General features: G+C 37.1%; 13 protein-coding genes and 1 long non-coding RNA gene across 25 annotated transcripts in view; 8 read left to right on the top strand and 6 right to left on the bottom strand.

Moving 5' to 3' along the window:
- The window catches only part of LOC103998011 (transcription factor HBP-1b(c38)-like), a 6,018-nt gene extending 4,377 nt beyond the window's left edge, over window positions 1-1,641 (top strand). Inside the window, exons 9-11 of the mRNA XM_009419375.3 lie at window positions 578-849; window positions 941-1,189; window positions 1,366-1,641. Of these exons, the coding sequence (XP_009417650.2) occupies window positions 578-849; window positions 941-1,189; window positions 1,366-1,512 (668 nt within the window). The 3' untranslated portion in view covers window positions 1,513-1,641. The remainder of the gene's footprint in view (window positions 1-577; window positions 850-940; window positions 1,190-1,365) is intronic.
- Window positions 1,642-4,564: 2,923 nt separating this feature from the next.
- On the top strand, window positions 4,565-11,211 carry LOC103998013 (ultraviolet-B receptor UVR8). Its single transcript, XM_009419378.3, has 11 exons — window positions 4,565-4,704; window positions 4,787-4,931; window positions 5,055-5,165; window positions 5,297-5,357; window positions 5,468-5,586; window positions 6,592-6,677; window positions 6,809-7,010; window positions 8,518-8,571; window positions 9,935-10,045; window positions 10,218-10,274; window positions 10,854-11,211. The coding sequence occupies exons 1-11, from the start codon at window positions 4,664-4,666 to the stop codon at window positions 11,052-11,054; spliced, it is 1,188 nt and encodes a 395-aa protein (XP_009417653.2). The 5' UTR covers window positions 4,565-4,663; the 3' UTR covers window positions 11,055-11,211.
- LOC135649857 (uncharacterized) lies at window positions 11,080-16,275 on the bottom strand. Of its 2 annotated transcripts, XM_065168756.1 has the most exons (7): window positions 15,965-16,269; window positions 15,366-15,877; window positions 13,750-13,933; window positions 13,421-13,645; window positions 13,156-13,272; window positions 11,943-12,176; window positions 11,080-11,449 (listed from the first exon to the last, which is right to left on the bottom strand). In XM_065168756.1, exons 1-7 carry the CDS (start codon window positions 16,055-16,057, stop codon window positions 11,237-11,239), a joined length of 1,578 nt encoding a protein of 525 aa, XP_065024828.1. In that variant the 5' UTR covers window positions 16,058-16,269; the 3' UTR covers window positions 11,080-11,236. The 2 variants fall into 2 exon arrangements, with proteins under 2 accessions (XP_065024828.1, XP_065024829.1); XM_065168757.1 differs by lacking the exons at window positions 11,080-11,449; window positions 11,943-12,176 and adding an exon at window positions 12,191-13,046 and having other exon boundaries at window positions 15,965-16,275.
- Window positions 16,276-27,769: 11,494 nt separating this feature from the next.
- On the bottom strand, window positions 27,770-45,041 carry LOC135650263 (ubiquitin receptor RAD23d-like). 2 transcript variants are annotated; one of them, XM_065169538.1, is made up of 12 exons: window positions 44,829-45,041; window positions 41,341-41,502; window positions 38,983-39,057; window positions 35,810-35,889; window positions 35,634-35,696; window positions 31,669-31,846; window positions 30,780-30,929; window positions 30,624-30,689; window positions 30,493-30,540; window positions 30,288-30,397; window positions 30,122-30,203; window positions 27,770-28,107 (listed from the first exon to the last, which is right to left on the bottom strand). In XM_065169538.1, the coding sequence occupies exons 1-12, from the start codon at window positions 44,892-44,894 to the stop codon at window positions 27,991-27,993; spliced, it is 1,197 nt and encodes a 398-aa protein (XP_065025610.1). In that variant the 5' UTR covers window positions 44,895-45,041; the 3' UTR covers window positions 27,770-27,990. The 2 variants fall into 2 exon arrangements, with proteins under 2 accessions (XP_065025610.1, XP_065025611.1); XM_065169539.1 differs by having other exon boundaries at window positions 39,004-39,057; window positions 44,829-45,035.
- Window positions 45,042-46,275: 1,234 nt separating this feature from the next.
- Window positions 46,276-49,192, bottom strand: LOC135649627 (uncharacterized). The gene is made up of 3 exons (XR_010501347.1): window positions 48,122-49,192; window positions 47,801-47,910; window positions 46,276-46,759 (listed from the first exon to the last, which is right to left on the bottom strand). It is a non-coding gene; the product is annotated as an uncharacterized LOC135649627 (long non-coding RNA).
- Window positions 49,193-49,234: 42 nt separating this feature from the next.
- On the top strand, window positions 49,235-54,960 carry LOC135649625 (U-box domain-containing protein 10-like). Its single transcript, XM_065168185.1, has 5 exons — window positions 49,235-49,803; window positions 50,774-50,890; window positions 51,016-51,465; window positions 51,569-52,625; window positions 54,809-54,960. Exons 1-5 carry the CDS (start codon window positions 49,444-49,446, stop codon window positions 54,859-54,861), a joined length of 2,037 nt encoding a protein of 678 aa, XP_065024257.1. The 5' UTR covers window positions 49,235-49,443; the 3' UTR covers window positions 54,862-54,960.
- Window positions 54,961-55,657: 697 nt separating this feature from the next.
- LOC135649626 (uncharacterized protein At1g66480-like) lies at window positions 55,658-57,782 on the top strand. Its single transcript, XM_065168187.1, has 2 exons — window positions 55,658-56,741; window positions 57,385-57,782. The coding sequence occupies exons 1-2, from the start codon at window positions 56,076-56,078 to the stop codon at window positions 57,412-57,414; spliced, it is 696 nt and encodes a 231-aa protein (XP_065024259.1). The 5' UTR covers window positions 55,658-56,075; the 3' UTR covers window positions 57,415-57,782.
- A 1,328-nt stretch (window positions 57,783-59,110) lies between these two features.
- LOC135583710 (plant UBX domain-containing protein 2-like) lies at window positions 59,111-64,240 on the top strand. Its single transcript, XM_065168186.1, has 3 exons — window positions 59,111-60,103; window positions 61,903-62,181; window positions 63,737-64,240. Exons 1-3 carry the CDS (start codon window positions 59,141-59,143, stop codon window positions 63,983-63,985), a joined length of 1,491 nt encoding a protein of 496 aa, XP_065024258.1. The 5' UTR covers window positions 59,111-59,140; the 3' UTR covers window positions 63,986-64,240.
- A 2,787-nt stretch (window positions 64,241-67,027) lies between these two features.
- LOC103998019 (protein TIFY 6b) lies at window positions 67,028-70,331 on the top strand. Its single transcript, XM_009419383.3, has 7 exons — window positions 67,028-67,186; window positions 67,966-68,168; window positions 68,263-68,537; window positions 68,646-68,736; window positions 68,834-69,197; window positions 69,459-69,516; window positions 69,911-70,331. Exons 1-7 carry the CDS (start codon window positions 67,135-67,137, stop codon window positions 70,098-70,100), a joined length of 1,233 nt encoding a protein of 410 aa, XP_009417658.2. The 5' UTR covers window positions 67,028-67,134; the 3' UTR covers window positions 70,101-70,331.
- A 3,637-nt stretch (window positions 70,332-73,968) lies between these two features.
- LOC135650262 (transcription factor MYB20-like) lies at window positions 73,969-75,373 on the bottom strand. The gene is made up of 3 exons (XM_065169537.1): window positions 74,982-75,373; window positions 74,750-74,879; window positions 73,969-74,598 (listed from the first exon to the last, which is right to left on the bottom strand). Exons 1-3 carry the CDS (start codon window positions 75,112-75,114, stop codon window positions 74,019-74,021), a joined length of 843 nt encoding a protein of 280 aa, XP_065025609.1. The 5' UTR covers window positions 75,115-75,373; the 3' UTR covers window positions 73,969-74,018.
- A 4,883-nt stretch (window positions 75,374-80,256) lies between these two features.
- Window positions 80,257-81,735, top strand: LOC103998157 (glutamine synthetase cytosolic isozyme 1). 2 transcript variants are annotated; one of them, XM_065168349.1, is made up of 7 exons: window positions 80,257-80,378; window positions 80,472-80,547; window positions 80,648-80,699; window positions 80,787-80,824; window positions 80,890-81,028; window positions 81,105-81,165; window positions 81,253-81,735. In XM_065168349.1, exons 1-7 carry the CDS (start codon window positions 80,315-80,317, stop codon window positions 81,342-81,344), a joined length of 522 nt encoding a protein of 173 aa, XP_065024421.1. In that variant the 5' UTR covers window positions 80,257-80,314; the 3' UTR covers window positions 81,345-81,735. The 2 variants fall into 2 exon arrangements, with proteins under 2 accessions (XP_065024421.1, XP_065024422.1); XM_065168350.1 differs by lacking the exon at window positions 81,105-81,165.
- Window positions 81,736-82,771: 1,036 nt separating this feature from the next.
- LOC135583718 (alpha-glucan water dikinase 2-like) lies at window positions 82,772-112,779 on the bottom strand. Of its 9 annotated transcripts, XR_010501368.1 has the most exons (33): window positions 112,622-112,779; window positions 112,321-112,516; window positions 112,147-112,250; window positions 111,989-112,067; window positions 111,777-111,868; window positions 111,535-111,688; window positions 111,043-111,366; window positions 110,864-110,974; window positions 110,612-110,710; window positions 109,757-109,891; window positions 109,326-109,417; window positions 109,028-109,162; window positions 107,737-107,899; window positions 107,552-107,641; window positions 107,291-107,476; window positions 106,525-106,587; window positions 106,361-106,423; window positions 106,153-106,212; window positions 105,922-106,074; window positions 105,757-105,840; window positions 105,400-105,576; window positions 104,492-104,598; window positions 104,190-104,403; window positions 103,970-104,073; window positions 103,773-103,893; window positions 95,958-96,083; window positions 89,304-89,414; window positions 87,924-88,022; window positions 85,061-85,234; window positions 84,892-84,984; window positions 83,366-83,481; window positions 82,968-83,231; window positions 82,772-82,892 (listed from the first exon to the last, which is right to left on the bottom strand). XR_010501368.1 is itself a non-coding variant. In XM_065168342.1 (32 exons), the coding sequence occupies exons 2-32, from the start codon at window positions 112,399-112,401 to the stop codon at window positions 83,027-83,029; spliced, it is 3,912 nt and encodes a 1,303-aa protein (XP_065024414.1). In that variant the 5' UTR covers window positions 112,402-112,516; window positions 112,622-112,779; the 3' UTR covers window positions 82,772-83,026. The 9 variants fall into 9 exon arrangements, 8 of the variants coding, with proteins under 8 accessions (XP_065024414.1, XP_065024412.1, XP_065024415.1 ...); XM_065168342.1 differs by having other exon boundaries at window positions 82,772-83,231; window positions 109,326-109,414; XM_065168340.1 differs by having other exon boundaries at window positions 82,772-83,231.
- Window positions 112,780-126,352: 13,573 nt separating this feature from the next.
- Window positions 126,353-129,173, bottom strand: LOC135649601 (probable inactive receptor kinase At1g48480). The gene is made up of 2 exons (XM_065168131.1): window positions 127,793-129,173; window positions 126,353-127,265 (listed from the first exon to the last, which is right to left on the bottom strand). Exons 1-2 carry the CDS (start codon window positions 129,114-129,116, stop codon window positions 126,661-126,663), a joined length of 1,929 nt encoding a protein of 642 aa, XP_065024203.1. The 5' UTR covers window positions 129,117-129,173; the 3' UTR covers window positions 126,353-126,660.
- Window positions 129,174-136,763: 7,590 nt separating this feature from the next.
- On the top strand, window positions 136,764-139,610 carry LOC135648651 (protein trichome birefringence-like). The gene is made up of 5 exons (XM_065166528.1): window positions 136,764-138,223; window positions 138,304-138,496; window positions 138,571-138,764; window positions 138,836-138,994; window positions 139,081-139,610. Exons 1-5 carry the CDS (start codon window positions 136,947-136,949, stop codon window positions 139,415-139,417), a joined length of 2,160 nt encoding a protein of 719 aa, XP_065022600.1. The 5' UTR covers window positions 136,764-136,946; the 3' UTR covers window positions 139,418-139,610.
- The last annotated feature ends 2,523 nt before the right edge of the window (window positions 139,611-142,133 follow it).

The following is a 142,133-nucleotide window of genomic DNA, read 5'->3' on the forward strand; positions in this document are numbered from 1 at the left end:
TATGTATGATAGTTTTGGATGAATCATCAAAGTTGTGTCCTCCAATGAACTATTGTCACTCTTCTGGATCATATAGTTTTTGTGATGAATCATACTGATCAATGCTAAAAATGAATATATTCATCTGAATATCTTTTGCATTATGTATTGTAAAACTAAAAAAAATGGATATCTGATGCATTAGATGACGAGCAATTTAAATGCAAAATGGTAAAGGACAACAGTTGTAGGTGCTCTAGAAAATTTCTTTATCTGAAAGGTCTGATGTAAATTGCACATGAAATGGAGTAGGATGTGTGGGAGAATAAGTGTAGGGTCCTCTTGGAAGAACATTGGACATAAGTTGTAGAAAATGATGGAGCTGGGGTACTATGTCACTATTGCTTAATTTGCTAAAGCACACTAGTTTATTATTATGTATTAGTTGTGTCTGAGGATTTATTCTTTTGTTATTCCCGGAGTCACTTCTCTTCTCTCTCATCTTTTCCCTAGTCACATCTGCCTGCTGTAACCCTTCAGTTTCTATTTGTCAGTCAGCCATCTTGATGTTGATGCTCTCCTTTGAACATTGCTTCAGGAGCCTTGGCATTTGATTTGGAGTATGCAAGGTGGCTTGAGGATCACCAACGAAGGATTAATGATCTTAGATCAGCTCTAAACTCTCAAGTCAACGACGATGAGCTGCGACTTACTGTCGAAACCTTCATGGGACATTATGATGAAGTTTTCAGACTTAAAAGCATAGGTATAAAGTCTGATGTATTTCACATACTTTCAGGCATGTGGACAACCCCTGCAGAAAGGTGTTTCATGTGGTTGGGTGGATTTCGATCATCTGAGCTTCTGAAGGTATTGCATTTCTCTCAAGAATAGGGTGAGATGTGTAGTTCCAAATTTTGGCCTAGCGGCTGACGTCATTCTTTGGTTCAATGATCTGCAGATACTCGTGAGCCATCTTGAGCCATTGACGGATCAACAGCTGATGGGTTTGTGTAATCTTCAACATTCATCTCAGCAGGCAGAGGATGCCTTGTCGCAAGGGATGGAAGCTTTGCAACAATCTCTTTCTGAAACCCTTGCGTCTGCTTCTCTTGTTCCGGCTGGTGGTGCTGATAATGTTTCAAATTACATGGGCCAGATGACTATTGCTATGGGCAAGTTGAGCACACTCGAGAACTTCCTTCGCCAGGTATCTTATGCATGCCTTCTGACTATGAACAGCTGCTCTCTCTACGTTAGTTACATGCAGCAGTCAAGTAAATACTGTGAAATGCATGCTTTTGCTGTGATCTTTTGCATCGACACGATATTATGTTTTCTTTGGAAGTAGTTGTGAGCTTTGTAATGGTATTCCATCTTTGCTAGGCTGATCTTTTGCGGCAACAGACTCTGCAGCAAATGCATCGAATCCTAACAACACGTCAAGCAGCTCGTGCATTACTGACCATCAGCGACTACTTCTCTCGCCTGCGGGCGCTAAGCTCATTATGGTTGGCTCGCCCGAGGGATTAAATACTGCTTTGTGAGTTGAGGACGTGTGACTTGTAGGCAATTTTATCAATCGCCAATTACTTGAAGGATTTTCTACTAGTGTGATGTATCTGTATATGATTGTTGAAAGACAGATCATGACCTGAAGTAATCTACAATATTTACTCCGACAAATGGAGTGTCGTTGTTGGCTGAGAGATATGTAAAGGTGGTTTTCTTGGTAAGAAAACAGGTTTGATTACATTACTGTTGTATCAGTCTTGAAAATAGTTCAAAGTTTTAGGGATCCAAGCAGAAAATGCTGAGCAAGACAACCTGATCTCAACTTTCACTGGTTTCCATGTTATCTGTAAGCTGTTCTACATTGTTGATATTTCCTGATTATGAGTTTGAACAACCTATCATCAATGAATTGGTAAAGGATAATGTGGTCTTCTGTATTCTTGATTAATTTTGTAATATGATCTGGATGCTGGAATTCTAGTGAACGCTTTGTTGTGCCCTTGTGTTGCAATAATTGGCAACTGTTTTTAGTCCGTAAAACATTATAATTTTTTTTAATATTTTTTACAGGGAAAATTTTACCTATTTGATTATAAAAGAAAGTTATAATTTATATTTTTAAAATTTCTTACGAAACCCTCTGACCAATCTACTCTATATTTTTAAAATTGAGCTAAATATTTATCTAATTAAATCAGTTAAAAATTAAAATTGATCAAAATTTTATTTTGATTGATTAGATAATAACTTGATTGATCGAATTTAAATCTAATTAAACAGTTAAAATATAATTAAGATGATCAAAATATTTGATTAAAATTAATTAATGAATTTTATAATTAAGAACATATGTTAAAAATTTTTGAGTTTACGAAAGCTAAAATTATAATTTTTTTATGAGATATAATATAAATATTTGATTTTTAAAGGACATAATGCGAAGAATAAATTGAAAGATAAAATAAAATTATTTGATTTCTTAGGGATAAAAATATTCTATTAATTCAGAAAGAAAGAAATCCTAAAACCTCTTTAACCATGTGTTCCATCACACCTATACGCATAGGTCTTGCGGACGGTGCACTAACAACTTTATCGTCGTACCCATGTGGCTGTATATCGACTAGTAACTACACTAGTCATAGCTTGACCTCAATTAACTTGATCTCCGGGATGATGACAATGTTGTCCTCACTATCAACTGTGTCAACATGCTCCACAGAGTTTCCTCATCGATTGCTATCGTTTTGCATCGTGCCATCGTGTGTGTGTCGCTTGTGGTGACGTGGTTGTTCTTACGAATTTGTTGTATAGTCGCTTGGTATCGCGACTTGTGGCGTCCAGTTGATGTCGACCATAACTAGCAAATGCCGCAATAGCATTGCTGTAGTCATCGCACTATTACAATTGCCGCACGCAATGACATTATTATAGTCGCCATAACCACCTACGACTAAGGCAAGGTGGTCATCGTTATTGACTGTCACACCTTACGATGCTTCCGTTGCCTACGCAATCGCTACTCGCGACTGAGTTGATGACCACAGGAGGTTGTCACCCTCAAGAATATAATCATCGATAGTAAACTATCGATAGTGATTTATCAATTAAGTACGAAGACCCTCACATTGTTCGGAGCCATGGTACAAGATAGATATGATAAGAAAGCAGATTAACAATAGAAATAGATTATTCAACTATCATAAATCAATACCAAATAACATATTTTTACAAGTGAAGTGTGCTAATAAATAGATCTAAATACATCTGAAATGTTTTTACGATATAAAGTATTTGATTTCAAAAAATGACTATGATACTAATTATTGTAAGCATAAATATGATGATTATGTTAGTGTCATACGAAAATTTTAATGTCATAAACTAAAATCAAATATTGATAGATTAAATTTACGATGCATACCTTTCGATACTATTTAGAAAATCTTTTATTTAATCTATAAATGTACCATCTTCGAATCTAAAAACTATAGCAATGTCGATCTATAAGAAGAACTTGACTCTCGTTCTCATCTCTTTCTATCTTTCATTTATTTTTGTCTAAGCAATGAATTAGGAAAAAAAACGGAGATAAGAGAAGATTTGTAATCTCTCTAACTGGTTGATTGTCCATAGGAGATCTTGTTATTTTTTAGATGAGAGCAAAGTATTTAGAACGGTACTTATGAGAGTACTTCCCATCAAGATCATCTTAAAGAATTCTATTACAATTGAATTTTTTTTTTGTATGGGTCTATATCCGTAATCAATTTCTAATCAAATTTATAATATATCTTTTAACTAATTAGATATGAGTAATTAATGTATTAAGAAATATTAAAAACAGTAATTAAAATTTCTTGTCAAATTAAAATTGAAAAAAAATACCTGATTTTTCTATGCAACATAAGTATGTGAGACCTTCTTCTGGTGCTTGCGCTACTAATCCAAACTGATTCTTTCCGGTTGATATAAACCATACCAACTGGAGTCGAGATCCATTTTTGTACCCAACTTTTTCTTTCTCCTCTACATCCAAAACCTAATTATCATCATCACCGTGATCAAATCAAGCTAATTAAAATATTTGATCTTCTCGACTTGCATGTCACTTCAAGTGGATCAATGTCGCGTCTTCTTGTCGTTAATATCTTTTTTTTTAACTAAAATATTTTTAAGTAGACTTTATATTGCTTTATTACGGTGATCAAGACATTATAACATGCTAAAAAAAATGAGAAAATTTTTAATAGGTAATTTGAATATTTTTAAAATTAGAAGTATTATTTGAAAAAAATAAAATATAAATATTTTCTAGTTAAATCATCTTTTTTTTTCTTTTAACATTCAATCGTCAAAATAATCACCTTTAGTTATACATTCAATTGCAAAATAATCGCCTTTAATTTGGATTATGTATTAAAGTATAAAATATTGCAACAATTATCTATCGGAGATTAATTATTCATAACTATATATGTGATACGTGACGAATATTAAATTACTGATTTGAGAGGAATATGTGTGTGATTTCATGAGGGTTACAAAGGAGAAATATTTATATTGATTCCCCAACTTCACCGGCCGCTCCCACTTCCAAAGGTCCCACTTCTCTCGCTCCATCTCTATTTCTTGACACCTAAAGAAAGCCATTAATCGATACCTCGCCATGGCCGCCGCCGAATCCGCTCACCCCGTCGTCCTCGCATGGCAATCTCTCTCTCTACTTCTAACCGTGTACATACGTAACCTGTTCCGTTTTTCGTTTGAAAGAGTTCCGATTTGTGCTCAGGGGATCAGGCGAGGATGGGCAACTGGGGATGGGCAACTGGGAAGAGAAGGACTGGGCCTACAGCATCAAGTCCCTCGAGCCCAAGAACGTCGTCGCCGTCGTTGCCGGCAGCAGGAACTCCCTCGCCATCTGCAGCAACGGACAAGTCTGTGCCTTTCACCCTAAACCCTCTAAAATTATTCATCTTTCTCTTGTTGTTGACTGATTTCTGATTTTGTGTGTTCTTTCTCTCGGAAAAAATAATTTGTGGTTTCTGTTGTAAACTTAGTTGTATACATGGGGATGGAACCAGAGGGGAACCCTGGGTCATCCGCCGGAGACCAAGACGGAGAGCGTCCCGAGCCTAGTTGATGCCCTCGCCGGCGTCAAGATCGTTCAGGTACTTCCAGATAGCGAAGGAATTTGATGCGTTCGATTTTTGTGGTTTAGCTTGTTTGATGCAATGCTTCTCGGTATTTATTGGTGTGTTTCTGCTGGTTTTCTTTTATATATATTTTTTATTTATTTCAGGCAGCAATTGGGGGCTGGCATTGCCTGGCTGTTGATGATCAGGGCCGAGCTTATGCTTGGGGTATGGAACAAGAAAGAGAAAAAACAATGTTATTGTTAATTGTTATTGAACTTCTCTGCAGTAAACTGCATGATACTTTTGTCAACAATGCTCTTTTTGTGCGTGGGCAGGTGGGAATGAATATGGGCAGTGTGGGGAGGAGCTCGAGAGAAAAGAAGATGGCAGTAGGGCTCTGAGGAGGGACATTGCCATTCCCCAAAGATGTGCACCTAAGCTCTCCGTCCGCCAGGTAATTGGAATATATCCTATGCACTTGATTATAGCTGGAATGTTCTCTGTGTTTGGTATTCCTTGTACCTTATTCTAATTGTGACCTTCAAGGGCTTATTCCATCAAATTGGCTTTATCGATTCCTTTTCTTTTTCTCTAAACATTGGATCATTATAATGTAAGGAAAAAGTGGCAACAGGCTGAAAAATTATACAAAATTTTCTGAAATGTTCACATGCAAATATTGTAGAAATAACACAATGATATAAATTTTAAACATAGCCCATTCTAGTGGGATATGCAATTCACACTCACTAGGAACTTCCTCGCTATGGTTTCTCTGAAACTATTCAAGAGATAATCAACCATGTATCTTGCGATTTTATACTGAGAGTAAGGTTGTTCCAAGACAAGACTCCCGGATGTGTTCTGGTCAAGATAGCATCTATTCCCATGAGAATCAGAAGCACCAAAATTCAGGTCATCCTGTATTCTTGTTGAAGAATCGGCCAGTATATACATATATATAGTTAATTTTAATACAAACATAGTATATATATGGTTAAACTCTTATTACAGGCATCATTTATAATAGAAAATCTTCTTGTTTTTTATATAAATTTTAAATGATGCAATCCAAAATTTTTGTTACAACTCTAAAAAGGGTGGCATAGTGCACAAGTCTTTTATCAATGTAGGATCTAAGAAGGACCAAAGTATCGCATCCTTATCCCTACAAGCAGAGGTTGTTTTGTTATTCAAATTGTGGCCTTCTAAGTTGCAAAGGCTTGCCCTCTTTCTTAATTGTTTTTCATCTTGGCTTCCACTAGACACTTGATTTGTGGTTGTACATCTTGCATTTGTATAACAGTATTAACTAAACTATCATGTCTAACAATTGCTCCATGTAGTATATAGCATATCATTATATTCTTGAATAATTTTTAGGTTTCTGCATATATGAATTGGTTCTGTAGCTTCAGGTGGTTAGCAAGTTTCCATGCTTTTGCTTTATATAAACCAGGTAGCTGCTGGAGGGACACACTCCGTGGTACTGACGCAAGATGGTCATGTCTGGACTTGGGGCCAACCATGGCCTCCTGGAGATATGTAATAATCTCCCCTCTCTCCTTTGAGTATTTGTTAATATAGTTCTGTTTTTTTTTTTTTCATAATTTTCGAAGTATGAAGATCTTTTCCACCCTGCCTACTTGGTCTCTATTTTATTCCTGTCTCTGTAGTACGCAAATCTCAACTCCTGTACGTGTGCAAGGCCTTGAGCGAGTAAGGTTGATTGCTGTTGGTGCATTTCATAATTTGGCACTTCTAGAGGATGGAACCTTATGGGCGTGGGGCAACAACGAATATGGTCAACTAGGAACTGGTGATACTCAGCCAAGATCACAACCTATCCCTGTTCAGGGTTTATCTGGTCTTACTTTGGTGTGTAACGCAAACATTGTCTATTACTTGCACTTTTTCTTTTGTTTTTAGATATAGTGGGAATCCTGTGATTTTGTTATACGTAATATGGAAGTAAGAAGCAAGCTTTGGATTCTACTTATAGCCGATACATGATAAAAACCAAAAACAAAACATAACAGCTGAAAACAAAGTAGAGCAGTTGTCAGCATTCTATGCCATGACTCAAGGAACTTTGTATTCCTTGATTTGTATGAATTAAATCTTATGCAGACTTTCCAGAAGATAAACCTCAGACTTTTGCCTTTACTAGCATATTCCTTTTCTACCCAAGATGTATAATTATGTTAATCAATTCCTGCAAATTGATTGATATAAAAACTGAAAATAAATTGTCTTTAAAAGTGGGAGCAAGTCCAGAATTAAGTGAAGATGCTTAGACCTGTAAATTTTAGGTAGAAAGTAGTTTGTGAGGCTTTTGTTGTCACATCATGGGAAATACTCAATATATCAATCCAAAAGGACTTAAACATGCTGTATCGCCAGCATGTAGCTCTCTTTTTATGCTGGCTATACAGTAACATGCCATTACATACCAGAGTGCATTAGTAGGAAAATGTGCCCATGTTTTTTCTTATCAGGCTATGCTAACTAGTGGAGACACCGCTCAATACAGGCAGTGTCAGGCACAGATGTGTATTCCATGTCTTAATAGCATGTTGGCTAGCATGGGCAAGAATGATTCACTTATTGAAACTGATAGTAGCATTTTATTAAATTGATTGTTTTTGGTAATATACACAAATTTATAACTTAAAGGTGGGATGTAAAATTCAAGTGCTTCATTACCTGATCTTATATACCTTTGGTTTTTCAAGGTGGACCACAATAACTATTCATAGATCTTGCTACTTTGAGTTCAGAAACCATTAATTGATTTACTTATTGGAGTCATAATGGCCTAGCATCTTTGATTATCAGTGGGACAAGGCCTCAATATGATGCTCTGTAAGTGTAAACATGCTAAACTTATAGAAGATAAGAAGAGAATTGCCAGCTCGTAAATTGGTACGTTTACTAGACCTCAAGATGCTGATGGTCTCTAACAAGAAACTCTAGACTTCTAGTGATACCAGTTGGCTAACTAGTTAAGCAAACGAATCAACAATAAATATTTGTTGGTCATCTAATACCAAATTTTTTCACAAAGCAAACTGTCAGCATCAGAAATCCATCTGCCTGTTGTAGATGTAAATCATAATTTGTCTTGATTTGTTGTGCCACCCTGCCATAATTTTTACTCTGTTGTATTTCTCAAAGACCATCTTCTCCAAGTTCTATTTTTTAGTATATACTCAATCTTCAGTTCATAATTGAATTTTAAATTTAATTGAGTTGAAGTTATGAAACGGCCTTTGTAATTGGTGGGCGAACTTATGTACATTTGACATTACCTAGTCCCTACAATGGCAGTAGCCTCAGGCCTGGACTTTTCTGTTTGATTAAATTGTATGAACTTTTTTCCTAGGTTGACATTGCTGCTGGAGGTTGGCATTCAACTGCACTAACCAATGTTGGAGAGGTAATCCATTTCTAGTTTCTTGTATTCAACTCTTCTGCCATAAATATTTGTTTTGTTGTCTCCTTCAACTGTAAACTTGATACTTTTATTTAAAACACATAATGGAGCTTAGTGCTATTGGATAATTTTAAGCTACACTGCATAGAAATTCTCTTCTTTTTTTTGTTTGGTAAAAGAAACAACCTTCACCAACTATTTTGTGCTGCAACTAGTACAGTATTCATAGTAGAGTTACAGTAATGCTCATCACTCTAAAACTTTATCTGACAAACTGCATCTACTAAAGTTGGCAACATTGTGTGCCATTTTGTTTGCTCTCCTAGGAATTTGCGGCCACTGCATTACAGCCATATGTTGAGCAAGCGACAAAATATCAGAGACTAGTCTTCTTGACCATGGGATAGAAAGTCTCTATCTTGCTAATTATGATTTTCCTGATTATTAACATTTGCAATGGAATTAAGAATTGTCAACTCTTTAAAAATTATGATCATCACCAGCTTCAATTTCAATTTGAAATAGTTCATAAATATATTCTATCACATAACCGCATCACATCCTGTTAAGTTTGGCATGTGTGGAAATGATAAAGCAGGAAATTTTCTGACTGGCTGCTACAAGATCTTAATAAGCATACAAGGGTGATAACTTTTTTCAAATTAACACAAGTATCCACTTCTTCACGATTCAAAACAACTTGATTACATGATTCACCTTACTGGTCTGTACCAGTATACCGATCAGCTGTTGGTACGATAAATACCAAGCCATACTGATGTACCGACATATGGTACGGTGGGATATACTAATATACCAATATGTACCGCATATACTAGTCTCTTATCAAACTGGTATGCACTGCCCATACCGAGCAGTACGTTGTGGTACGGGAACCTTGCTTGATTAAAAATTATGATTGTAGGAATTTATTTACAGAATTGACAAAGCCGTCGTCGTATTAATGTTTCCCATTTCTTCGTAATGCTGCTTTTTTGAAGGTTGGCCATTTGTCATTCTGTTCCAGTAGCTGGTTAAGAATTTATTAACATGCTATGTAGTATCTTGTGCAAACAAGTTTAATGCCTTTATGGTAGCAGCTTACATAGTTGGCCTTATTTGAAGGCATGGGTGTATGCTTTTCTTGTCATTTTTAGTTCTGAGAACATATGAATATTGTCTCTACATTACATTACAATTGCTGAAACGAGATCTTATCTGAATGAGCATTTGACAAAGTTTCATCAATGATATTGTAGATTCCATTTATCCCATCCAGTACACAGCTTAAATGCAAAATAGCATTCGCAAGTTTGTATTTGCACGAGTGTCAACATTGCGGTTAATTTGTTTGTTGACCAACTAGGTATATGCTTGGGGAAGAGGGGAGCACGGGAGGCTTGGATTTGGAGATGACAAGAGTAGTAAAATGGTTCCTCAGAAGGTCCAACTCCTAGTTGGGGAAGATATTGTTCAGGTAAATTTACCTACTAATTAGCTCAAATACTGCTCTTTTGTAGCTTTCCCTCCTAGTACTACTGCATCATGAACTAGTCTATAATCAAATATCAGGCGGCCAATGTTTCAAGTATCCAACCTGGAATTGCTCTCTAACAGTTGGGTGTTGTGTTTGTTCTCATCTTATTCAGATATCTTGTGGAGGCACTCATTCAGTGGCGTGTACTCGTGATGGGCGAATGTTCTCTGTAAGTGTGGAATTCTTTTCGAAGCCAGTTTAACTAGCTCCATTATAAGTCCAGATGTCTTTCAAACTAGTTAAACCTTATCCACGTTAAGAAGATGCCTTATACCATGACCGGTCTCTGATCGATAGCAGAGACCATAAACATTTTCCTATAGTACCTTCAGAATCCCATGGTGCCAAGTTGCATGAGTCCATGACCCACAAATTATTGTCAGAATATTCAGGTCTTCATTCAATGTGAAAGTAAGCTCTCAAAAGATCTGGGAATTTTTTACATATCATTGCCGAGGGTGCACGTTGATGGTAATATTGCGACTAAAGTTTAAGTTGGACGTTTGTGTATGCTAACCCTTCACAAAACCTCACGAGCTAGGCAGACATTTTTGGTATTTTTTCATTGCCGATTAATTTAATGCCTGTGTTGTATATCTCCTGCCAATCTCAAGACAATTATGGTAAATAACCAAAAACTTTGGTTCTTTCGATCAACTTCTTACTGCATTGTTGAAAGATTTTTGTTAGTTTTTGATTTGAATCACCATGAATGAATGACACGGGACTCTTGTTCAAATGCCAACAGTTTGGAAGGGGCGACCATGGACGCCTAGGCTATGGGAGGAAGGTCACAACCGGCCACCCAATGGAAGTGCCCATCAAACTGCTACCACCAAGAGACAGCGGCAGCACCGACGGGCAGTGGTGCGCCAAGCTTGTTGCCTGCGGTGGACGCCACACTTTGGCGATGGCATCATGGGTTGAGGAACCTGGAGATTCTATCTAAAGCTGAGAAGACAAAGAGAAGCTCATGCAAGCAAAATTATGGCCACTTGCATTGAATCCAATCGTAACTTTTGTGAACCGGACAATATTTAGTTAGTATCTGATGAAAAAAAAAAGCCATCTGCTATGAATAAATCAGAATGAAGAATTCAATACAACCATACTTTGATCCATCCTACCAATTTAAATAGGCGGTGGCGTATCTGACAACTGATCGAGTGAGTGGTTCATCACTTCTCTAGCTCTGGCACTTCGGTATTGTAGTCTCTGGTGCAATGCTTCTGACATCTGGTCGAAGAATTCAGCATCCCATCTCTGTATCAACGAGGGATCCTCTGCATAACAGACATATATGGATGTCACTGCACTTTCCACCACCACCACCGCCAACCCTAACTGTAAAAACAAAAGAGCAACCCAAGTGATTACTAGAGTGTTTTGATATGGCTGAAGTATAGTGAACAACAGGAAGACAATGTAGTCTAAAAGAGTTCCAATAGTTATTATTATTATTATTATTTTTACATACTACCAATTGATTTCTGAAATGTCTTTCAATGTTCTTAGCTATCGTACTCATAAATTTGAGTTAGAGGTACAATATGTAAGCATACATTTATTGAAAATAACATTGGATAATTATCATAAGCAACTAATTGACAAGTTGAGCAGGAGCGTGCATACAAACTTATTAAGTCAAATTAACAAAAATTCTAACTAAATAACATCTATTACAATCAGTATCAGCTAATAGCAAGTATAATTGGGAGTCGAAATAGTTTATTCCACTAAAAAAAATAAAATAGTTTTCTATGCTCTTAAACTAGTGCAAGTAGGATAACAAAATGAATTTAAGTGTCCTGTACGATGGGATGTAAGGTGAACTCACCAGGATCATTCCCATCAAAATGGCAGTCGAACCAACCATAATCACTTTATCACTCCTTTTGAACCATGTCCAAACTCCTGTGCACGTTCCAGAAATCAGCCCACCCAAAACAATGACCATCAGAAGGACTGCACCCGAACAATCGTAGGCAACAAGAGCTTCAATGCCAGTGGACTGGAAAAGCTCCCAGGCATCTCTAGCTGAGGGATTGAAGCCTTTACCACTAACTGCTATCTGTTGAATACAACCACAGGTAAAAAGCTTTACTAGGATGACTTGTTACGACACAAGTTTTCGGGCACAAGAAACAGGTCTTCATTGGTCTCTTCCACTATTAGATTCAGAGAAATTATCAATATATTAAGCCAGCTGACCACTAAGTTTGTGATGTGACTTCCACGAGTTTTAGAAAAGGATAATCAGACAAAGAAACATGATATATGAATTGTGCTATATAGCTTAAACCTGTGCTAAGTGAACATCCTCCTCGATGGAGAGGCAGGATTGATCAATCCCCAAGAAAGTATGGCAATCATGTGATGTAGTAAGAAGAAAGTTTATTCAGGATAGAAAGAAGGAACTTAAATCAGACAAGTCCATGTATGAGATATGGAGCAGGTGTGCTCCGTAAAAACCCTTCTTTTAAGTTGCTAAAATACCAAAAAAATTATAATGACCTCTCTTAAGCTCCTAGAATATAACATCACCTTCAAACAAATAGTTATTAAAGGATAACCGCCTCAAGTCTTACAAATATATAAAACCATGAGATAAGGACATGGAATCTGAGCACTACTGCCAAACAGCATCACAAGTTCGGTACAAGACATGAACACAACTGGTTTTCCTTGGAAATGTGTTCTTTGTTCTTTCATTGAAAAGGAAAGTCTAGGAATCTGACAAACTTGCATATTTGTGCAAATGTGGCTTGTTCACTGAGAAATCAAAAAAAATAAGATCCATGTTTTGACCTTTTAAGAATGAAGGTAACTTGAACACTTTGCCCCTCTGTTTTTCATGAGGTGAAAATTCCAACAACAAAATGAAGTCTTCTTTCCCTTCTTTTTCCAAGGAAAAGTCCTTACATGATTCTAGCATAAGGCCCTAAGGAACATAAAACAATATGATCGTAATAAAATATACTTAATTACAGCAAACAGGTGCATGTTATTGAAGAACTGCAATCAAGTGGTAAATGCTAAAAGCAACTAACCTCGACATAAGCATACTTGTTGAAGAAACGGACTAGAGTCTCCACTAGGTGAAACAAGAAATCAACACAGCAAAGAAGACACTCGTTGCTGCCAATCTTTGAGCGAAATCCCCGAATCTAAAACATGTTAACAAACATAAGCAAATGAAACTGAAAAATAACTACTTGGTAAGTCATGAACCATTAGAACTAAAGATACTTTTTTTACAATGCACAACCATAGATTATTCAGCACAAAAGAAAACCTTCGAGTTTAGAATATAACCTCCCATCGCAATGTACGGATGGCAGCTGTAAAAAGTGAACCATAGCAAATGCTACCAAAAGAAGTTGTTACAGCGTAACGAAGGGACTTCAAAAGTGGTTTTGCAGGCATTGATGCTGCACTTCTGCTACCATGCATGAGAACAAGGAAGACCATGCCAGACACAATAACATGAACTGTGTTGCAAAAGACAGCACCAGTCCAAAATAAACTGACAGAAAAAACCTGCAATTACATATGTAAAAGGGGGAACAATTTCAGCAAGTCATATTTGTATTTGGTTAATCGATGCATTTCATACATTGGAAGGGAAAAACTTGCCAGCTCACCACAAGGAGCCACCAGCGTCCACTATCATCCATGCTTGAAGCAATAACCCCAGATATTCCAAATGACCATAATGCCATCCAACAAAGCATAATTATCATAAAAGCATAGGCTACATGCATAACTTCAGGAAGGTCCCAGACCATTTTGACAGCCTTTTGCAACACTAGCATTGTGAAAGGAAACCTAGAGGAGAATGCCAAAAATGATTACCCATATCACTTAACAGTGCTTATCACAATGATACTAGAATATACATCTAAATATTTTCGACTTTATTTCCCAAGAAATACCTTTTGAATTAAGCTTATATTGGAAAGCAGGATTAGGGATTGAAATTGCCATCTTCTTTCCATATTCAACAGAATATAATGGGTCATGGTAATAACATTTTGCGAAGGCTCTAAATAATTAAAAGCAAGATCATCAGTACAAGTGACAAATGCAAACAATAGAAAAACATAAATTAAGAAAGCATAAGTGCAACTTCTCCACTGAAAATAGAAAGGCACAACTCCAGCTCCTTTGCAAGAAACAACCAACATTCCTACTTATTGGAGAACTTTCACAACTCACATAGTATAAACACAGTCAGTAGCAAAAGTGTTTATGCCAATGGTGACATTTAGAACCTAAATAAATATTAGAAAGCACACAATCCAATCTCTCTACTGCAAAAAGAAAGACACTTAACCAGATGCTCTATTGAGAGCAGCTTCTAGCACCACCAATGCTGCTACATGCAGTTGGTTGACCTTGGTTTTAAGAGAGTCTGGTCTTGTTACTTGGTAACTTGTTCCTAAGGGAGTCCATTAAGAGCCTCATTTGTGATGTATCTTCGGCTGTGTCAGCTTCAGCCGATAACTTTAAATTCTTGTTAATCACTTATCAGTTGTTCATCTGAACAGCTCATGTCCGTGTAAAATTTAGATCCCTAAATTAAACATTCCAAACATAGATGGATAGAATCACATAAAGCTACTAAGACTAAGTTGAAAACCTTAGCCTTTCAAGTAATGCCCCAGTACATTAAAGTACAGAACTTAAATGATGTCAATTAACTAATAATTGTGAGAACAAAGTCAAGTGAATCATCACCACAAGCTTAGCACTTCTGCCTACCATTCTAAACTGACCTGTCACCACTCTTTTCCTGTCACTTCTTGAAGCTTGGCCTACTTAGATCATCTATCTTGAATTTGACTACTATAATTCATTGAAAATAAACACTAACCATATATTTTGATTTCATTTTCTTTTCCCAGATGAAACAACAAATGATTACGATTCTACATGGTGCATACATGGTTAAGTAAATTAAATAAGAACTCGGTCATTGTCAGAATTGTCTTCTTAGAATATGGTAGTACTATACAGCTTGGAATTTGATACTGTTGATTTTCTTATAAAAGAACCTCATAAGTCTATTATAACTAGCCTATACAACTGCTTAAATCGCAAGATTAGGGACTTGAAAATGAAAGATACAATCGCTTTCTTTCGATCGATAATCTTCATATGGTAGTCAATCAATCTTCATTCAGGTTTGATTCCATCGAACAAAGGGGAAAGGAAAGGAAAGGAAAGGAAAGGCAGAAGAAGGTCGACGAGAGGATACCTATCCAACACCGACATGACATACAAGAACTGCAGTGCCGCCCCGACGGCGAAGGCCACGCCCCAGAAAAAGTGTTCGGTCCAGAAGCACAAGACGCTGATCACAGCAAGATAGGTAGTGAGCCCGTGGATCGACACCTTCATCATCTGGCTCGCTCGACTCCCCAACAGCGACAGCCACGCCCACGCCAAGAGCACCGCCGCCCCACCAGCCACCCCATAGAACGGCCAATAGGTCTCCGTAAGCTCCACCGGCTGCTGCTCGAAAAAGGCAGCCTGGCTAGAGTTAATCCTGCCGGTGATGTTGGTGAACCGGTCGATGTTGAGCCGGTCGGCGCGGCTGAAGCGGTTAATACCAAGGATGGTGAGCCCGACGCCGAGAGCGAGCAGGTGGAGGACAAACACGCCGAGCCAGAACACGTCCCGCCAGCGCCTCGCCTGCTCCGCTGCCGGCCTTGGCGCCGGGGCCGACGGCAGCGAGGCGTCGCTCCCGTTGCTGCTGCTACCTCCGTTCTGAGAGAGAAAAAGAAGCAAGGCCATGGATAAGCAAACCATCAACATAACACAGGAGACATGAATTGAGGGCATTTGGGATCAAACCTCGTCTTCCTCATCGTCAATCGAGGCGGAGGAGGAGAGATCGGCGCCGGAGAAGACCGTCTGCTGCCGCTGCTGCGGGTCTCTGAGGCTCATCCTCTGAGAAAGAGAGAGAGAGAGAGAGAGAGAGAGAGAGAGAGAGTCGGAAGCAGAGTAACCGCTGGCGGCCACCGAAGATTAGAATGAGAGAGAAAGAGGGAGGACCAAATCAACGCATGACCGGGAGAAGGCAGAGGGAGTATTGGAAGCGACGCACAAAGTCTCGTGGGGGTTCCAACTTTTGGCACTGGGAATTGTCACCGGACGGTGACGTGATTCTTCATCTTGATGCTGGTGGCTCTTCCCTCAAATTATGTGAGATAACAGGCGTTATGATATCAATAACAGCTTCAGAGGATCGACATATCGCTAAGCATAACAGTACTGATTGATATACACACCGTTATATTGTTTATAACGGCTGTTCTAATGAACTGCCACGTCGGTTCATTAACATAATTTTCTTTCAATGACCGTGATCTCCATGACATAAATAACCGTCGTGACACTTTAGCTACTCTCACATGGGCCTAATTTTTTTGGCTTTTACATATCTATCCTCTCCAACTTTACAAATAGTGTATTTGTCCTCTTTATATATATATATATATATATATATATATATATATATATATATATATATATATATATATCGGTAGTGATGTGATGTGTTTATCTCTGATGATTGGTAGTGGGGAATTTTGATGACCCAAAAAGTGGATGTTTATGGATAAGCACCCAAGAATGCGTTGTGAATGCCACCATGAAAGAGTGGAGCAGTGTTTCTAATGGAGTTGTTGTTTCTTTGTGCATGATCGGAGTAGCCACATGCCAGTGGGGCCTAATTAATGGGTTGTGACAACAACAGAGATCTCATTTTTCCACTTAGAAAATGAATCAAATTGTATCATTTTTATTTATTTTGAGAACCTGTCGACGTTTGTGATGCATATGGAGAAGAATGACTTCGGAGTCCAAGTCAATGGTGCATTAGAATAAAAGAAGTGTCATCTCAACGTCATTCAAGTGTACAGGAAATTATGGATAAAGGTGAATAAGACATGTGATTTCATGGGAATATTCAATCAGCTAAAATAAATAAATAATAAATATAAAGATAGCTACTCCTAAAATTGTAGTGGAAGGCAATCGATGACTTACAATCGTTATCTAACACTAATAAAACTTCATTTGTTTTCCAATCCCACTTTCATAACTTATTAGTAAAACATATAATAGTGATAAGGATGATAATAATATAATTATTATGAAATTTTTTTTTGATGTTTGAGTATGATATAATTTACACCCATATGTATAAAATTATCTCTTCAAAGTAAAAACGTCGAGCTTTCGAGGAGATAGTGTAAGATGCCAATTGTCCAAAAATAAATATTAGAAGAGATTTATTGAGTCAATCCCTTCGATGCTCAAGTTAGTAACTTGAGGTAGAAGAGTACAGGTATCTTAAAAAGTGTCTTCTTAACTATGTTAAAAATGAGCTTTTATACATAATAACAAAGAAACAATATATCATGTAGAATATTCTTTAATGAGATATCCATTAACCGCCTTCAACAATCTTAATTTGGCATTTTGTTCACCTAGGCGAAAAGAGTAGAGACGACTCAAAACCCCCTTCTTTGCCCTAGGTAGGTGGATGAAGCTTTTGTCTTCTTTCAGCCTAGTTGTCACATAGAGGACATGTATCAAATGATGATTGATCAATAATATCTTTATATCATTTATCCCCCTTTGAAGGCATGCTTCGGGGGCTTTAGTAAGGTTGGTGTCTTACCAACTCACCTCAAGTAGAAAGGGGTGTCCACGCCCGACCCACCCACCTCAAGCAAAGAATGGGGGTCAGCGCTCGATCCTTCCTCCGTGGTCGATGGAGGAGGTTGACACATGGGTCACCGACCTTGGGCAGGAAGGAGGGTCGACGCCCAATCCTTCCTTCATGGTTGACGAAGGAGGTAGGCGCCTAACCTGCTCGCCTTAGGTGGTAAGGGGGTTCGACGCCTAACCCCTCCTCTGTGGTTGGCTTTGACCTCTTCCCTTCGGGCTAGCCTCAAAGGAGTTAGATTTTTTCGACCTCTGAATCTCAAACAAGCCTCATTTTAAGTGTGTTAGGCTTTCTCGATCTAATCTGACTTGTGCCTTTGAGGGCTCTCCTCTGGTAGGTCGGGTTTTGGTAAATCATGCATTCTAGACATATTTTGCTTTGTACCTTTTGTCATATCAGGTTTCCTCCTACATAGGTCAAGTTTGCCTACTCATACATCTCAGACATATTTTGCTCTCTGCTAGTCAGGTTTTATCAATTTACATGTCTAAGACACATTTTACCTTGTGTCTCTTACTATTGTGGGTTTTTCCTTATGCGGGTCGGACTTTCTTGACTTATATGTCTTAGCATATTTTGTCATGCACCTCTTATCGTGGTGAGTTTCTTCTTATGCAAGTCAAGTTTTGCCAACTCATATGTCTCGAGCATAATTTGTCTTGTGTCTCTCATCATAGTGGGTTTTTCCTACATGTGTTGGGCTTTACTAACTCATTTGTCTCGAGCATATTTTGTTGTATGCCTCATATTGTGACAAGTTTTTTCTTATATAAGTCATACTTTCCCAACTCATATGTCTCAAGTATATTTTATCTTATGCCTCCTGCTATAGTGAGTTTCTTCTTATAGGTGCTCATTCAAGAATGAGTTCATTGATTGATTCACTCACAGAATGCTGGATGGTTGATGATGTCTTATTGTCAGACAGCGATTCCGTAGTCTTAGTGATGTATCAAGTCCTTAGACTTAAGACCCTGAGGATATCTTGTATGAGTACTCTACTCTTTGATACCAGACTTATAGGTCTGGAGGTTCTAGATTTGGAGGTTCTAGATCTAACACAGTTGGTCATCGAAAATGGTAGTCAATCTTATGAGGGTTACTGAGTGTCGATAGAGGATCATCCACTTTCGATGTCATAAGAGTAATATCTCATGTGTTCTTACTCAAATTATTGGAAAATCTGAGGTGACATTATATACGCAGTGGAAGAATAGAAAAACAAAATCCTAGAATTCCCGTAGAAAAGAAGGTTTCATTATTGTGCAAAAGTTGGTGCGCAAAAAACTATGAAAATAAAAAACTACACGTAAGGGAATTATCTAAAGAGATCGTACATCCCTAAAAACCTACAGATCTATGGGAGAGGATGAATGAGATCAATTGTCCTCCTCTCTAGCGGTGCTCCACATGGCAAGAGCTACGAAGATGCTCCTCAAATCATTGTCCAAAATACTTCTTCGCGCACACCACGCAATCAAGAAGGGGCTACCCATTCTTATTGTCTACACACCCCAAATAGAGGGTGTAGTATAAGGAGGAGAGGATGAAAGGAGACTAAGAGGAGATAACAAAAAAGAACATATAGTCTATGGGTCTTTGGTTCTCTCCTATTTATAGAGGCTCCCATATCAACTTAACCATAATGGATCCTGTCATATTGGGTACTAGATCTCCATCCAACTATCCAAGCCTCTTAGATTAATGGGTCTCTACCTAATAATCTCTTATTAGCTCTTATTGAATCTCATCCATAAGATCCAATAATTTAGGAGCTTATTGGATATCAAATAAGATAGGGGCTCCAACAAATATCTCATATCCGAACCTCTACTGGTCGCAATGACTATCATATGTGTGTGACTCTCTATGCCTAATATCGAGCTGGTCATGTGTCATACTTATCAAAACTCCTTCTAGCTTAGTGAATTATTATTTTCATAATAATTCACTCGACTCATTGACTACGGACATACTAGGCCACTATGTCATAGTGTTAAAATGATACAAGGGAATCCAATCCTTTGGATATATTTATTCTCAGTTACCATGTACCTCTAGTCCCTCATCCATCTAATATCTTAATGATCGTATATCATGCATGGTGCTGTCAGGTCTATACAGTTTATACATGAGTCTTACTCTAATCAGATTCTCCCGAAGAACTCTTTCTCTCTCTCAATCTAAATGACCCTGTCCAGAGATTTGTCTGAGCAAGAACATATAAGATATTCCTCTCTTGATATTGAGAGTGGATGACCCTCTATTGATACTCAATAGCCCTCGTAAGGTTGACTACCACTCCCGATGATTGACTGTACTAGATCTAGAACCTCTAAACTTATAAGTCTGGTATCAAAGAGTAGAGTACTCATATAAGACATCCTTGGTTTCTCAAGTCTAAGGACTAGTTATACCACTCGGATGACGGAATCGCTATTTGACAATAAGGTATCATCAACTATCTAACATTCCGTAAGCGGATCAATCAGTGAACTCATTCTCCAATGAGCACCTGTATTGTATTCATAGTATCTCCACACGAGCAACTATGACACCAACTACCGGTATCAGAGCCAGGTTATTTGTGCAAAAGATTGATGCATAAAATCTGTGAAACTTAAAACTACGTATATAAAAGATTGTGTTACTTAGGAAGATCGTATATCCCTGAATCCCCATAGATCTATAGGAGAGGGTGAAAGTAGTTAAGCATCCTCCTCTCTAACGGTGATCCACACAACAGAACAATGACGACACTCCTCAAATCTCCAAGCTTGCTATTTGAGGAGAAAGAGAAAGGAGAATAGGAGATGACAACCCAAAAAGGCTCTACCCTATGAACCATTGGTTCCCTCATATTTATAGAGGTCCCTTGTCTTGCCCTATTGGGTATTGGATCTCTATCAAACTACCCAAGCCTCTTAATTAGTGGATCTCTATCCAATAATCTCTCATTGACACTTATTGAATCTTAGGATCTAATAATTCATGGGCTTATTATATATCCAAAAAGATAGGTGCTCTAGTGGATATCTCATATCTAAACCTCTACTCATCGCAATGCCTACCATTTGTGTATATCTCTAGGCCCAATATCGAGCTGGTCGTGAGTTATACATATCAGAACTCCTTCTGGCTCAGTAAAAGAGTTTTGACATGTACTGATGAGTCGAGTGAATTATTATCTCTATAATAATTATTATCTCTATAATAATTCACTCAACTCATCGATTGTGGATGTACTAGGCCACTACGCTGCAATCCCTAGATGATATAGGGGAATCCAATCTATTGGACATGTCTTCCCTCAGTTATCATATATCATAGTCCCTTATCCATCTAATATCCTAGAGACTGTATACCGGGCATGATACTATTAGACATATATAGTTTTTGCTCGAGTTTTGCTCTAATTGGATTCTTTTGGAGAAATATTTCTTTCTCAATCCGAATGACCCTCGCTAGGGATTTGTTTGAGTAAGAACATATGAGATATTCCTCTTATGATACCGAGAGCAGATGATCCTCTATCAACACTCAATAGCCCTCGTAAGATTGACTACCACTCCCGATGACTGGTTATGCTAGATTTGGAACTTTCAAACCTATAAGTCTAGTATCAAAGAGTGAAATACTCATATAGGACATTCTTGGTATCTGAAGTCCAAAGACCAGATATACCACTGGTACTACAGAATCGCTGTCTGATAGTAAGACATCATCAACCATCCAGCATTCCGTAAGCAGATTAATCAGTAAACTGATTCTCCAATAAGCACATGTACTGTATCCCCACACAAGCAGCTATGAGACCAACTGCATCCATTATATAAATGGGTATACAACACACCAATCTATCCGGTTATCTCGATATCTCTATTGGGTAACCTATGACTAGGATTATTTAGGATCTATGTTTAAAGACGAATTGGTCTCATTATCGTGATCTCATCACGATCCGATTTTTATTGCATAGATCTATGGACATCACAACATATTTAAGCAACAAGCATTATAAAGTGATGAAATATCAAATAATAATAATAAGCAAAAAGATTATGTGTCAAGTTACATGTGCCATCACTCGTATAATTGGCTTGTAGGACACCTATGACTAGCAATCTTATCTTCGTTTGCCCCTTCCTCGGGCGTAAATATCACTGTATCAAGGACGTACGTAATTTTCTCCATCGTGAGAACAATTCTTAAGTTATAGAACCAATCCATATAATTCAGACCAGTGAGAGGCTGACATCAAGTATGCCACGTAAGAGATTTGAAAGTGACATTTTCTAAAAATAAATATGTAGTAGAAATAATTAACATGCATATTTTATAGAAAAATAAACAAATAAGATATGAACTTCTATTTTAATCTACTCCGACTATTTTTCTTGTGAGTCAAGCGACACCTTCAACACGTGAAACGAAAATCTCCGACAGACTTCTAGTAGGGATCGAGATCCAATCAGCATCTTAGTGTAACCTCGAGGGATACAACCAATCACACTAAGCCCAAAAGATAGGTAACTCTTGCCGATCATAACTCCTTGTAATTCCTATCCTGTTCGGCCTCCGAACCATGATGGCCTCGAGGGACTCAACCAACCATGATATTTGATTAAGTCAATACATTCATTACAAGATGAGTTTGATTCGATGATATGCCCTCGAGGAACTCGACTAAGTATACCATGTCCTCAGGTCACCGGTGACATTTCTATGTCATAGGCAAGATAGCGAATCATAACATAGGTGAGCCTCGAGTGACTCGACCATCTCAACCTATATTGGGAATCGGTCTCTACCTAAAACGATGGAAGGCCACGTGGGTTAATCTAATTACCTCATATTTATTGACTTAATATTATCAAGAGAGAATTTTAATTTGGTCTCCTAATGTAACTTGTCATACACATATATATTTAATATATATATTTAATATACATATCTAGTAGGTATATAATTAATCATATATCATATGAGCAATCATACCAGATGATCATAGATCACATCCTAATATGATCAAGCCCGAGTCAGTGGGCCTAATCACTTACATCAAGATCTATGTGTGTAACGGTACATCTCCATGCCCTGTGATCATCCATCTCGTCCTCGTTAGTTTTATCGGCATTTCAACGCATCTCCATGCATCGCGATCATCCGTCTCGGCCTCGTGGGTTCTGCTATCGCTTCCACGCACCTATTGTGCTTCCTTGTGTAATTACAACTTAATCACAGGCATGTAGACCCGATAATAAACGAGAAATAAATTGGAAGCTTGTATACACTAATAATAATAATAATAATAATAATAATAATAATAATAATAATAATAATAATAATAATAATAATCACATCACATGTACACACATATCACGTGGTCTATGATCATCCGTCCACATCATACATTACATGTACATATCACCATATAGGACTACTAGATAATAATAATTAATTAAATTATTTTAATTAATTATGTGTAGTATTTTGGGAACCCTACCATAGGGTGCCCCACATGGCAGGTTCCCTACATGGTAGGTAATTCTTTCTTAAGTAAGGAAATCTTACCATATAGAGACTCCCTAAAAACCAAGAATCCTAGGCCACTGAACTGCCTTGTATTTCTAGGAAACCCTAGCCACCAAGGAGTCCCTTGCAGCCATTAAATTATCATTGCAAGTGCCCCATGCAGCCAAAACTCCTAGCCGCTTGGGCAACCCCTATGGCCAAGAAACCTTGGTCGCCAAGGGTGCCCCTTATAGTCAGTAAACCTGGCTAAAGGGGCTGCCATACAACAAGTTGAGGGCAGCTATGCTGCTCTCATTCCTACTGTTTTTAGCGAGGCCAAGAGCAGTAAATTGGAGCTCTCGGCCAAGGCTGCAAGCAGCCTTTGGCCAATCCAAGAGGTAGCAACAGTTGCTGCCCTTTCGTCCCCTTTTGTGTCAATAAATTTGACAACAAAAGCCCTATCTAAAACACCTCTTAACAACAAGAAAAGGTACATCACATATTTGAAAACTATAACAGTTCCGTTGATAGAAGATCATATGCTCTTGATGTTATGAGAGGAATATTCTATATATTCTTATTCAAACACATCCCTAACCAGGGTTATTCAAATTGAGAGATAAAGAGTTCTACGAGAGAATCCGATTAAAGTAAAACTCGAGTATAAACTATATGAGCTTGAGAGTACATGCTCGATATACGGTCTTTAGGATATTAGATGGATGAGAGACTATAGATACACGGTAACTAAGGACAGACAGATCCAATGGATTGGATTCCCCTATATCGTTTGGGGATTACGATGTAGTGGCCTAGTACTTTCATAGTCGATGAGTTAAGTGAATTATTATAAAGATAATAATTCATTAAGTCAGAAGGAGTTCTGACAGGTATGACTCACGACTAGCTCGATATTGAGCCTAGAGGGGAGATGAAGTCACTAGTGAACCCTATCAATGAAGAAGTCATTGAAGTAAACTTATTAGTTGATAGCCCAAGTTTTTAAAAAGCATCAAAGTAAAAGATATTAATAGAGCTACCTATGTCGATCATGACCCTCTTCATCTGATCGTTAATCATCCTCACAGAGATCACTAAGGCATCATCATGATTTGGGTCGAGGTACTATATCATTTCCTTTTTAAAAGTTATCTTCGAGTTGCCTTCCATCATGATGACCTCTAGGTCAAGGCTAATTATGGCCACTCCTACTTAGGCCTCTTACGTGACTTTTCACGCTTACTCGAGGGATTGCTTTGATAACAATGTATTTATTGACCCTTTAAAGTGCCTTGAGTATAGTCATTAGTAGCCTTTTTATCAACAACCAAAAGAGGTAAGACAACTTGAGCCTCATTATAAAGGTCTGTATTATAAAATATAGATAAGCATTTATTATGTTTCGGATCTCATTTGTGAACCGAATGATAAGGCCTATAAGCATTTCTGCCACCCTTTGCTTGAGTCCAAGGAGTGCTACTATTGAAGGTCGAGAGCATACGTGAAGTTCGAACTCCCTTGCAAGCCAAACGAAAGAGCAGATGAAAAGCGATTTTCAGGCAAGCATACCATTTCACACAAGACCTCTTAAAATGGTCAAGAAAGAGTGGCACATTAAGATATCTAAGATGTCATGTGATGACATATGGGCATGGAACATTGTAATATGCTCCATTAGGTCGACACTACTATTGAACGATTCTAAAGATGGAAGATAAAAGTTTCTTGGAATCAATTCTTCCTGAATTTTCTAAGTGAATAGAGACCAACTTAAGATGGGGTCGATCAACGCCTTCCCTTTTAATTGTTGGAACTCTTATTGTATTTCCTTCAAACGTTAGTCCATTTCTCACAATTGGATTCTTAGGGAATCCTCTATCAAGTCCATTAACTTGGTTTCAGATTCAAGCAGAATAGAGTGAGGGTAGTATAATATGCTAAATTCAATGATTAGGGACTAATGTGTCCCCTTAGCTGATAGTTCAATAGTTCTCGAGTACTCTTGAGATGTTGGTACTATATTAAGTTAGGAAATCTTAATAGGTGATGGCGGTAGAGTCAAGGACTACAATTGAGTTAGTGGCATCGTCTATTGTACTAGGGCAAAAGCGGAGTGATAACTTATTGATATATACCTTAGTAATGATGAGGAAGTTTAAAAACTTGCTGAGTGAGGTTTAAAAACACCTTAGTAATGATGAGGAGGTGACACGAGGCCTTTCCTAGGGGTGAGAGGCCTGAGTCGTTGAATAGGCGCTAGTATCATATTGGAATCCATAGTGAGATGGATGCACTAATATGTGGAAAGGATGACTGCTACCCCCCTTAGGTGAAAATATTGTGAGTCAATGGCAAAGCCTTTTCGCTCAAGCATTTATTGAGATGATCAATGGGTGGGCATTTTTGTAACATCGAGCTCTTCTTCTAGTACCAAAAAAATATTATGGGAAGATGTTGTTAATGTCTGAGTCAGCTTGATGTAGTTCAAACTCGTGTATAAAGGATTATCCAAGGTGGAAATGTTGAGTTCCCGAGGAGGTCATTCGAAGTGCCTCTAATGTGAAAATATCGAGCTTCCGAGAAGATCGTCCGAAATATAACATGCATGAAGACTAGGGTCAAAAGAGATTTTTCTAGTCGATCCCCTCAGATGTCGAAGTTAGTAACTTGAGATAAATAAGTACAATCGGTAAAATGTGTCCTCTTATTAAAGTGAGCTTTTATACTTGCTAACAAATAAATGACATATTCTATTGAATATTCTTCAATGAGACAATCTTTAACCGTCTCAAATAACTTCAATTTGGTCTTTTGTTTAAATATACGACAAAGGTAAAGACAACCCCTAAATGCTTATCTTGAATCGATGTCCATGAGAGTAGACCAATGGGAGACAACTTTTGTCTCATTCTTTCAGCCTATACGCTATATATAGGACACATATCGGATACTAATGGATTGACAATATCCTCTCTATCAATAATAAACCATAATATTCATATATTTTAGGATCATATAAACATATACATAAAATAATATGTAAATATTTATAATAAAATTAAATACATTTGAGTATTTTCTTATTACCTAGTCATACAATTTATATGTCGTAGTTAATTATTAATTATGATTACACTTCATTGTTCATATATAAAAATATTATTTAAATAAAAATAATTATCATTTACCTAAGTTTAAAAGGTGTTAGAAAAGGATTATTTTTCAAAAATTTGTTAGTGTTAGAGGATGATCTAAATCTAATTCAGTCCTATAATTGATTTGGATCAATCATTCTTCATAAGGAATTATTTTCATCCCAAAAACCTCTTTTGTTAAGTCATGAGCCAACTTAAGTCGGACCTAATCGGTAATAGAGTCATTTTATGGTATTTCAAGTCAAAATTAAATATAATTTGAGAATAGACCAAGAAATGTGTGTGCAGAATAGGAGTTTGGGAACCTTCCTATAAATAACAAGATTTAACAGACATAAACAAGAAAGAAAATATTTGTAATAAGGGAGTCGGTAGATAGTTTAATGAATGGACTTACAAAGGACTAATTGTGCAAGATTGAAGTCAATGGTTGGGATATTATGATCCTTGACTTTGACCATGCTATGACAAATTTTTGCAGGAAGGTGCGTAAATCATGTCATAGAATAATACTTCTGACAAAAGAAATAATCATGCAGCAGACGTGGTCAACATTTTTTAGCGTGAAGCGCAAGTCTAAGACTTTGAATGGTGATCAGAAGTGGAATGGCCAATACAATATGCACAAAACCCTAAGCACCACCCAAGTACATATTAAACTTTTGGTCACATTTTTTGGTAGGAAACTTTGGCTCCAGACGAATATTATTTGTCCTCATCTTCACATTACCCCCCACAGAGCCCCTACCTTCCCGAAAAGAAATATGATTGTCCTAATTCGGCTTCTATAGAAATGCTTTTGGTCTGTACCAGTTTAGAGCCAACTCGAATTAGTTGTAGTGTTTCTTGGTTCGATAACTAAAGATAATGCAAGTCGATTCCAAGAGAGTGGGTAATGTTTCACTCGTGACATTTAAGGTTTGAAGAGAGGATTTGTTTGGGTTTGTTTATGTGAGAAATTAAGTGAGACATGAGAAGGCAATGAGGACTGAGATGCAAAGAGGCGCGGAAAGGAAAAGGAAACCCATAGCGGGTATCTTTGGATCCAAAAATTTGACGGTGAGTGCACTACCTACCCGGTGCAGTAATAATGTGTTTTAGATTGTTCTCTTTCCATTGACATGAAATTGTTAGCAAATCAAGGAAGGGTATGATTATTGATGAACATGAAGCGGTCACTTGAAGTGTAACATAAATGAATTCCCAATGTTTCCTAAAAGAATATTATTTTTAACTCTTGAAGAAAGCAACACATGAGGCATGATCCAAACTCTTAGTCTACGGTATCGCACAATCTTTATACACGGTTGTGGTCTCAGCGAAACTAAAATATCTGTATCTATTATATATAAGCCAAGTATAGAGCATTCATTCCACATCCCACAAGCTTTTAGGAAGCACAATGATATCATAGAAAGCTGTCGATTTAGTTTGTAGCACCGGGGAAGCTGTTCCAATGGGCTCTCCTCCAGAGATCAATCTTCAAACTCATGCATATGATCCAAAAGATAGTTGGCAGCGAGCTCCTCGTTCTTGTTGCAAGCAAAGAATACCTGCAGCACAAGTGCCCGATCGAAGCCCATGGCTTCTAGCTGCCAGAATAAGGAGACACATGAAATTGTTTACTCAGGTAATAAACAGAAACGAGTGCATAGAACAGTTTTAGAAGCTGATGCAAAAAATAAATAATCTATCTTATAAATAAATAAACTGATTGCCAGCTTCAAATAAGATGTTTTCTTTCTAATCCACAAATTGGTTAAACTATCTTATACATATTCCAAGAGTCAAGATGTCCTATCCACCTAATGCATGAGAAAAGAGCACCATAAAATCTCAATTAATTGTAACAGTTGATCACGAAAAAATAAAAACTCCCTATTTGCAACTTGTAGGCTGATTTCAATATTCATTTAATCCAAATAATCGCACATGCTGTCCATAAAATCCATACCCAAGAGAAAGTACATTGTTGCCACAGCATTGTATTGCAACAATGTTGATTAATGCCAAATAGACTGTCACCACCATAGCAATGTCACAAAACTGTCAACCACAATTGTTACATTGAGTGAAGATAAACCTCCAGGAAAGATGCCACAGCCCCAGAGAGAGTATAGTGTGCAGTCCTTCCTGAACATTTTTCTTGAAACTAATTTTTTTCATTTTGGGAAAATGGAAGTTGAATTGGGCAATAATAGTTTAATCAGAACTATGAAAATGTCTAAGATTCTTTGGGCACCAACACAAAACTAACACCTCATGAATTTTCTTCAAAATAATAAAAAACTGAAAATTTTCAATCATAACAATTCTAAAACTGCACCTTTGTGATTCGACAATGTCTTATAAGAGGACTTCTCATGTAGCCTGTCCTCTTTCTTTATAAGATAAACACAAATACCCAGCACATGCTTGGGTTGTTTCTAAAAAGCTAGCCCGAGTGGCTTTGCATTCTTAAGCATTTCTGTAGTCGCATACAAATTCAAAATGATACATATGCTTCTTTATTAACGACTTGCCTTTAATCAAACATAACAGCAACTTTATTAGTTTTGCTTTCCAGTTCAACCTAACAGAAAAGGCTCTTAGCAAACAAAATATACATCATGACTCAAAATAAAAAAAAGGACACATTCTTTGTAATTAAAGAAGTCCATCATGCAATACGACAATGCAACAAGACGACTGCCCAAATTGATCTCTAGAATTGGATCTAGGAGTAGGACTAGGCTGATCAGGTCATCTTTTAAATGCAATCAATATTCTATAGGTCATTACTTCAAATACAACCCAGCCGTTAATGATCAAGTTGAAAACCTAATCTCATATCTTACCTGTCTATTTCATGTAAGTCAATAACAAATTCTCCAACCTTCAGTATGAACAGAGAATCTAAAAAAAGAAGAATAACTATTGAAAATTAAAACAAAAAAGTCATAGAAACATAAGCGGACAAATAAACGTACCATCTTACTAAAAGCATTTTTATTTTTTCCCTTCAAAATTAGGAGCCACAAAGACCAAAATACCTCATAATCACATGCCACGACTCAAAACTAACATTATCCAACATTTCATGCCATAGGTCCCCAGGTAAAGTGCCATAACAAACTAGCAATGAACGTTGGACTTGGTTTCTCCATACCAGAATCCCACAAAAATCCTCTGCCTTTACCTACTTATACAGGGTGGATTTACATGAGCTAGATGGCTCAGGTAAGATCTTTTAAAATACTTCTGAAGCTTTGTTGGGATCTAAAATTGATTTACAGGTACACAGTTCTTTTTAGTTTTAAGATCACCTCAGACATAATTTGGCAGGCTCATACAAGACCTCAATAAATAATAAAAGATCTACAAAACTATAATTTGATGGCTTTACAATGATTTTCGCTGGTATAGACAGAACAATCAAATAGTATAATTATAATGCAAACAGAAAAACTGTATGACAACACAGAAAGACGAACACAACATTTCTCATTGATGCCAGACTTACGAAGCAGCTCTTTGGTGTTCAACGAAAACAACAGAATATTACAACTATCTAGCATCACCTTCCCTGCCAATGAAGGTGATTTATAGAAGAAAAGATTGACTTACACGCTCAATGGCTTCGTGCTCCTCAGGAGTGACACTTAGGGCTTGTGGCATTCCAGCAGGCACCTGACCTAGAAAGTTGCCACTTTATGTGGATAGGCAAAGGTTAGAACAACCAACATCCTCACTGAAAAATTAAAATAGATGCAACAATACAACAATTCCTCACCCTTCAGTTCCCTCAGCAGGCTCATTTATCAATCGCAGAAACTCTCCCTGGTGTTCCTGAATGAGCCTCAAAATCTGAGGGTTTTGTTTTCCCAGTTCTTGAAGCATGGGCTGTCAATCACAGGAAACTGGCATGAGACTATTCTTAAATAACAGAATAGTTTGACTAGGAACAGTCATGGAATATGGAAGCAATATAAGAAGACCTGCAAAAATTGAGGGTTCGCCTGTACCAAAGCCTGCAAAGCTCGAAACTGCACAGAAGATGAGAAATAAAGTTTAAAACTTAAGAACTCCTCTTTTAGACACTTGACTTTATAAGTATAATTAAAGAAACCTGTGGACTATTCTGTAAAAAATCAAGGCTGCCACCACCAGCATTTGACCCAACATCTGGAAGACCCTGCAGTATGAGACATAAACAAACTAGTCAATTTCTAATATTTGTAAAAGGCAGAAGTTTGTAAATTAAATGTTTGCATTTTGCAGTAACCTGAGGAAAGAGGTCCAAAGGATTAGCATTAGGACCACCCATAGGGACTGCAGGTTGAACTGGTTGTGGCACCTGGATAGGAGAATCGGTTGTTTGCCCACTTGGAGGCGCTTGTGCAACTGGTGGGGCTGCAGCATGCTCAGGAATGCCCTGATATACATATATAAACTTATTAGAACACTGTTACAGAGAAGATCTCATGTTTTGCTTCTTACAAAACAATAAGATCGTGTAGCGCATGTTACATTTAAATAAACCAGTGTTTCATCACAAAAAAGAATGAACTATGACCAATATGAATTTTCAACTTACCTATGCCCAAAAATGCATGGTATTATACGACATAAGAGGAGAAATTCTCTTATGAAAAACCAAAAACCTATCTTAACCAATTGCAAATCTAGGCTCCCACTAGTGGAGTGGAATATGATGCAGGAAAAACAGATGAAAAATAAAGTTGCATCCTATCTGTCAAGTTGATTCAATTCTCGAAGTTTGATTGATCTAAATCCACAAACCAATATTCATAGTGTAAATTGGGCCAAAATGAACTATTTGGGTGTAGCTACTACTTCAAACCTAGAATTAACGTCAAAATACAGTGTTTAAGAACTAAAATTTTAGCATTGTTTCTGTAGGACATGGCATTTGTTTTTACAGCTAGGTCATGTCTTAGGAAGAGGACAACCTGATGACTTCAAAATCTTAGGTATTTTCCCACTTAACAAATTTAGGCCTCTCCCAAATATCTTTCTCCCTTTGTGTTTGGTTTCCAGTGTGGCATAACAACATTGCATTAGAGAACAATGACTGTCATGGGAAAAATACATTTGCGCATTTACAATTTCAAGAGAGACAAAGGGAGGAAAAATTCAGAAATAAATCTTACAGAGTATAAATATTCAATAGCACGCTCAGGGTTGTTATATGCAGCACGCAAGGCACGAACAACAGTATCCCTGTCCCAGGTCCCTCCTCCCATGTCAAGAATTTGTTGGATGGTTTGCTCCAAGGTATTGCCAGCAACAAGATTTGATGCTGCTTGACCATATGCATCTACTTCAGTGCTGCTTATGCATAAGCAACAAAAGTCAAATAAGAACTATCACATAATCACAACCAAAATGGGAAGCAAAATGGGAGGAGAATGCAATGGCAAATAATTTGCACTTAAAATCCTCAACCAGAAAAAAAGTGAAATAAGCAGAAAATAGCAACAGGTGCACCATTTCCATTCAATTATCTCACTATTTCACACATTTCAAGATGAACAGATCATATGGAAGATTAGCACCTTCACTAAAAGTAACCTAGAAACAAAAATTCCTTTTTTTTTGGCAAAGGATAAGTGGTGAAGACAGGTTTTGATAAAAACTTGTCAGATGATGATGGTAAGTGAATATGATCCACCATTACCAAACCAATGTTTTATGTGTGACTTGGATGGTCTCGCCAATATGGCAAGTAGCGGGACACTTAGAGTTTAGTATATATATAACCACATTCCCTACCTTGTTAGAGGATTGAAACACATAAGGAGAAAAATAGTAATTATAGGTTGAAAGATGTCGAGGAAGAAAAAGGAATGTTTCATACAAGAAAAAGCAACTATGGATTATTGGATGGTTGACTCAGGTTACATCTTCATGATTTTCTGGTATGTTTTCACACCATGCTCTATAAGATAACATTGATGATCTTTGAGAAGTCTCCTCCTATCTTATGTTTCTGAGAACCATTTTAGTGGAGACCCGATCTTTCTCCTTTGTTTACTAAAACTCATTTGAGTTATTATTTTATGAGTCAAGAATTATTCTTGATGATATTTGATATCATCTAGTTAATCTACAGAGGACTATTTGTAATCTCATTGATCTTAATTAGTTTTTGAATTTTATCGACCCTTGTATGTGGGTTTTTTATTCACACTAAAGTTTTTCCATAAAATTTAACGTCATGTGGTTTGTGATATTCTTTTTATTGTTTGTTTGATTGGCTTAAGTGTTGCAATTTGTATTTTGGTGTTAAATTGTTATGTTTGATTTATATAGAGAGGGAAAAAAGAACGAGGATAAAAAAGTATCTTCAATGAAGAAATTATAAGAAACAAACAAGGATTTGTTTTCTAGTCTGAGCCCTTATTACAAAAAGGTGGAGAGGCAATACAAGAGGCTCTCGAAATTTTGAAAATCGTGAAGTCAAGAGTAAGGTCCAAATCCAAATTAGGAATAAAATGAAATTGAAAAGGGAACAATCAAAAGAATGTAATGAATAAAAAAAAAAAGAAAGAGATCTAGTTGCTTGCATTCGATGGTGGTCTTATTAAATATGACGTCAGTGGAGTTGATCTCACATCCTAGAATTCTACTTAGGTTGTTGATTCAGCTGACTCATTTCATGCTTCTTAGCGTCATGACTTCTTTACATCCTTAAGCAAGGTCTTTTAGAACTATAGGTTAAACCTGAAAAATCCACCAAAGAGCATCAACCTTATCAGAGATATTCTCCTCACGATTATCTTTTACTTATAAGGGAGGGTTAGAATGTTATCAAGAGATTATGTTACATGACCAGAAAGATAAATGGTTGGGTGTCATGCAGGAAGAATGAAATCCTCGCATGACAATTATACATTTGATTTTTAATAGGATTTTTCCCCTCTGTATGTAAATCAAATAATAATATCAACATCAAATATAGTTATAACTTATAAGAAACCACAATGCTTAGACCAATCCTACAAATAATATAACAAACCACAAGATAATGTGTTTGCTTAGAAAACCCTTCAATGTAAAAGGAAAATCCACAGGCAAGCTAGATAATATTCTTCCATTAATCAAAATCAATAGGATTACAACATAGAATATCAAATATCATCAAAAATAATTTTTAGCTCATTGAATAATCTTAGCAAAAGACTAAGGAAAAAAGATCAGATAGCACCAACAAAGATGTCACAGAATAGAATGTTAGGGGCTTCTTAATGAGATTATATTGAGGAGCATTGTGTCAAGAACAACGTATCAAAAATTCATGAAGATCGAACCTGAGTCAACCATCCAAATGAAATTTTATCCTTTCTTCCTCGGCCACGTTCAATCCATGATGAATATTTTTCCCTTTATGTATTTCTCTCCTCAAAAAACAAGTTGGGACTAGCATTAGAGTCATATTCACACTAAACCCTACTGTTCCCATGACTTGCAACGGGCAAGGCCACCCAATAAACTATATGTACAACTAGTACTAGGAAAGGCTATTAATAAGACTCGGGAAATCTAATTCCAAATCCACTATGATGGGAGCAAATAATTGAATTTTAATCTACACAGACTCCCTTGATTAAACTTACATAAGCATAATATTTTAGTAAACCATGTCAATGCAAAACCCTTGCCACATAATGCCAGTAACAAGAAATCTACAGAAAGGTGCATACTCCTGCCCACACATGACAATTCAAAACCCATGAGGATTTTCAATTTTCAGTAAAGAGGGTTAGATGATAAGTCCAGGTGAGACATGGACCTGGTATGCAATAATTCATCCTCAGTTTTTAAGAACATGGACATGGATAGTTTCTAGAAAAGTCATCTTTATGAAAACATTAAGCTGTTTATGGATGCAATACTGAAAAGCCAAAAGCATATAACTATTTGAAACTTCAAAGAAAGAAAAACATAAAAGAGTGACCCAGACGAACATAAAAAAAGATAGGATCAATGTCTAAAGATTGTGAGAATACCCAAAACACAAAGTACATCCACTAGAGACCTTGGCTCAAATATCCAAAGCATATACCAAAAAACAGAATATCAAGAAAGAACAGAGACACCTGAACAAGATATTTGTAACCAAGAAAGAAAAACAGTAACAGAAACAGAAATAGAGAAAGAAAAGATAAAATAAATAAAAAGAGGAAGAAGAACAAAAGACAAAAAACTAAGCTAAAAAAGAATATGCATGACAGTGGTTGTGTAAAAAAGAAGCAAAACAAAATACGAAAAGACAAACTAAGAAAGAAAAGACTATACATAACAGTGGTCATGTAGAAAAGAAGCAAAAAAGAATGGCATGATACCTAGCAACAACAAGCTCCAAAAAGCAAAACATCAGTCTAAAGTACATCCCCAACCTTCACATCACAAGAAAGATGTATGAAGTGTGGATCAAGAGCTACACTAAAATACGTAGGCATATGCACAAGCTAGATTGGAAAGCAAGAAACCAAAAAATGTCCAACTATGAGGTTGTAACTAAAAAAAAAGATCTCTGTGCACAACAACCAAAAGGAAGGGGTCAAATTAACTGGTTTTCCTACATCTGAATCTTGAACACAAATATAGCTTTAAAGACAAAGTCTATTTACAAGATAGTTTCCCAGGATTAGGACCACCCAATAGTTCACCTCTTTGTGGACACACATACCCACATAGATCTATTAAAGAATAACATAAAAGAACCCTGACGAACCACAAACTCTATTATATTGGAAAATCACTAAAACATGTCATCAAGATGTAAACATATATGCACTTTTTTTATAAGTAGATAATGAAATTAATGAAATATATGTAACCTATGATGAAACAACCATAAATCTAGAAGATAATGTCAGACAATTTCCTCAAATCAATTTATGGAATTTTGTTAACAAGTAAAACTTATGAAACAAAATAAATTAGCCAGGTAAATAGCAGAACAAAATTTGTGCAAGGTTCCTAACTCCAAAACCCATCAACTGCTGCATATAGCCAACTTCTAGTTGCTTAGACAATTGTTACAGTATGTCCCTGTAACAAAAGCTGGACAATGACACCAGTTACACAATGAGCAAAAAAGGCAACTCACGATATGGTAGATCCAGGAGCTGGAGCAGCTGTGGCGGTTGGAACTGGAGCACTTGTAGGAATCCTGCTTGATGAAGCATGGCAGTACCACAAAACAAAATCATAGTAAAGAGAGTTTGTACAAATCAAGTAAATATGATAACCAGGAAAATAAGAATGTGACAATAAATAACCTACAGGGGCAATGTTGCTGCAGATGCTTGAGGAGCTGACGCTGGTGCCAAAGGGACAAGAGTGGCAGTATTGGTAGGTAGGGCCTATACAAGAAAGAAATTCATTATGCTTTCAGAAATTTTGGTGCATCATTCATCTCAAGCATGTGTCCAGCAAGCACAAGATGTCCATTTAATGCAACGCTTCTTCAGAGCTTCAGCATTTTCATTATCTTGCTGAGATCTCAAAAAATTACAGGGATAAACCAATCATAGCTCAATATGTTACCACTCCAGCATCTAAATCAAAAGAGGCAAAACAGGTATGCAGCATCTTTGATTTTCCCCCCTTTATCCCGCTTGTTTTGGTTCTTTCTTTTATGACACTGTTTATACCAGCATACTGTATAGGTTTGACAAGGAACTAGTAAAGGATGAGTAATGCTAAGGGCAATCTTTAGGACAGCATCCACAGTCTAGCACTTTTAAGACATCAAGATTAGGACTTGCAAAACAGGAAGAATATCTAGCTGACACCACATCAGTGAGAAAAATGATATTCAATACTTCCTCAATGTACACCATCACATTCAAATGAAGATTCATTCTCAAATATGCCTAGATGTGTATATCCATAACTCTTAAAGATGCAACAAAGTAATATTGATCAAGATAAGATTAATTATATCTTGTTACTATCAGATCTTCTTAAATCTTTGCATTGAAATCCTTTATTGTTACAACAAGGTCCCTGATTACATTAGTTGAGCATTAACCAAATTAGATTGTCTGAATCTAATCAGACCAAACTCGCGAGCAACTAATACCTATTATATTCAGGAATGGGCAAGTGAATTCAACAATTTAAATGGACTTGCATCGAAAATTTAAACTAAAAAAAAATTTTGGGTTTCTTTCCAAATCTTCTCTTCCATTTTCTTTTTCCTCTTCCATGAGAGACCAAACCAGTGCCTTCACATTTTAATGTCCAGTGCCACAGCAGCACTGCCTTAGTGATTGTTAAGGATGGTAGTCTAGGCTGTCCCCCACTGTCAGATGACGGTGTAATCAGTCGCAGTTTTGGCTGCCACCCATCCCACTGATGCAGATTGGCAGTTGGTGGCTATAAGGCCAACATTAGTTCCATAGTAGGCTGATGGTACAGCAATAGAGGTTTACTCTTAGGCCTTTTTGCTCCATTCCTTTTCTGTCTGGTCCTATCCTCTCTTCACTCCAATTGGATTTGTTTTTCTATTGAACAATCAACAAACCATTGATTGTCTGCTATATCCATTAGTGGTTCTGAATTCTGATATTTATTATCGATAGCCCAAGATTTATGAAATAGAACCACTAATATGAGAATAAATAATTGATAATGCAAAGAAAGGAAATAAACAGAGTTTTCTGCTCACTAGGGTTCCTATCCCAAATGTTTTAGCAACATCAATGATGATCGTCATGTCGAATCAATGACCTATGAACTCCAATGATGTCCTCAGGCATCAGGATGAGACGGTGCAGCATAGATAACTAGAAAAGAGAGAACTGGGCAAGGCACGAATAATAACATAGGCAGGATAGGATGACTGCTTAGAGATTTAGATGATTAATGAATTTTTATCCCCTAAACTTCCAGCTAATCAGGACTCTATTATAATTATTATCCTTCAGATCATTATCTTTATCGCAGAGTAACCAATAATAAGCAGGCTCACTTTCTCTTTTTTATAATTATAGCTTACTAACTAATGGGAGAAGACTTGGTTGTAGTGGATATCAACACACATCACGGCCCCTTAGTTTCAACATAACTATTAAATCTGAGATTTTTCATTATCAAAATGAGTACTTGTGATGTGAAACTGAATGAAGCTCGTTGCACTACAAATTGCATAAAATTATAATTCTAGTATCCTTGTAACAGATAAGTCATAAACAAGAATCAAGGTACTAATGAAATGTTCATTAAAGCAATCTTAAGCAACAAAATTGAACTCTCTGGAACAGCATGTTCAAACTCCTATCGTCAAGCTGGACTCACATGGCTACTCTAGGACCCTTTTCAATCCATGAGGGTTGTTTTGGGCAACTGGTGATAAGAATAGCAACTTATAAGGCATGTTTTGACCACGTTCAACAGGGACCCTTATAACAATTTGCAAAGCAAGATTTCCAATTTTTCCAGCAGGAATAAAACGGCTCACTACAAATTATAAGTCTGATTTGAGTCCTATCTCTATTGAAATTCATCTAATGGGAATAAGATTTTGCCTACTTTAGATTTTTATTTTATTTTAATGTTAAATTAGTTTGCTTAGACTAACATGTCTGGATATTTTCTTATTTTATAAAGTTAAATAAGTTTAAATCCATAGTTAAATCTTCCCACTTCTCTCTTGTTCTTCTGTGAAGACCCTTTCTCCACCTAGGGTAATATAAAGATCATATCCTTTCATGTCGAATTGTGTCTTATTAATGACCTTAAAATCCATACTTTCCATGGAAAAGACACTCAAAGAAGTATAAATGGTAGTTGGATGCCAAACGAATACACAGCAGAAGAGTAAAAATTATGCCCTAATGACTCCTATACTTTGATAAGAGTACTTTATGTTCTCACCTAAAATAAAAAAGAAAAAATCCAATTCAAACCATATGCTTCAACATCGCAGCAATGCTGACAGATGAAGACCAAAAATGCATGTTCCTTTGATACATAGACAATCTCGCCATATTTTAATTTTCCTAATTGGAATTCACCTTTGGTTCTGTTCATCAATAGTCTACTGGACTATAAATGCACCAATGCATGCTAAGACCAAAGAAAGTTGGGATTTGGTCACAACAGTTGAACCTCATCATCAAGGTCAGGCATTTTCCAACAATTATAATATAGTGATAGTTTACGGGGATTCTTTGATGGTATGCCCTATATGCATGAATAACAAATGCCCACCAAAAACTTGAACAAACTATCAAGTTCAAACTTGACAAGATTAAATGCTATATTACTTGATTTTCTGACAAGCATGTTTCATTTTCCAATCACATCTGCACAACATATATAAGCACTCAAGAAAGCATAGGTAGCACCAAACATTTGTTATCCTTGACAGAGTGTTTATTTTACTATAAATTAGATATAAGAGCAAAATAAAGTGAAAGACAAAGATACGGTTAGAGATTGTTATATACATCAATGAATTGTCTTCTAACCTGACTTGGAGGTGCTTCAGAGGTTGTTGAAGCTCCACTAGATGATCCCTTCGACTGCAAAGCGTAAAAGTATACCTCTCATAAGTTATCCGTAATGGTATTCTGAAGAGTGAAGACTACTAATTTCACATGCATCTCAACTGAAGGTCTCTATTATCTATGAAATTTCAATGTGATAGTTGGTCACGACTTATATAAGAAAAACCTTGAAAATTAAGTTGGAAATACTAAACCATGCCAAAGAAAAATATTAAAAAATTCGAGTAAAACACACAGACATAAAAAAGAGCAATCATGTGAAAGCTTTTAATTAATTGATCATGAAATTTTCCAAAATCAGATAAGTAAACTGCAACTCAAATTAAAGATGGGCCTAATGCATGAGCTTCCAGAAAATTCAGGGTTTGGAGATGATTAATAGCCTTAACTAGCGAGCAAAGACGTTGTTTCTGAACCTTAGTCATTCAAGTCGAGTAGAAGCAATGTTAGTACAATTATTAAGATATGAAATTCTACTCAATACCATAATTTTTATACAACATCATGAATGTACTTTGCCAACAGCAGTCGATCTAATTCCCCTTATCAAGGTTGAAATCTTTACTGCCATCAGTAAATAATCAGGGCAAGCTAATGACCCCACAAAGACCTAAAAGTCCTGTTTTCTATGACTAATTATAGAAAGAGAAATGTGATCCAAGTAAACTACACTTTTGGAAGTGCCAATGTGTCTAATGGAGTCATTGCAATAGAAGTTTGCATGACAGCAGCACCAAAGAATTTATAACTTATTTGGGCCAACTCAAAATAATTAGAAAACAATAATGTTTTCATATCATATAAAATAGTAAACTATGATCATAGCATATAAAAAATAAAACAATTACATACAATAAACATGAGAGTTCAAAGATAAGACAACTCAAAACACTCAATGTCCAACATTCAAAAACAAAAAAAAAAGCTTCCAGAAACTGAAATTGTTGAAATGGTTTAAACTCAACTAGCAAAACATTACTGAATTATCAATAATTCAAATGCACCAAATCTAAGAAATACAAGTCAAACTATACATCTCGATAGGATATGTGATTGCTTTAGTTAAACCTAAAAAAAAAAAAACAATCACAAAGTTCCAAGAATCAATATTTCCATGTCAACATGGAAGGGGAAGAAGGATTCTGTTCTTCCTCATCGATCATTCACCATAAAAGAATAATTCAAATGCACCAAATCTAAGAAATACAAGTAAAACTATACATCTCGATAGGATATGTGATTGCTTTAGTTAAACCTAAAAAAAAAAAACAATCACAAAGTTCCAAGAATCAATATTTCCATGTCAACATGGAAGGGGAAGAAGGATTATGTTCTTCCTCATCGATCATTCACCATAAAAGAATAATCACAAGAAGAAGGGGGACAGTTATACCTTAAATCAACAAACATAAACACACATATATGTTTATAAAAGAAAACTATACACAAGCATAAAATTTTTATCAAGGCCTCCTAATTTGTTAGTCAAAAGTTATGAGCATATAGAGAAATCTAGATGTCACAACAATAACAGTGGACCATATTTGGATTCAAGTGCGTGGCTATTCCCCTACATTTGGGAACTGTTTAGGGCAATATCACTAGTAAAATTAAGGCAGCCACAATAAGAGGAGTGCTAACAGCTGAAAAGATGCAAAGGAGAACCATCTCTCTCCTCATTAGAAAAAAAGGCCAAATAGAGCATGTTATTTTAAGGTAAATGACAACAGAATCCTGCTAATCTGGAATTATTGACAAGTTCCATTAAGGTGTTTTCTCTTCATAATACACATTTAATAACTGGTAAATATATATGAATTCCATGTAATTCCATAACACTAATGACATAATACATGGAAAGTAATTACACAATTAAACTTAATTAAATCCATAGTTAATGTCAAAGGTTTCTGATTCTGTTGACAAGCCTCTTTGTAAGAGAGATTATATTGGTTCAGAAATGTGTGATTCCATCACAACATATGTGCAGCATAATGTCCATACCACAGAAAGTCAAACAAATTTGTGGAACCAAGATTTTTTGGATTCACCAGCCGTGGATGTGTTCCCCTATCCCTCACATCAAGTAAACTACAAACAAAATGAAGAGCCTTGCTCCTACTGCCATTCTCAGTGAAGCAGAAGTTGTCTTATATTTCTCAATTTATGAAAGCCAGCAACATAGTAAAAGAAATGGCAAATCATGTAAGCTCTTAGAAGAAGACCAACATTCATCAGCTTGTCCACAAACATAAGAAAATCAAGAATCAGAATAGAGTCTTAAAAGTGAAGGGCTACCTTACTCAGCATTATAACAAGAAAACTATTTTCAGAAACTTTATTCTCATCCAATGTAGTATCATCTTTAAGAACTTTCCCTTGATGTATAAGCATCTGCTGTTCAGCTGGATAAACAGTTTTTCCTTGGGAAGTCTCAATGTATCTTTTTACATCAGCAACCTGCAGAGGAACCATATGGAAATGATTATCAGACTGTTTATTATACATTGATTAAATAAATTGAAGGCAAAAAGCTGGAGAAATTATAGTAATGACACGTAGACTTCATGCCATAGTAAGATTGATTGGTTGCAACTTAACTGTCAAATTTTCAAATATAGAAATAGCCTCTCCGCAGTCAGGGTAAAAGTCTGTCCAGCACATCCATGTCTACATAGGTGAGACTAGTGCATTGGATCACCCTTTCTAGTCAACAAGGCATGCAAGGGTGTAAACTTGAGGGAAAGGGTGATTAGAAATATGAGACAGGAGAATGTAATAAAAAAATATGCAAAGGATATGGTTGGAATAATGGATTACCTATGTAGCTTAAGTTGCATAGTTTTTTACTTCTATATCCAAATGAATTCATTATTGCATGAACAACTTCATTACCTACAGTCTTATTTCTTAAAATCCGTGTGTCTGGGGCTTGATTAATTTCTTGGTGCTTCTAAAGTAACAAATAAAATGCATTGGAAACAAGTACTGGCTAGCTCAAAGCCTCATGTATCAACTTCTAAAAAAATTGTCATTTATTCTTCAGGTATCTAGAAACCTAAGACAAAAGATACCTAAACAAAGTTATTGAAGCATGCGTCCTTTGGGTCTGATGCTAATAAAAAACAATACTGCCAGTCAAAAGGTTTTAAAGCCACGACAGTTACTAATTTACCAATCTCAAGCTTGAAACTTGAGAAAAAATATGACATGATGCAACACTAGGCAAGCATCAAATTTTCCATTGTCTACAAATATTCAGTTGTGCTTAATTATGGATATACTCCTGCTATAAATGAAAATTTTAATGGCATCAGGCTATACATCTCGCTAGGTGATACTTCCTAATCATTAACACATGGCCATCAACCACCAAGTGTTCCTACCACGAAGTGTGCCAAATCCAGGAGTTTGAACTCTTCTTGTCCTTTTCACCCCACAAACTGGAACCATCCGAATGGAGACCAGATGTGTTGAATTCTTCTTGTATATGGGAAACCTTTGCCCAAAACCAAATCACCTCACGAGATCATACTTCTTTCCCAACTTCAAATGTGGCAAGATTTGGAAAAACGAGCCACGCTGGTCAAATCAACCACATCAAGATCGCCACATTGGTCAAATTCGCCACAACAAGTTGATGTTCAAAATTGACATCAAAAGGTACACGGTTTGTCAATCAAATATTGTAGAAGTAATGTTATTGTGAATGTTCTAAAATTATAATGTTGACGTCCAACCACATGACATTGTGGTTGTATAACTACCTTTCCAAATGGCATGTTGTTTATTTTGGTGGTAACAATAGCCACTCACTGAAAGAGTATGACATGCATAACTCCTTCACCCCACCCCTCACTTTTTCTCTCTGGTTCAGGCCCTTTTGCTGATGCATATTCATCTGTCTACCAACTGATATCAACACCGAACCAAGATTTCAAATCTTAACATATACATCATTTATATCATGTGCCAACTTCATGCACTTTTAAGAAGACTTTACTTGTGTGCTTTTAATATATATAGTTCATAAAGAGTCTAAAATACAAATTTTGATTCATTAAGTAATCAAGCATAGAAGACAGGGTTTAATAGGGGTTATAGAATATAGGGTTCGAACAATTGGTCTGATTGGTACTGAAAAAGGTATAGAACTGCATGTACCAATCTAACCTACATTTGGTATCAGCACCGAATAAATCTTGCTATCAATACTAGTGCAGAATTACGAGTTCTTATGGCATTTTGTTAAGTCTTTATTGCGCCTAGAACAAAAAAATGATGATTTATCCGAACGTTTCACCTACACATAAAAGTAGTATTAGATTGAGAAAAACTTGAGTGTGTAGTGAAGATCACAAGGAAAGTCGATAATTGTCATAACTACAACAACAAATCTCAATGTTGCAACTATTTGAGGATGGCTACGTAGATCCTTTGCACCACTAGGCATTGATGCTGGCAGGGAAAAGTCATTTTTGCGAGCACTAACAGGGCATTGATGATACATATTGAACGCATAAGAAAAGCAAGAGCCCCCTGTTCCGCTTGCACGCACCCACACATGCAACTATTAGAAAAAGATAGTCATTAAGATAAGAAATATTGCAATCCTTGAGTAATCTAGTTGGCATGGAGCTCAAGATTTTTATACACGAGATAAATTTTCACACCTTGAACAAATATTAGACTATAGAAGACACTTGAGATGATCTTGTAGACTTTGGGAACCCTTTTTTCTCAAAATGGAATAATATCTTGATCTTTTCTTCTTTTTCTCTAAGAATTTAATAGGAAGTGATTATTAAATCAAATGAAGTCACTTACCACTTCACAACATTCAATGATATGGCTATCATGTGTTTGACGGAGCATCAAATTTTCAACTGGTGTAAATTTCTCATAGTCATAGAGCATAATGATGTAATTTTGTTGGAGTACTATGGACTTATAAACGCGTACATGGTAGAAACTATGAACTTGTTTAAATAGTAACATGACAAAAACTGCACAATCTCTAACTCGACAACAAGATACCTATACGAACACATATTTCTCTGACAAAAAAGGACCCAAATTAATGCGTTAAGGAACATATAAATTTTGGCCCGCTAAATATATTGAATAACAAACCTTCTTGTTTATCCAACACTCTCTTTTCTAAACTCGTTCAGTCAATATTTACGCGTAAAAGTATAACCCAAAACATCAAAGAACAAGTTAGAAAATTTATGTTCAATGTGGGTCCAATCCATGCTGTCTCTGCCCCAAATACTTTTTCCATGTATTAGAGATCGACAGACACGACGCGTTTGCTTTTCACATCAACGTTACGCAAGAGTCGAATACTGTAGTAAAAATCATAGAAAGTAAAATAATAAGAAATGCAATTGATACAACCCTACTAAATTATTCATGTATACAATAACAAATGCAATTCATACAACTCTTCTAAATTATTTATCCCTTCGGAACTCAAATGTAGTATGCAGATAACCCTAAAGCACCCTTAACCCGATCCATTGCGGAAACATTCCCTAAATTTGAAGAAAAGAATCAATTCAACAAGAAGCAATCCAAATATCTCCAACAACAGGATCTTTCTTAAACCTTATCATCAAGAATTAAATTCTCCCATCCACACATGCGTCATGCCCAAATTCGGTGCAAGCCGGCTGCTAGGGCATCAAATCGGCAGAAGAAACGGCAAAAACATAAAAAAGACCGGTCGATTCGCTGGCGAAAGTGATGGGACCGAAGGAGAAAGAGAATGGAAGCGATGGTACCGTGTCCTCGGGCTTGACATCGATCTCGAAGTTGGTGCCCTTGAGAGTCTTGACGAAGATCTTCATCTCTCTCACTAATTCGCTCGCCCAACCGCTGCTCTCTCACTCTCTGTCTCTCCGTCCAGCGAGGGTTAAAAGTCTGCGACTCCCAAATCGAGGTCGGACGGCAAGACGAAGGGAGTGGCGACCGTTTTATACTTTGTATGTACAGTCGAGGATACAACACCGAAAGAGGAGTCGGTGTCAGGCTCCTTTTCACTTGTCTCGCCTCGCCTAAAACAGCAAACTAGTAAATGATTTTTCTTCCTATTAGTAAACGATATGGGTCCCAACTCGGGGACCCATGAAACAACCAATAGTAAGTCACAGTTTCATGGATGGTGCCTTGTCTCAGACGCAGGAGTCTCTACCGAGGTGCGCAACTTTCACTGCGGGAATACCACTCTCCGTATTCCTTTCGGCAGCCGGCAACCAAATCGTTATATATTCTTGCTTGGAGAGAAAGAAGAGCAAACGAGAGAGACAGAAAAAGAGAAAAGGATGCAGATAAAGTGATCATTATCAAACGCAGTCCAGCGAATCCAACCAATCAATGGACGCAAAATACCTGTGTCCCACACTTTAGCTAATTCCTTTTTCGTCTTTTGATTGCAAGTAGTACGGCCTCTACTGCTCTCCTACGCGATGAAGTTAAAAAGAACGTGGAATCGGCTAATTCTCGAGTGTTATTGGCGGAATTCAGCAGAGTGTGTTTAGGGTGGTGGATTGGATTGGCATTGTTGTTTCCCCTACTTCGAAGCGAAGGAGCCTACCTTGATCGCGGATCACGTGGAACACGGTTCACCGAATTCCACCAATCAACGTACGTTTTAACCCCATAAGTTAGCTAATTTTACACTATGATTTAATTAAAATGATTAAATATTTATTCCCATTTAAAGCCTTTTCATTAAAAAAGAATCCCTAACACTCTCATGGATGAAATTAGTAAGTAAACATACTTTCCCACTCATCCAAAAATTTTGTAGGCTTCTTTGCTCTTAGCAAAACTTACATGTACACAACTTCTCTGTAATTTTACCAAAAAATTATAACATATTATCTCCATATTCTATTGTTCTTATGCATCACAAAATATGTATTTAAGACCTTTTGCTAGCTCAATTTTTATAATTATATTATTAATTAATAGAAAAGACTTGAGATTCTTCCTTTGAAATCATTACCTTAGGCAAATATATCAAACCATACGTGTCTCTCTTTAAAAATATATGAAATTAGTTATAGAAATATAACACTATATTTCTATTTCTATTAATACCCTCTGTACATGGTTAAAGTAAGATGCCATATCTCAATTTTAATTATTGCTATCAACAGAAATAGATAATCTTAAAATTAAAACATGCTAACTTACTAAATAAAATGATAAGATTTTCTCTATTTATAGTATTTTTAAAACTTGTACATAACTATAACATTTAACCAAAAGAAAACTCAAACATAACATATCTAAAATTTATACACATAAAGTGCCTACAAGTCATTGTTCATCTCTATGCTACCATAACCCTTGCACATATGTATAACTAGTCCGTACGACCCCCTACGACATGTCGTCAACATAGGGTGATAGAAAGGGGCATCTCCTGTCAATCCTGACGGCTAATTGGGTCACACCGATCGGCTCCCTTGCATGTTGTCACCTATAAGGTTGGCCAAAGAGGGGCGCAGGTCAACTTGGTTGCCTGGGGCCCATTGCCCTTGATGATCGAGTCATACCGCTTGTTGTTGGTTGCGGTGGCCAACAGGCTACCGCCTTACTGCCGAGTGGAGTGGTGATTTATCCCTTGCCTTCCACATCGATGTCTTGGTGGCAACCAACTGACGGTCTGGTCTAGTTGCCAGAATATTCTCTATCAACTTTCAACCTAACAAATATACACATCGAATAAGTAAATTAAATATTAACACAATGTTGCAAATACAAACTACTTTTATGTTTTTAGATGCTCTTTTTATGTTTTTTTTTTTTACTTACCTGGCAAAGTGAATCATTCAATACACAACAAGATAACAAAAACTAAAAGCCAATAAATGATCTATAGCTTAGAAAATGATTTATGCTCAAAGAATTGCTCCACTAATGGATTGCCGATCCACATGCCACTATGACATGTTAATTTTGCTTTAATTTAGTGTAAATATCGATGAAACAAGAAATATAATCACTTTTGGCTAAATAAAATCACCATTCATGGCACGACTCATTAACTTTTTTGCATCTATTCATACCACTCTGTTGACAAATGGGGGTAAATTACATATTAAACTTATTTTCTATAGAACTCTGTTTTTTAATTTATTTACATTTATATTTCTGAATATTCTCTTCTATATTAGAAAATTAATAATAAATCATAAATGCAGAAAATAGCAAGTATAAGATTTATGTATTACCTAATTCATAAAAAAGAAAATCCTTTACCATATGAGAATAATAAAATACAAGAAATAAGATTCTCTTTTGAGTTGATTCAAATTCAACCCTGTCGCTCTCTCTTGTATAAATTCTAAATTTTTTTTCTCAATCTAATCGCTTAGAGAAAATCCTATGAACATCTAAATTATATTTCCTATAAGCTTTATATCAAGTTCTTGTATTCACATCAAAATTATTCATACAAATTGAGCTTATCACTCAGCAAAATGAGAACTCATACGTAGTATGAGAAGTTCCTAACGGAAATTTTTGGTCATCACCATGATAATGACTGAGACTATCATATTGTATTTTAGAAAGAGATGCTTTGAGAATACGAGTGTACTATGCATTAAACATCACAATGTGTTTGTTTCATGGTTCATAGAATCTGCTATGTTTTTTTTATCATGGCGAATCATTATGACACCCTAATGACAGACATGCTATAGATATAACAAAACATTGTTGCTCAACTAAATATACTAACCACTTAGATTGTCGATGATGAGAGGCATCGAAGTAGCTTGACCTTTTCAACACAGACTTGTTAGGATATCTTAGGAAAGATGGTTGCTTATATCATCAATGGAACTACACCTAAAAATATCCATCAAAATGTAGTCATCTCTAAAGTACCTAAAAATGTATATAGTGATGCAAGCACTTAATCCGACGAAGTCACATAGAATTAAAATTGGCAACATCATCATTGTCCCAAGCAGCTATAATTTACTGATAAATCACTCATGAATTGATCAAATATAGGATTATTGAATAAATTTCTTTTAAAAACCTCAAGTTTTTATACCAGAATATCGTTGACCTCATTGTCGCCCTCCTATCGTGGCCGCCTTCGCATCTCGCTGCCGGCCACCACATCCGTGTGATTGTCTCTGCCTTACAGCCCTTGCCCTCATCTATCGATTATTTTCTCATCCTCGTCTATCACCCTCGGTCATCCCTAATGAGGTGTTGCTAAGGCCTCGCCTCTGCCCTATCGTACCTATTTGTCGACCTTGATGGATAGCCCCCACAGTGATCGCCCTCCCTTGACTCCCCCGATGAAGGCATAGACAGGGAAGGCAACACTAGAGCAATCACGGCAATGGATGCGATAGGGAGAGATCCTCAAGGAGTCGATAACAGTCGTTGGTGAGATCATCTAGGGCGACAACAAAGGAAAGGTGGAAGTGGAAGATATGAGGAAATAGACAGCGTACATGCTGACGAGGTCGCCCTCACAGACCATCACCCGCTTTCCCTCCGGGGACTCGACCATGGCAGACGATGACACGATGATAACCCTAGACAAGAAGTGGAGACAGCGGGATGACAGGATGGATGGTTGTAAGAGTAATCACGTTTTATGTAAATAAATAAAAAGAAAATGCTCTCTGCTGAGAAAAAGAAAATGAAAAAGACTTCTTTTTTGAATTTATTAATTCTATGTAAGCTAAAGTCATGGGAGAAGTCCATGACCGTTGAGAGCTGGAATAGTAGTGTCATTTACAAGCGCGTCTCTATCATTTCTCAGGAACAAACGATTGATTTGTGAAGCAGCAGTGGTGGAGACGATTCAAATACACAAGCGGGGGTCCAAACGCGCCGAGGAAACGGCCTGCAATGCGACTTGTTTATGCTACAGCTGTGCTGTCATCGACTCCTCCAGCTTCCGCCACGTTCCAGTTGAGGCACTCCACCCACGAAGACGAGAGCTGTACCCAACTGGCCCTTCTTTCCCACCACCACGTACCCCGCGTTCCGACCCATCCTTTAAACCCTATCCCGGATACCATCACAACGTCACAACTCATCGACTCATCCAATCATGAGGCGGGTAGATGTGACAGTGGTACCCATCTGTTTCTACCCGTCGTTAAGTCTTGCCTGTGTATGCCTCGGCCTCCCTCCCAACTGTACCCGGAAAATGTCTCCGCTCTTTTCTTTTCCTGTTGCCGCTTCTTTTGTCGCTTTCTTTATTCGTCTTCGCGCTGTCTCTGCGCCCGCGAATCTCTCCGCTGATCCCTCCCTCAATTATATTGCGATGCCGTTGGAATCGGCGTCTCCTCTGTCACACTCCTCCCGCGAACGCGCGATCGCGCCTCCTCCTATTCTTCCTCTGCCGCCGCCATGGCCGCACCGGAGATCCGGACGACGGCGGAGGCGATGCTGACGCTTGTCCAAGAAGTCGCCGCCATGGGCCCCGTCCTCGCCGCCGCCTCCGCCCCGGGCTCGCTCGGCGCCAGCTGCCTCCGCCTCTCCAGGAAGATCTCCCTCCTCTCCCACTTCCTCGAGGAGATCTGGGACTTCGCCGCCAGATCCGACGACGCTACGCCGTCGCTGCCTCCCTCGGAGGCGGCCTGCTCCTCCTCCTCCTCCTCCCCGCCGGTGGACGTCACGTCTTGCTTGGCTGATCTCTTGATGGCGCTTGAAGCGGCCAAGAAGTGTCTTCTGCTTGGCCGCCGGCCGAGGCAGGACAATGCCTCCTCTGTGAGTCTCTGTTCTTTTCCATTTCTTGATTCTGCGGTAAATGATTCTTTTTTTGAAGTGTAATCTAGTAGATCAAATCATCTATGTATTACTCTGCTACATTAAGTACTAGCATCATGCTCTGTTTACTATGTGGTCATAGTCGTTAAGGAGCAACCACAGCCTACCCAAATCTCACTGAGAATACTAGCTTCCTAAAACTGAAATCGAAGAATGCCCATCGTTCTTGCTTGCTTAGCTGGAGAGTTATTTGTTTGGTTTTCTCTCAACATCATTGGATCTATATGGTTCATGTTGTCATCATTCTAGTTTTGCTCATCTTCCAGTCCATTATTGCTAGATCGGCTTTATTAATGTTGTTTGCGTGCAATTAGGCAAGCATTACAACAGAAAATTAACAAAATTGACTGATACATATCATGATGGTTTGATGTCACCCACAAAATTATGAGAAAAATCAGGTGCCTAGTTGTGAACTACTGTGTAACCGACTCCTTCCATCTTCACAGAACCTACTAGCTGTGGTTGAACAAAATCCTTTTTTCTATATTCCGTTGGAACTATTTGCTTGTAATGTGATGTGCAATCTTACACTTTTTTACTCTCTTTATTGTCCAAAATGTAGACATAGTGTCATTTCCTTCTACAAACTATTGCAGAATGCAATATATTCTGCCATATTAGTACATACATTCTTTTTCTATCAATTCATAATGACAGTTCTCCGCATTATACATCATTAGGTCTGAAATTTGCTTCTTATGTGCTGTAAGATATTGCATGTTAGAATGATCTTGTTTCGCAGGCATGTTTAACAATAACTCAATGACTTCATTATTATTTATTCATTATAGGTGTCTCTTCCTTGTAGTGCATGACAGCAATTTTTGAGAGACTTAAAGCATGTGTGTTCCAGTATGATATTTATATCCTGTTTCTTCTCTGATCAATCTTTATGCACTTCATGTAGGATTTGGTAGAAAAGAACATTGATATCCAGTTCCAGTATGTGACATGGCAGCTAGAGAAGGTTCTTGGGAAGATTCCATACGAAAACTTTGGCATATCTGATGAAGTCCAAGAACAGGTGTGAGAAAAATAGATTTCCACTGCATTGTCTATGATTCTTTTGGAGAAGATGGGAATAAACTAGGTGTAGTCTGTAACTTCATCTTTTTTCTCTGAGTTACCACGCTATTTGCTTGTTATTAGGTTGAGCTGATACGTGCTCAGCTAAGAAGAGCAACTGTGAAAAGTGGAACTACAAATCTGAAAGTATTTTCAGAGATATATGATATGCTGTCACAAACATGTGGTAAAGAACTCAAACTGCAAAGGACAAGCAGCTCTCCGGAACTTCATATTGATGACACAGTTGATGGTGATCATGATTTCAAAGACATAGTTATGCTGGTTGCAGAAATTAATGGAAAGTCTAACCATGATATGGATAATATAACATCGGATATAACAGCAGGACTTAATAAGGCCAGGATAGCTGATTCCTTCATATCTGCTGTTAATGATGATAATCAAATTAACTTAACCTCGCAGATGCTGGAGGTATTTAAGAGACCTGTCCCTTTGGAGATTCCTGAGGATTTCCGATGCCCAATTTCCCTGGAACTAATGAAGGATCCTGTTATAGTTTCCACAGGGCAGGTAACTGTATAAAAGAACATTATAAGCCAGGTCTTCAAATTATGAAAATTCTCAAGTATTTTATAGGTTCTGAATGCTTATTTTTTTCTCTTCATGCTTTCAGACTTATGAGCGAGCTTATATACAAAAATGGATAGATTGCGGCAACAGAACATGTCCAAAGACCCAGCAAAAGCTTCAAAATCTTACACTGACCCCTAACTATGTTTTGAGAAGTCTAATCATGCAGTGGTGTGAACTTCATAAGGTTGAGCAGCCACGCAAAACAGTGAGTGGATGGATAAGGAAGAGTGATGGAGCTTTTCATGAATTTACAGCGGATAGAGTTGCTATTGATGTGTTGGTGTGCAATATCTCAAGTAGGTCTTTGGAGGATCAGAGGTCTGCTGCTGCTGAACTAAGGTCCCTGGCAAAAAGGAGCACAGACAACCGGATTCTGATAGCAGAGGCCGGAGCAATTCCTGTTCTTGTGAAACTGCTATCAGCTGATGACCATAAAATCCAAGAACATGCAGTGACAGCACTACTGAACCTTTCTATTTATGAACATAACAAGGAATTAATAGTACTGGCTGGTGCCATTGGTCCAATCATTCAAGTGCTCAGAGGTGGAAGCATGGAAGCACGAGAAAATGCAGCAGCTGCCATTTTTAGCTTATCACTTATTGATGACAATAAGATAACAATTGGAAGTGCACCAGGAGCTTTTGATGCATTGATCGAGTTACTGTATAGTGGGAGTCACAGGGGAAAGAAAGATGCTGCGACAGCCTTGTTCAACTTGTGCATATATCAAGGAAACAAAGCCCGTGCTATTCGAGCTGGAATTCTGTCACCTTTGCTGAAGATGCTTCAGGAACCATTGAGCAATGGCATGATAGATGAAGCACTAACCATTTTATCAGTTCTTGTGAGCCATCAAGAAGGAAAGATGGCAATAGCCAGGGCCAACACTATTCCACTTCTGATAGACCTGCTAAGGACTGGCCAACCTCGCAATAAGGAGAATGCAGCAGCTATACTACTTGCACTTTGCAAGAAAGATAATGAGAATTTGGCATGCATTGGGAGATTAGGTGCCCTTATACCGCTGACCGAGCTCGCAAAGAGTGGTACGGACCGAGCTAAGCGCAAGGCCACTTCTCTCTTGGAGCATCTTTGTAAGTTGCAAATGCTATAGCTGACCTTCATTTCGGTTTATATATACTTGAAGGCTAGCTTGCATTATTTATGAGTGAAACTCATTGATGTCAACTACATATCTGTCTACTTTTTTTCGTTATTTGATTCTTTGCAGAAGTGTGCAAGGATTGTTAAGTACCTTTTGCTATTTTCCAACTTATTGTGTAAAATAAACAATTGGTGTTGTTGCTCCTCCTTTTGTTTTGGTTATTCTCTTTGTATAGATGGAACAATCTGCACTATAAAAATCTTTGTCAGTCTTTTGTATTATTTACTTTGCATTCACAATTTATGTGCCAGCATGGTTATTTGGACTTGTTTCTTTCATGATAAAATAGATGGAAAATATTTTTATGTGGTTTAAATTTTATTAGACATTTGACAAAATACATGATTCTTACGACAATTGGCATTACATGTGTTGGGCGCATAATTCTTTTTCTAAGAGAGAAAGAGCACTATTATTTCTTAAATTTCCATGTATAAGACCCACAATGAAGATACTGAGACAATGCGAGTTGATGGAGTAGACAACCATCATTGGATGTTGAGACAGAGTGCCAATAATTTATTGGCTGAAACTTTATACCTTCGAGCAAATTGTTACTTTATGTAACTTGAAATATATAAAAAGAAAAGGCAAAATAATGCTGCTTTAATTCCAAGAATTTCACAAACAGGTAATTTAAGATTAGGATTAATTATATTAATGAAAATTTACTATCTTTAAAATAATTTCCAAGTTTTATGTGGCTATTATGCCATAACAAATCGCAAGCGTAAAGGATGCCATAAGTCTTGCTAGAACTCAAACTAAAGGAGTAATCTTCTTCTTGTACAGTAATCATTGAACAAGTAAGATAACAATTAAAAGCTAAATTGGACAAATGAAAGGACAAGAAATCACCTTGACTGTTTCCTTTATGAGTCTTAAAGGTTCTAAACCTGAAACCATAAAGTATAAACAATCATGAGAAATTAGTAGGTAAGCTGAAGGCAATATCTGAATCCACAAGAGCTCTTGGAAATATACATTTATGCAAAATCTGATTGAAAAATGTGTAATTACCCCATTTTTAAGCCTTTCCCATTTCTATTTTAATTTTTAATCACGATGACATGGACTTTAGCTATTGCAAAGCACAATGTATTTCCTGGCAACACTACTCCTGTAAACTATAGAGGCTGCTTGTTTGAGATTGATTGAATAGATGAAGCAAGAGCTTTAAGTCTTTCCTAGTCATGACATTAATATAAATCACTCATCAAGACATGCTTTTCAAGAATTTATTGAAGTTGATAACTCTATTTTATAAAGCTCAAATTAAGTTAAAAAACCATATCAATTATCAAGCATCAGATATATAATCTATAATATATAATATCAAAGCATTCTGTAGTCATCTCATGTAAAAAATGGTTGGCCCTATCTTATAGCAAAATAATTATCCTAAAGTTTCTGTTTATTCCTTAAAACTACTTTTTCAAACTCCTATAGACTATGACAAGCTAATTGCCTTGACACACCAATTCAAGACTTGTGTAGTTCTATCAAGTTTGACACTAATAGGGCCTACAAAGCAAAGAGGGTAGTCAGAGTCTCAGTAGCAAAATAAATTAGAACTGATGGAAATTTTTTAGGAAATAGGGTTTGACGAAAACAAATTTGTTCAACTTAGTATTAGTTGATTCAGAGTTTCTACAGCGAAAATATGCTAAAAACTTCATTGGAACATTTAGGTCACACTAGAAATTGGAATAGGTTGAGGAAGATGAACTGAACATGTCTAGTATCCTGTGCAGCATGTTATTGTTCTAATTGAACCAAAACAACTAGGTCAGTTTTGGCAAGCAAACCATTCCAACTCGGCTTTTCTATATGCTTGTGTACAGGAGTCATTCTGCTCAAAGGGAAACTATATATATATATATTGTAAGTCAGAAATATATATAGCTGTCAAGTCAGAAATAGATATAGTAAGTGATGAAAAAATTGATTTTATGAATTATTTCTTAATAATTAAGGTACAAAAGGAAAGAATTTTCTTCAAAACATTTCATGAGAGCTTTAGACTTTGCTGCACTTCAAAGATTTGCATTTAGTCTTCAATCATGTGGCCAATTATAAGCGCAGTTGTTCTCACCATGAAGACCGCTTCAGGTTTCTGGGAGGAAAAAGACTCCAAGACAAGTAAAGCTTCCTTTTCAGGTTAGGCACGAGGCTTGTATGTTTTCTATTAGTAAAATGGTAGAAATGAAGACCACAACTTTTGACATTGTTTCTATCAGTTCATCCATGCTTAATTCATATTTGACATGATTAATTTCAAGCTAGAGGAATGCTTTGTTATTGTTTCCACACATCTGTAGATTTGTTTTCTCCGTGTCCTGGGAATGGAATTAGTCAAAGACACTTCAAGTTGGCATGCTTGTTAGAGTGTTAATCTGCTGCCTGCATTTCATGCTCAACAAGCAGATCCTTGTTCCATTTTCTGTCTTCAAAGATCTACTGCTACTGTTCCTGATGTGGGATGAGTTCATGGCTGCCACCATGATTTGGGAGGAAGAGTGCACAACCTTGGGCACTGTTCATGTCTGTAAACATGATCAGAACACTGGAAGCAAAAAGCGTGCCTGAGCCATCATCAGATTCGGGCATGCAATGACTGATGATGAGCTGATTTCTAAGGAGGGCGGTGGCTGCATCTTTGACTTCTAAAAGGTTGACATGATTGGATTCAGGCGTGCTCGAAGTAAGTTTTCTCTCAGCATGCCCGGCAACTAGAAGAAGGGAAGCATCACCTGGTTTCATACCTGGGTATGTCAATTTCAGGTACGACTTTCCATTGTGTTAATTATTACATTCCCTCCCAATCTACCTTAAGAAAATTAAAAGTTTCTCATGCTATCTAACTGATACAGTTAATTTTGGGTAGGTTGAGAGTGATATTATTATAGTTTTTGAGTATCAGAAGAGGAAGAGTTTGAGTAAAAGCCACCCCGTCGTTGTTATTCCTGTTCATTTTGATCTTATTTCATGGAACAATGCAAGCTTCCAAGGGTTAAATCTATGATTGATGTTGTCCCACCCAAGGCAAGAACTAAGAGGAAGAGTTCGGTGTTCCCCTCGCTGACCATCAACAAGTAGGCAGTTGTGATGTCGTGCTTTGTAACACAGCGACATCTTCCAAAACCAGTTGTCAGTAACGGACCGTGATGGCTCTGTTTCCGTCGTTACGGCGTCGGCAAGTACAACTTTGTTCAAGCGAGCAAATCTGGATGGGTGAGAACGCAGACCGTAAAAACACGGCCCGACCGGTAATTATATTCCCTTCACACCACCCTACCGCAGTTTCTCGAATAGCAATTTGGTTCCATTTTGCTCTCCTCAGTTGACGCCTCAACCCAACCCGAACCCACCTTCGTAAATGCCCACCACCTGCTCGACCCTTTTTATTCCCCCTCCTCTGTTTCCACTTGGCTCACTTCCGCAACCCCATTGCGTGCTTCATAGGAGAGAAAAGATGGGCAACAGTTTGGGTGGGAAGAAAAAGATGGTTAAGGTGATGAAGGTGGACGGCACCACGGTGAAGCTGAAGCCACCGGCGCAGGCCACGCAGGCGCTGCGGGACCATCCGGGCCACACCCTCCTCGACGCCGAGGAGGTGAAGCGCCTCGGGCTGCGGGCACGGCCGCTGGACCCGGACGCGCCCCTCAAGCCGGGAAAGCTCTACTTCATGGTGGAGCTCCCCCGGCTGCCGGACCGCCGCGCCCCCCGCAGGGCCTCGTCCGGGGCGCTCCGCGTGAGCGCCAAGGAGCGGCTGGAGAGCCTCCGGCTCGCCCGCCGCTCCATGTCGGACCTCGCCATCGCGACCCCGGCGCCGCCCTCGGTCGAGGCCGAGGAGGCCATGGACGGAACCGTCCGCCTCAAGATGAGACTGCCCAAGGCGCAGGTGCAGAGGCTCATGCGGGAGAGCAAGGACGCCACCGACGCCGCGCAGAAGATCATGCATCTTTGTGCTGGAAAAGATGGCAGTAGCCCGTCGCCCTCGCCGGAGCCAACAACGTCAACTGTGGACGCCGGACGCAAGGAGGTACGCGTTCTTCTCCTTCCGAACCCCTTTAGTCCTCCTCTGCTTCCCAATTACCCCTGTGAACCACCATGGCTGTGAGTTTGCTCGGTGGGGTTGCATTGCTGATGTTAATTCGGTGACTTGAACGAATCATAAGAAGCACAAGCGTACGTCCGTATACAGTGCAAGATCCAAAGGCTTATCCTATGAAGAACATGCTGTTATAGGTGTAACAAGGATGAGACTGTCAGTATCTCCATGGCTGCAGCTGTGATGGTCATCAAGTTAGTTGGAGTGTTCGTGTCTGTAAAGAAACAACACGATGCACAATGCTTTCCTATGCAGTCTTATCCTTAGCGGGAGAAACTGCTTTCATGGGTTGAGTCCTAATCACTCAGATCACAAAGAAGCAATTCTAGGTAGCATCATGAAAGACAATTACAAGTACAGTAACATGTGAATTGGATCTATGTTCCACAGATTTGTTAGGTCATGTATCATAATCATTGTTGTTTTGTTGCATGGTTGTAGCATTTTGGTCAAAATGGTTGTGGTGCATGGAAGCTACTGACCCAAACCATACAACTCAATCTGACTACCCTCTCTTGCGAAGTTAAGACCGTTTCCACTAGTTTAATGGGCTTTTTGTGATTGATTGTTGCAGAAGAGAACGAGGTTTCTTGCTGTCAAATAGTCAACCATCAAAGCTGCCAAATTTTCAAGTCACTTCACTACTCCAAGTCAATGTAGAAGCAACAGAATCACCAGATCTTGTAGATTTATCAGAGAAGAAAAGGAATTGTGGGTGGGAACATGCGAAGCTGCCTACGGCTTCCTCGTCCCCTCGAAGCTGTCAGATGGTGCTTTCTTTACTACTTACTCTCCATTGCATGGAATTCCTGATGCAGATGGGATGGGCAAGAGGGTGGGATTCCCACGGGATTAAGAGCTGTGGATTTGTTTCCATAAGCAGCAGATCCGTGCTTATCCAAGCTTCTCGCTTTCATCTGTCCTGAACATTTTTTTTCTTTCTAAAAAATAAATAATTAATAACTAAGTAAATCTGAACTTGGAAGACTAGAAAAAGTGCTATAGGATTTGTGCCAAACTTGATGTGACTTGCAGATACAAGTGTAATTTATCCACAGGAATATTATTTTTATTTTTTTAATATATATATATATATATATATATTATAATAGTATATATAATAATCATATTATATTATAATGTTTTTGAATTTTGGGATTGATTTAAATATAATTTGTATAATTAGACATTTGGTATACTTATTAAAGAAATGATAAAGAGATTACTAATTGAACCCTACCACCATGGGCTGGTCAAGGCATCCCATAATAGGTCATCACATCAAATGTTTGCATGATTTGAGGAGCAATGGTGAGTCATACGTAACTCGTACTCGATGTACCACAAGATATAATAATCTTGCCTAACTTGAGCTGTTGCTTGACCTGCTTGCTAACATAATCCTATCCCAGAGGCAATCAATCTATGCTCGCATAATCCAGTCTCAGAGCTGACCCTTCCTCGATTAATTCAAGTGTTTGCTCCTCGCAGGCGAGGGATTGACTCACTCATTGTGTGGTCTCACCCATTCATACCATATATTTGTCCAAGATAAATAAGTATTTAAAACACTTGACATATCTTAAAATATTATCTTTGCATATAATGAATGCATTGAAAATATTTAAAACGAGACTCCCAATTAATTAGATTTACTATTTAGACCATTTGATTCATAAAAATGTTAAAATATTCTCAATATTTATTTAATTACCATATATATATATATATATATAAGATTTTCCATTATAAGGATGACAGGGAAAGAAATATTATTATAATAATGTGTTAGCGTGTCTATTAATTTCCTATTATTTTTCTTCGCTATATAATGAAAAAATAATATTTGCCATATATTATTTTTTAAAAATAATAAACCTACGATTGACATATTGATATTATAATAAATGATCTAACAAACCGAGACTCGTTCCGATCGATCTCCAATCCATTTCGGTACGAATTATAAAGCTTGGTCACCAAGGATCAATCTTAGTGAGCAAGTCTTGTCTCTCTTTGGAAAATCTAGAATCGATACTTCGAATCTAAAACGGGCTCCATTGCCTTCAAACTCCGAACCAAACGTTCGACACCGTGTCGGGCCCCACCACGCGTCCGTGAGTGAGTGAGAGGGGGCCACGGAAACGGCAGGTGGGGATCGATGGGGGCGTGCATCTACCTTCACACTAGTTGGATATTTTATTATTATATAATGTTTCATGTTCCCAACATTTAACGCTCAATTGTTTACCCGCTTGGCTGGCTCGTTTATGATGAGAGCCAATGGGAAGAGTGATCTTTTGGGATGCGTCTGTGGGGACGTTTTTATAATGCTCGAGGATCTTCCTCTCCGTCGGTCTCCTCCCAACACCCCCTTATGCTTCTTCGTCGTCGTTCTCCCTCCCTTCCCTTATTCCCAACTAATTCTACTACAAATCGCAACACAATCCTACATCTCCGAGTCCAGTATAATTCTTACCATTGTTGTTATGGATGACATGAAGGACAAGATGAAGGGGTTGCTGAAGAAGGTGAACAATCCCTTCTCCTCCACCTCCTCCTCCAAGTTCAAGGGTCAAGGCCATGTCTTAGGCTCCGGCACTCCTCCCTCCTCCTCCTCCTCCTCCTCCTCCTCCTCTTTGTCTCACCCAAGACCTTCCAATCCGCCTCCCCGATCCCTTCCCTCCCGCCCCACCCCGGCTCCCTCTTCCTCCTCCGCCGAGTTCGACCCCTTCGATCCCCTCATCTCCTCCGGTAGGCAGGTCAAGAACGGCCCCTCGGTCCCCGCCCCCTTCGCCTGCCCCGTATGCACCCGCCCCTTCCCCACCGAGGCCGACGTCTCCGCCCACCTCGACGTCTGCCTCGCCCACGACGCCTCCGCCGCCCCCGATCCCGCGATGGCCGACAGCAGCGACGTGGCCGCTCGGGTCTCTGCGTTCGTCTCCTCGGGGCCCCCGCAGGGAGCGGTGGAGGTGGTGCTGAAGTTGCTGGGAAACGTGGCAAGGGAGCCCCAGAACGAGAAGTTCCGGCGGATACGGATGGGGAACCCGAAGATCAAGGAGGCCGTGGGCGCCAGGGGAGGGGTGGAGCTGCTGGAGTCCGTGGGGTTTAGGTTAGCGGAGGAGGAGGGCGAGGTTTGGGCCACTATGGAGGCCCCGTCCGAGGAGCAGATTGCGGTGATTAAAGAAGCAACGACACTGTTGGAGAGTTGGAAGTCAGAGGGTTCTGTTCCGGTGGTAGTATCCGATGTGAAAACTCAGAGATCAATTGAGCCGAAGAAGATTGATAGGCAGGTATGTGCTTGTAGAATCTCTTCCCTGTGACATGATATGACTGGCATCTAGAAATAATTTGAAATATTTAGTTTATGCAATTTTGAATGCGTACTTAGTTGCATTGTTCAAATTATTTATTTATAAGGCAACTGTTGAAGTGGTTTTTGTTAGGAAGCCATCTAGATCTGCAAAAAATTATCATTTAAATCATATTAGGGCAAACCCAGTAGCTCCCACTGATTCATCTAGAGAGGATCGATATATGCAACCGTAGCTCTATGTTCAGAGAGGTTGTCTCTGAGACCTGAACACTGGTCGATAATAGGAGTGAAGTTGACTAGTTTAAATTCTATTGGTTCATTGATTCAGTATCAAAGGTTGAAATTTGGTAGTTAATGCAAGAATAACAATATAGATAGCTGTATCAAACAAGCATATAATTTCTTTGCTTTGAAATGAGAACACGGAAGGGAGATGTGCAAGTCAAGAAATTTTCATTTCACTTCCGAAAACAAAAGTAAGCCTCTTTTGCACTTGATATTATGCCTTCTTTTGTTTCTTTCTCCCCGTTCTATCTGTCATCTGCTACATATGCTTCGTTATATCTCTTAGCTCATAGCTTGTGTCGCCTTCGAATTGCTGCCTCTCTTCATCCTCATTGCTCCTTTTTTTGACTGGACACTTGGCAATTCCTTACCTTTGCTGCCCAATCTTCTCTTCTTCTCTATGTTACTTACCTATCCTTGTCGCTTGACTGGCTTACCTTGCCTCTATTTATCCATTTATTCCTAAGAGAGAAAGAAGAAAGGCTTCCTTCTCTGCGGCACCTGATCTTCTAATGTCTTAGCTATTCAGTGCGATAAGTAAGCCTTAAGCAACAACGTAGAAGAGCAGGAGGAAGAGTACTTTTTCCTTTGTGTCACCTATTTCACTCTTTCCACTCGGTACAAGTTTTTCGATTATATTTTCCCATTGATATTCGGTGCCTGTTGATATCATGGTGTCATACCAGTCTGATGCCTGGTCGTAATATGGTGCAGACTGTTAGTGAAAATAGAAAACTACTATATGACATAAAGAAACCAAAGCTGCTACCTAAATATGTAAAGTACAAAAAAAAAAGACTAATATCTCGATCAAGAAAAGAAAATGAGGAAATTCACTTTTATGAAGCAAAAGAGCTGAGAAGAAGACATGAGGTCGACTTGCAAATGAGAATGGATGTTTTCAGTGTATGTTGGTCGTTTCATGATTTAGAAAAAACGATCATCACAGGTCACATACTTAAGAATTTGTTGGTCAAATTGCAGTCTGCAATATAGCAGTGAACAAGACCAAAAAGAAATGAAGCTTCCACCATTAGGAAACAAGGAAATTTAGACACAGATTCGACCAAAAAATAAAAGAACAGCAATAGTATATCTTGTGATATTGTTGATTGCCGTAGGCATGAGATTGAACTACTTTTACTTTAAATTTAGCTATTCTGTTGCTTTACTTTATTTTAATATAGAAATAAGCTAGATTTTACTGAAAAGGGTGGGCTTTTGTGTCATGTTAAGATGCATACTGTCAAGTGAAAGCTTCTGATTGTCTACTTTAATGGTCAAATACCAAATTAATTTTACAGGTTAAAGTTTTCTTTCCTGTTCCTGAAAGTGTTCTTTACAGGTTAAAGCTTTTTCTTTGTTTTAATGTAGAAATAAGCTAGATTTTGCTGAAGAGGGTGGGCTTTTGTGGGATGTTAAGAGGCTTACTGTCAAGTGAATGCTTCTGATTGTCTACTTTAATGGTCACATGCCAAATTAATTTTACAGGTTAAAGTTTTCTTTCCTGTTCCTGAAAGTGAAGCAGCAAGGATTGACCTTCCAGATTCTTTCTATAATCTATCTTCCACTGAGCTAAAGAGAGAAGCTGATCTAAGGAAGAAAAGGTTGGCAGATTCTCAGCTATTAATTCCCAAATCATATCGGGAGAAGCAGGCCATGGCTGCTAAGCGTAAGTATAAAAGGGCAGTTGTTAGAGTTCAGTTTCCAGATGGAGTGCTTCTTCAAGGTGTATTTCTTCCTTGGGAGCCTACTACAGCACTTTACGAGGTTAATTCCTAAAACTTTATTTTTATTAAGTTTTTCATTCCCCTTGCTAGTATTGGTACGAGAGTATTATTATTTCTTTTGCAAACTGTAGAAGATGTAAACATTCTTGGTTGATAGAAAGACGAGATATAGTAATCGAGTATTTGTGATGGTTACATATCAAATTGCACTTTGGTCCTAGTTTGTCTGAGCACCATTTCATAATTTATTTTTTCTTTTGTGACTATAATGATACTCTTCATGTTAACCAAGTTTTTTCACAGCACTGGTCTTAGAGAAATGATTGGTTTTAGCTGTGTTGTACAAGCACAGCATTGGAGTCAGTTGTTTTTAGAAGGGCTATATCCTGAAGTTTTAACAAGTGAAATTCAGATTAGAGTCATTAGACTGCTACTTGTAAGGGCTAGAGATAACTCAGGTGTCACTACAATGAGGTATGAATTTCCCAAAATTTATCTGTAAGTTGCCATTGGTTTCATGCCTAACTTTAAACTGCAGATTAGACTGCTACTGAAGCCATCTTTGTTAGGACTACCCGTGGCAGTGTTGCATACTTTAAAAGGCTGTCTTATAGGGCATGAAAACACATCTATTCTTCCTCGTCCTCTACCTCCACCACCTCAGTCTTGTCCTCTTTGCCTCCGCCACCACCTTCTTCCCTCCTACCTCTCTTTTTTGTCTTCCTCTTCCATTCCCCTGCTTGTTCGTCCTCTTCTTCTTTCTTGTCAACTCGAAGCCTGAATTTAGGGATGACAACTGATGTGAAAAATATGGCCATGCTAGCAGCCAACTTGTCAGAAAAAAGCTTGGAAATGGCTGTTTGTGCCAAGTGGACCACCCTAATCGGCCAGAGATAGATGGTCCTAATGTTCTAAAATTGAGGGGCTGTTGTGAAAAATGCTAAGCATAGGGTTTATGTGCCATTTTGGTTCAGTTTAGGGATCATTGGTTGCATTAATCTTGTGGCTAATTTAACTGTTGACATTATGAATGCTTTACTACATACCATATCGTTTATCTTCTTTCTATCTACCAAAGTCAGGAATATATGGCTGTGCAGTAAATTTGTTCCCTCCGATTCTTCAATGCTAGCTTGTATATACTGGTTTTTATTTCTTGTATTATTGGAATATAGAAAAAATTTCTTTCGTTGGATTTTAGAAGATCATTCAGGCAATTTTATGGTCAATGCTTAGATCACCTGTGCTATTCATATTTAAGCTCTTTTATCCTGTAAATTGACCTATTACAAAATAGATTGTTATAACTTTGGTGATTTAGTTAAGCAACTGAATGTGGTGATTCAGTCTTCGTTTAGCAGCTTAATGTGAAAGGGCCTGTCAAATGCGAATTCTTAAAAGTACAAATTTTGGAAGACTTCCATGCCTCCCATTTTGTTTGTTGAGACCAATGTAATAAAGAAATGATTGGGTAAAAGATTTTGACTTATTTTTCCCTGTTTGGCAATGCTCATATATTTTTATTCATGTTAAATATTATCATCATATTGGTTGGGCTTTTAGGTGTGTATTCTAACTCTTACAGTATTCTGTAGTTTGTCAGCTCTGCTCTAAAGGACCCCAGTTTAGAGTTTGAGCTCCTACGGCCGGCAGTACCTAAGCTACGAGTGGTTCCTTTCGCAAAACCAGGAGCCCGGGCAACAACACTGGAGGAGGAAGATTTGGTCCCTTCAGCACTTGTCAAGTTCAAGCCAACAGAGACAGATTCCATGGTCTTCACAGGCCTAACCAATGAACTCCTCGAAGCCAGTGAACCACTAAATAGTACAGCAGCTTTGTCCTAACGATGAAGTGGCTGGCTGACTCGATCAGTCAAAACTCCTATTCTTTTCAATACGTGCTGTTTTGGATACCGTAAGAACTGAGCGATTTCTCTCCCCACTACGTTGTTTTTATTTGTTCTCATAGGGTGAAAGGATGTATTGGTGATAAACAAAATAAAAAATCAATTGGTTGCTGTGTGATCAGACGAATATACCGATGATGTATAAAGTGTAAGAATGTTCTTGTTGATTTCATGAAGAAAATTTTGAACTCAATATTGATATGAGTTGATGGGTGTTACAGATTATGTAACGAACGTCAAAAATTGGTTTGTCACTGAATGTTGATATGCTTCACGTGGATATGATATGTGAATCCTTGGTCGATATGATATGTTATGTGAATCCTGACACATTGGCTGAGTGGTTCTTGTCCGACATATCGGTGATGTAATTTATCTCAATGTTGATATGATCTATGATTCTGTGACATGTGGACTAATGAACGAAAGTAAAAAATCATAGTTACTGGACACTCATTCACATGTGAATGCGAATGTTGATATGATATGCTCTAACACATTGGTCAAGTGATTCTTGCTGATATGATATGCTTTGCCACATTGGTTGAGTGATTCTTACCAGCACATCTGTAACATAATTTTGCATTATGTTCATCTGAATCTCTCTCTCTGCCATCTCGACACCGACCTTGTGATCGAATCAAGCCCGAATTAGGTTGACTCCGCGACTTATGCAGATGCGTCGGATGATCAAAAACTTCATTAACCATGGACATGTCTGGTTTCTTTACCTTGATAAAAACCTGATTACAAGCTTACATTGGTAACATATTAGTTTGAACTATTTAGTTTTCCTCCTATCAATCCTCATATGATGAAATACTTATTATCACTAGAAAATTTGTAACCACAGACATTCCTCCGCACTGATGTACCAAAATGCGAGTTGAGGGCGGAATAAGAACATGCAAGCGAGCGGTGCACAAGTCGACAGGAACATGTGCTCCAAACAATTCTTTGTTCACCACACACCCAAAAGGAGATTGGACATGGATAACAAACATAGCGTGGATATGGCGACGAGCGATGGAGGTGAGGGATGGACAGCTCTCTGTCTCATATCCGAGGCAAAGTAGTTCCTTCTCATTTGTCAGCACATTTACTAGTAATTGAACTTGCAATTTAGATTTGTTAGACAACAAGTTGAAGTTACCACTATTGCTGGCAATCCCAACGCTTAGCCCAAGTGAAATATCGAAGAACAGAAGTTACAGATACTCATCTACGGGCGAACTAAATACCAGCTGAGACGAAGCATCTCGACGATCACGTAACTCGTGTATCATTTGACCCTTCACGAGAGACAGAGAGAGAGAGAGAGAGAGAGAGAGAGGTACGGGATTGCGTGGCCTCGGTGTTTGGACACTGCTCACAGCAGCGGCAGTGTCATTAGCAATATGATTGATGATGGAAGCCAAGTTGTTCGAGTCACGAGGGCACATGAATGCGTGTGGGTGGATAAGCTTGGCTTTTGGCACGCCTGTGTGCATATAATATAATACAATACATATCATTCCGGCCAATAATTCCTTCAGTCAACAGCAGCGGCTCAAGATATGCCAATGAAGGCATGCTGCTCCTTTCTTTGTCCTGCTCAAAGCGGAGCACTTGCCGACGACGAGCATTGGCCCGACCGAGGTGGTGGAAGAGCCACCCTTTCTCTTCTCCCATCTCTTTCTTTCCTTCTTTCTTTCTATCCCTTTCAGTCCTCCCCCATATTGTCTATCAACCAATCAAAATAATTTTTTTTTGCATCCCAAGTACGTTGAATAATTTTCATTAATCTCACAAAATCTAGGTAGCATCAACGAATTATTTTATGATCATCAAATCTGATAATTTTTTTGTAATAGATAACCAAAAAAATTTATACCAAACACGATCTCCAACTCAAGGCACAAATCGAAAGGCACGGCACGCTACCCCACCCCAATTGCTTCGTGGGTGTCTGCCGTGTCGTCCACTTTACTACCTTCACGAGTTGTGCTTTCAGTCGGGCACTATATATATATATATATATATATATATATATATGAGTTAATGCTTTATTATTAATTTGTTCTTTTAGCATTAGTCTCTTTTTCGTTACTTAAGTCCAAAAAAATTAAAGTAATTACAAAAGTTTAATAAGAGAGATTTTTCACCTTAGGCAAAGGAGAGTGAAGATTTTCATTTTCTGCAGGACTTAAGAAAAATACTATAAAACAAGTTATTAAATTAAAAAAATATATAAGTAACGGAAATTGCTCATATTATTCATGATGACTTTCATCGTCATAATTTAAGATAAGTTTGAAAAAAACATTATTTAATTAAAAGTTTAATTAACAAATTATATTTGAAATGAAAATTATACAAAATATTAGAATATTAGAATAATCAAAGAAGAGTGAAAAATTAATTTTTTTTTAACCAAATGGCACTAATTTTCACGTGCGACAAACATAGTTCAAGATTTTTTTTTTGGAATTTTCAGTTTGTATGGATTATTTTTTCTTTTTAATAAAAAAATATTCTTAAAATGTTAGAAAAAAAAATGAAATAGCAGCTCTGAATCGTTTTTTTTTCTTGTACAACTTAATATTAATATCCTTTTTCGGTAATATATTAAAGGTGTCAACGAACCATAAGAAGACTCGACAACAAGTTCGCGTTGTAACGGTGTTACAATTATGCTATTGTTTGGGATCCATACATTTTTGTGACCGTTAAATGCATGCGTGTGAACGACGGCCCACGCGCTGCTCGCTGGCTGGCTGAATCGAACGACCGCACGTGACCAACAACGGGGACCACCCCACGCCGCGGCGAGGTCAGCACCGATGTAATGGTGGGCGCGCGCACGTGGGCCGAAACCGGCGCCAGCCGGTGGCGCGCGCACGTGGGCCGAAACCGGCGCCAGCCGGTGGCGCCCGCTATCTGGTCGCTCGAGTTCCCCCTTTCCCTCCTCCCATCCCTATATCAACGACCGGAAGCGAGCCGGTTTCCTCTGATGCAGTCCTCTTCATTAATTCTCCAACGAGGGACGAAGAGGGGAAGGAAGGAAGCTTTGTTTCAGTAGGATTTCTGCCTTGATCGGATCGAGTGATGGAGAGGGATTTCCTGGGAATCTACGGGAGGGAAACCAGCGAGGAGCCGGGTATTACATCCTTCTTCAAGCTTTTCTGTTGGGTCCATTGAGCCGTGCCTTGTTTCTCATCTTCTCTTCCATTTTCTGTCGAAGAGTGTCCCTCTTTTTTCTCCTTTTCGAGGCTAAAGATGCGATCTTGGATGATCGTCTTCTAAAATGATCGGAGATTAGGCTTTGTGTTCTTTGTTTGCGCTTTTGATGTCCTGTGATCTTGCGTAAACGTTGATAAATGGATTGGGCATGTGGTACGGTAATACTTCTGGTTATCGAAGGCCGGGACTTGGATCGCCTCTGTCGCTCTTGTAGCAGAAATTCTTTAGTTCAGATACCTAATTTTCTGAGTTATTTACTCTTTTGATGAATTTAGTTTGTTTTCATGTTCTGAAGATTGGATTGCCCGGTTTATGAGGGTGTCTTGCTTTGATGTCCTTTTGCTATTAGTCAATTGTTGAAAAGGTCTGAAGCTCAACGTGTAAAGATTTAGATGGCGTTCTTGCAAGAAGCTTTAAACTAGGATCTTGGGGCTTTAATTACTATGGCTCAAGTTCTACTTGAGAGTGTGTGTTTTATATTCTAACCTAATGTGAAGAACCATTGCGGAAGGAAAACAGAGCACTTGGTGTTCTAATGCATCATATTGTAACTGGTGGTTTTTTTTTTTTTTCATAGGTCTGAGTGGATAATTGATAGCTTGTGATAAGAATCAATAGTCAGATTAATTGTTGGTGCTTTTGATTTATTTCAAATTTCTCTTCTGAATTTGTTTATATTTTCCTTGGAACTCTCAGATCTTTTACGAGGTTCGGCGGTAAAGTGGCCTTTCTCGAATAAGGTCTCTGCCATGCATCAATTCATGTTCTACAAGTCCTCCCAAGAGGAGCAACCAAGAAACCATGTCTTCGACAAGAACTCATCATTTAGATTTCAGTGCATATCAGCCTTGGATGCCTTTAAGGCCAATCAGAAAACCCCCCATGCATTAGCAGCTCAGGTATACATGTCTGTCATGATAATCTAAACATCATGAATGAAGCTTTCATTTTGCTTACCGAAATGACATGTTCATGTGTCACACGATCTTGTAGAAATGCTCGAGTGTTGATAGGCAAGGCTTCAGCCAATATCCCCTGCAGGCATATCAAGCTCAGAACACTGACTCCTTTGATGCTATGCATCACCAATTAAATGAGGCCAAAACATTTCCATTGGCCTCACATCACAGCAGTCCTTTCTTCAAGGTTCAGCATGCCCATGGTGGTCCTAATATAACAGTCACCAACACTGAGCAGCAAACTTTTAGAGGTGGAGCTGCAGTTAACACCCCTGTTGGTGGACCTCTTGTTGGAGCCTTTGCTTCAAGGTAAAATTAATTGGGTATATGCTTCCAAAATAAGTCTTCGATTCCTATTATGAAACACTGGCTTTTTTTATCTTTTGACAATATGATATGGTTGATTTTTTTCTTTAGGAAGGCGCCCCAACCCACTTATATGACTGCTCAGCTAACTATTTTTTATGCGGGTTGTGTGAACGTGTATAATGATGTTCCATTGGATAAGGTATTTGTTTTATATCTCATGGTGTTGGCATTCGTTGGATGATATGAAAGGTACCACAGTTGTGAATCTGTTTCGTTAATTTAGCAATTCTTTTCAGGCTCAAGCAATTATGTTGTTGGCGGGTAAAGAATCTAATGCAACTTCAAATGCAATGAATCCTAGACCTGAAGTACCAACCACAGCCACAGTGCCAATCAAAATGGCAGGACCCAATGATTTAAGTTTAAAGCAGTCCTCCATCCCTAAACCATTTTGCGTGACATCAACCCATTCGGGTCTCTCAAGCCCGATTTCAGTTGCATCTCACACAGTGGGTAGCTCAGGGAATGGTTCAAGCACCAATGATGATACAACAGGGCCTAAAGCTAGTAATCCACTGGTCCCAACAAACCGGAAAAATGTCACCAAAACTTTGTCTGCTGCTTTAGGCTCAGAAACTGTGGAAACTAGCACTCCTAAAGGTAATGTTCTCCATGGTTCCATGAATTGGCAAGCTATGTTTCTTCAGAATATTGGGGTGCACCAAGTATTGAGGTGAACAATTGTATTGTATACGTGAAATACATCCATCAGTCAGTATCTATGGTTAGAGAAGACCCTTGTATTTCACATGCACATCAAACAAACCTCAATCGTTCTATTTGTTTTTCCTACTCACTATAGGAATTTGTTTTTTCAGTATTAGCATGTTCAACTAAATAGATAACCATCTATGTCTGCAGCTGTACCTCAAGCTCGGAAGGCATCACTGGCACGATTCCTCGAAAAGCGCAAAGAGAGGTGGGTCTGTCATGTTCATTTGATTTCATTCCTTAGAATAGTTGGCTACTTCATGAGCTATGTCCATTAGATTATCTCTTTGATTTTGTACCTGATTTGATCCAATGCATGACCTCTAACACTAAGGACCATCCCTAGTTTCTTTCGTGAATTTATTTCATTTCAAGCATGATACTTTGTGCTAAATGAAGACCATGACATATTTATGTTATTTCTTTGGGGATGCAAACAAGGACCATTTCCTAGGTTTTTTTTTTGTTGTGAAATTATATTCCAAACATAACACTCAGAGCTAAATGAAGACCATGACATATTTATTTTCTTGTTTATCTGGGTATTTCTCCCATCCACCCAAGAGAGAGGTCCGTCGCTTGACTTGCTTGCTCCATTTCAGGATGACTAGTGTCATGCCCTATTCTTGTTCAAAGATAAGCCCAGAGAATGGTAGTGGATTTGAGAGTTGCAATGTGTCAAGCATATCTTCATCAGCTGATCTCAATCTTTCAAGCAATCGAGAGGACTCATGGTTTGTGGCACATCCGAAGGGCAGCATGGATAGTGGGGAGTCCCTAAGCAGTAAGTGACGTTTATCGGTAGAGTCATGCAATGTGCAATTCAACTATTTGGTCAGTGGAGCATGTCATATAATGTTGGACAAGAGAAGTTATTATAGGGAACTGTCATATTAGAGAGTTCTGTTGAAATGTAATCGGACTTGTCCAGAGATCTCTTATCATTTGTCTTCTAAATGTTATCATTTCTCTATCTTAGAGAAAAATAAAAATGATGTCAATATCAGGTGATAGATTTTGTTAGTTTTTAGAAGATTGCTGAAAACTAACAATAGTTTCTGATGATTCCTTGAGAAGCACAATTCACTCAAGCTTGCAATTTCAGCACATCAATTAAGCAAGCCTTATATTTTTCAGAGTCATGTTACATATCAGAATATCCTTCTTATAATGCACACTGATTGAACGGGAAGGCAAGGAATTCAGCTATGGTTGTCCATTCTATCTTGTTTATTCCTGTCAATATCTGCATCTAAGAAAGCAAATGGCATCATCTAACAGGGAGAACTTATATTGTATCTTCTGTGCTGAATTAGAGCATATTCTGTGCCGAATTTTTTTTTTTCATTCTTTTTCTTTTGTGCATGTTATTTTCTTAGAGGCAAAAACAAACTCTTTGATTTTGGTATAAAAGCAATACTTCCAAATTTGTCAGAGACTATATTTAATATCAGGGAAGCATGCATGATTCATCGAATATTCCATGCCATTCTCTCAAACAGAACATGTAGGATATGTTTTGCATGCATTTCCAATGAAGAGAAATTGATCTAAAAATAAGGACTGAGGGTTGATTCTTGTTGGCTTACATAGAGTAAGATTAGGTTGCTTGCAAATTACCTTTCTATTTGGGTTTGGTCAGCAGGTTGATGAACCTCATGTGGGGTCATTAATCAGTGCTCTTCATCTTCACCCAATTGGGAGATTGATTTCATGGATTCTTATACGCAGAAAAATACTGAAAGTGATGTTTCTTTGCAGCATCTCCTCCTCACATTTCATAATGCACCACTACATCTCTGTCATGTCCATCATCATCCGATAGCTGAGGCCACAAACTATGCTCTCTTTCATGAGGCAACTCCAAGCAAGTCGGTATTGGGAGTCATAGGTAATCTACATCAATAACTATAGCAGTCCATATGTGTCTTCAATCTTTGCCTTGTCTCTGGAACATAGTTACAGGAAAAATCAGAATCAGAATTCACCAATTAGACTGTTTAAATCTTAGAAAAGATCAAAATATTCTTATAATCATTATTTGTTATAAAAAGATTTGATAGAAAAGGAGTGGCTCACATGGTGTCATGCTTTCATATGGGAGACAGCTTCTCAAATTTCGGACTTCATATTTCCTTTCCCAAGCATCTATCACATTTGGATTCACTGATGTCATGTCACCACATGCATGTATTATAAAAAATGAGTAATTGGACCCCACCTATGAAAAGATGAGCATATAACAACATCTCCCATTTCAGACCATTACAACTACAAGGAAACTGAGTCACATCATATAGCTATAAGATAAATGACAGAATTAGGATTAATATTAGTTTTTTGAAATCTAGAGTCAAAGTGTTTTTCTTTTTCTAATTTATGATCTAAGATACCAGGTTCTTGCAAAAGTAAGAAACCATGCATGAAGTCTTTGTAGATTTTGTGTGGAACCTAAAGATTCCATCAAACTTTTCTTTCTTTTTGCTAAACCTTTTTTTCTTACCAAAAGCAAAATATATTAACTAAGCATATGAAGTAAAAAAAAAAAAGAGTAGGTTAAAGCAAAAATAAAGAAAAGAAAAAGCCCCACTCCTCTCTTTAAAAATATAAAGTCTTAATTAGCTTAACATGATTAGTTTATTATATATATAGATGAGTGAATAAAAAGAAATCAAAAAAACTCTAACACATCATATTAAATATCCTCAATAAAAAAAAAAAAATCAGATTCCAGTTATCACATGCAAAAGAATAACAAAAAGAAGAAACAATTTGGAATTGACTTCGGTTTCAACTCACAAAAGTAACACATTGCAGTGTAACACACACTCAAATTGACAAATATGTATCACAGTCGAATATGGTCCCTGTTTATGATATGATTGGGAGCACAAAATGAACCCACATTCCAAGTCAGTCCAAAATAAGCAATTAACTCTCCACATGTGAATTCAAACTAGTGAATTATGTGTTTCATAACACCCTAACTCTAGGGTTACTTAATAGTTCTAATATGCTTCAAGTGAGAGATTGTGATAGCAAGAAAGTTTGGTAAGCTTTTGGACCTATTACTTAAGATAAGATTGTCAGAATATACATATAGTTCAAATGGATTTGGACTATTAGTTCCAACCTCTCATATTTGTCCACATAAATAATGAAAGTTATTTCATATAATAGCCACCAAAGTATTATGAACTTTTAGGTATCAATATATCTGCTCATTCTTCACGTATATTCCTTCTTCTAACACACACACACACACACACATTCTCAAGGTTACAAATGTGTTAAATAATTTTCAGTCAAATGATAATAAACTTACAAAAATATTGACTACAAGGATATACACATATATATTCAAGTTATATATATGGTACCATTAAAATAATAGAGGTAAGTACAAAAATAATTGAATTAAAAGGTATAGATATGCAATTTAATCAATTAATTCTATTTGTGGCAACAAGAAATTTATATAGTGGTTGACTATTATTAATATTAATAATAATAATAATATTATTATTATTAATGTTATTATTACTAGGGGGTTTTTTCATGAATAAAGAGTTTGAGTCATGGTGGGGATGAATAACAAGGCATTTAATTATAGAGGCTTCGTATAATATGATCAATATGATGATGATGATTATTATTATTATTATTCTTACAGTAATGATGCAAGCATGATGTCATGTTTATTCTCACCATGCACTAGTTGCCACAACCTCAATTTTCAACCAAGATTTTTGTTGACTTTGACATTAACTACAAGTCCACGTCAACTAGAGAGAGAGAGAGAGAGAGAGAGAGAGAGAGAGAGAGAGAGAGAGAGAGAGAGAGAGAGTCACTGTGGTCGTGAATGACAACATCCCCACCACGACTCAAAGATTCATAAAGTTGGAACCATTAGCATTGACCAGAGAGAAACAGTCAAAAACTAGGTGCCTTGTGCCATAATTTTCAAGTTTAACCTGTTCTGATAGTGGTGCAGCTTGATAGACTTTAGCAACTTTGGATCGTCGTCCAAACCAAGAACATGTTTAATGAGGTGAGTTGCAGTGGCATATATACAGCGGTTGGAGTTTTATATGTACATGTATTGAATTGATGATGGAAGCACTTTGACCATGTAGCACCTATTTGTCCTCATTGTAATCAGAGTCATGCAGAAACTAATCTCGGAGTTCAACGTCGAGACATCAAAATATCGGCACCGGATCTAAAATGTTTCTATCCATACATGGTCAAAACGCAACATGGATAGAAGAATATTATAGCAATAATTATAAAATAATATGATTGTACAACTAAATACAAAAATTAACATGGATTGAAGTCAATCTCTCTCTCTCTCTCTCTCTCTCTCTCTCTCTCTCTCTCTATATATATATATATATATATATATATATACACACACACACATCATTTTCTCTCAGCATGACCAAATGACGTACATGTAGATTGATTGACCGCAGCCTTATTGTTACTCACTCACCTATTAACTTGTCATTTTGAGGGATATTGGTGTCTAGCTATTTATTTCATTTTGTGGTTGTATTTAAGTTCATGATGGAGAAACGTACATCGAATCAAATAGTTGAATGTGTTTTCTGCACATTTAACTTAAGAAGACTCTTTTTGCAATCATTTTTTCAGCAAAATGGATTTTCATTGTTCGTCAAATCACAAAACCATCAGAAAAGAGAGTCAGAAGAGGTCATGTTTCCATAGCTCCTCTCCATGAATGGAAAACCATACAGTTAAGTCATCCACACCCCAGAGATACGTGGATTCTGGCAACTCCATGAATGAAGCAGGTTCGATCGGCCCAGCTTTTGCTGATGAACCGGTGGAGGAGCATGATGATGATGAGGATGAAGACGAAGAAGAAGAACCACAGGGGATCAGTATCTCATGCGGTTGTATTATTGGCACCTCATCAGTGCAGAATTCGGGGCAGCTGCTAAGGGATGCATCAGCAATGTCAGGTGCACGATCGGACGTGCTCACTGCGCTCTTCTCTTCTGCTTCCGGTGCTTCATCTACCTCACAACAATACTTTGAGGTGGCCTCCTCGGCTTTCTGATCTCCATTAGACCAAGCATCCCCGTGTCGCCGTTGCTGCTTCGGCTGCTGGTGGGTCTGCTCGTTGGCTGAAGGGATGATGGGCATGTGAGTCAGGGGATCGGTGCCTATCTTCCTCAACTTTTTCTTTATGTAGGTGTTCCACAGGTTCTTTATTTCATTATCTGTTCTACCGGGGAGATGAGATGCAATCTTCGACCATCTACCAGAAGAAGTAAAGGGAAATAGAAAGGCTTTTTGCTTCAGCTAAAGTGGAGCCCAACAACACAAACATAATAACATATCATTACACATGAGAGAGAGAGAGAGAGAGAGAGAGAGAGAGAGAGAGAGAGAGAGAGGGGGCAAAGAACCTGTTGCCGAGCTGAGAGTGGAGGTCGATGACTAGCTTCTCCTCGGCATCCGATAGCAATCCCCTCCTCAGGTCAGGCCTGAGATAGTTTGTCCACCTTAGCCTGCAACTCTTTCCACACCTCAGCAGTCCTGTATCAACAACACCAGATCATTTGCTCAGCCCAAGCACTCCTGTTCCCCTCAGAACTCCCTCCCAGAAATCATACTCTCCTGATCACAAGAGAAGCAAACCTGCAAGCTCGGGCACAGCTCTCCAGCAGCATTTCCCATGGTTGAGCATGAAGTTGACGAGCTTCCTATCCTCCTCAGCTGTCCAAAGCCCCTTCTTCAACCCCACCTTCTCACAGCATGGCTTCCTCCCCATTCTCTCACAACAAAACCACTTGAATTAGAAGAGGGCACACAGAGAGTGCCTATCAACTCCTCTCTTTCCTTTATAGCTCAACCAATCTCGAACCTTATGCCTGTCTCATCTACGTGTCAAGTGAAACTAATGGGCCCATATTTCTTTGGAAATAGAAAGAGATTATGATGCGTGCTTGCACCAAAATGGTTGGTGGAGATTGATCGTATGGTGTTCATGAATTCTTATCTCTTGCTTTCAGAAAGCCTGTGTTATCATGACGATCGATTGCTCTGTGGTCGAACTTATATAATTACTACTAGCAACTATAAACGAGGAAATGAACATTTAGTATTCCACACAAAGACTTGCAGCAGCCAAGACAGCTCGATATGTAGTATTCTTATCCTCCACTTGTGTGTGTGTGTGTGGGTAACGAAAGAGACGCTACAGAGACCACTTCTACTTGGATTGTGTGGATAAAAGGATACGTAGTAGAGTGTTGAAAGTAGTAGCATCAATTATATTCTACATAGTAGGTTGAAATGCCGCCAATAGTATTTGAATTCAGTTTGTCGAAATGGGAACTTTGGATTTCTTGGTCAATTAGTATAAGTGGTTCTGGTTTGACCAATCAGCATTGGACTTTGACCTTTGGTGAAAAGTGTCAATTGGGCTTAATGAATATGAAGAAGATGGAGACATAATTTATTGTCGAATTTCTCTTTTCCCACACATGGTTTTCCATTGCCATCAATATTAAAGGCATAAAGTTATCAATAAAAAATGGAAGAAAAATGATTAAAAATAGTACCCAAAAACGTCTAAACATCATCACTACATGTCGATTTGCTAAACATTATTCTTTTAGCACACAATTCAAAATTTGAGGAAAGATAAACGGTGAAGATCGAATTCGATCGTACGAAAATCACGAAACAAAGACAAAGATATTTGTTATCTGCCTTATTCAATCCCAAGACTTTGTTATAAAGGTTCCAAATCTCTATCAGCTGTTTGTTTTGACACCTTGATTAGTTGCACATCAAAAGCAATAGGGGTTATCATGACACATCAGGTGAGATGGACCCACTCCTTAGAACTTGTGCTTAAGTGGTTTCCATCACGGGATTGGAAACCATCATTTGAGAAGAAAGTTTCAAGATTAAGAATCCATGAGTCATGCAACCGACTTTATTACCAGCTTGGGGAAGACTCTCTCCCTCTTATTTTGTCTACAATTCTCGTTTTGTAGCACCCACATATGAGATTGGAATGGCTTGAAGGTTGAGTACGTAGTAATACAAGTCTTGATAATGACTTGGAGATTTAGATCTCTAAAACTCTTCAATCTTCACTGATTAATCAGACATCAGTTTATTCGGAGCCTACAAAATAATGATGACTGTTAGTCTCAGACCTTAGCATCATACATTTGAAGATGGGGCATTAAGATTAGCAAAAGTGATCCCCTCAACTGGTTGAATTCGAACAGCATGATTTCATTAATAATAGACAACTCAGAACTCTGGAATTCCGGCCTTTAGTGTGTTCTCCACTGTAGATATTCAGAGGAGAATAACATGTCTATTATTCAGTATGAAGATAATTGAAACTGAGACTTCAAAGCATGAGCCAAAAGTATCAGCTTTTGAGTGTCTAAAATAGAATTCAGTATTGCTGATGGCTGAGTGATAGGATTTGTCATTGCATTATCAAATTATTGGCTTTGTTTCTGGGCACCCTTTTCTGACAAATTATGACCACAGGTATATGAGTGAGGTGAGTAGGTTGGCCCTTCCAGAGTTTGACTGAAGCTTTGTAACTTGAAGAGAAACTTCTGAGTCCTACTCGAACCATTCTAACAACACTATGGTATCTGAAGGTTTATAAGATTTAGGATGGATTGAAGCTGCAATGTGCTTATGGGCAGTTTGTAAGTGGTTTGATTGCTTCGTTTTTTTTAGACTCTGTTAGAAATTTGTACTTTCATTTGGTTTTCAATCATCTCTAGATTGTGTAAAGCATAATTTATGTAATTTTTAGGTAGTAGGATTCGTAAATGTGAGTAATCTTATGAACTGCTTCGATATAGAGGTCTTATGAAGAAAACAAAGTACATATCCACAGATGAGACATCTGGGGGGCAGGCTTGGTGACCAAGAACAGGTCTGATGCCAAAAAGAAGCCATGCAAAGTGTGGTGCAACGTTTCTGTCTTCAATTTGAACCTTTTCTGGGTAGCCCTCATGATATTTGAATTAGTAGGAGCAACCACTGGTTGAGCTTCAAACACAGAATCATGATACTACAAAAGATCCACATCAATCAAGCCTCAGATACATAACATGTTTTGTAATATGTGACTGCATTATTTCACTATATTGATCTCATGAACCAAAGTGATGTGCCAGCCAAAGCAACTTCTACTTACCATCAGATAACACTTGTAAAGAACAAGGTCTACGAGAAGAGAGAGCCCTGTCAGATGAGTATATCAAAGCCAGGAGAAAATATTTTCATTCAGTAAGCACATTTATCATCCTTTTGCCTTCAAACTACTTTTGCAGTAGTTTGCTGCAAAATTGCAGTCCTCAGCTTCATTTGCCTTGGCAGATAAGATTCTGACATATAAGCAGATGCTCTCCGGGAAGTCGCCAATGTGCACTAGTGGTCTTCATTTGATGGCCCTAATCATTAGTCTTTTAGAAGAATCTTCTTCTCATTGTAGCACTGGCCGTCTTGCCAACTCACATGGAAACCATTTGGTGACGGATGATTTTGATTGATGACAAGTTGATCCAGGAACTGATGTGAAGGAACAGACTTGCAGCTTAAGTCAGTCAATCTCCTTGTTGCTGGAACTGAACCATTTCAAGTCATCTTTATGAGATTAAAAGTGCTTCATGAGAATATGCCACTGTGTCCCACTTGTGTGTCTTTAAGCTCACTCAGAAGCTACAATTCATTTTTAGGGAATTGGTGGGTAGTTACAATAACCTTATCAAGATGTTCATTTGTGAGTGTCTATGTTAGATTATATGATTTTATTTAATTAAATAAGATATATTATATATTTTATTAAATTTTAATTATAGTTATCAATTAATAAAAAAATTATTTATTATAAAATTCCTTAAGAGATGATTTTGATGGGAGGGACTCTTCTATTTTATTATTTTAGACTCTCTATTCTCACCTATAAATAGACAGAATCTCTTATGGATTACATAAAATGATCTAATCTTAATTTTCCTTAGTCTCTATTTCGTAGCTTTAGTGGTGGATAACAAAATAGAAGAAGATGAGCATGGTTTTTCTTGCAAATCAACATTGATATAACTTTCGATGACCATAAGTTTACAGATAAAATAAATATTCCAAATGGTATCAAAAGGTATACAATCTTAATCTTGATATATTATTATTTGATTTAGATTCTAATATTAAATTTTTTGCATAATAAAAGCATTTTTAAAGTTTTTATGCTTACAATTATTGTTAGAATCATGTTTTAAAATCAAAATAACTTATATTATTAAGAAATTTTAGATCTATTTATGATTACATATGTTCATCTTTTGATAGATTAATATTATTTTTAAATTAATCCATGATATATTATGTTTGATCTTTGAATCTATTCCTCCATACTCCTTGTTTGCTTATGGGTGATGTAATGTCAAGTTGTCGATCAACTCCGTGAGAATGCTTATGGGTGATGTAATGCCAAGTTGTCGATCAACTCTGTGAGAATGAGTATGCACAGAGTTGAAAACGGGATATTTGATGTAATGCTTATGTATGTCCGCGCCTTTCAGTTTTGTTCATACTTTACACAATATGTAGAGGATTGGTCGTGAGCTTTATAGTCCCATTTTGGTTAATTTTGGTAGTCATTTTAGGTTTATAAATGAAGATTGTGTCATGTAAGTAGGGATTTCGATTTGTAGTGAACCATCTTGGACTATTTATTATACGATCATTCAGAGCTTGTGGAGTCTATATTTATAATTTACATTAGCTATAAAGTGTTTATTAAAATGATTGCTTGTGGATCTTGAATGAAATACTTTCTCTAACCCGTTTTCTCTTTTGTAGGTCCTAAGAGACCATAGGAGATTTTGGAGAGGTTGATCTTTACAAACGGATACGTAAAGGTGGCATACAGACTTAGGTAAAACCAATTAAGTTCGTAACAACAAGGTCATGCATCATGATGGTTGTATGCTTCATGCAGGCCATACATAACAGGCACACCACATTTCACAAAGATTACGACTATGTTGCTGGTCATGATCGACCACGGAGGGTTGGTGATGTGCAGACGATGGATGGATGCACATAGTGAAGGCACCATAGGCAACACATAAATACACTTAATTGGTTTAGGATAATCGTGCATTAGAAGGTCACAGGCAACACATAAGATTTAGGATAAAATGTAGGAGAGTTCCTCTTGACAAAATCATCTTATAAGAAATCTTATCATAAATAAACTTTCTTTTTTATTGAGTGATAATTATAATTAAAATTCAATCAGATATATAATATATCTTATCTAATTAAATAAGATCACATAATCTATAATTCTCTCATTTGGACCATTGATTAGTTAGATATAAAAAAATTTAAAATTAAAATAAAATTTATTTTAAAATAATTTTATCTAATTAGATTTTAAAAGTTTTAAAATGTATTTTATATATGATCATAAATTTTAAAATAATATAATAAATTTAATAAATTCAATAATACTAGATTAACTTGGATGCAAGTCAAAACGATTATTATATCTATATACCTAGATATGTTATCTCTCTCTCTCTCTCTCTCTCTCTCTCTCTCTCTCTCTCTCTAAATAAAGTCTGACCTTGCTTCACATTCTAAACGAACAATAGGTATGGAATTGAACAGGGGAGTACACCCTCCTGCAAAAGGTAGTTTAATTATCTTCAGGCATGAAAAGTCCTCTTTCTTGCTGAAGTCTTTGGGGTCTTTTTAAGTTCTTGATAGGCTTAGCAGAGGATGCTTCTCTCATGCTTTTGTTTCTCTGATCAAATGTAAATTTAGTTGATTTATTTAGGAAAAGAATTTTCGTTATATTCTTTTGAGGTATCAGTCAGTCCTGTTCCTCAACAAACAGTAATGTTCATTTCATGTCAGGGACCCTACTTCTGTGCTGCCGGGGAAGACAAAAGCTTTTGGCCGAGACATAGTTGATGCTCATTACAAGGCTCGTATTTTTGCTGGTATCAACATCGGTGGCATTATTGGGGAAGTCAGGTAATCCTCATGTCTCTCTCTGCAGTGAAAGCTGCCATCTTTGTCTGTCTCGATGACGTTTCTAAGCAGTTGCTACGTATCTTCGGCATGCAGTGGGAGTTCCAAGTTGGCCCCTGCTGTTGGTATCTCTGCTGGTGATGAACTGTGGGTTGCTCGTTACATTCTTGAGGTAATCACTGCAAACTTGACAGTTAACATCGTGTTTCGATCATTCTGAGAACAGAACACTTCCAAGCTCATGATTACTTGCGATGTTCTTTCATCCACAGGATCACCGAAACTGCAGGTGTAGTTCTTTCTTTTGATCCGAAGCCAATCCAGGTCAGGTTTGCATTCGCATTTTTTTTCCCATCAGCAATCCCCTGAAATGGTATCTGAAACCATTTCTTTGTTGTGACTGACTGCCAGGGAGATTGGAATGGTGCTGGTGCTCACACGAACTACTGGTAATCCATGTCGCCGCACCTTCACACTGCCATCAGGCTCTCATTCTTGTTCTTGTGGCTTGCAGCACCAAGTCCATGAGATGCGATGGAGGATACGAAATCATCAAGGAGGCCGACAAGAAGCTCTTGGCAAGAGGCACAAGGAGCAACGAGCGTCGTCTCACCGGGCGACACGAGATTGCTGATATCAATACCTTCGTATGGGTACGCTGCTTCCTTGTACGATCGAACTTATGCTCTTCGTTGTTCTCAGTGATCATGATTTTGCTTGGCTCGACAGGGAGTCGCCAATCGCGGAGCCTCCATTCGAGTAGGCCGCGAGACGGAGAAGAATGGAAAACGTTGATCTCCTTGCAACTGTTCGATGATTTGCTTAACTGAAATGTTAGTCCTCAGTCATAATGGATGTGTTATGTGGATCTCTTCAGGTTATTTCGAAGACCGGAGGCCAACATCAAACAAGGATCCCTATGTCGTCACTTCCATGATTGCTGAGACGACCATCCTCTGGAATCCATGAGCAAATCGTGGGATGGTGCGCCTGCCGCTTCATGGGATTCCCATGCTGCAGAGGGAACAGCTCTCATTTCTTCTCCTGTCATCATCCAGTGTTTGCCCCGCATTGTCTCAGTGTATTTCCAGTAATGACAGTAATAGAACAGACTAGGATTATGATGGTGTCTTGTGCTGTGAGGGTTGATGTGCCTCGTACACGATTGCAGTGCTAAACCTTGCATTTTGTATGCAATCCAGGATCATGTTCGAATGTGTAAAAGTTGATGCACAGTTCGGGATGCTTTTATCCAATAATTCTCGAAATTATTGGATTTTATATAGAGAGGAAAGATCTAATACACTGTACAGATCACCTAAGCTTTCTTTGTGATATGTGAATCATTGTCTTTCTGGTCTATGATTTCTTTTCTTTCTTTTTGTCTTCGGTGTATGTATGATGACAGCATCTACTTCATTGGCTTTAGTAATCTGCTTGTTATCTGGTGCATTTTAGTCTTCAACTCTCTTCATGAAAGCTTAAATTCAACCAAGATTAGACCATCAGCTTCAGATGATAAGTGTTCTTATGAACTTGATGCATCAAATGATGAAGGTATAACACTTGGATAATGGAGCTCATTAAAAGAATTCATTTACCTTTTTCTTGGCCATCTGGTTGTTCTTTTGTCATGCATAGTAATGATTTCTCATCTTTAAAGTATTGGCTCAGACCTCTTTTTGGTGCAGATTTCAATCAATTCATACCTGATGCATGATATAGAAAGATGTCCAACTTCTTCCAGAATGATTCTCCATGATTATTGCAAGTGCGCAAGAAAGGCTACGATCCATGAAGATTTATGCTCATAACTTTTGACTTATTTTAGTGGGTGTTTGAGGGATGAACAAAAGATATCACAACAAAGTCAAAAAGCTAAATAAGCTTGAAAGATGATGCAGGTTTCTACATGGATCAACCATACATAAGTTCAGATGAATGGCAAGAAATGACAATAACCAACTAATTAAATCTTCAGAAAACATATGGCACGCACCCCTAAGCACATAAAGTTTTATAGAAATCATCTGTAGTAGTAGTGGTACACATGTAGACGGGCTTACATAGTGTTTGAGCTAAGAAATTCTCTCTAATCTAGATTAGAAATCAGTTATATAAGACTGGTAATTGCAGCATGCTTGCAGTCCTGTTAAGGGAATCAGAAAAACAACATTTCACTTGACTTCATACTGAACATGAGCAGTCCAACCCAAATAAATATTTATTCACAATACACTGTTCCAGGGCAGTGGTGGGGCTGCCAAATAAAATGTTTTTTTGATGGTACTAGAACCAAAGACATTTGAAAATTTTTTATCTTCATGCAAGTATAATCCATGACAGTTCTGAAACTAACTGGAAAGTTCTCAAGAGAATGGGACTTACCAAGTCCGTTGTCAAATCTATTTTCATGTCACCTTTCATATATAGTTTGCTGAATATTAATCAAGGAAAAAATAACTTACAATCTTGTTATTTAAGCTGAGGATGCAAGAGCAAAATTGTTTATTATACCTAGACAATGAAGATGCATAATTTAGTATACCAAGTTATATGGCAATGGTACGAGAAAATATACAGAACAAATACCTAGGTGGCCCAAAGTTCACTACCAGTCTTCGCTTTCATGCATATTTATGTCATATATTCTAGATTTGAGGCCTTGTTTGAACAATGTAAATCTCTCCGTCCTTCACTACACCTTCTATGTCTTGTGCAGAACCATATACACCTTCGATAATCTTTCCAGCCTCTGCAACCTTCTTGAAAATCGACTGTTGGAAGCTTTTATCAGAAATAAGACAGTCAGATGAGTAGTCCAGTAGGACCTTTTCCGCCTCATCCATGGTTACACTGTAATTTAAGTAAATAAAGAACTTGAATGTCAGAATGTTACTGATTTATCCTTATTATTTTGCCACAGTTCATTAAAAAAGTTGAAGGAAAATATTAAGAGTAACAATGGCCTGTAAGTAAAAATATAAAACCTGTCATAGAGTCCCGCACCAGCATAACCGTGCAAGTCTTCACCATTAGAGTCTGATCTGAATATGAGAGACTTTTTTACAAACAAACCTATCTGTTTGCTTGGATAACCAATGATCTGAAAAATAAAAGAATGTAATAAAAAAGTCTGATGGCATAAGCCTAAAATAAGATAGCAGTTGGTAATGTGGAGGGACTTAATGCATAATTTGTTCTGATTAGTTTTATCAACAAGCAAGAAGCATATTGTTCAGTTGTTTTACATTGATCAGATATTTATCATCTAATAAATGCAATACTTTACGAGGTCAATAACGTTTGGAAACATGTGTAATTTATGCTTGAACATGTTCATAGATTAATTACTGAATACTTTCCCTAACATTTTGCACCTTAAGAGGACTCAAAAAGTTTGGCCAAAAACCAAATAATAAGCAAGAAGCCTTTCAACAGTTTAAGAAGCGGAGGCAAAGATTTGAAAGTTTGATGATTTTGCAATTTCAAGATTCCATGATGTCATGATTTTCTCATCTAAAGGACTCTGAACTGAAACAATTATCATTGAATTTCTTATAATGTATGCTGTATTACATTATAAGAAAGTTATAAGTACGAAAAGCTCCTGTAATTTTTGGCACTTGAAGGGAACTTCCAAGTATCCGATTTGTCAATCTACAAATTTATCAAGGATTACAGCAACACACTTGATTTGGTCCTGAAATGGAGATGCAATGTCGTGGGTTGGAAAACTACTCCTCAATTGGTGATCCTGCAGTTTCAGTATCTCACAATACTCTTATTTGTGAATTATACTGGTTAGGCAGCACAGTTACTATTTACTTTTACAGATGTCATACAAGATATTCCTTAGCTTAAAAAGCGCAAAAGACACTTCATAAATATAATGATCTTTTGCTTAAGATATAACCACTACAAATTGTTAATACTATTCAATCAAACGATAGTTAGGGAATAAGAAAATAGGACACTAGAGCCAATATATAGTTGAGGAGTCCAGGTGCATCATATTTTGTTTAAACTCCCACCCATATGAAATGTTATGAGGAATACTAAACTAATACAAAATACCCAAAACAATCTAGAACTTCCTTCGGTATTTTTTTTTCAATTGTATTTTATTAAATAACAAAAGAAAAGAAGACAAAAGAGAACAACACATGTCTATGGACTGATTTGAAGCCAAATATGTGACTCAGATCATTTTAACTCAACTTGGTTGATTTATTTTTTCTATCATATGTATGTATAAATTTTTGAAATCCAACTTCAACAACATCAGACAAAACTTTTCAAGAAATCAAGCATTCAACTGTTTATTATGAAAAGCAATTCAAGAATTTTGTCATAAATATATCAGATATAAAGAACCTCAAATATAATGCACGAACTGCAGTATCTGCTATTTTACAGAATGCAATTTCCTTTTTCATTCATGCATCCATTAATATCATAAGTTTGAACATGTAGGAGTACTTGAAAGTGAAAAAGAAAACTACATATGTCTTACGCTGGCTGAATTTAGTGCAGACTTGTTGGTGACAAAGCTCATCGATCGTCCTGGATAGGCACCCACTAGAGTCTCACCCAAGCCCTTCACTATCTGATCATCGATAAAAGAGTAGATGATTGTTTGGTCATTGAAAAAATAGTCCAAAATTTTGTTGTTATTGACTTACTTCGGCATAAATCTCATGGGGATTTCCTGAAAGTGGATTTCGAGTGTGGATAACAAAAGCATAGTCAGCACTGATTACTTCTTGAATTAACACAGCCATACAGAGATCATCATGGTCCAATTTAGCTTTTCTGCAACTAAGATATGCTCTTTCATTCCATTTTGAAGCCCAAACCTGGAAGTTTCATAATATATTTATGCAAGCACTTATTGCAATTTTATAAAGATTACTTTGGAAAACTTTTGAAATGATGTAACTGAGCTGGGCACATGGATTCCTCTTTAATTACATCTCATGGAAACTAAGAGGTTTAAAATAAATAATTCTCACCTATGTAGGTATGGCTAGAACATCTAACTGATCCAGTATAGACAAAAGGGAGAACATAAATCTTATGTTGATGAGAAATTATGCATCCTGAATGTTCTTGAAATAGTGGTAGTAATCCATTAGTTCTCCAGTGAATTTGACATCATAGCAGTAATTAGAGACAAATCCAAGAATTTTTGCAAAGAGTGGTTTTGATCAGACAGTTCCAAATTCAGTCAAAAGTCAAATACACTTAAGCAAATTTCCAATTCTCCATTTTCTGCACCATTATGTGCAGATCAAGGATAGTCGTGAAATGGCATGAGATCTGGTTGATACTTTTTAGCATGGCATGATTATATTTCATGCCAGCCAATGTACAATGTATCCATATCATGAATCAAAATTTCATTTCATTATGGATATCAGATGAATCAGTGCAGGTTATTAGGATCCAATACCACAGACGAGAGAAAGAGAAGTGGGGAAGAGGAGGCGGAGGTAGAGGTGGAAGGATAGGAGGAAAAGGAGGCAGAAGAGGAAGGGTAGGAAGAAGAGGAGGCAGCGGAGGCAAAGGTGACATGGCAAGGAGGAGGAGGAGGTGATCAATATATGAACCCTTGGAATAGATTATAAATTGCTAAAGAAATAACATGGCTGCATTTGGATCTCAAGAATAGCAACTTATTCTTATAATAAGAGGCGATTACCACTATGGTTTGTTCGCTACAATAGATACCATCCTTTATAATTTTCCCAACAACTAAGAAAAGGAAGCCATCCAACACACATATAGTTAAGGATTTCAACTTTGTTTGCAATGCCCTCCTGTGTTGGCATAATCCAGCACAAGCCTCTTGGGGAGAGTTGTCGGACAAGTGGATCTAATACCAATCTAGTGTAAGATTAGTACGTATACAAGTAAAAGAAATTCTATGATTTGATAGTTAAGGGATATAAAAAAAATTATTAAGACAATTAAAAAAACAGATAGGACAACTGCTAACTCACTCTGTCTCAAAGATTAGCTCTTTTATATAAGTTAAACAATCAGAAAAAATAACTACTAGACTTGCACTGTTTCAAGGATGAACTTCTGGAAAAGAAGGCATCACAACTTCATACTTCTCATCCATGGATGATGAAATCAGACAATCGATAATGAAAATGTGATCTCATACATATTATGTAAAAATAAATTATATTCATCAAATCACATTATGATGTTTCTAGATTACAAACTCTTTCCCCTGTTATAGATTCACAAGTAGTACAAAAGAAAAAGAAAAAAACACAAAAGGGAAAGAATACAATCAAGAAATGTTACATCCTATAAATCAAAGCATATCAGTCATTTCTTTTTTTCTTAGAAAACTTGTATTCGTTTTTGATAAGATACTTAATTGATAGATTTACTTGTCGATTTTTTAATCATGATTAAAATTTTCAATGGGAATGGAATATTCAATCATGTCTTGAATTCTCCACTAACCCATTATATATATCCTTTTTTCCTTAAAATACCCAATCAAGCCCAACGTTCATCGCTTTCCTTATTTATTTGGCTTCCATTTTCCTTTCTCTTTAGATAATCTTGGTAATAGCTTATCATGTTTCCAAGGAACCCTCTAAAATAATATGTAAATTCCAAATAAAGTAAATCATAATAGTCCTGCATCATGGAGGTTACAAGTGAAGTATAAGGCCTTTATAAATATGAACAAAAAAGAGACAGATTACACATGGCATTATTTGACAACTAAAATAGCATCAAACACACCCATATTTGACTACAAGAAATAATACACAATAAGTTAGAGATCTTTCCATTAAGTTAAGATCAAGGAAAGAAGAAAAAAATGTGTTAATGATTTTGGTGTCAACTCTTCCCTTTGGGTCTGATAATTGGAATTAAAGGTGGAGAAATCCACAACCACTCTAATTGTTTGTTCTTGAGGTTGAACTTTATGATGATATGCCATGAAGCATTCCTCCTCTTGACCTTAATAACTAAAAGTTTATTCATGAACTTGAATGATCTTGCTATAGATGAACAATTTTTCAGCTCAAAACTTTGAAATTAAATAAACTGGTTGAATGCTGCTTACTAAGAAAACTAAGCATCAGAAAGCAAAACTGACATAATTTGGAATTGATTTCAAAAAATTGACCTTGAAATTATAATTTAAAAGCAAAATTTTGATATTTTAAAGCCAGTTACAGAAGATGGAAAAAGTTACACATGTTACAAAAGCATCTTGGTCAAAAGCGATGTCAATCTTTGAAAGGTTTACACATGCTCTAAGAGCATAGATTGAGCACTTTTTATTTTTAATAACCATTAAAAGATAAAAAATAAAAGCAATTTGAACTTATAACCAACATAATGCGTTGCTTTTGTTGAGATCCCATGATATAGCCACTAAATGAAATTAGTAATTCAATCATATAGTTGCACTAACTGCAACTAAATTTCTTTTCCAAAAAAAATTATGGACATCTACCAATGGCAACCACATGCAAATCTAAAGCATTAAGGTATTGAGAAAAGGACCTTCTTTATGGCTTGCCAGGCTTGATTCCACCTCTCCTCACTCTCATCACCAGGCCAATATAAGAATGATTTTTTCATCTTGTGTTTAAGCTCATTCATCTGTGGAAACAGTATAAGATCATCTATAAAATGTGAAATATATGCTTATAAGTAGTCTTCGAAAGCAGTTTGGTGGTGTTTAACCATACCACTATTGAAAATACAACTTACATCACCAAAAGAAAAAAAAAGAATAATGAAATCTAAGGGAAGAATTGGATTTAAGCCTGTAGTTAGTCCAACAAACGGTGCTAAAGGTCATAGACCTCATTCTGATTCATCTTTTTCATATAAATATGCTTCTATGATTTGGTTTGCTTGTTGACTCAATGATTATTTGTCTGATGGATTTAGAATGTCATATAACAGTGGTGAAATTATATGTTTAGACTTTAGATACCATCTGAAATCATATTTCTTCTATGCTCCAACTTATAAGTGGCACATATTACCCTTCTGACAATGACATTCTAAAAATATTTCTAACAATTCCAACATGTTTCCGGTACATGGGATCTACACATAATTGAACTCCTATTAACAAGTCTTTTAACACAAATCTCTAACCTTTTTTATTTTCCATGTTGTCAAGAGCACTGAACTGCCTTGTAATGATTTCTTTCTTCCATGGAGGGGAAGAGTCTTAACCAAAATTCTGAATCTAAATCTGAAGGAAAAATGGCATGAACACAGACTACACATGTCAATTGCCAGAGAAAATAGGTATGCCAGAAACAGCAGTCATCTGCTGATGATGGCAATTGACTGGCAGTAGGCAGTGTTATGATAAAGGAAATTCTCTGAAATTAATATATGAATTATTCTAAGCAGATTGATAGGAAGTTATTTTTTCTTTTTGACTTTCCAAGGGAATGGTATACACAATCAAATCTAGTCATATTAGACCATTAGTACTGTTATGACTTGTTTTATAATTTTATCTTTGTTGGCATGCCATGATGTAAACTAAGATACGACATCAAACCAATATTAAGTTACATGAGACCAAGTACATTTACAATTGACTGTGACCTAGAGCCTTATGTTCAATGCACAATTGACTCGGTGACTATCAAGCTGGCGCTGTCTCAATCAGATACTCACACTTGATAAGGGTGCATGCACTACCATGGGGATATACAGAGATGCAGGAATGTAAATGGCATGGGCTTCGCATAGTGGAGCAAGGGCATTGCAATCATGTGCATAGCCACATACCACAGTACAATTCCACTTCAAAACAAATCTTATGCATAATATCAATTTACCTGTTTCACCTAGAAGATAAACATTAAAATGTAATCAATCTAATGTTACAATACATATACCCATAAGAGTTACCAGCTGAAATGGAGCTTTCATTTCCAGTATAGCGTCGCGTATCATTTGAAGTTTTGCAATGTCTCCACCATTTACAAGCCCTTTAAATAAAGAAATCTTCTTTGCCAGATCCTGAAACAAGAGAAAAAAACATCTTGATTGAGAAAAAGCAACAGAAAATGAAAAGGTAAGTTAACTGCTGCCATCTAGATTGTTTGCTAATGAATCAACCAATAATTTATTCATTTTAAAAAAGGGTTTCAGAAATAGTATTTGTTATTTTATTTGCTGCAGAAGAATAATAATGGTTTTGATCCATTCAATTTATTTGTGACAATAATCATTCTTGGTTTCATGAGATTAAACTATAAAGTAAAAGAAAATTTCTATGCACTGATTAAAGATGTTAACTCCATACAATCACCTTTATGCTCATATCTATAAGAGGTTTTCCAGAAACTGCATCAGAAAACATTATAAAATTCCGATAATGAAATGCCAGTTCCACAAAAGTATTATCAAATGTCAATACTGTCACGGACAAACTTCTAAACAGGATGTTTGATGTAATGCTTATTTATGTCCGTGTCTTTTGGTATGTTCATGCTTTGTACAGCATGTAGAGGGACGGTCGAAGGCTTAATAGTCCCATTTTAGTTAGGTTGGTGGTAGCTTTAGGCTTGTAAATAAAGGTTGTGTCATGAGGACACGTGTGAGAGATTTTCGATCTGTAATGGACCATTTTAACCCTTTATTGTGTAACTGTTTAGAACTTGTAAAGTCTGTTTGTAATTTGCATTGTCTATGAAGTGTTTCGGAGATGTTTGCTTGTGGATCCCGAGTGAGGCGTTCTCTCTAACCCGTTCTCTCTTTTGTTGGTCCTAAGGGACAATAGGAGGCTTCGGGGAGGCTGACATTTGCGGACGGACACGCAAGGGTATCGTACGACTTAGGCAAAACCAGCTAAGTCTGTGACAGATGGTATCAGAGCGGGACAAGCACTCATAGAAACACTTATCATGTAAACGTGGGGGACCTAGCGGGGCTGCGTTGAGGGCAGTCAGCACACGCGCGACCGTTTGGGGGAAAACGGGCATGGAGATGTAGGGAAAAGGAGTTGCTCGGAGGAGCGGGCATCTGAGATTGGCATTCAGAGGAATGACCAACCCTTCGCGCAAGAAGCACCATGAGAACAGATAAACTTGGAAGAATGCGTAGCGCACAAAGGTTGGGATGGCTAAGTTTGAGTTACGGCTCAACGTTGACAACTATACTTGATGGTGCTCAAGGCAAGCGAAGCGTTTAGTAAAGGATGAGACCATCCAAGGTGGAATGAGTTGCTCAGCGACCGAAAGAGTTGTGCAAAGCTCACAGAGGTGAGGGGAATTGCTAACTCAAAGAATTCGGTACTCATGCATGGGCTTGTATGCGGACGATGAAATGTTCGCGGCCATCCTAAGGCGACCGAAATTCGGCGCCATGGAGCATTGAAACTTTCTCTTCGGCATGTAAAGGAAACGTCCGTAGGAGGCTGAAGTGTGCAACGAGTTCAGCATGTTGCTAGGCCTTGAGTGGTGCAGCGGGGGCTGTATTGACGTGGAGTCGCAATCTAGCAAGGGTGTTTGCAGAAGGCAGAACAATGCACAGTTTGTTCAGCAGATCGAAGTAGTCCAAGGGGATAGTGGTCTCCGAAACGAAGAGAGATGTTGCTCCAATGGGACAGTTATCCATGAGGGATAAGTCCCGGCTCTCCAGAGAGAGAATCATGTGGGACGAACCTCACAAGTTGAGGAGGAGTATCTCAACAAACAACAACTCCACGAAGCTCAATGGACTGAGCAAGCGGCGAGGAGTCGTCGCATGATCTCGCTCGAGAGAATGCATTGGTAGATGCATTGCGAGATCAAGTGGGGGAGCGACCCAAAGCAACACAAATGAAGGCACACTTGGAGTCGATATGAAGATCGGACTCAAGGGAGGGCTGACTCGTGGAATGGTGGGTGCGAGGGCCACCATCAACTCAATGCAAAAACGAGGAGCGGAGCAACTTGGGTGTAACTTGGCGAAGTACCCAAGCCGCATGAAGGGAGCCAGCATAGAAGATGGAACATGCATAGTGATTTCCTTGGACAGAGGTCAAGGACATGAACTCTTGCAGAGGCAAGAGTAGGATGGAGGAACTAAGGCGACTCAATTTGCGGAGGCGAAGTTGGGTTCAGAAGACCTTAGCACGGGGCAAGAGGACGCGGAGGCGGGTACTCTTGAAGAATATGCCACAGTGTTACTATTCAAGTTACTATGAAGAAAGCGGTGCGCAGCGGAGATTGTTCTGGTAGGAGCAGGGGCCCAGGATCCAGACAATGGTGCACTAATTACAGCGAAGTCGGTGGACTTCGGGAGCTACTAGGCGACGGATTGTCCTAGAGCGGTGCTTCATCTAGGTGTGACCCAAGAGTGGGTGGATAAAGGTCGATTGCCAAAGGAGCGAACAAAATCGAAGGTGGAAGAGACCCTACGATGTATTGGCAGAGGCCACACATGGAGGGATCACAATTCGAGTTCATCCCACAAGGATCAGAATGCAATGGAGATGTCACCAGGAGGCGACATAGTGCAGCGGATCGTGGTGGAACAATTCGTGGCAAATGCGATACACACGACATAGTCCCGTGAGGGACTAGATTATACAGAGGTATGATCGGGAGCTACTGGAAGCTCCACTTTGGTGAACAACACGACGACAAGAAGGGCTATGGATTCGAGTGAAGGCCATGGTACCGCAGAGGTGGGTCTTCCGTGCGTGCATCGAATTTTGCATCGGATGAAAGCCTTGGTCATCAACATATGGGGGTTGTGTTCCACCAAGGAAAAAGTTCGAATGCAAGTACTAGTGAGTCCCATGGGAGGGACTTGATCATAAAGAGGTATGATCGAAGCAGCTGGAGAGTTGGAATGCTCCAGAGCCCATATTCGCTTAAGAGAGCCCGACAAGTCAGAGGACAAGGTCGAGTAAGCGAACGTTGCTACCAAGGAAGCTAAGGAGAACAGAATCGGTGCAAACCCTACAACGTGATGGCAGAGGCCATGCATGGGAGTTGCAGTCTGTTTTTCCATCGACCAAAGGGATCTGCTTGGAGAACACCGAGGTGTTGAAGTAGGGGGTCGAAAGGGGCGAGGAAGCGACGACGAGTCCAGAGGGACTTAGCTACCCAAAATCAAGCATCAGTTAGAATGGAGGTGGACTCGGAGGAGTGCCACAGAGGCATATCTATTGATTGTGAAGAAAAGGGAGGCAGAAGCGAGGCGACGGGTAGTAGTGCCATGGGCATGGCAGCGCCATGGTACCGCAGAGGCGGGACTTCCGTGAAAGTCATTAATCCCTTGCTCTCATGGAGGGAGAGCGCTTGGTCGTGAAAGGGGCCGAGGAGGTGGAGCATGCAGAGGCAAACTCCAAGTACCGAGACAAGGCTGAAGGGCAAAGGCTAAGGAACTTCGTAAGACCGGTGTCAACGAGCTTCTCATCAAGATAGCCGAAAGTGAAGGACTTCGGGTCAGGCAAGAGTGCATGACCAAGGAACGAAGCAGACAGTACGTGGTGTTGTACCTTTGCTACTCAGTGGAGTAGGCGACAGGGTTGATGGAGAAGACGATACAATCCCAGAGGTGACCAAACCTATGAGAGAATCACTCCAAGTTGGGGTGAAAACTTCCTGCATTCCAGAAGTTCGATGGCATTGAGAAGGTGAATCACAATAACTAACTCAACGCAAGGAGTGCAAACACTTCAAGTGCTTCAGAAGTGTGAGCAAAGAGCAGGCGAAGGCTAGTAACCAGCTCGATGCATGGAGTACAACCTCGAGGAGGCGGGTGAAGTCAAGTAACCTTTGTCTTCTTAACCCTTAAGAGAATGGGTGAAACCGAGTACCCAAATTATCTTATCTATCCAGCAGAGGAGCTCTACACAAGTTCAAAGACCCTTGAAGATAATGGAAGACAATAGTTGTCAAATCCTTACCAACGGTGATAAGTGCTACTGAGAGTAGATTGTCCGCTTCATTTCCCAATAAAATGCCAATCGAAAGCGGAAGTGATGCGAACCTACTTGGATGTGACAACTAAGTGAAAGAAGAGTCAATGAGCAAATTTTGTGGAGGAAGGACCCAAAACTTCAGAAGTTTGCGAGACGATGCTCGTTAAAGCTCCAATAAGCATCCACCCAGTTCAAGCAGCATGAGCCATTTGAAAGACTGGCGTAGTAAGGATGGTCTTTTCCTTTATCTAGAGGATCCGCAAGAACCAACAGGGATCAACACAACTCAGCCAACCCCTAACACTAGAGTCAGAGTCATTGGCGAGTTGAAGCAATATAGCAGATCAAAGGTTTGACTACTCAAAAACAGCAACGGAGAGCAACTGGGAGCCAGGAGATGCATTGCAGCTGGAGTAGAAGATTGAAGACTTAGCAAAGGCAAGGAGTTGCAGTGTCGGCAAAGGCTTCGAAGAGGACGTCGAAGGAATAAGTAGGGGAGAATGTCATAGACAAACTTCTAAACAGGATGTTTGATATAATGCTTATTTATGTCCGTGTCTTTTGGTATGTTCATGCTTTGTACAGCATGTAGAGGGACGACCGAAGGCTTAATAATCTCATTTTAGTTATGTTGGAGGCCGCTTTAGGCTTGTAAATAAAGGTTGTGTCATGAGGACACGTGTGAGAGATTTTCGGTCTGTAATGGACTATTTTAACCCTTTGTTGTGCAACTGTTCAGAACTTGTAAAGTCTGTTTGTAATTTACATTGTCTATGAAGTGTTTTCGGAGATGTTTGCTTGTGGATCCCGAGTGAGGCGTTCTCTCTAACCCGTTTTCTCTTTTGTTGGTCCTAAGGGACAATGAGAGGCTTCGGGGAGGCTGACCTTTGCGGACGGACACGAAAGGGTGCCGCATGACTTAGGCAAAACCAGCTAAGTCTGTGACAATACGGTGAACATGATTAACCGTTTGATACTTTTCACCATTTAATTCTATTGATGGTTGAATTGACCTAAAGTCTTCTTAGTTTCAGTTTATAGAAAATTAGATATCATTGTTGCAGTAATCCTCACTGTTCAAATTTATTATGAAAACCAAGGATTCAAATGCTAACCATACCATTTGGTCATAGCTGTAAATACCATCCTGTATGCTTACCACACCAGACATACTGCCGACATTTTTATCGGTGAAGCTAGTGTACCAGGAAGTAAGCATACCCCCCAGTTTTTGGATCCAAAAATCCACCCGTCAGACCATTTTTAAACCTCTTCTATAATTCTCCAGCCCTCTGTCAATTTCAACCGTTTCTTGGCCCATTTCTTCACCTAAGATTTGTGATCACGCTCTCTAAAATTGATTTATCTCATATCCGAGACTAATCTCAAGCAATTGAAGGTTCAACCTTAATAAATCATCTCATTTTCCTCCTAGAAAAGTTAAACCTCAAATCATTAATTTAATGAATTTTTATTCTTGTGATTTCTTCTCCTTTAGGTCATTATTTAATGCATATAGAATTAAATGATAGATTTTCAAGTTTATGGACGAATGCTACATGACTTCATGAATGCTTCTGCCTAAAATATATGGATCTGACCAAGATCCACTAGTGATTGTGACAAAATCTGTTCAGATCTGGCCATATATCCATTAGTGTCCATTTGGGACTGGCCTTGATCATCATGGATCTGGCTTAGATATTCATAGATCCAGCTTAGATCTGTGCGGATCAGACCTACATGTTGATAGATCTAACTTAGATCCACACAGAATTGACATAGATCATATAGACCTGAAAGAGTTCTATATGAGGATGTGGTCTAGACTCTAGACATATATATGAATCCAACCTAATTTTCCATATATCTGGGCTTCATCTTCGTGGATTTGGCATTATCCTGATAATTGTCACTGTGACAATATGCTCGCTATGACTAGTTAGGTCAAGGTGGAGGAATAACCTGTCCAAAGCAGTATTTCACCATGGATTTTCATGTGACCAAACACGAAACAATGGGCTTTGAGGATGAAGTTTGATGCTTGGAAAACCTTACGCTTTAGTAAGAAGCATAGCGAGAGAATATGGATAGGCGGACATCTGAGCCAGTCATATACATTTATAAGGGTTGCAAGGACAACGTTGACGATTACCAGGGGACTTGTATTTGAGATTCATACATCCTTGGAGTATCAATATATGCACAAGGAGATCATGAGACATCTACCTAGAGACTCTTAGTATGAACATCACAGGCAGTGGTGTCAACTCTTCATTACAGAATTTGATCTTGAAGATATTATTTGGCAAGTTCCCACTACAACTGTATAAAAAAATAATGATGAACTAAAAGCTAGTTAAATCATTATCATATATCCCCTTTTAGATTGAGCCCATTTAGAAAATCATCTTGAAAATTGGAAAGAAGCAGTCTGAACGCAGTGTAAGATATATACCCTCTTTTTCCGAAATAAATATGTTTTGCTACCAAAGTTATCTTCTGAAAAGCAATTAATAAGTGAGCATAAGGAAATCGTGATATTGTACTAGATACTTATAAAAATATTCATACTATAACTAAGAGCTAAAGTTGCACTTGGACCCAAAAGAAATTTCTTACTGTCTGAATAGAAAGAAAATCACCTTATTAATGTCTGAAGAAATGGAAGTTTCAAAAACTCCAAAAGGAAGTGCAACAGATCTTGGCAGCTTTATCCATGACGGAAGTTTCCCTCTGATGTATTCGATGTTGTTAGCTTTAGCTCCAACCTACACAAGGATGCTCATAATGAAACGATTTAGAATATGAGTATGAAATACAGGAAACTTACGTTAGATTCAGATTAAATGCTATTGATCGAACAACACCTCAAAGTTTTGTTCATGTATTTAACCATGAACTTGGGAAGAAAGCAAAATTGACGCAGTTCTTGGGTTCTTCATGAAAACAGTGACCTCTTGTTTAGCACAATGCTTAACAATATTTAGGCAAACACAAAGTTTTACTTCCATTGATAGGATTTGTTATGCTTGTAAATTATATATTCAAAGTTAGGTTCAGATTGCAATATTTACAACAATTTGTGGGGTTATTCATTTGTTGTATTACTTAAGTTTGGGAAAGAATGAACATATGCCACAAAGTGATACAAATATGACGGAGGAAATTCTTGTCAAGAGTTGATAATGTACACCATACAATTTCTTTAAATAACAGCTAAGAAGCATTAGATGATTTGCATGTCTCCTTGTAGGAAAGGAGATGACTTGTCTTTTGAATATCTATCCCGAAGTCTGCGACACATGCTAAAATCCATGTTTCATGTGATTCAGGATAAGCGAAGCACAAATCTCATAAAATACCTTCCTTCGTATTCTCAGAAGTGGGTAATGGCATGTTGATGTAGAACAAAGCAATGATTTAAAAAGCGCTAGGCGCTAAGGTCTCAAAACGCCGGAGGCGCTAGGTGCTCCTAAGCAAAGCGAGACGCTTTAAAATATTAAAATATAAAAATATATAATATAATTAAAAATATAATAATTTAAATAAAAAAATATTATTAAATTAAAAATATATTGTTAACAATATATTACTTAAGTTAGCGGGGGAGAAAAAAATATTCTTTGAAATATTAAAATATAAAAATAATATAATTAAAAATATAATTATTTAAATTAAAATATGATATTAAATTAAAAATATACTGTTAACAGTATATTACTTAAGTTAGAGGGGGAGAAAAAATATCTTCTTGGAAATATTAAAATATAATAAATATATAATATAATTAAAAATATAATTATTTAAACTAAAATATGATATTAAATAAAAAATATACTATTAACAATATATTACTTAAAGTTAGAGGGGGGAGAAAAAAATGTTAGTGAGGGAGATAGCAGTAGCGGCGGAGGATTAGTTTAAGATAGTTGTGGCAGTGGCGGAAGCTGTGGACAGTAGAAATAGCAACGAGGAAAGCTGCGAACAATATTAGTGACAACGATGAAAGCTACGGACAGTAACAACGGCAACGATGGAAGCTGCGGACAACAGCAGCGACAGCGATAGAAGCTCCAAAGGGCATCGGTCAGTGGCGGAGGAACCTATGGTCCTCTCCCTCAATAGTGGAAGGAAGCGACAACGGAAGGAAGCTACGAGGGCCATCGGACTTGTCCGTCGACAATAGAGGAAGGCTCGGTCTGCTGCGTCTGTTGTGAAGCCAGTGGCAAAAAGCATCGATAGCGGAGGCAAAAGCAGCACTAGGGTTCCTTGGGGTCACGCGGGCGTGAAGCGTGACTTTTGAGGTAAGAAACTACAAACCGAACCAGCCTTAAACCAGTTCGATTCGCGTAATTGAATCAAGCACTCGCCCGAAGCGCCCAGTGCCTGCGTTCAGGCGAGCGCCCAGGCGACACCTCATTGAAGCGCGCCGCCTGGTGCACACACGAGGCACTCAGGCCTCGCCTCACCCGAGAGCTTAGGCAAGTGCCCGAACGCCTATTTAAATCATTGGAACAAAGTAGGAAAATAGAGAGAAAAAGACGGAAAGAGAAAGAAAGAGAAACATGTGATAAGCGAGGAGAGTAAGAGACTAAAGAAGATGTAATTCTTTTCATTCAAATTTGAAGTACTTGATCCATTGACATGTTCCATTATTTATAGGGATTTAGGAGCCTTGATACAATTAATGAAAATAATTCCCAAAAGTAATCTCCTAGAGAATTAGTATGCTTCTTAAAAATTCAAAATGTGACTTCTAGAATACCTAAATAGTAAATGAGTGCAATAAATATAAAAGGAGTCCCTAGAAAGATCAAAAGACATTTTTTTAATTTTCAACACAACTCTTAGAATTTCTAGGTCAACTAATTGATGACTTTTTGTTAATATCTTTGCCTAGAATAAACTTTTCTGAAATCCTTTGTAAATCTAGATAGTTCTCCATCATTCTCCCTCGATGGAAAAGAACTCAACTTCACTTTACAAGGTACTAATCCAATAAGTTTATTCACAAAGTTCCTCTAAAGTAATCCAAGTGGCATCGGAAGCTAGACGATCATGTCACTTGACAAGAAAGTGTTGAATAATGTTAGTAGTAGACATAACAAGATGGTCATCAAGAATAACATTTACATCATCCTTGTGTTGTGGGAGAATCAATGCTTCGGGAGGATTGTCACCTGTAGGAACATCGGTAGACAAAGGAGGCTCAAAAGTATCATGTTATGGAGTATATTCTCCACATTGAAAACTGAACTAATATTTAAGTCGGAAGGCAAATCAAGCATATATGCATTAGATTCCAGTTTTTGGTTAATGAGGAAAGGACCAATGGCTCGATCATGAAAGTTTTTGAATGAGTTTTAGGGAATCTCTCAAGTCGAATGTGAACCAAGACATAATCACCAACTTGAAACTCCTGAGTTCTACAGTGTGCATTAGTAGCAAGTTTGTAACTTTCATTACTTAGGACAAGTTTAAGTCGAATCTTAGCATGCAAATCATGAATATACTGAGTGAAGGAGTGAGTTGGTTCTAAGGTATGATAGTCAAGTAGAATGGTTGCAAGGTCAATAGCATGTTGGATTTCTTATAAGGGTGACAACTCACTAGGTAATTCCAAGGGCATGACACCAGAAAATTCATCTAATATAGATTTAACCTTAGGATTTAGGCTAGAAATAGTGCAAGGACTAGAAATTTTTTTAACAATGATGGTCACACAAAATTTATTGTCTAGGGTCTCTATTTCAAAAGATTTAAGATCCAATAAGTGGAGTCCCTTGGTGGTTGAGGCTTGTGGAAAAGACTTGGTAGTTCCCTATTTGACCTTTTGCTAGTCGCAGCATGATGTTTTGTTTTTGTATGTAAAGGCATAGGTGTTTTCTCTTCCATGATTGGTAACATTAAGGTCATGCAACCAAGGCCGACCTAAAAGAATATGGGCAACATCCATTGGTAGGATGCCACAATAGATCTCATCTAGGTAATCGCTCATTTTGATTGGTACCAGGCATCTTTTGATCATGAGTAAAATGATTTTATCAACCCAAGCTACTTTAAATGGGGTTGGATGTGACTCTACCTTAAGGTTTAGTCTGTTGATAGCAAATTTTGAGACTACATTCATAGTTCTACCCCCATCAATAACCAATATACAAGTTCTTTCCCCGCTTCGAATGAAAGTATGGAAGATACTTATCCTCTTCCATTCATTGGAATCACTAGCAGTAAAGAGAATAATGCAAATAACATTAACATAGCATCTTCAATTTCTAGTTCATTTTTGTCACCTGAGTAGGCTTCGGATTCAATTACTTAGTCTGCTTCTTCGATTTGATCATCTAGTTCTTGTTTTAAGCTAAGGATACGTTGAGGACAACAAGAGGCAATGTGAACTCTATTATGACAATAATGACATTAGAATGAAGACAAACTCGTTTGAGAATCAATAGTTGAACGAGTTAGACGATTCATGGTTGGTCAAGGATTAATGCTAGTTGTGGGGATTTTTGACTTAACAGAGCCACTACTTAGAGTAGATTGGGTAATAGTTCTATTTTCAAGAGACTGAGAAGATGCTCGACGAATCAGATGAAGTTTGATGTACTTTACAATCTCAAGAGTTCATCGGGAAGCTTCCTCCATAGTGTTGGGGAAACTAAGGGAGACTTCCTGTTAGATGTCAAACCTCAACCTATTAACAAATCTTCGAACAGTGATGATTTAGTCATATTCTATTTCACACCTAAGTAAAAATTCCTCAAATAGGGCCAAATACTCAATCACACTAGAATTCGACTGTTTAAGGTTTAATAATTGTTCAACCAGTTGGCTTCGAAAGTAGGTTGGTAAATATTTTTCCTTAAGTTTTTATTTCATGACTTCCTATTAAGTGATGGGTGGCTCTCAACGATGTTTGAGATTACATTAGACATGTTGCCAATATTTCCCAACGGACCCTACTAATTTTATTTTTGCAAATCGTACATATTCAATATCAATCGTTCTGTATCACTCAAAAGTAGTCTTCCATGCTATCTAACCAATCAACATACACTTTTGAGTCAAACCTACCATCAAAGTCCAACACTTTCACTTAGACTCTTTTAGCCATTTCTCTCAGATTGTCAGCAAATCGAACTTGTTGGCCAATTACTAGGGTTTGTGAATTTCTAGTAGGTTCTAGGAATTCATTACTAAGGTAAAAGGTTTGGTCATCAGGAATTGTTGGAGAATGATTATGAACTAGTGCCCTATAGGTGGACCTAGGATTTATTCGAAGTGGGACTTGGAGAGTAGGTAAAATTCCTTGATTTGAAGCTATGGATTGTGGAGAATGGACATGTTGCCTAACCGACTCATCAACCTCCTCATTCATGGATAGTTTTTCAAGATGTTCGAGAGCTCTTAGGACTTAAGTCATTTGGTCACATAATTGGTTTAACATTGTGTCATGATTTGTTAGCTTGGTCCTAAGGGTGTCTACCCCACTGTATTGGTTTGGAGATTTATCAAGATTAGTTTAGTTTTCACCTCGCCTAGTCATGATTCTAATACTATCAACAAATTACCTTCTGATAATGAGGTTGTTAGTTATTGCAATGCACAAGATAGAAATACAATTTCAAATGCTTCTCACTTTTTTTTCTCACTTTTTATTTTTATTTTTATTTTTTTGACAACTTTCAAGGGTTCAAATTTTAGTGGTATTGTAGTTGTAGCTAAATAGTAGTAAAGTTATCAAAATTTTACCCGACACTAAGAGTTATGTGGTCCGTCAATTTTGTAAGGACAGTCGCCCCAAAGTCCAACTCCACACGTAAGGGGTTAAAGTTGGAGGTACAAGAATCCTTGAGTGTTGATCAAAGCTTTTGTTGCTAGTTAGAACACAATGGAGTACAGGGCAGTTTTTTTTATGGACTCTAATACCAAACTAATGTAGAATAGAATAGGAAAATAGAGAGAAAGAGAGAGGAAGAGAAAGAAAAAGAAGTGTGAAATAAGAGAGAAGAGTAAGAGACTAGAGAAGATGCAATTCTTTTCATTCAAATCCGAAGTACTTGATCCATTGACAAGCTCCATTATTTATAGGGGTTTAGGAGCTTTGGTACAATTAATGGAGATGATGATTCCCGAGAGTAATCTCCTAGGGAATCAGTATACTTTTTTAGAAATTCAAAATGTGACTGCTAGGATACCTAAATTGTAAAAGTGCACTTAATACAAAAGGAGTCCCTAGAAAGACCAAAAGACCTTTTTTAATTTATAACACAACTCTTAGAATTTTTAGGCCAACTAATTGATGACTTTTTGTTAATTTCTTTGCCTAGAATACACTTTTCTAAAATCTCTTGTAAAACTAGATGGTTCTCCATCATATGTTACAGCCACACAAATCCCAAATGATTTGATCCCTCAAAGGCATGAGAGGGACATGAGTCCGATTGCCTTGTGATAGGTAATTATTATTGTTTGAGGCCATTGGGCGACCTGTCAACTTTCTAAAAGTTTCTATCTTAGCCACAGCACTCCTTTGAACTTGCCTGTGGAGAATGGAACCTTGGAACTCATAGAATAAGGTTATTGCTTACCTTTTTAATCCAGCCAATGAAATAGGGATTGGGATGCTTCTCAACTGGCAACTGCAAGTTCCCAAGAACTTCACCACTAAGATATTTACAAGTTACAACTACCATGAGTTATTACAAGACTAAAGTGTTGGTTTTTAGTTGTAACATAGTTTGTGTTGCTAGGTGTAATCCAATTCCTCATCCCATAAGCCTAGGAGTCCTCCTTGTACTCCTTGTCTCCATCGAGTCCATGGAGGTACCTTCTTCATTTTCTTGTTCTTCTCTATGTACAATCATCTTGACCCACTTTCATTATGAGAAATAACTAGTCCATGTCTGTTTCATTACCTTTCAAGCATTTGATTGGGACTAGTCTAGCACAAGGGCATAAAACCTCAGTCGTTGTTATGTCTTGGGTGACTTTAGTAGGTCTTAATAAGGGGATCTCAACTACAGTGTCCCTTCAGTTTGTCAATCATCCTGCTGGGTGATGATGCATCTTAGATTTGTTATTAATCCTCTCTTATAGCTTCATCTTTGCCTTTATTGCCACATTCCCTGCCTCTGAGAACTTCAATAACATCTACACCCAATCCAATCTCTTATTAGAGTCCTCAACCAAATTAGATACTTTACCAGTTGCTGAACCTCGGTCATTAATGGATGATTACATCATTTAGCAAATCTAAGGAACACCCCTTGAAATCATGGATGTGCTTCTACCATGCAGCACACTCTTGATACTATTGGAATAAACATTGGTCATAATCTAAAAGGAGAATTCTTACATCAGTAGTTGTTCTATATAATGTGATGTTTAAATAAGATCCTGCCCTTTCTCCTCTAGATCTCCTTCACAACTATCCCAGCATGCAGAAGCATAACCTTATAATCTATATGCAACCAACTTAACCTTTCTATCTTCAGGAACTTATCAAGGAAACATTCAATAATCAAATAACCTTTCCATCAAATATTTCTTTTGCAAAAATACATTTATTTTTCATCTCATTCTTTAAATTCTTCACAATTCACATAACACTATACTGTATCACTCTCCAATGTAGTACATAGTTAATGGAGAAAGAATTAGGGTTGTGCACAAAAGACTTAGAACAGAAAAGACTTAGAAGGAAAAGAGAAATTTTGAAAGATTTCTACTTACCAAAAAAAAGAAATTTTGAAAGATTTCAATTGTGAACATTCCTTAAGACATCATTACACAATTCATATGTCTCTAAACAACAAAACCAAAAAATAATAGAAGAAAAATCAGAAGAAAATACTAGGAAAGGCATACGATTAGCTTGGAAACATGTTTAGCTTAAATTAGCTAGCATAAAACCTGTGTCAATTTTTGTGCAAAGTGTTGCATATAACATGCGGTAAAATACTGCTAAACAGAAGGCAATTATTGATGCCGCACACAATGATTAAATGTATAATACATAACAAGATAAGAAGCAATCAAATGGACTCATTGAATTTGTCATTATCATTTCAGTATCCTCCTATTATGCAGCAACAGAATGTGCTATTACTAGATCATCTTCAGGTAAGTTAGAAGATATTTACTTCCCATTCTACAGTTTTTTTCCTTTTCTTTGGCTGCAAGATATGTGGCACAACCTGCCTTCTCAACTTAAAATCATAGGTGATAAGGCAATTTGTTAGAAGGACATTCTATTTACTCCAATAAATATCTCATTTTAGCACAAATGAACTTAGAGGCAATAAGAGTGCTAACTTCTAAATTGTTGTAAGGTCTGAGACAAAAGAAAAAATAATTGCTGAAGAGGCCAGTATAATGGTTACTACTCATGCTTTGGTTGAAGTCTTTACTGATATGTAGAAACTATGACATCACAATTAGTACACAATTACCATCTCACAAGAGAACTCCTCAGCTGAAATAGCAAATTTCCCACTAAAATTCTTCTTTCGCAATGTTACTCTTGGACAGAATGAACTCAGTTTGTTGGAAGAAGAGGAGCTTTTGAATTCACTGCATTTTAAAATAATCCTTAGACAATGAATAGCTCATGCATATTGAAGAAACAGCCAAATCAAAATAAATATACCTGTATATTAGACCTGATGTTTTCAACGTTATTGAAATTTCCTTTCCCTTCTTTGATTTCAAATCTTGAATGATATCTTGATCAAAGCATGAAGCAAAGCAAATCTGCAGGTGAGCATTTAATATATTCTGATAAAGAATCCACAAGCAGCTAATGTCACAATTAAAGTTTTGTGTATCTGACACATGAAAAAACTTGGATTTTACTGTCAAGATGAAACCTTATTATTCCTTGCTCTAATGGCAACATGTGAAAGAACATCAGGCATATCAGGTGTCAATACACCAACAACTCCATATGGAATCTCTTCCTCACCGGTTACCCGGTTTGATATTAAAATTGTAGGCCTATTGAAGACTTTGCTCTGAACTTCTATCAGCTTATTTACACAATCTACAAAACCACATACTTCCACTGGACTGATTATCTGCCAACTGCCAGAAAAAAGTTAAAACATTTCAATTTGGATGCAGCAAAGGAACCCAATCTATAACAACAATATGGTTTGACTTAGTCATTTACCTGCCTAAGTTTGCTATATTTCGAAGAATGGGACTTAAATGATTAACGAGTATTGCAAGGGTTGCTCCACATCCTGTCCTAATTAGTTCCTCTGTAAAGCTGGCAACCTGAGTTAAGAAACTCAAGTATAAAGCTAACTAAATAGTAGAGAGAGCAATGTTTTATTAATAATGTGTGCATTAGTTTGTAAACAAATAAAGACTACATTATTCTTACTGATGGGCCATACAGATCATTGAAGGACATGAAATAAATCTCAAGCATTGGACTACTGGTTCACCAATGAAAAACCTGAGAAAGTACCTTGCATCCACATTCTGGATGCTACGACACAACATAGATAACAACTGACACCAATTGAAGCCTCTCTAGCATGATTCAAAAATGACATTCCTCTTGTTCATTACATTTTGTCGAAAAGACAGTAATTGTGTTTCATGCCTAGGATTTCTACCTCTCTATCAGCACAATGGCCAAGTGGGTAGCATATCTGAAATTGCAAAGTTTCTCTGTGTATGCTTGCTTGTGGAAGGGAACTATCTTTTTCAACTACCTCCAAAAAGGATTTGGCAGGTTCTTTAATTTTTTCCTGCTTTTTTTTATTTTTGGTTGACATGAGGTACCATTCTAAATATGCAGGAAGCACATCACTTGGAAATCATAAGGGCACAATAGGAACTATCATAGTTTCATCCATTGGAGCCATAATGAGAAAACCAAAACACTATGCAGAGTCAAGTGTCCCATCATACTAGGTGAGTTAAATTTCTCATCAGGAAATGCATAGTCAATAACTTCCATAAACAGAGTTTTATCAGAAAATCAAATACACAAACTTTAAAAAACTTAGCATTAATTAATTCATAACGAGAAGAAAGTAGCTAAACAATGTAAATCTGGAAACATACAGCACAAGTCTCCACTCTGAGCAATTTTCCTAGATATTCTGCAGTTGGCTGTATCATTTTCAGGTAATATTGAGCCTTATCAGCTAGTGCAAGCTGCATTCTGTCAAGAACAGCTTTTGTTTGCAGAGACCACTGTTGATCATTGGGCTTGAATAAGTTACAGACACGGTACCAGTCCTTGAAGAAAAACAATCCAGAATTAGTTGAAAATATAGAATAGAGTTTTTTGTGAATTTAAGTGCATAACCTTAGTGCTTTTACCATTTTACGTATATGACGCATCAAGGCAGGAATAGAAATAAGAAGCAAGTTACAAAATTGATAAAAGATACTATGACATATTATGTTCTTTCATACCTTGGTGATAAAAATGAGTTCTTCATTGTTAACTGTTGACAGGCACAAGTTTTCTAACATCAAAGACACCATAGACATTATTCCCTACAGATGGCCATCTTTCATATTAATGATTTATGGATAAAAAGCAAATATTGAAACCATATATCCTACTTTACTAGTTACCTGTATAGGTGCTTTCTTAAGTTCACTAAAGCTCTTCTCCATACATGTTTTAAGAGCTAACTCCAAAGCAAGGTCAAGGTAAATAAAATATTTCAACCTTCTAGTAGTGCCAAAAAGTAATCCACGAAGTTCAATACGTGCCTCTAACAATTTCTGGCAATGAACTATCCATGAATTAGAAATTCACTAGAAATATAAAGGGAAAAATAGCTAATAAGGAATTCTTACAACCTCCATAAAAGGAACAATATTCTTATCTCCTGCATGTGATTGGATGAAATTCAAGGACTCCTGCCACACAAAATCTGAGTTACTTGATATACAACTTTCAACTAGCAAAACAAGTAAATGCATTGAATGCTCAACAAAAGGATCCAGAAAACTGTCTTTCAATCCAATTGACTCGATGGATAAAATGACTGTGAAATACTCTCGGCACCTTTAACTTTAATGAAAAATAGCCATCAGAATGGCCATTGCCTGTGTTCATAAAGCCGTAATTCTGTCATAATTTTAAGAAACAACATGAGATTGGAAGGTAATAAATTGCATGATAAATAATGAGAGCTGAGATGATTCATTTGTGACAATCAGGAAGCTTACCTCATTCAAGTGTGCTAAGCAAGTTGCAATTGCAGATTCAAGATCATCTCCAGAATGAACAGCCTATGGAAGTATGATAAAATGAGATATAAACACTTTTCCAAATATAAACAAAGTACATTCTGAAATATTCTATAATTCAAAGATGACAAAAACCAAGGTTCATCGTACCGCCACATATCGCTCGGTATAGGCGGTATGTGCCGGTCTGATAAGGGACCAGTATGGATGGTACATATTGGTCTATTGATACGTTCTACCATATCATGTCTTGATATATCGGTATGTACCATACTAATCAGTACACTGGTATGGACCGGAAAGACGAACCATAGTAGAAACAATATTTGGATACTATATTAAACACACCGTCAAATGAAGATAAGTTAGCAGGTATACTTTTTCTTGGAAACTACCACAAACACAACTTCTATTTATATATTAAACATCAAAACTTGTGTTCAAGGCAATTACACAAAACAAAAATGTGGTTAAAGAGTAACAATTATTGTGCAGCTGACAACAGCACAAAAGCAGTTCAGAAGCAAAGCAATCACTAAGATAAACCTAAGCTACTCATACATACACTAGTTTGCTAGTAGTTCTAGGCTTCTAGCTACCCAAGTGTTTGATTAAGTAATTGTACCAAACTAGCAAATAAGGTGTTCATGTGATTAATGCCATTGATATATCCTTGGTCCAACAAAATCTATGAAATAAATCAAATTCAGTTTCATACAGCAATGACAAAGTATTTAAAACAAACCTTAAGAGTCTTCAAGTACTCTGAAAGATCATGAATAAGCCCTTGCTTTTTATCAGCTCTGAAGTGAGGCTCTGAAACAATGGGCCTATCATAACTGGCTAGAATGGCTTTAGTCAAACCATTTGAATTTAGTGTTCTCCAGTAAATACTTATATCAAAGTTACTTTTAACATAATCCAGTAGGGCCTGATCAAAATAATACAAAACATTGACTAAGTCAATGAAAGAATTTAAAGAAAAAAAAATGAGTAAGAGGCTTGCCTGGCATATGATGACATCATCTGGGCTACTATTATTATGCAGTTTTTGGTGCCATTCCTCCATCATACCTCCCTTGCAGTCATTATTCCTCTATACCAAAATACCAAATGGAAGTGAACAGAGTATAAACAGGGCACAAGATGTTTATTTATGAGTTATTTGAGTACATATTACAAGTTTCCCACCTGTAAAATCAGTATTTCATCTCGGATTCGTTGACCAACATCACCTTGACCACCACGACCTACAGTTGCCATTATTAATCTCAAATTTTCTCGATCATCTTTTTGGTCCTGATATGTTCTTTGCAGTAAATCAGTAAAGTTATCTTGAGCTGCACTTATTTCTCTGCAGAATTAAGACAAGTTATGTTTTTGTAGCCAACATGACAATTCTACTCTTGCATATGTAAATATGTTGAGCATCGACTAATAAAGGGAAACAAACTAATTTTCAATTGTGAATGTTGTTGTCTTATTTTATGGCACCAGCATCATCACCCAAGCCCTTTTCCATTGATTGTCTTAGTTATAAAAATCAAAAAATTTATGCCTGGTAAAAATTTAAACTTCCTCAGATTGGCAACAAGGTTTTAACCAAGGAAAACTCATAAGATTGGTCAATAGGTATATTTATCTTCTAGTGGCAGTTTTAGCTCATGCAACCAAGGACCAAGCATACAGTTCTTCTAGACATGTAAATAAGTTCAGAGAATGCAGCAGTGGCTAGGTCTGCTAACATAGAGCAATGTATATCTTAGAGGGACTAGAATGCCCAAAGGTAACGTATGCAACCACTATATGTAGCTGATGCCTGTATTGCAAATGAAAATTGAGGCAAAAAGTTTTATGGGCAATACCAATTCCACCTTCTTTCTTGTCTCATTTCCCTTGTTTTGATGTTAATCTATCTCATAAAAAATCAAAATGATGCTTCAAAAAGTTTATTTTAGATACTGTATCTAACAATTTTAGTTTCAGGGTGTTCAAGTTTGTCCTCTCGTCAAGTTAGGAATACAAACATCAAATCATGGCAAGGAAAAAACATGCCTTTGTATTGGCTAAAGCAACAAGGGGCACACATTTTTCATCTCCAGATATGCAGCACATGTTTCATCTGGAGATACTAACTCCATGATGACAAAAAACATCTACAGCCAATTAGTAATTCATAAGTGACCTATCCACAAGTACCCATCATTACAGTTTCTCTAAGCTTTCTTATCCAATAGTGCATCGTTTTATTTTCTTTGGACTATGTACAACTAATTAGCAATTTATAAGTGACCATATGATCAGACAATTATTTTTTCAAAATGGAACTGACTGAACGAACTGGAACGACCATCAACCAGACCTTCACCCGGTCCATGATCAGTTGTATATAGATTGAACAGGTATGGACCTGTCAAGTCGATGGGTAACAATAAAATATATACAACAAATATGCAAGGAAGGGAAAAATGTTGTCACAAACCGTGGTTTCACATTGTAATTTTTGTTCCAACAAAGCTGTCTGCATGCCATGAACCTCAACCAAACCAGCATCCCAATAAGACCTAGCTCCCTTTCATGTCGACAACGCTCCATCAACTCTGTTGCAATGTTGAATCTGCTTAAGATATTGGAATCCATCAGCAGTCAAAATTCTGTTAAATTTAGCCTTTCGAAAAGTACTCTATAAATTCTTTTTCCACAATAATAGTCAAATAATAAATGTTCAGATCAGTAATCTATGGTTGAGAATTGCCTACAACTCCAATTTTTGAGGTTACCTGTGCATTAATGATCTCTCAGCATCCTTCTCTCTCTGAGCTATTTCATCAAGTAGCCATTTGCAAATTTCAATCTTGTTGCCTTCACCCTGCTATATAATATGACTCCAGAATTAAAGAAATTCAGCAAAAATGAAACTGCAGAACAGGAGACCTAAGTGTAGGACTTGTCAAAACTAAGAAGCCTTCAATTGATATTCATATTAAAAACATAAACAAAATCTTCAAGCAAAATTCTAAGACAGACTAGTGGAAAAAATAATATATGGAAACTAAAGGAGCAGGTGTATTGAAAGCCATATACTGATAGAGAAAATAAAACATTAGACTGCCTCTGATACAAATTCTATTAGATTTTTTCATGATGAAATTTGTAGAATCAAATTATAGCAAGGCAGAAGAAACCTATAAATTATTAATATAAAAGTAACCTTTTCGCCTGCTTGTTCCAATGATTTCAAGCCTATATAGAAATTTGAACCATTGTTCTTTAACCAAGACCCACCAGACCATAACACAAACTGCACACCTAGAAGATGCCTTCCTCTGAGGTTGATGTCCACGTACTGCACAAAAACAAAATTTAAGGATGAAGTATTAGATAAATATTAAACGTGGTCAAGTTGGCTTAGATTAGTTTCTGTGAGGGCCTACATTAAAATCAAATGATGGCTGAGTGGACTAGGATCTTTACATCATGGTACCAACTCCAACAATTATTATTTCAATGCAGTAATTGGACATTATGTTAGTGCGTCACCACTATTCAGTGCATGTTACGTTCCATGAATGTTGTTATCCCTCTGCAATACTAGATCCATTTTAATTTGCCATTTGGACACAATCCATTGTCTGTCTTGAAATACTTAGTTGTCTTATTACTAGATTATAGTTTGTATGAATAAACAAGAAACTTCACTTACCCTCAATGACATGAATGTACGATACTAACCTTTTCAGTTTTCAAGTGTCATAGCTATAATGAACTTTATATTTTCATTCAATACACAGTTTTGCTATTGTTCATTTTGCAAATCCAAGTGCATATTTCACTGGATATATACATAAGCAGGAATGAAGTGATAATTAGTATGATGCTGGCTGATTATTTTAGGATACAAACACTTAAAGAGTGCTAAGACTAGATATACAAAACACTGATGTTAGCACCTTATTTGTAGCTTATTAGTTGTCATGGCATCTCTAACACAAAATTGATTCTGTGATATGTCAAGAAATTGAATGTTAAGCTAACATTATCTTGCTAAAAGCAACAACTATCTTGCCTGAAACTGTTTTTGTCCATCTGAAATTTCTTTAAAGACAGTCTGGCATGCTCCATTAAGCATCTTCGATCTCTCAGGCAAAATCTCTGGTGGCGGGACCTTGATAAAAATGAACCAGAAATCACAAGACTAGCCTATGATAAAATCCTTAATAAAAAATTTTCAATAAATATGTATTCTAACTTTCTAAGAATTGCAATAATCACATTATACAATAAATCATGTCACTTTCAAGTAAATAAACTAACTTACCAACCATTCTCCTGCTGAAGTTCTTGATACTCCCCAGTGAAGAATTGTATCACCTTTGAGGTTGACAGCAAGAATAATGTGGGACTCACTGCTTACATTTTTCAAGAGGACCTGTAAACACCAAACGGATTAGCAGATAGTGTAAGGAAACAAGACCAGCAAGAGTGATAAGCACTGACCACCAACTCATTGTTTCCGATATTATAAATTTGTCTCATTTTGACGTTGTCTGCCCCCAAAGTCTTCTCGACAAGATTTACTAGAGATGATCGACACAGAGGAGTTCCTTTCATGTGTCCCAAAGATTGCTTAGATAACCACTGGGATACATCATATTGCTTGTGATATACAGCTGCGATTATGGTATTTCCAGGCATCTGTAGTTCTTTAAAACCAGAGACAGTTTGGACATTCTGATTTTTTAGACTGCTTCTAATTTCATCCATAGACATGCCCCTTAATAATTGGTCATTTAGCTCTCTTAAAGCAGTTTCATAGTCTTCCTGCAAGGTTAAACATGCAACTGTCAACACATTCATAGCCAGAAACCACCTTCTTATAGCATCGTCAGAAACTTTGAACGAACTTCAAATTCAAAAGATATTGTGATACTAAAGTATTGAGGAAACTAATCAAGTCCAAAATTCTGTGTTTCTACGTGCCTAACAGACCTCTTTCTCCTGTGGAGAGTTTGTTGGTCTGCCTTTTCTTTCCCAGATTAAGTATGCCTTGTGTTCTATAATATCCTTCGGTATCATAGCACGAGAAGCACAAGCCTCAAACTTTGGTATATTAATCCGGAAGTTCCCTTGGCTTGATTTAAACCTAGAAAAGGTTGAAATAGCAAATAATTAAAGTGCTCAGAAATGTGCTTCATAAAAATGAAATACTACAACTAATTTTTGTACTTAACCATTTATGATGTTTTTCATCCTTCAGAACGTATTCAATCGCATCAAACTTTGGGTCATGCAACTCAATAGTAATTGAGTAGGTTGCTCCCTTCTGAATTTCGATCACAGTTTATCAGAAAAATAAAATGAGATATAAAATAGACATCTCTGGTCGTATCAACCATTGATACAGATATCAAAGTTCCAGTAAGTTACAAGGGGAAACAAGAACCTTTGCAAATGGTGTCTGCAGAGCTTCCCCCTTGTAGATTTTAGACCCTGGAGGATAATGATTGGGAAGAACCCAATGACTACAAGAGGAAAAAAAGATAGTGAACTGTAGCTAGACATTCCCAAATCCAGTGGAAACTGCAGTACGCTAAAACTCACTTTTTTCCACTACAAATGCCTCCCCAGTGAAGAATCAACGGTCTGGAGCAATTCAAGAGCTCGATTGTGGTAATCGAAGAATTGGAATCTCTATTAACATTAGCCTGTCGACAGGAAACAGAGTAGTCAAAATGACACCCGATATCCGATTAATTCTTTCAACAACCTCAATACCTGAAGCTGAATTCCGTCTCCTAGGTCAAATCTATGCACAACAGCTGTCTGTCGACTGCCGACTGGCTTCAAAGACGACATTTTTTACCGGTTTCCGGTAATCAGCTCTGCGCTCACAGGAAAACGTCTCGGCTGAGGCGAAGAGAAAGTGGACGGGGATCGAGGCACCTGGACAATGGTGAGGCGCTTCGAGGAACTAAAAAGGATCGGTAATATGCATATTAGATGCTTCGTTCCACAGCCTTAGAGATGAAAAGTGAGAAGAAAAGAGATAGGGGAATAAAACAATCGGATCACGCACTTGGTGACGATCAAAAGGGGAAAGCAGCGGTCCCGTGTTTATAGAATCGGATTCTTCAATAGGAAGAAGACGCATACTTGGAGAGTGATCGAGATGAGGCATATTGGAAGAGGCGTGTTGGGAGTCGGGGTTCTCAGTAACTCGAGGTTCTGTCGGTGGCGGTGTCTGGAGGGAACAGTATCATTCGAAGGGTCTCGTTGCCGTTTAGATGGCGACTTGAGGGCCCGTTTGTTGCAACGATAGTCAATATTCTCATAAATTTTGAATTTAGAAATTTGAAATATAATTTTTTTAACAAAAATCTTATTTTATGAGAATAATTTTAATTTTTAATTTTTTTAAATTCAAATAGATATTTTACTTTAAAAAATCCAATATTATTTTTTTTACCCATATCCGTTTTTAATGGGGGTATTTTTTTTTACTTGGATAAAAATATCCTCTTGATCATAAATATTATTAAAAAATCTGTAATTTTAAAAATCAATTATTATAAAATTTTCAAAAAAATAATACTAATTGTCTTAGAACCATTTGGATTTTAATATGATTAGTATAACTTTTTTATTTTAAAATTTTTTTGATAATTAATTATCGTTCAAATGAAAAAAGAGCACCTAGTAAAATGCCCAATTCAAATCAAATAAGCATTATTTTGCAATGAAATAATTGTATTTCGAATCATCAAAACCCACTTTGTTCAAATTTATAATTTTTACTTTCCACCACCAACCATGTAGTATTATTTCATTGCAAAGGATAAAAGATGACTTTACTAGCAATACATTTGTTTAGATGACTTAATATATTATGATATAGAATAATGGGGTTATTTACATATTTATGAAATAGTATACTTGTCCTTAAAAAATCTAATGTAAAATATAAACTACATATGATACCTTTATATATTTTCCTTCCGTGACATCCATCAAAAAATTTTAACTATGTGTAACTGTAATAAATAAAAGATATGTAGATACACAAAATACCTCAAATGTTTTTACAGTCACAATGAGTTTTTAAAGGACATTAATTTTATTTAAGTTCAAGTAAAGTCAAATGATAGTTTGTCAACAAAGATTAACCATAATAATATATAATTATTTTAAAAGTTTGATAATAATATATATGCTACACTCAATTTTGAGATATAAATATAAAAATCTCCCTTATTCTGGATATATGTATATATATGTGCAGATTTTTCAATAATAAATTGTGATGCAAAAGCTAAAATAAATAAAATTATGATTACTTTTCAACCATTAGAATAAACTTAATAGTAGTTATAATACTCTTATTAAGTAATTGTAAACATAAAAATCTTAATATACTATTATTGAGCAGAAGACTTTAATGCCAAAATTTGAAATCAAATAACCATAGATCTCTGAATTTATAATGCATACTTTTTTATGCTGCTCAAAAAATATTTTATCTGATTTTCGGGTGTATCGTCGTCAAATCCGAAAGTTGCAGTGATATCGATTTACAGTTTGGCAAGTCCCATAGTCCCACATCGGAAAAATCAGACTTGTTGTCTCGTCTTGGAACTATAAATAAGGGACTGGGCTTTGAAGTCAGATGCACCACAAGAGATACCACAGGCAGCACAAGAGGCACCACAAGAAAACCTGCTTACGGTTTGAGTTTTTCTTGTTTAGTAAGCTGAAGGTGTTTTATGGCCTAGGAACATCTTCCTAAGGCATTTGTAAGTTTCCCTCTTTTATAGTAGTAATTTGCTCCTCTTTCTTCCGTGGATGTAGGTCAAAGTCAATTGATCGAACCACGTATATATGGTGTTTTGTTTGTTCTTGTCGCTTTTATTCTTTCCGCTTTATTGTCTTTGTTGTGTTGCCAAAATTATCCTTTGGTAAATTTCCTGGGGCTAGCTCTAACAAACTGGTATCAGAGCTTGGTTCTGGGATCTTTTGGCAACGATGACAATAACAAAGATTGTTGTCGAGAAATTCGATAGAAATGTCAACTTCGGCTTGTGGCAACTCAAGATGGAGGCCATTCTGGTTCAAGACGGAGTTGATTTGGCACTTCAGGGTGCTGAGAACATTCCAGATGGTACGTCAAAGGAAGATCTTGCGGGTATGGATAAGAAGGCCCGATCCAACATCATTCTAAATCTCTCTGACGAGGTTTTACGGGAGGTAGCTACGGAGACTACGGCTAAGAGCATGTGGGACAAGCTTAAAGCCTTGTACATGAAGAGGACGGTGGAGAATCATTTCTACTTGAAGCAGAGTCTATATATGCTTCGGATGATTGAAGGTACATCTATACTCTCGCATCTTGATAAGTTTGATTCTTTGGTTATGGATTTGGAGAATATAGATGCAAAAATTGATGATAAGGATAAGGCTTTGTTACTCTTGTGTTCTCTTCCCCAATCTTTTAAGCATTTCTGTGATACTTTGATTTATGGAAAAGAAACAGTTTCTTATCAAGAAATTAAATCTGCACTGAAATCTAAGGAGCAGATAGACAGGAATATCACTGGGGAAAGTAGAGAGAATCAGGCTGAGGGTCTGGTTGTTAGGGGGAGAATGGATAAAAGAGAATTTGACAGTAGTAGATCTAAATCTAGATCTAAATCCAGACATATAAATTTGGAATGTAAATATTGTCATAAAATGGGGCACATTAAATCTGATTGCTTTAAATTAAAAAATAAATTAAAGCAAAAGAAAAAATTTATTGAAAAAACTACTGAATCCGCTAAAGTTAGTGTAGCAACTGATGAGATTGTTGGAAATATTTTTTCTGCTATTGATGACAGGACGAGGTCTAAAAATGAATGGATTTTAGATTCAGGTTGTTCTTATCACATGTGTCCCAATAGGGATTTGTTTTCCACATATGAATCTGGTAATGGTGGAATTGTTTTGATGGGCAATAATGCCGCATGTGATGTTGTTAGTAGAGGTACAATCCGAATTAAAATGCATGATGGTATTGTGAGGACGCTCACTAATGTTAGACATGTTCCTGATTTAAAAAAGAATCTCATCTCTTTAGGCACCCTAGAGGCCCTTGGGTGTAAATACACAGCTGAAGGTGGAGTTATGAAAGTTTCTAGAAGTGCTCTTATTGTTATGAAAGCTTGTAGGTCTGGTAGCTTGTATATTCTGCAAGGAACTACTGTCACAGGTTCGGTTGTAGTTTCGTCATCATCATTGTCTGATTCTGACATCACCAAATTATGACATATACGTTTGGGTCATATAAGCGAAAAAGGTTTGAGCATATTGAGCAAAAGGGGTCTACTTTGCAGACAGAGTACTGGGCCACTTGATTTTTGTGAACACTACATTTTTGGAAAGCAGAAAAGAGTCAGCTTCACTTCTCCAGCAGTTCACAAAACGAAAGGTACTCTTGACTATATTCATTCAGACCTTTGGGGTCCAGCTCATGTTCAATCTAAGGGTGGTGCCAGGTATATGTTGACTTTCATTGACGATTATTCCAGGAAAGTTTGGGTTTATTTTCTGAAGCATAAAAATGATGTTTTTCTAACATTTAAACAATGGAAGGCTTTGATTGAGAAACAAACAGGTAAACAGATTAAGCGGCTTCGAACAGATAATGGCATGGAATTTTGTGAAGGTGATTTTGAAGAATTCTGCAAAAATGAAGGAATCGTTCGGCATCGCACTGTTAGGATGACGCCTCAGCAAAATGGTGTGGCCGAACGTATGAACAGAACACTCTTAGAGAGAGCAAGGTGTATGATCTCAAATGCAGGGTTGACAAAGGACTTTTGGGCAGAGGCGATTAATATGGCATGTTACGTTGTCAACCGCGCTCCTTCTGCAGCACTTAACTTTAAAACTCCGGAGGAAGTTTGGTCAAGTACTCCTGCTGATTATTCTGATTTAAAAATTTTTGGGTGTCCAACATACATGCATGTAAATGAAGGAAAATTAGAGCCTCGGGCTAAAAAGTACATTTTCCTTGGGTATGCTTCTGGGGTGAAAGGATACAGATTATGGTGTTCTGATCCCAAATCCCCAAAATTTATAATCAGTAGAGATGTTACTTTTGATGAATTATTTATGTTATCTTCTAAAGAGGATTCTACTAGTTGTACAAATGATAGTGCGCAGAAGCAGGTGGAGCTTGAGATTGGTAGTTCAGATTCTTTTAAGTCGAACTCTTCTACTCAAAGAATGTCAGTAGATGGTCCCGAGTCTACTGACGCGGTTGATCCAAAGGAAGAACAATATTCTATAGCCAAGGATAGACCACGGAGAGAAATTCGACCACCACAAAGATATGCAAATTTGGTTGCATATGCTTTGTCTGTTGCAGAAGAGACAAGTGAAGTTGGTGAGCCTACTTCCTACTCAGATGCAGTTTCTTGTGATAATTCCGCTAAGTGGTTGATTGCGATGAATGAAGAAATTGAGTCTCTCCATCGGAATAGAACTTGGGATCTTGTGAAGCCGCCTTCTAGTAAGAAAATTGTTGGATGCAAATGGGATACCATTGCTGAGGGAAAGGTCCTTGTTCAGAAAATTCATATGAAGGACAATCCAGCTGATATGTTTACGAAGCCTCTTCTGATTTACAAGTTCAAGCAATGCTTGGACTTGGTTGGTGTTCATTGTTGGTGATTGCCCGTTGGGGCTGTTTTGAAGAAGGTGGAGCAAGTTTTGTTGGGACATGCCAAGGTGGAGATTTATTAGTTTGGCAAGTCCCATAGTCCCACATCGGGAAAATCAGACTTGTTGTCTCGTCTTGGAACTATAAATAAGGGACTGAGCTTTGAAGTCAGATGCACCACAAGAGGTACCATAGGCAGCACAAGAGGCACCACAAGAAAACCTGCTTACGGTTTGAGTTTTTCTTGTTTAGTAAGCTGAAGGTGTTTTATGGCCTAGGAACATCTTCCTAAGGCATTTGTAAGTGTCCCTCTTTTATAGTAGTAATTTGCTCCTCTTTCTTCCATGGATGTAGGTCAAAGTCAATTGATCGAAACACGTATATCTGGTGTTCTGGTGTTTTGTTTGTTCTTGTCGCTTTTATTCTTTCCGCTTTATTGTCTTTGTTGTGTTGCCAAAATTATCCTTTGGTAAATGTCCTGATGCTAGCTCTAACACTACTATGATCAATAAATTTAGAGATAAATAAGATATAAAAGAAAATATGTAATTCCTCGTTGATGGGTTCATGTGACTAAAAAGAGATAGAAAATATCCATATCCCCGCATATTTTGTATATAATCATTAAAAAATCTTATTTATTTATAAGTAAAGGCAAATGGTTTAGAATAAATAATTAGAAGAGTTTCTTATCATCTCTTGAGGAATCCTACCATGATTGAATTTATTTTTTATTGATCGATAATCATAATTAAAATTTAATTATATCCATAATATATCTTACCTAATTAGATTGGGCCACATAATCTAATATTCTCTCACTTGGCTTATTAATTAGTAAAATAAAAAAATTTTAAAATTAAAAATAAATAAAAATAAAATTTATTTAAAAATAATTTTATCCAATTGGATTTTGAATTTTGAAAAATATTTATATATGCACGAATTTAAAAGAATAAGCCAATAAGTCTAATAAATATAATAATACTATATTAAGTTTGACTGGAAATACGAGTCATAATTGTTGTATATCATCAATATTATACTTCCTTCAATATACCATAACATTATTAGTCTTTCCTAATGTAGTTTAAAATAATCTTTATAATTTATTTTGTCAAGACAATCTTGTCATCGTATTCAACCATGATATGTTCATATATAAATGTAAATAGAATAGCATAAATAAATAATTTTAAGTACGTAAATAATATTGTTTATTATAATGTGTACATACATCACTATATCTTTTATGGGTCATTCACAAACTCAATCGTATGAACATATATTTTTTTAACATTTTAGGTTATAAGCGAATGGACCAACAATCAATATAGTAAAACTCAAGTTATTAATTAGTATTAGTTATTTCTAGATACTTTTCTCTTATCATCAAGTACTTTATACCATAATATATAGAGTTACAATAGTACTTATCATTTTTTAAAAAGAAAACTACTATGATATATCATAAAATATCTTCAATGACTTAATAATTGAGTTTGATCACACCAGGTCCTAAGATAAAATTTCGCAATCATAAAACTTGATTAGTGATCTCAAAGCATATCACAAAATCAGATTTTATTATTAATAATATAATAATATATTACTTTATATTTTTTTCCTATAAATTGCCCTTGTAACTAATATAGATATAAATCGTAAAGTAAACTTCAGGTAATTTATAAATTCAACACTTGAAAAATATAGTCATTTCAAGCTGATCTAATTTTATATATGTGAGCATATAATTCAAATATCTTATTATTTTCTTTGTTGTCTTTTAATATTTTCATTCCTAGTAGCTCTAATATCTACTTAATATTTTAACTTCAAAACTAATATCTAATCTAGCATAGACTTGAGCATATAATATATTTCTAACTATGCATACATAAATAATATTTTTTTCTCACTCTTTTCTAACTCATTATAAAAAAAAATACTTGTTTTGTTTTTATTGAAATTTTTTACTTTTATCATTTGCTGAACAAAGTTGTATACTAAATTTGGTTGAGACTCGATCAATATATTATTTCTAAAATAGTCATAGTAATCATTGAGATTTATTCCTAAATTTCTTAATACTAATAATATAATATATCTCATTAATATTAACCATCTTAAAACTTTTAGTAAGAAATTTCTTAGTTCAGCATAATAAACCAAGGTTACTACTCGCAAGTAAAATATTATCCATATATAAAACTAATAAAATAAACTTCCTTCCATTGATCTTCATATATAAATAATATCAATATTTTTTTAAAAATATAAAAAAGTAATAATATTAAGAAACGTTATATACCATTATCTAAAGGCATGTTAAATGTTTGTTCTTAAATTTTTATACTAAATTTTAATTTTTTTTATTTTCTCTATTAATCGTTTAGGTTAAATTTTATATTTCTTTTATTTTCTCTATGAATTGTTTAGGTTAACACATAAAAAACTAATCTTTAATCAAAAAAATTATTTTCATATCTATTAACTCAAAATCATAATATCACTAATGTCATGGTGATTCTTAATGTGTTCATTAAAAAAATAAAAAAGATGTCACGTTATGATTGATACATTTTTTATCAATAAAATCTTTGATCATAAATCTACCCATTATATCATTTGATATTGTCTTTTGAGTTATGTTTATGCAATACTCTTTTACAATTATTAGGCAATTCGATGAGTTCTCAAATACTATTCTAGTCATTAATTTAAACTCTTCTTTTATTGCATCATATCACTTTTTAAAATTATTACTTTTAATAACTTATGAAAATAATATGAGATCTTTTTGGTTGTTATATTATAATCTAATTCTTATAGATGTGCCACATAATAATTAGAAATAACATGTCTCATTTCCCTTTGAGATATTATTAAAACTATCGATTGTATTATTCTATAAGATCATTAGCAACGATATCAATATTATATAAGAGTTTATTAATGTTATTTTATTATTCATCTTTATTAAATTATTTAATGATTTAAGTAATAATAATTTCTCTAATAATAAATGAGTACTAACTTGTATCTCCTCAATGTTAAGATTAAATTTTGATATTTTTACTCTCACTGATTCACTTTTTTCTAAAAATCTTGTATTACTAGATTCAACTATTCTTATACTATGATAAGGGCAATAAAATGTATACCCCTTTGAATTTTTAGATAAATAATAAAATATTCAAAATGATCCTTGAATCTAATTTCTTTATATGTGAATTGAAGATGCTTGTTTCTACGGACAATCCTAAATATGTAAATATGTTAAGTTGGGTTTCATATGAATGCATAACTCAAAAGAAGTTAATAGAATTGACTTACTAGGAATCTATTTAAGATATATATAATCATTTTTAGAGCTTCTCACATTAAAATAACCTATCATGTTTCTTATAATATCCATAAAAGTATGATTTAACCTTTTAACAATCTTACTCTAACACATCTAATAAATCAATCTAAGAACAAATACTCTATTTTCTCAAGAATCTAATAAAAAAAGTAAAATTATAATCGGGTTCATTAGAACTATCATAAAATTTATCACCCCTATCAGATAATTTAGACTTTTTTATTTAATTGTCTCTCGACTTCTGTACACCTAAATGAGACTTTATATATATATATATATATATATATATATATATATATATATATATATATATATATATATATATATATATATATATATATATATATATATATATATATATATATCTCAATATGTTATATATAAATATGATAAAATATTACCCTTCACTAAAATAGAAACATTGAGTGACCCATAAATATAAGTATATATAATCTCAAGAAGTTTATGAAACTATCTTTCATCTCAATATTTGATTACAGGATCATTTAAACTCAAGATTCATATTAATTTTGTTAGGCTGTTACACAAAATTCAAATGTTAACTTTTATTAAATCATACTATGTTTATGACAATTAAAAAAGAAATAATACCTTGACAATTTTAGGTAAAGAACTAAAATTTTTAAAATTATAAGAAGATAGCATATATCCTCATGATCCATCAAATGAATGGTCTCTAGATATAGATGATAAGTACCAAATACAATCACTTTCGCCTTAAGATAATTCCTTATAATGATGAATATTTTATTTTTTTGTTTTCATGTTAAAATGAATCTCTATTATTAGTAACATATATTGAAGTATTAGAATCAATCTATTAAGTATTAGAAAAAGATTTCTATATCGTTTGATTTGAAACGTCTTAGTTACACCTTTCCCTTTTAAACTAAGTTTTATATTCTTCCGCAAATGACATTCCTTGCCACTTCACATGATGTTCCTTGCCAAAGAAGTAGCATTGTAATACAAAGATTTTTTTTTATAGGTGCATATAATATTTATAAACTCGGGTGATTTATGCTTTAATTTTTTTTTATAATTGCCTGCTCCTTAAGTAGTATTCAAAATATTATAAGTCTTTTCTACTTTGATCTTAATTCTTTCTAAGCATATATATAGTAGTTAGCTTATTAAAATTTTACTTATTATTATTTTTGTTATAATAAATTTTAAATGAATTAAACTAAAAAAAGAAAATTAAGAATGAATTATATAATAAATGATAATTATATTTATGCTCAATGTTCTTAAGTTTACAATTTTGTCAATCATATTGAGGATATAATCTTAAATTTCTCAAATACTGTCATATTAAATTTTAATTAGTTCTTTCATTAAAGTGTCAACTAATGACTTATCAATAAGTTTAAATTATTTTTTAAAATATTCTAGTGTGCTAATTATATATTATAATGAAGTCTAAATATTATTAGTAATTATAAAAAATATTTCAGACTTTTCCTAATAAGTTATCTTGATTATTTATTCTACAGAACTTTTAGTATTTAAGTTTGTAATCCTTTCAACTAATCTGATAAAGATCTAATACATTCGGTATAAATTGTATATGCTCAAGTCATTTAATCTAAAAAATATATGGATATTTATAAGAATATAATGAAGGAAGTATCACTATCATAATATAATATTAATAATTTGAGTTTTTCAGGTAATGTTGAATTATTGATATCATCTCTATTTTATCTTTTCAATATTCACACAAAATTACTTATGGAAAACTAATATCATTCCCATGGAATAGTATTGCTACATTTAGGTATATAACCTTAATTATAAAGATATCTAATATAACAGTATTCTACCCCATCGCATAATTATTCAAAGTAAATTCTACTTTTAGATTATCTAAATCTTATAATTATATGTATAATTATGAATATTATTTTTTAATATCACTTAGGACTAATTTTTAATATAATTTTATAAGTTATTGGTCTAGATCACTTTGACGACTACAAGACCAATATAATAATATAAAATATTATATAAATAATAAAACTTTATTATAATTTATATCCTATAAGCCTATCATCTTAAGCCAATTTGACAACTACTAATCGGATAAAACTTAGATATATAAGTTACAAATAATATTTATTAAATTTATTTTAATCTAATTTATATTAAAATAGTTTAATAATAAAATAATAACCATAATGATTATTAAACATAGATCAATATAAAGAAAAACTCATATGATAACTATAATCATGATGAAATATAAATCATACTATTATATGAAAAATAAATATTATTTTATAATTTTAAATGTATACATATGAATAATCAAATAAATATCTAAGAATAATAATTAAATTTTTATTTATCAAATGAAAAATATGAATCAATAAGTCATATGAGAAAACTATAAAAGAAAATCATAATATATATATATATATATATATATATATTTTTTTTTTTAATTTTGCATGGAACCTTTATATTAGTCAACTTTATTTTATTATGTAAGTTTAGAATTGGACTAAACATCAACCCAATTAAGTCAATCAAAAATTAAAATCGATCAAAATCAAAAATTATTTTTTCTTGAATTCGATGAAGACTTAATTAGTTGAATCTAAACCTAATTGAGTAATAAAATTATAGTTATAATCAAGTTTGATCAAAGTATTTGATTAAAATAAATCAAATTAATTAGTTTTATAATTGAGGATATAAATTAGAAATTTTAAATCTTAAAAAAGGTAAAAGTATAATTTTGGTTTAAGATATATGATGAAAATTTTTTATTTCTAAAGGGCATAAACGAAAGGTAAAATTTAAGGACACAAACTAAAATTCTTTCATTTGAAAGGTAGAAATATCATTTTAAGATAGACCCTAACTATCTCTCTTTTTGCACATAGATTGTTGTCGTTAGCGGTCGCCATTTGTAGTCGCTACATGAGACATGACCGTCGTTGTGTGTGAGGCATGACCATTGTGCGAGGTGCCACAACAGTCGCCGATGGTCGCTATGCGAGAAGCGATTGCCGCCACCATGAGTAGCCGCCAATTACGTGCAACCTTCGGTGTCCAATTGATGCCAACCGCAGTCAACACCTGTTGCCGCAACTACTATAGGTAGCAATAGTGCTACTATAGCCGTGTATGTAGCGTTGCGTAGCCACCACAGTTGTCATAAGCAGTGGCACTGCTACATCTGTCGCACACAATGATACTATGCAGTTATTGCTCGTGATTGGGCAGGCGATTATCGAAGGTCGTCGCTCTCAATAATATTATCGTTGATAGTCAACAGTGATCCATCAATCAAATATGATGAATCTTACATCATCGTAAGCAAGCGATATGATAGACAAGATAGAAAAGCAAATCAACAATATCGACAAATTATTCACGTATCGTAAATAAAAATTGATTGATACATTTTCATGAGCAAGAGGTGCTAACAAATAAATCCGAAGTATTTGATTCCAAAACTACGACTTTGATATCAATCGTAAGCATAAAAACTATAATACGCTATTATTAAGTGAATGATTTTAATATTATAAAATCAAATAATAATATATCACTAAATTTATTATGCATACATTTGGATGATACTCAAAAAACCTTTTATATAATCTATGGGCACACCGAAAGCTATAGCAATATCGATCTATAAGAAGAACTAGACTCATGTTCTCTTCTCTTTCTATCTATCTTCCATTGGACCACTATAATCAATGAATTTAGGGACAAAGGGATATAAGAGAAGATATATAATCTTTTATTTACTAATTCATATGACTAAAGGAAAATAAGAGAATATTTGTAATCTCTCAATCATGTTATATATCCATATCTTCACACATTATATGTAGTTTCTATGAGATCTTACCTATTTATAAGCGAGAGCATAAGATTTAGGATAAGTAATTAGAAAAGTTATTTTCATCAATGTAATCTCTTAAGGAATCCTACTATAATTGAATTTTATTTCTATTGATTTATAATTAGAATTAGAATTCAATCATATTCATATTATAAGATCACCTAATCTAACATAATTAGATCAATTTATTACAATTAACATATTTTATTTCTAATCTTAAAGGAGGCCTTGGCTAACACAATTTCATGCAATCGGGAAATACGATAGCAAATCATATGAAGTTCCATGTTTAAACTTCCATGAGATGCAAAGAGAAGGTGGTAGATGATGCTTGGAAAGTTGCAGTAGTTGATGTTTCATGCTTACCGTAAGCTCATGCAAATTTCTAATGCGCATCTGAGTCAATAGTTTATATGGTGAAGTGTAAAGAAACAAACTATTCATGATCATGATTGCTGGGAAGAATAGATCATCATCATGATCATACAAGATTGGTCAACAGTTCAATGTGGAACTCAAGGATTCAACACTTGCAGCAAAAGAAAATTCAGATGAGAGGAATATCTTAAAAGCATAAGTAAACCATACTCTTTTACCATCCCATATCATGATTAAGATGATTAGATCCTGGCATGTTCCAGAATCAAGATGTTAAGATTCTCGTAGGTAAGTTTTAAATATGCCTCAAAGCTTTGCTTTAGCATAGCATTTCTCTTTAGGGTTTATCAGTCTTAACATCAAGCCTTTTGGATTGAACTGTTGCTTTTATCGTGAACTTTCTCTTCTTTCCACAAAGTTAGCATTGGATATGACGCAAGCGTCCAAATTCACATTTTGCTACATTGTTCAAGTGACATGGCTACATTTAGATAATTCTCCAGTATTTATCTGAACCCAATTTTACTCCAAAAATGATTTTCTTTTCAATTTGATCTAAATTTTAACCGAATTTAACACTTAAAGATAAATCAAATTCCTATAATCAAATTAATTTGAGTCAAACATGTGACCAACCATCTAAAACATTGTAGTCTCGATGCTTAAACTTGAAGTTGATATGGATTTAAAGTGAGTCAAATGCTTTTGCCCCAATCAAATTCTTAAGGGAAGGTTGGACAAAAGTTTACCACCCTAATCCTCTTTCCATGGTTGGTTTAATAATTGGAAATGCTGCTGCTGGCTTATCCAATTAATTTTATTTTTGGTAAGATGTTTATCCAATTAATTACAATTTGATGATAAATATCCAGCTATCACCGGCAGAGGTAGGCACAGTAATAACAAGGTAATAATAATGAGCTTAAAGACAGTTGGACAGCATGTAATTAATTTCTCCTAATTTTTTTGTTGATAATAACACTAGAAATAACTTGTGACATAATCTCAATCACCTGAGAAGACTTGCCAGATCAATAGTGTCTACTTAAGAAGTCTAATCTTCTACAGTGTCTACATGGAAGCATGTGCAAAGGCAATAGGATATATAACATGAGGCAAGTCTGAAATACCTCAGATTTCATGACTAAGAAGAATCACATGATGAAAGGTCGAAATCCCCATTCATGACAAACTGCAACAAGAAAGTAGGACACCATCAATGTCACCTTCTCATTTTAGACTGCCTTGTCCTGGTTTTCTGTTGACCAAGAAGCAGACAGATTACACAACTGGAGCCAGAAATTTAGATTTGGTCATCCTTAATGACCAATAATGAAGCCCTGACTTCTGCATTAGCATATTGAACATGACAAACTGGAACTAGTCCTTCCACCTCTGAATAAAACAACCTTAACAGAATTATAAGAGGTTTACAAGGCAATTACATTTGTTGATTGAGGTAATGAAGAGTGAAATGCAATTACATCAATGAGCAAGCAGTCACCAACCCCACCATAACATCTTCCTTCAATGTAAAAGTACATCATTGGTCTTTTAAAGTTAGTCATCCTCAGCACCAAACAAGCCTCCACAAGTAATAAATGAAAATAGTAACATGAGTTCTAGAATTCAAAACCAACATACAGCAGCTCAACTTCAAAGAAATGGAACAAAAGAACCATCAACTTGCTCCCATAATAAACACACAAACATTCAAACGTCGGTTCATCCATGGAAGAAGATATCCTTGAGATAATAGGACCAAGTGCAAATGAGCATATGTAACCTTCATGAAAACCTAACACCACTAGATATGGTGCCGCCTTGCTGCTGCTGCCTCACGCTGAAACTGCTGCGGATCTGTTCGATCTGGGCCACTACCTCGGACATCGACGGTCGACTTTCTGGGTACTGTACAGCACAATCAATGGCCAACTGCAACAGCTGCACCATTTCCTCCTCGACATTCTGGTGCCTTGACAATTCAAGATCAAAAACCTCCGAGTTCCATGCTTCCCTGACGACTGGCTGGACCCACCTGGGGAGGTCGATAGTGTCCTCATCGTTGAGCGTCTGTGCCGGTGATTTTCCTGTCAGTAGCTCCATGAGGAGCACGCCGAAGCTGTAAACATCTGCCTTCTGAGAGACCTTTCGGACGTCGGTGACTTCAGGTGCGCGATAGCCACCTGCACGTTGATTGGGCATCGGAATAGAGCCTAAACTGCTTAAGCCAAAGTCAGCGACACAAGCTTTGTTTGATCTTGAGAGAATAACGTTGGATGACTTAATGTTGCCGTGAGAGACACCAGCGCCCTTCGAGTGGATATACTCGATGCCCTGAGCTGCTCCAAGAGCAATCTCCAATCTCGTCTCCCAATCGAGAAGGGTGTTTCCTGCCAATGGAGTTCAATTAAGAGCATACAAACATCTAGTAGAATGCTTACCAGTAATTCCACATGAATGAAGCCCTATTTAAATGTCATCAACATCTAAGAATCATAGATTGCAATATCAAAAGACCAATAATAATCAAACTTAAGCTCTGTTGAGAGATTTTATACAACATGAAGCCTTATTTAAATATCATCAACATCTTAAGAATCACAGATTGCAACATCAAAAAGTCAATAATAAGAAAAATTAAGCTCTGTTGAGATTTCAACTTGTTTGAAGAAATGCGTGAGATATATGAACTGCTAACAAGGATATCTACAATCAAAAATACAGACCAAGTCACCAAGAACTTGAACATTTTCCATTGCAATATCACGAAAAACTCGAGGAAAAGGTAATGAAATCCGAAACCCTAATTGCTGACAAGAGAAAATAGCACAAGATCGTGAAATCCGAAGAAGATGAAAGTGACACACGCAACAGCTATCAATCCGAAGTCACGAAATCTTCAAAAAAGAGAGCTCACCATGAAGGACGGAAGAGAGGCTTCCGTTGGGCGCAAACTCGTACACCAAAAGTTTCTCATCCTTACTGTAGTAGTAAGCCTGCAGAACCACCAAGTTCGGGTGGTCCGTGGCGCCGATGGCTTCCATCCTTTCATGGAACTCCTTTTCGGGGAGGTTGACGTCCCGGAGGCGCTTCACTACCACTACCATCCCCATCTCGAGCATCGCCTTGTACGTTGTCCCGGTCGTCCCCTTCCCGAGCACCTCCGCCGACGCCCGCAGCAGGTCCTCCAGGTCGTATATCCTCTGAAGCTTCCCGACGAAAACCAGCTTCCGGCCGCTTCCGCTCGACTTTCCGGCCATCGCCGCCGCTGGAGGCGGAGGCCGCGACGGGCGAGGCCCTGATGCGTTATCAGCTACCTCCTGATTGCTCCTCAGCGCCATCTCAGACTCCGGTTCCATCTTCCGCGCCGCCTTTGGCTCAGCTTCGCCTCTTTCCTTCTTCCGGCAACATAGGACCAGGAGGAGGAGGAGGATCAAGAGGCCCGCGGCGGAGCCGATCGCTATCCCGGCGATGGCGCCGGCGGAGAGTTTCTTGCTCCCTCCCCCGGCACCTCTTGGGTTCAATGGAGACGGCGCCGGTGGGAATTCGCCAGGGCAAGCGGGAAGGGGCCCTCCGCAAAGAGTGTTGCCAATAAAGGAGCTCGCTGGCAGGCTGCGGAGGCCCGCAGGTATGGAACCGTTGAGCTGGTTGAAGGAGACATTGAAGTGCCAGAGACCGGGGAGGTGGAGGTCGGGGAGAGCACCGGAGAGCCGGTTGCCTTCGAGGAGCAACGTGGAGAGGCCGGTGAGGTCGTTGAACGCTGGTGGTATGGCGCCGGAGAGGGAGTTATTAGCAAGGTTGAGGCGGACGAGATGGCGGAGTGCGAACACGACGGTCGGGATCTCGCCAGAGAAGCGGTTGTGCTGTAGACACAGGCGGCGGAGGCTGGTGAGGGCGGCGAAGTCATGCGGTATGGTGCCGTAAAGGAGATTGTAGCGGAGGCTGAGCACGCGGAGGGCAGTGAGTTTGCCAAGGGTTCCCGGCGGTATTCGGCCGACTAGGTAGGATCCGGGGAGGCGGAGCTTGGTCACGCGGCCAGTGGCGCAGGTCACCCCGGACCACGAGCAAGGGGAGGACTTGGTGGAGTTCCAGCGCCGCGCGACGCCGACGACGGCAGCGCGGAAGGCGAGGAGGGCGGTGCGGTCGGAGGCGAGATCGTCGGGTGCCCCGCCGCCGAAAATCGAGAAGAATACGAAGAGGAGGAAGAGCGATGAGCCCGTCGTCCGCTGACCGAACGCCATTCTTAGGTAACAAGTCAACAGAAGCTTGTTCGGGCCAGAGAGAGAGAGAGAGAGAGAGAGAGAGCGGGAGTCTTCTTCCTCTTTCAAGTGTTCGATTTTGTTTTTGGAAAGCGCGAACGAGTTGAGAATTGGAATGTTATTTATCTAAATAACATTTTGGAAAAAGAAAATTTAAAAAGGAAGTTAATTATCTTCTATAGGCGTCAGTGCATCAGAAACTAAGGAATTCATTTGAATTAATTGTTTGGGAGCCGTTAAGGCAATGTGGACCCATATTAAGCAAGATCCGACCGTCGATTTCAAGAAAAAGCCTCGGAAGCTTCTCCATCTCCGCGTGACGCGTCGTCAGCGAATTGGTGTCGGTGGAGTAGGGCCGCGTGGGGACGTGTCTCCCACGTCGACGGCTTTGGAAGACGTGGGTCGGGGCCCCGGGAAATGCCCTTTTCGGCTCGTTTCTGCCGTATCCATTGCCCGGCTCGTCCACCCTCAGATCGGATTCGGTGTTTGGGGCCCACATTTCTCCATTCAAAAAGGCCGGTATGCCATCAGAAAATGGCAAATTGGGTCAGAAAAGAAACGGAGGCGCGGTAGACAGTGAGACCTGCGAAGCCGATCATGACCGTCCGTGTGTGTATATATATATATATATATATATATTGAATACTTTCCTTATGGTTTAACCTTTCTAGAACTTGTGATCATAACATAACTATAGAAATTTTAAGTAAAAAATCTTTCCTATTGGGCTTTTATCAAATAATATCTCACATTAATTTTAGTCTGAAGATGCTTACTTTTTATTAATTTGATAAAAATATCATTTGTCATCTACCATTGATAACTATTGCCTCTATCATTAGTCGTTACCTCCTCTCCCTCCTTTTTTTTCTCTTCTCCTCCTCTTCATCCCCCTCTTCCTCCGTCATCCACCCTTTCCCATCATCTTTGTGCAATGCCACTTCCTTAACAAGGTTGGAGCCATATATTCTCTTTCATCACAATAGAAGATGGAGAGCTCCTTGATCCGTGTTGCCATCCGCTACTCCCTTTTCCTTACAATTGAAGACGGTAACCCTTTAGGCATGCTTATCAAGTCCTTGTTAGAGGTGAGCGATGAACGCACTGATACGGATCTATCAAAAGTATTAAATGGGTATGTCTTCGTATAAGTTGATTTAAAATTGATTGTACTATATTTGTTTAAGTTTGTTACGAATACCTATTTTGTGCAAAAATAATAATTAAGGGATAATAAATATAAAATAATAGAGAGAGACTCTATGTTGAGATAAATTAAGTTGTGTATAGAAGACTCCTTAGAGGGTTATAGATCTTATTAGAAATATTATTCATCTTTTAAAGAAATTTTTAATATTCTAAATTTCTCATATATTTTTATTAAAAATAATCGAGTTGTAAAACTTTTAGGATACTTTTATTGAATTAGATTTTTTACTTTGTGTTGAGTTCAGCCCATATGTGCGCTTGGACAATTGGACCTTTAGATCCCAAATCAATTATTGAAAGGAAAATAGAGAAGACGTGAAGGCAATCGATGTAGAGAGCACACACAGTGAGCGGTGGCGACGCACGAAGAGATAAAGGAACAAAGAGAAGGAGGAGAGAGAAAATATAGTTTTTTGAGTTTTCTACGTGATGATCAGTGGCCAAACGTTGAGAAGATTCACTAGAGAGCGACAACCATCTACCAGATATCCTCCATATGAGTATGTTATGCTTACTGACAGGGAAAGCCAGAAACTTACTAAGAAACTATTATACATGAGCACAAGAATGAGTGGGTTAAAACCATGCAAAAAGAGATGAGATCCTTATTTGAGAACCACGCCTATGACTTAGTAAAGTTGCCTAAAGAGAATAAAGCTCTCAAGAATAAGTGGGTTTGCAAATTAAAGTCTGAAAATAATAGCTCACAACAAAGATACAAGGCATGACTAGTTGTGAAAGGATTCAGTTAGAAGAAATGTATTGATTTTGAAGAAATATTTTCTCCTGTGGTGAAAATGTCCTATATCTGAGTTGTTCTTGGTTTGGCTGCTCGATTAAATTTAGAAGTTGAGCAACTTGATGTGAAAACAATATTTTTTTATAGTGACTTAGAAGAAAAAATTTACATGGAGCAACCAGAATGTTTCAAAGTCAAGGAAAAAAAAAATATGGTATGTAAGCTTAGGAAAAGCTTATATGGACTCAAACAGGTACCTAGACAGTGGTACAAGAAGTTTGATTCATTTATGATAAGCTAAAGGTATAATAGAACCACATCTGATCATTGTGTATTTATGAAAAAATTTTCAAATGACGGTTTTATTATTCTCCTACTATATGTTGATGATATGCTGATTGTTGACCATGATACTGGTAAAATTGAAAAACTTAAAAGAGAGCTAAGTAAGTCTTTTGCCATGAAAGACTTGGGATCGGTAAAATAAATACTTGGCATGAAGATTCTTTGTGATAGGATAATAGGAAGAAAATGAAGATTTTGCTATCTCAGGAGACTTACATTGAAAAAGTTCTTGAAAGATTCAACACGAGTAAAGCCAAAGTAGTTTATTCTCCACTTGTAGGTTATTTTAAGCTTAGTTCAAAACAATGTCCTACAAGTGAGAAAGAAAAAGAAGAAATGTTCAGAGTGCCTTTCTCATCTGCAATAGGCAGTTTGATGTATGCTATGGTTTGTACTAGGCCAGATATAGCTCATACAGTTGGAGTTGTCAGTCAATTTATCTCTATTCCTAGTAAGGAACATTGGGTAATAGTGAAATGGATATTAAGATATCTAAGAGGTACTTCCATATTATTTTATGTTTTGGCAGTGATGAACTTGTGTTAGAAGGGTACATAGATGCAAACATAGTAGGTGATACTAATTCTAGGAAATTCACTTTGGGGTTCTTGATGACATTTGCAGGGGGAGTAGTCTCTTAGCAATCTAAGTTACAGAATTGTATTACTCTATCAATCACAGAAGCATAATATATAGCAATTACTGAAGCCTGCAAGGAAGCTTTATGAATGAAAAAGTTTCTACAGGAATTAGGCTTGAAATAGGAAGGATATACTATTTACTATGACAGTCAGAGCACCATTCACCTCTCTAAGAATTTAACATATCATTCTAGATCCAAGCATATTGATGTGAGATATCACTGGATTCGTGATATGCTTGAGTTGAAAGAATTACAGTTGGAAAATATGCATACTAATGAGAATGAATTAGATATGTTGACAAAGTCTTTGCCTAAAGAGAAACTTGAAACATGTAGGCGAAGAGCGGATTTGGTACAGCCCACCTTATGAGTTAGAGGGAGAGAATTGTTGAGTCCAGCCCATATGTGGGCTTTGACAATTGGGTCTTTTGAGCCCAAATCAATTATTAAAAGGAAAAAGAGAAGACGCGAGGGCAATCGGTGCAGAGAGCGCGCGCAGTTAGCGGTGGCGAGGCACGGAGGGAGAAAGGAACAGAAAGAGGAGGAGGAGAGAGAAAAAATAGTTTTTTTAGTTTTTTGTATGATGATCAGTGGTTAAACATTATCAGTTTTTGCCCAAATTTTATACAGAGAATCCTTGCAGCAAGCTCTACAATTTTAATGGTGTCGATCTACAGTTTACCCTTTCTGAGGTACTTTTCTGCTATACCCACTTTGTGAGACCTAAAATTTTCTTTTTGATGAGCTCCATCTTATGTGATGATGATATGCTATTCTTGAGCCCAGATCTATATTCTTGATGTTATTGTGATCATCTGATTATTCTAAAGAAGATTTATTGTAAATATGTTATCATTACTATTGATAGTGAAAGTTTGATGTGGACTACGATCCCGTGGTTTTTCCCGTATTGAGTTTTCTACGTTAAAAATTTGGTCTCACTGTGTGATTGATTTATTGCTCTATTGTTTATGTTGTTCTGGTTTATATTTATATTTTGATATCAAGTTAGTATTTTTAACGAGGAACCATTTTAATAAGAAAAGAATAATACTGTTTTAACATGTTTTTCCCAACACTTTGCTCTTATGTGCAAGATTATATTGTTTTAGTTATTTTTAGTTAAACTTAGTTTTCTCATTTTGCAAGAAAAGAATGGATGAGACCAAATCATAAATTTAAATATCATATATATATATATATATATCTCTCTCTCTCTCATCCTATGTTCAATTAATATTTATATAATACCCTAATACTTATGAATCATTGCCTCATTCCCCTCTCTCATATGGCAAGTTTTGTGGTTGGTGAACCATGAAAATGTAAAGGGGAGTCTGACCATTTGCTATTGTCTACTGAGGCTTGATAATGTGGTTGACTTTGGCTTGAGCAAACAGGTTGCCTCTAAAGTCAGCATCACCATCGGTGTAATTTACTCAACCAAGCAAAAAATCACCACAATGATGGCAATCTTAAGCGGGAGGAAGACACCCAAACCATCTCAGAGTGATTAGACTCGGAAGGAAAAGGTGCTTGTAGTTTTGCTTGTTAGTCTCTCTTTCTTAACCCTAATCCCGATTTAAAAACAATAATAATTTCGGTGCTACTATATTTATAATAGAAATCGAATAGATGTTAATCCGTTTTGATTCCAATTCAAAACCAATGGTTCCAATTTTACCTTAATGATTCCCATTATGATTTTGATTTCAAACTAGATCAACTATTTTAATCCATTTATTTTTATTTTTATTTTTCAAAAGTATCCCTATAAATAACCATTTATTAGATTATTAAAAATATAAATTCATCATTTATGGATGTATTTAAGTTTTTTTTTTTACTGATTCGAAATGGGCTCACTGCATTTTATTTGTTATTCGGTTTGAAATCGTTAGAATTATTGACCTGATTCGGTTTGATTCGAATCAAACCGTGATATGTATATATAATCCAACATCTTAAAATTATAAGAATTTAATTGGGCAACATATGTACGAAATGAAACCACCGTAGTAGCGTCGCACGTGATTGTCCTGCCCCTGTTCAAAGGGCGACGGGCCCCACGACTTGATGCCCCATAATAAGATGCTAAGCGTCGCTCCAAAAAAATAAATTTTTATTTTTTTATTATCGAAAGTTTAATTACAATTATATAAAAAAATATTGTAATTATTTTTTTATAAAAAAAAATATTTTAGATATTTAATAAAAATAGGAATATGATTAAAAAAATTTTAAAATCGAAGACTTATAATTTTATATGAAATCGACATACCACACGAACATATGTTCATAATCTCCTTAGATATTTATCTTAATCATTTATTATTTATAAAAAAACTTTCATTGCATGATAAAATACATATGTGAGGTTTGCTAAAATTTCATGACATAAAAAAATCTTAATTTTTTATTTTTTTTCAATAGAGCACCCCTTTATTTTTTGAAAGATAGAGTATATCTCTCACCTTAACTTTGATATTCATCGCCTCCGCCCCTCCTTATTATTTGTCACCTTCACCTAATCGTGAGTGCCTTCGTATGGTCACCTCCACTGTCCTTGTTATCGTCCTCGTAAGTTTTATGAGACCCTTCACCATCTCTACCCCACTTATAAAGGATTTACTATTATCCTTATTGCCTCCATCTCGCCTCCTTCCTTTGTCCTTGTAGGCTTATCGAGGCTCCTTATTATCGTTCTCGTCATCTCTATCTTCCTTGTTGCCATTATCATTGTCTTCGCTCTGCTACCCCCACTCAATAGTATTCGTCTTGTCTTTCTTTTTTTCTTTTCTTCTTGAGGGCATGAGCACAAAGGAGTCATTGGAAGCAAGAGATGAAGAATAGAGCTGAAGTCATTAAGAGGTGTTTCATGATGACCCCAATGAAACGAAGATAAAAAACGATAATAAAGAACGAAGATGACGATATACGATGAAATAGATGTTAAGGATAATCTCTCTTTTTTTTTTTTAAGATACTATGCAAGAATAAAATTAAACGAAGAATTCTATAAAAAAAAGAAGATATTTTTGAAGAATTTATTTAATGTTATTATTATTGTTAAATCTGGCATGTTGGTGTTAGTATATATGCCTACATAAATTTGTTTTAACTTCAAACTTAAGGGTGCCACGTCATTCGAACAATCGATCCTGTCATTCACATGTACGGATGGATCAATTCGTGCTCATCATTAATGTCGATTGTGTGCAAGACCCAAATGTCAACGACCTCCATTCCCTCCTCGTCAACCGGTCATTAATTGTCCCACTTCAACTCGACATGCGACCACCCTCCGATGCCATGCCTTTCCCCATCCACTCTAAGAAAAATTACCCCACGCGTGAAAGAATGCCATTCCCCATCACTACCATTTAGTGCTAATTACATCACCACGACAGAGAGAGAGACAGAGACAGAGATAGAGAGAGAGAGAGAGAGAGAGAGGTGGCGGTGCCCATTTGTTCTTGCCGACCAATGTTTTCTTACTGTTTGAATATAGCGGTTTAATTATCATTCCATTTTCCAATTTTATCTCGTTTGTCAGCGTGAATTATTATCATCCCACGTCAAACCCTTCAGTCTTTTTGACGTGAGATTATGAGATATAAATTCTTATCATCATCATTTAAAAAATATATCATCCATATTTTGACCGATGCATCATCATTAACAAATCGACTTATTATCTTCATTTTGATCGATACTTCAATCTCATCCAATCAATTAAAAAATCGTCTCCAATTCATAATTAAACTTTCATAGAACTTCTGATGGAATCCTCAGAATAAGATTCTAACTTAGAGTTTTATCATATGCGCTCTAATATAGTCTTTCAGACGTAAACACAAAAAGAGATCTCGGCAACATCGACTCGAACCACTGAAATGTGAGTGCACACTTACAAGAGCACAAATCAAAAGAAACAACATTAGTACAGTTGGCTTCACGAGGGAGACACACACCTGTCCGGATAGACCATGTAGTAGCCCCCCCCCCCCCCCCCCCCCCACAGCCCATTTATTCTCACACACCACGATGTCAATGCGTTCCATCTCTTCCTCCACTATATTTCATCGTCCCCTTTCATTACTCACTCCAAGAAGACAGCCGACGTCCTCTTGAAGCCTACCCATATCATAAGGAGGAGGCTGTGCTTTCACTCATCACTCTCTCTCTCTGGCTTTTGGGGGTAAGTGAAATTGCAGGGGGCCCACGCGGCAATTGCTGTCCCACTGCTGTCGAGAACCGACGGGGGCCTCGACATGATATCATTTGCCATTCTCGCAATTGATTACTCCAACATCTATGACTTTAGATTGTTCTCCTAAATTGACAATCTTACGGAGATTTGATAGGAGGCTGTCCAATTGCCATCGGACCCGTGTATAAAAAAAATCAAAATAGATTCATAAAAATAATTACAAATATATTAAAATATATGTATGTGTAGTTAAAATGAGAAGGCAGGAAGAGTTGCTTTTATTCACTTAATAATAAGATAACAAAATCTTTGAATATTTGTCTCTTTTCTATTGATTAAAAGAGTTCGATCCAAATCGGAACGGAGACTGCATCCGATCCCGACAATGCGAAGTGAAACAGCGTGGCAGAACAGTAATATTACGGGAATACGAATGCCAGTCTCTGAACGCGGTTGCAGTTCTTAAATGATCGCAAGACTACACTCTGCAGACCCACCGCACTCTCATACTCTGTGTGGCAGCGGAGAGTTCCAGACTCGCCCCTGCCGTCTATCTTCCCACTTCTCCTCGGCGTTGCCTGAAGCTGGAGAGGCTAAAAGCCACCAAGAACTACGTTCTTCTTCCAATTTTTTCCGTCTTCCCTGGCTCTCTTGTTCTGCGGCATGAAGGAAGCCGCAAAGCCTCCGCAGAGTTCGGCCGTTGTCTCAGATTTGAAGGCACTCTTCTGTCCTTTCAGGACTCGGAGGACCAAGGTCTTCCTATACGGATCCGCCTTCGCCTTTGTGGCCTTCAGTGCTTACTTAGCTTTCTGCCCACCGGAAAAGACCTCGCCTTGGGTCAACAGCCTCTTCAGTTCGGCCAACGTCTCCACCGCTCCCTACAGATCTCAAATATCCTCCCTTGTCTCCTACATCTTCCCCATTTCCTCTCCTCCGCCGTCGCTGGAAAATGCGGCGCCTTCGCCGGATAATATGCCGGCCGACGGCGGTGGGACCCAGAAAGGCGGGATCTTGGGGGGTAATGCGACGAGTGCAGCAGGTGGAGTTTCCGGCAGTAACAAGACGGTCGAGGGCGTGGGGGTGAAGAAAGGTGGGGGATTGGCGGCGAAGAACCAGACGGCAAGTGAAATTGGGTTGCCGAAAAGTGGTGTTGCGGAGAAAAATCGCACGGCCAGTGGAAGCGGGTTGCAGGGAGGTGGAGATTCCATGAAGAACCACACGATAGAGGGAGGAAACGCGATTTCGACCAGTGATCAAGGAAAGGATGGAGTTGGTTCTGCGAAAGCCACAACCTTGACGACGAAGAATCAGACTACATCCGGAGTTGGTCCTCCAAAATCTGGAGATTCGCCATCGAAGAATCAGACTAAGGTCGAAGACGGTTCTAAGAAAGATGCAATCTTGGCAGCGAAAAACCTGACAGTAACTGGAGCTCCTCTAAAGAATAATGAGACTGCAACTGGAGTAGGCTCTTTGAAAAATGGGCATTTACCAGTGAAGAATCAGACGGGAAAAGGGGTTGCTTCGAAAGCAAATCCAGTCCCCCCAAATGGTAAGGAATCAGGTACTAATGCTCCTAAAAATGGAGCTGCAGCAAATAACCAATCCAGCAGTGCGCTTCCCTCAGTTACAAAGAGTACCGGAGCTACTCCAAAGAAGGATAAGGAAGGGGCTTCAGGTTTATCAGATTCGCTCGTGAAAATAAATGGTTCGTCAGTACCAACTTCTGGTGGTGATGGAAGGAAACAGGTGGATTGGATCAATGCTATGAAAGGTTGTGATATTTTTCAAGGAAGGTGGGTGAAAGATGATTCGTACCCACTCTATCCTGAGGGGTCCTGCCCTCACATCGATGAACCTTTTGATTGTTATCACAATGGCAGGCCTGATCGGGCTTACCAGAAGCTCCGCTGGCTGCCTAATGGCTGCAGCATTCCAAGGTGAGAAATATTAGAAATTTTTGATGTGCTTGATTCCTGTGTGTCAACTGACTTGAATGTTTTGCTCATATCTGTGTTAGATTGAATGCAACTGATATGTTGGAGAGATTGAGAGGAAAACGGCTGGTGTTTGTTGGTGACTCACTGAATAGAAACATGTGGGAGTCTTTAGTTTGTATTCTGAGAAACTCTATTGAGGATCAAAGGAAGGTCTTTGAGGCCTCTGGCAGGCATGAATTCAGAACAGAGGGCTCTTATTCTTTTGTGTTTGAGGTTCTTCTCCGTTCCTAGTCTATTTTCCTGTTGCTTTCATGATCTTCTCAGTGATTGAAATATTATCTGTTTAGGACTTCAATTGTTCCGTGGAGTTCTTCCGCTCTCCGTTCCTTGTTCAGGAATGGGAGACGCCCGGAAGCAATGGAAACAAAAAGGAGACACTTAGGCTTGACATAATTGAGAGATCATCGGCCAAGTACAAGGATGCAGATGTTCTTGTCTTTAACACAGGGCACTGGTGGACACATGAGAAGACCTCAAAAGGGTAACCAAGAGTGTCTCACAATCAAACCTTGTATTATTTGCATGGTTTCCTGATACGATATTTCCAAACAGGAAAGACTACTATCAAGAAGGCAACCATATTTACAGTGACTTGAATGTCGTCAATGCATTTCACAAAGCTCTCAACACTTGGGCCAAATGGGTGGATGCCAATGTAAACTCCAAGAATTCCCTAGTTTTCTTCAGAGGCTATTCTGTCACCCATTTCAGGTACTTCATGAACCTCATTGCCTCGGTTACAGGGTTTAGCATCAAATGCTTCGGTAGCTAAAATTTGAGTCTGTTTAATTGTTTAGCGGTGGCCGATGGAATTCTGGTGGGCAATGCGACAAGGAGACGGAACCCATCAAGAATGAGAAATATCTTTCATCCTATCCATGGAAGATGACTGTTCTGGAATCAGTAATTAAGGGAATGAAAACCCCTGTTGGTTATCTAAATATTACGACAATGACTGACTACAGGAAGGATGCCCACCCTTCCATATACCGTAAGCAGAATTTGACGGAGGAGGAGAGGAGATCGCCTGAGAGATATCAGGATTGCAGTCATTGGTGCTTGCCTGGGGTGCCTGATTCTTGGAATGAGCTACTATACGCGCAGCTAATCGTCAAACAGCATCAGCTGCTGTAACAAAAATTGAACAAGCATGAGAATAATACAGTGGAGTTGTATGTTAATTTCCTATGAGGTAATAAGTAAACTTGAGTGATCAAAATGAAGATTTACTTACGGAGCATTAAATACATGTTTCTGGAGAAGAAGTGTTAGATATAATTAGTTTATGCAACAAGAGAGGGAAAACGTATTAGTGAGTTTTTCCCCATGTTCATGTCTACACAATTCTTTTGTTGGCTGCTTTAGATTTGTACACTGTCCATCCTGCGTTGATTTTTAGAAAAAGAATTGCATGTCCATGACAAAAGTGGTGTTTTATTTGACACTTCTCTTCTCACTCCCTTTTATGATGATGTGGCCATTCAGGTTGCTGGCAATCTTGAAATGGAACACAAATTATTTTACCATCTTTTCTTTCAAAAAAAAATTATTTTACCTTTTGTTGAGCTTATTCTTCTCAGTTTGATTGTGATAGAAGGGTTTCTCTTAATCATTTATCTTTGGTTTTTTTTACTCTCGCCTATAAATATATAGGCGATGTTTATGTCTAGTTCTTATTTAGTGAGTTCTTCCCGATGTTTATGTCTACTTGTTGGCTGCTTCAGGGTCCATCCTGTGTTGATTTTGAGAAAAAGAATTGCATATCCATGACAAAAGTGGTGTTTTATTTGACTCTTCTCTTTTCACTTCCTTTTATGATGATGAGACCATTTAGGTTGCTGGCACTCTTGAAACACAAATTATTTTACCATCTTTTCTTCGAAAAAGAACAAATGTTTTACTTTGTTTACTATCTTCTGTTCTCGTTTATAAACAAATAGGATCTTCTAGTGACTACGATACATGATCTATTTTTCTCCTTATTTTTCTCCTTTCAAATTTTATTGTATCATTTATAGTGGTCGTATTAAAGAAAAGAAAAGAAAGCGAGTCTATCTTTTTTTTGTTATTGCATTCTATGGATTGAATTATAAAGTGCATTTACGATTCAAATAAAGATATTTTGAATAATATCGAAAGATACATATCCTAATCTTGATCTATTGATATTTGATTTGAGATTCTAACATTAAATTTATTTTGAATAATAGTATGATTATGATTTTATATTTACAATTGGTATTAGAGTTAAATATTTCAAAATAAAAATTAACTTAGATAGTAAAAATATTAAATCTATTTTGTATGTGATTTGTTCTTTTCATTATAAAAGGTGTTACTATTCTAATCATATGAAGCTTACCTCATATAATCTGTTTGTTTTGATGCAACTCAATCAAGTCTGCACTTCTATCTTTTTGCTTACTTGCCGGTAATATAAGATTCCTTATATATACAGAGAAGTTGTGAACGAAAAAACATTGTTTTACCGTCAATGGCCTATTGTTTGAGATGGTGTAGTATACTGACACGGACTTAGCTGGATTTGCCTAAGTCGTGCGGCACCCTCGCGCGTCCGTCCGCAAAGGTCAGCCTCCCCGAAGCCTCCCATTGTCCCTTAGGACCACCAAAAGAGAGAACGGGTTAGAGAGAACGCCTCCAACGGGATCCACAAGCAAACATCTCCGAAAAACACTTCATAGACAATGCAAATTACAAACAGACTTTACAAGCTCTGAACAGTGGCACAACAAAGGGTAAAATGGTCCATTACAGACCGAAAAGCTCTCGCACGTGTCCACATGACACAACCTTTATTTACAAGCCTAAAGAGGCCACCAACCCAACTAAAATGGGACTTATAAGCCTTCGGCTGCCCCTTTACATTCTGTACAAGGCATGAACATGCCAAACGACATGGACAGATATAAGCATTACATCAAACACCTTGTTTAGAAGTTTGTCCGTGACATTCTCCCCCACTTATCCCATCGACGTCCTCGTCGAAGCCTTTGTGAACACTGCAACTCTTCGCCTTTGCTGAGTCTTTAATCTTCTGCTCGAGCTGCAATGCGCCTCCTGGTTCCCAGCTTCTCTCCGCTGCTGTTTCTGAGTAGTCGAACCTTTGATCCGCCATGCTGCTTCAACTCGCCAATGACTCTGACTCTGGTGTGGGGTTGGCCGAGTTGTATTGATCCTCGTTGATTCCTGCGGATCCACCAAATGAAGGAAAAGACCATTCTTACTGCGCCAGTTTCTCAAAATTTCCACATGCTGCTTGAACTGGGTGGATGCTTGTTGGAGCTTTAACGAGCATCGCCTCACAAACTTCTGAAGTTTTGGGTCCTTCCTCCACAAAATCTGCTCATTGACTCTTCTTTCAGTTAGTTGTCACATCCAAGTAGGTTCGCATCACTTCCGCTTTCGATTGGCATTTCGTTGGGAAATGAAGCGGACAATCTACTCTCAGTAGCACTCATCACCGTTGGTGAGGATTTGACAACTATTATCTTCCATTATCTTCGAAGGGTCTTTGAACTTGTGCAGAGCTCCTCTACTGGATAGATAAGAGAACTGGGGTACTCGGTTTCGCCCATTCTCTTAAGAGTTGAGAAGGCAAAGGTTACTTGACTTCGCCCGCCTCCTCGAGGTTGTACTTCATGCATCGAGCTGGTTACTGGCCTTCGCCTGCTCTTTGCTCACACTTCTGAAGCACTTGAAGTGTTTGCACTCCTTGCGTTGAGTTAGCTACTGTGATTCACCTTCTCAATGCCATTGAACTTCTGGAATGCAGGAAGTTTTCACCCCAACTTGGAGTAATTCTCTGATAGATGAGGTCGCCTCTGGGATT

This window comes from Musa acuminata, chromosome BXJ3-9 (genome assembly GCF_036884655.1).
Source record: "Musa acuminata AAA Group cultivar baxijiao chromosome BXJ3-9, Cavendish_Baxijiao_AAA, whole genome shotgun sequence".
NCBI lineage: Eukaryota > Viridiplantae > Streptophyta > Magnoliopsida > Zingiberales > Musaceae > Musa > Musa acuminata.

Bases quoted from the DNA above. Each gene is read 5' to 3' on its own strand.
- LOC135649601 (XM_065168131.1), bottom strand. From the start codon at position 129,116: ATGGCGTTCGGTCAGCGGACGACGGGCTCATCGCTCTTCCTCCTCTTC. The intron at 127,266-127,792 runs GTGAGCTCTCTT...CTCCATTGGCAG, and splicing joins CCTCTCTTCCGTCCTTCATG to GAAACACCCTTCTCGATTGG.
- LOC135650262 (XM_065169537.1), bottom strand. From the start codon at position 75,114: ATGGGGAGGAAGCCATGCTGTGAGAAGGTGGGGTTGAAGAAGGGGCTT. The intron at 74,880-74,981 runs GTTTGCTTCTCT...TTGTTGATACAG, and splicing joins AGCTGTGCCCGAGCTTGCAG to GACTGCTGAGGTGTGGAAAG. The intron at 74,599-74,749 runs GTTCTTTGCCCC...TTCTTCTGGTAG, and splicing joins CACTCTCAGCTCGGCAACAG to ATGGTCGAAGATTGCATCTC.
- LOC135649857 (XM_065168756.1), bottom strand. From the start codon at position 16,057: ATGAGCCTCAGAGACCCGCAGCAGCGGCAGCAGACGGTCTTCTCCGGC. The intron at 15,878-15,964 runs GTTTGATCCCAA...TTTCTCTCTCAG, and splicing joins TTGACGATGAGGAAGACGAG to AACGGAGGTAGCAGCAGCAA. The intron at 12,177-13,155 runs GTTAGTTGCTTT...TGTATTCAACAG, and splicing joins ACAAGTATGCTTATGTCGAG to ATAGCAGTTAGTGGTAAAGG.
- LOC135649626 (XM_065168187.1), top strand. From the start codon at position 56,076: ATGCCCACCACCTGCTCGACCCTTTTTATTCCCCCTCCTCTGTTTCCA. The intron at 56,742-57,384 runs GTACGCGTTCTT...TGATTGTTGCAG, and splicing joins TGGACGCCGGACGCAAGGAG to AAGAGAACGAGGTTTCTTGC.
- LOC135583710 (XM_065168186.1), top strand. From the start codon at position 59,141: ATGCTCGAGGATCTTCCTCTCCGTCGGTCTCCTCCCAACACCCCCTTA. The intron at 60,104-61,902 runs GTATGTGCTTGT...TTAATTTTACAG, and splicing joins CGAAGAAGATTGATAGGCAG to GTTAAAGTTTTCTTTCCTGT. The intron at 62,182-63,736 runs GTTAATTCCTAA...AGTATTCTGTAG, and splicing joins CTACTACAGCACTTTACGAG to TTTGTCAGCTCTGCTCTAAA.
- LOC103998157 (XM_065168349.1), top strand. From the start codon at position 80,315: ATGCTCATTACAAGGCTCGTATTTTTGCTGGTATCAACATCGGTGGCA. The intron at 80,825-80,889 runs GTAATCCATGTC...TGTGGCTTGCAG, and splicing joins GGTGCTCACACGAACTACTG to CACCAAGTCCATGAGATGCG. The intron at 81,029-81,104 runs GTACGCTGCTTC...TTGGCTCGACAG, and splicing joins ATATCAATACCTTCGTATGG to GGAGTCGCCAATCGCGGAGC.
- LOC135648651 (XM_065166528.1), top strand. From the start codon at position 136,947: ATGAAGGAAGCCGCAAAGCCTCCGCAGAGTTCGGCCGTTGTCTCAGAT. The intron at 138,497-138,570 runs GTTCTTCTCCGT...TTATCTGTTTAG, and splicing joins CTTATTCTTTTGTGTTTGAG to GACTTCAATTGTTCCGTGGA. The intron at 138,995-139,080 runs GTACTTCATGAA...TTAATTGTTTAG, and splicing joins TATTCTGTCACCCATTTCAG to CGGTGGCCGATGGAATTCTG.
- LOC135583718 (XM_065168340.1), bottom strand. From the start codon at position 112,401: ATGTCGTCTTTGAAGCCAGTCGGCAGTCGACAGACAGCTGTTGTGCAT. The intron at 109,163-109,325 runs GTAACCTCAAAA...TATCTTAAGCAG, and splicing joins GAGAGATCATTAATGCACAG to ATTCAACATTGCAACAGAGT. The intron at 83,232-83,365 runs GTTTTATATTTT...CTTAAATTACAG, and splicing joins GGTGCGGGACTCTATGACAG to TGTAACCATGGATGAGGCGG.
- LOC135650263 (XM_065169538.1), bottom strand. From the start codon at position 44,894: ATGAAGATCTTCGTCAAGACTCTCAAGGGCACCAACTTCGAGATCGAT. The intron at 30,930-31,668 runs GTAAGATTTATT...TATGTATATCAG, and splicing joins CTATTGAATATTTATACTCT to GGCATTCCTGAGCATGCTGC. The intron at 30,398-30,492 runs GTCTTCTTATAT...TGTGATTGACAG, and splicing joins CGAACCCTCAATTTTTGCAG to CCCATGCTTCAAGAACTGGG.
- LOC103998019 (XM_009419383.3), top strand. From the start codon at position 67,135: ATGGAGAGGGATTTCCTGGGAATCTACGGGAGGGAAACCAGCGAGGAG. The intron at 68,538-68,645 runs GTAAAATTAATT...TTTTTTCTTTAG, and splicing joins GTTGGAGCCTTTGCTTCAAG to GAAGGCGCCCCAACCCACTT. The intron at 69,198-69,458 runs GTAATGTTCTCC...CTATGTCTGCAG, and splicing joins GGAAACTAGCACTCCTAAAG to CTGTACCTCAAGCTCGGAAG.
- LOC135649625 (XM_065168185.1), top strand. From the start codon at position 49,444: ATGGCCGCACCGGAGATCCGGACGACGGCGGAGGCGATGCTGACGCTT. The intron at 50,891-51,015 runs GTGTGAGAAAAA...GCTTGTTATTAG, and splicing joins CTGATGAAGTCCAAGAACAG to GTTGAGCTGATACGTGCTCA. The intron at 51,466-51,568 runs GTAACTGTATAA...TCATGCTTTCAG, and splicing joins TTATAGTTTCCACAGGGCAG to ACTTATGAGCGAGCTTATAT.
- LOC103998013 (XM_009419378.3), top strand. From the start codon at position 4,664: ATGGCCGCCGCCGAATCCGCTCACCCCGTCGTCCTCGCATG. The intron at 4,705-4,786 runs GCAATCTCTCTC...ATTTGTGCTCAG, and splicing joins CACCCCGTCGTCCTCGCATG to GGGATCAGGCGAGGATGGGC. The intron at 5,358-5,467 runs GTATGGAACAAG...GTGCGTGGGCAG, and splicing joins GGGCCGAGCTTATGCTTGGG to GTGGGAATGAATATGGGCAG.